This window comes from Oncorhynchus masou, chromosome 29 (assembly GCF_036934945.1).
Source record: "Oncorhynchus masou masou isolate Uvic2021 chromosome 29, UVic_Omas_1.1, whole genome shotgun sequence".
Taxonomy (NCBI): domain Eukaryota; kingdom Metazoa; phylum Chordata; class Actinopteri; order Salmoniformes; family Salmonidae; genus Oncorhynchus; species Oncorhynchus masou.
This window is the reverse complement of record NC_088240.1, coordinates 41535647-41657542: the sequence shown is the minus strand read 5'-3', so window position 1 is coordinate 41657542 and position 121896 is coordinate 41535647. Positions and strand designations below refer to the sequence as shown.

The 121896-nt window shown below is 41.7% G+C and overlaps 6 protein-coding genes across 9 annotated transcripts; 4 read left to right on the top strand and 2 right to left on the bottom strand.

Annotated features, from left to right (window-relative positions):
• Positions 1 to 305: 305 nt before the first annotated feature.
• On the top strand, positions 306 to 2349 carry LOC135519715 (C-X-C chemokine receptor type 4-like). The gene is made up of 2 exons (XM_064944945.1): positions 306 to 390; positions 745 to 2349. The coding sequence occupies exons 1-2, from the start codon at positions 367 to 369 to the stop codon at positions 1807 to 1809; spliced, it is 1089 nt and encodes a 362-aa protein (XP_064801017.1). The 5' UTR covers positions 306 to 366; the 3' UTR covers positions 1810 to 2349.
• A 7350-nt stretch (positions 2350 to 9699) lies between these two features.
• On the top strand, positions 9700 to 41558 carry LOC135519716 (aspartate--tRNA ligase, cytoplasmic-like). The gene is given in 19 exon segments (XM_064944946.1): positions 9700 to 9853; positions 18314 to 18416; positions 24821 to 24850; positions 25037 to 25069; positions 25071 to 25095; positions 26424 to 26516; positions 27642 to 27744; positions 32944 to 33046; positions 33323 to 33403; positions 34400 to 34459; positions 37162 to 37273; positions 37915 to 38049; positions 38762 to 38909; positions 39560 to 39706; positions 39984 to 40026; positions 40147 to 40227; positions 40356 to 40467; positions 40657 to 40728; positions 40948 to 41558. Coding segments are annotated over 19 exon segments (1596 nt in total). The 5' UTR covers positions 9700 to 9830; the 3' UTR covers positions 41040 to 41558.
• Positions 41559 to 42108: 550 nt separating this feature from the next.
• Positions 42109 to 48933, bottom strand: tmbim1a (transmembrane BAX inhibitor motif containing 1a). Of its 2 annotated transcripts, none has more exons than XM_064944943.1 (12): positions 48802 to 48933; positions 47586 to 47817; positions 47387 to 47457; positions 47220 to 47284; positions 47040 to 47093; positions 46858 to 46908; positions 46718 to 46757; positions 45073 to 45110; positions 44869 to 44956; positions 43315 to 43410; positions 43121 to 43174; positions 42109 to 43005 (listed from the first exon to the last, which is right to left on the bottom strand). In XM_064944943.1, the coding sequence occupies exons 2-12, from the start codon at positions 47794 to 47796 to the stop codon at positions 42856 to 42858; spliced, it is 918 nt and encodes a 305-aa protein (XP_064801015.1). In that variant the 5' UTR covers positions 47797 to 47817; positions 48802 to 48933; the 3' UTR covers positions 42109 to 42855. The 2 variants fall into 2 exon arrangements, with proteins under 2 accessions (XP_064801015.1, XP_064801016.1); XM_064944944.1 differs by having other exon boundaries at positions 47586 to 47771.
• A 2354-nt stretch (positions 48934 to 51287) lies between these two features.
• On the top strand, positions 51288 to 63196 carry pnkd (PNKD metallo-beta-lactamase domain containing). Its single transcript, XM_064944942.1, has 9 exons — positions 51288 to 51466; positions 51653 to 51768; positions 51882 to 51994; positions 52688 to 52746; positions 53019 to 53111; positions 56502 to 56665; positions 56864 to 56950; positions 57096 to 57211; positions 62181 to 63196. Exons 1-9 carry the CDS (start codon positions 51288 to 51290, stop codon positions 62352 to 62354), a joined length of 1101 nt encoding a protein of 366 aa, XP_064801014.1. The 3' UTR covers positions 62355 to 63196.
• Positions 63197 to 80802: 17606 nt separating this feature from the next.
• Positions 80803 to 88848, top strand: LOC135519708 (mannose-1-phosphate guanyltransferase alpha-A). 3 transcript variants are annotated; one of them, XM_064944938.1, is made up of 13 exons: positions 80803 to 80930; positions 81432 to 81529; positions 81609 to 81712; positions 82049 to 82241; positions 82390 to 82449; positions 85470 to 85600; positions 85784 to 85798; positions 86682 to 86816; positions 86902 to 86999; positions 87076 to 87122; positions 87207 to 87299; positions 87476 to 87644; positions 88014 to 88848. In XM_064944938.1, exons 1-13 carry the CDS (start codon positions 80891 to 80893, stop codon positions 88112 to 88114), a joined length of 1284 nt encoding a protein of 427 aa, XP_064801010.1. In that variant the 5' UTR covers positions 80803 to 80890; the 3' UTR covers positions 88115 to 88848. The 3 variants fall into 3 exon arrangements, with proteins under 3 accessions (XP_064801010.1, XP_064801011.1, XP_064801012.1); XM_064944939.1 differs by lacking the exon at positions 85784 to 85798 and having other exon boundaries at positions 80804 to 80930; XM_064944940.1 differs by lacking the exon at positions 81432 to 81529 and having other exon boundaries at positions 80842 to 80930.
• A 578-nt stretch (positions 88849 to 89426) lies between these two features.
• On the bottom strand, positions 89427 to 96342 carry si:ch1073-416j23.1 (rac GTPase-activating protein 1). Its single transcript, XM_064947123.1, has 16 exons — positions 96255 to 96342; positions 95507 to 95709; positions 95106 to 95242; positions 94944 to 95016; positions 94755 to 94808; positions 94579 to 94677; positions 93289 to 93433; positions 93033 to 93199; positions 92759 to 92914; positions 92557 to 92652; positions 92259 to 92457; positions 90799 to 90904; positions 90404 to 90536; positions 90062 to 90188; positions 89786 to 89888; positions 89427 to 89644 (listed from the first exon to the last, which is right to left on the bottom strand). Exons 1-16 carry the CDS (start codon positions 96340 to 96342, stop codon positions 89590 to 89592), a joined length of 1941 nt encoding a protein of 646 aa, XP_064803195.1. The 3' UTR covers positions 89427 to 89589.
• Between the last annotated feature and the right edge of the window lie 25554 nt (positions 96343 to 121896).

Below are 121896 nucleotides of genomic sequence, written 5' to 3'. Positions count from 1 at the left end.
CCACCAAGATGTACATGTTAAAAATCGCCACTGAAGTACACGGAGATTCCAATACCAATTAACGGCTCATTCAACACTCCATGTGTACAATCTGTCCAATGTTTAAATATTGCAAAAGGGCTACTGCGTCGATTTCTCATAGCCTAGTCTATAGGTGTATTTCAATCCTCAGGTTACTAATCTATGCATTCAAGTGACGTCGGCCACTTCTGTGAGAACCCTAAAAACGACATTGTGTCACACGCGGCCAAGGCTCCTCCTTTGGGAGGAGCGCAAGGAGGGTAAGCTATTTAGGTGCATTTCAAGCCTCAGGTTACTAAAGTTATTCAGACCCGCGGAGATAACCTGCATCACTGCGTTGCCACGATGTCTACTTTTTACGAGGTCGAAGTGAGTTTACCATTTCAGTCATTATTTAAAATTATAGTAATTGTATCTATAGCTTTAATATAGACATAGGTCCTATAACACATTGTTCTATATAACAAACGAGGCTATGTTTCTCAAATTACTATTCTGTATACTTTCGCTGCAATTTTGGTATGCATTTTATTTTCTCGAAGTAATTTATCAATGTTTCTCAAATAACACAAATATAACCTTATAATAGGCCTAAACTATTCCGTCATAACTAACTTATACAAATAGGCAATTATTATTATTAACAAATAGGCAATTATTATTTTTAATAGACTTATTGTAAACGATTATAATCTTATAATTATTCTAATTCTTTTTTTGCAGCACATATTTTTTGACAACACCAGCTATGAAGAATCAGGGGATTTTGACTTGGAGTTGGGTTTAGAGGAGCCGTGCAACAGAGTCGGAGGTGACGATTTTCAAAGGATCTTCTTACCGACAGTTTATGGAATAATCTTTCTGCTTGGAATCGTCGGAAATGGACTGGTAGTGACAGTGATGGGCTACCAGAAAAAGGTCAAAACGATGACTGATAAATACAGGCTCCATCTTTCTGTGGCTGACCTCCTACTCGTCTTCACGCTACCTTTCTGGGCAGTGGATGCGGCCAGCAGTTGGTACTTTGGTGGCTTCCTCTGTACCACTGTGCATGTGATCTACACCATCAACCTGTATAGCAGTGTTCTGATTCTGGCTTTCATCAGCGTGGACAGGTACCTGGCAGTGGTGCATGCCACCAACAGCCAAACCACCAGGAAGAGGAAGCTGCTTGCAGAGAGATGGATCTATGTGGCAGTATGGCTACCTGCTGCTGTTCTCACTGTGCCTGACATAGTGTTTGCCACATCTCTGGATGGAGGCTCCAGAACCATCTGCCAGCGCATCTACCCACAGAAGACTAGCTTCTACTGGATGGCTGGGTTCCGTTTCCAGCACATTCTGGTGGGCTTTGTCCTGCCTGGTTTGGTCATCCTCACCTGCTACTGCATCATCATTGCCAAGCTGTCCCAGGGAGCCAAGGGTCAAGTGTTGAAGAAGAAGGCTCTCAAGACCACCGTAATCCTCATCCTGTGCTTCTTCAGCTGCTGGCTGCCGTACTGTGTGGGGATCTTTCTGGACACCCTAATGTTGCTCAATGTGATCTCCCATAGCTGTGCCCTGGAGCAGAGTCTGCAGACCTGGCTCTTAATCACAGAGGCTCTGGCATACTTTCATTGCTGTCTCAACCCCATCCTTTATGCTTTCCTGGGCGTTAAGTTCAAGAAATCTGCCCGGGATGCACTGACTGTCAGCAGTAGGTCAAGTCATAAAGTACTGACTAAAAAAAGAGGAGCCATTTCATCTGTATCCACCGAATCCGAGTCTTCAAGTGTCTTGTGCAGTTAAAAGTCACCATCCTTTGACTTTTAAATCTCAGGTTGAAACTAAGCTTTCTTTTTCAGGGACAAACTACATTTTGTACAGTTTTGACACCAAAACAAAAAAGACGCTCTTTCTATTTGTAGTTGCCACTTACATATTTTTCTTTTGTTCTTGTCAAGAAAATAATTTTATGTACAAAGGAGATTTAATCTACAGGCAGAGCCTGATGTCCATTGACTGGTCAACTGTATATATCAATCCTGCTACAGACGCAATTCCTTGCGGACTATCATAGAAGATACATTGTTCTAATACGGGACACGTCATACTTCATCATGTCTGTTTAGGGATACTATTTGTTCGTTTAAAATATTTGTAGATAGTTGTTTGCCTTTTTTCCATTCGCACTTAACTTGTGTGATTAGAAGTTATATTATTTATTGCTGTCACTCACACTGAATGTTTTGTAACATTATTTCACTATTTTGTTATAAGTGTTTGTATCATTTCAATGTCAATGCTATTTTGTTCAAGTGTTCTAAAATAAAATGTGGATAAATTACATGTAACGGCCATGGTGTTCATTGCTTTCTCAACCTTTTCTCTCTACATGAGTGACTAATGTCCCCCCGGGGGCCTTATCTGACTGAAGAGGAGGACTGACCAGAGAGTCTTGTAATTGCAAGAACATCTGTGCACTTTTATATCTTAAGCAGCCGCGGCACTACAAAAGCTCTTGAGGTCGAGTCAGAAGGATGAGCACCCATATGGCTGGTTCTGGAGTAAGAAAATAATGTATGTTTAGTTTAGGTAGACAAACTGCACCCCTCCCCCAATAATGTAGTGGCTTTGTAATGATCCAGTGTGTTTCAACTTAATTACAACATTTTAAACCAATCTATCTGCACGAGTACACAAATAGAGATGCTAACTGAACGATGTCTTCGTTCCAATCCAACATTGGTGCTGATAATACAATAGGGAACACATGATTTCCATTTCATGGACTTAAAAAAGAAGAAGATGTACAGCAGGGGTGATCAACTGTTATTTAAAAAGGCCCGGTCACACATTCCCTAGGTGGCAAAAGGTCCAGATGAATATTGTCATTCATCGGCGTAGTAACAAACACCCACCTTACAATGCATTTATCCCGAAACTGTTAACCCCCTCTTGTAGGCGGAGATAGCATTTTGTAGTTTTAAAGCTAATTTCCTGCAATTCTACACATTTGTCTTGGGGCAGAGAAAATGTGCCATTTTATAAGATAATTTACTGCAATTTCACACATTTTGCAAATTCTTATGTGTGTTCATATGATACCTGAGTGACTCCACAAAAATCAATGGGTGCCCCCATGGGGTCAAGGCCCCAGGGCATGTCATCTGGTCTGATAACTACAAGATTTAGATAGCTGGCTAGACTAATTTACCTAGCTAGCTAACATGGGCTAGTTTATCAACAGGACATTTCTGACAGGTTATAAATATCTCTCTAAGGTCTGTCAGTGAATGAGATGACAAATGGAAAACTACTCATGCACTACCAAATGTTGACATTGCACCTCTACTATTACAAATCAAATACTGTATAACATTTCATTTTTTTTGAGACCCGGGGCTGTATTGACACTGTTCTGGATCCAGATCCAGTCCGTGGTCCACTTGTTGAGTATGGCTCATGTACAGTATGTAGGCCTATGGATAGTGAAACAGAACAAATAAGCAGACAGACTCATTAATTGATAGTAAGCCATTGGTAAATGTGAACAGTGAATGTATCCATTTGAAATGATGAAAGGCTGATGATCAAGTTGGAGACTGGAGGAAGCCAACAACAATGGATGCCGTAGTAAATTAAGATGTTGAATGGGCTTCACTGCATTGTTGTGGTTACAGTCATTGCACCAGAGTCCAACTAGGAGGCATTACCATGACTTTACCTTTAAAAAAGGTGTAAATCACCCCCATAAGTTTATGGTTATTTTTTAGTCTAGGTTCTCACAGTCGACTCACAATAAAACAGGATGAAATAAGAAGTGCTTTTCCTGCTGGACTTGTATTGGAATGGTCCACCTATTAGCATAAGAGCTAATTGTCCCACTCAGCTGAGGGAGAACTGGGCCATTCACACTCCATTGAGTTCAGCTGGGCTCACTACTTCTGCTTCTTAACTGCCACTTAGAAACCTCTATATGAGATTATATAGAACTGATCAAAGACTAATGTTTATACTCCATCTGAAAGTCAATGTCTTTGATATTGCATCAGAGATGTATTATATTGAAATGATGCGGAAATGATTTGTTTAGTATGACCGAAGCACAATTCAGTTGAATGCAATCATCATAATCATCATTATCCTCTAATTTAGACTGAATCATTTAAATCCGTCTTGATTATCACACAAACCAATGGTTTCAAACTCAAAACTCATGTGTTTTCAGGAAGAAAATGGTCAACACATTGAGTCAAAAATGTTCTGTGGTGATTCACTGGTTTGGATAGTATGTTTTTTTCATTTCGAGAGGTTAAAGGCTAAAGCTGTTGACATGCACAGGAAATTGTTTCTAACCTGGGTTCATTAGCAATGTGCATTCAACTGTTTGGAGGTTCTGATTGAGGGAGATATATAAAGATTACTTCTACTACAAGATTTGACTCAGTTAACTGAGCTAAGATTACATTTATGGGAGATGAAAGTATAGGGTAATAGAGAACTCATTCATATTAACCTGATGGAAGTGTTATTAGTTGGAGGCTAAAGTAAAATAAACAGACAAGGTTCCTCTGGGACAGTAACCTATTATTAACGGTTACATTGTTTTGGTTGGGAAGTGACCAGCAGGAAGACTGTTTCCTGCATCAGGAGCTTCTGTGGCCAACAGCCTGTGAAAATACTTAGGCCCCCCCGACTCTATTCAACCCTCCCAATGGACCACTAGATGCATTTAAGAGAAGGGTGCCAAAGCCATTTCGTCGCAAAGGCCATTCATGTAAATAAAATGTCAGCGGGGCAACACACTGGGGATTTAGTTTGACCGATACAAGGCAACAAATGGAATAGTCCCAAAAGTGCAAACGCCTCCAAAAATCGAACGCACTTCAAAAGCTTACACGGTTTTGAAAACATTTTGACATTACCTGTAAATTCAGGTATTTTCTGTGTATTATTATTTCCTCAACTTCCTGTTTGGAAGTTGAACCACCTAAAAGTAGTTATAAAGTAGTTAGGCCCTCAATGAAGGCCTTGATATTATATAGCTTTATACAGTTGAAGTCAGAAGTTTACATACACCTTAGACAAATACATTTCAACTCAGTTTTTCACAATTCCTGACATTTCTTCATAGTAAAAATTCCCTGTCTTAAATCTGTTAGGATCACCACTTTATTTTAAGAATGTGAAATGTCAGATCAATAGCAGAGACAATGATTTATTTAAGCTTTTATTTCTTTCATCACATTCCCAGTGGGTCAGAAGCTTACATACACTCAATTAGTATTTGGTAGCATTGCCTTTAAATTTTGTAACTTTTCCGGTAGCCTTCCACAAGCTTCCCATAATAATTTGGGTGAATTTTGGCCCATTCCTCCTGACAGAGCTGGTGTGACTGGGTCAGATTTGTAGGCCTCCTTGCTCACACACGCTTTTTCAGTTTTGCCCACACATTTTCTATAGAATTGAGGTCAGGGCTTTGTGATGGCCACTCCAAATACCTTGACTTTGTTGTCCTTAAGCAATTTTGCCACAACTTTGGAAGTATGCTTGAGGTCATTGTCCATTTGGAAGACCCATTTGCGACCAAGCTTTAACTTCCTGACTGATGTCTTCAGATGTTGCTTCAATATATCCACATAATTTCCCACCTCATGATGCCATCTATGTTGTGAAGTGCACCAGTCCCTCCTGCAGCAAAGCACCCCCACAACATGATGCTGATTTTCCAACAGACTTGAAGGAGTTCCCTCATATGTTGAGCACGTGTTGGCTGCTTTTCCTTCACTCTGCGGCCCAACTCATCCCAAACTATCTCAATTGGGTTGATGTCAGGTGATTGAGGAGGCCAGGTCATTTGATGCAGCACTCCATCACTCTCCTTCTTGGTCAAATAGCCCTTACACAGCCTTGAGGTGTGTTGGGCCATTGTCCTGTTGAAAAACAAATGACTGTCCCACTAAGCGCAAACCAAATGAGATGGTGTATCGCTGCAGAATGCTGTGGTAACCATGCTGGTTAAGTGTGCCTTGAATCATAAAAAAACATAGATAGTGTAAACAGCAAAACACCCCCACACCATCACATCTCCTCCTCCATGCTTCACGGTGGGAACCACACATGTGGAGATCATCCGTTCACCTACTCTGTGTCTCACAAAGACACAGCGGTTAGAACCAAAAATCTCACATTTGGACTCATCAGATCAAAGGACAGATTTCCACCGGTCTAATGCTCATTTCTGGTGTTTCTTGGGCCAAGCAAGTCTCTTCTTATTTGTGTCCTTTAGTAGTGGTTTCTTTGCAGCAATTCGACCATGAAGGCCTGATTCACGCTGTCTCTGTTACTTGAACTCTGTGAAGCATTTATTTGGGCTGCAATTTCTGAGGCTGGTAACTCTAATTAACTTATCCCCTGCAGCAGAGGTAACTCTGGGTCTTCCTTTCCTGTGGCGGACCTCATGAGAGCCAGTTTCATCATAGCGCTTGATGGTTTTTGCAACTGCACTTTAAGAAACTTTAAATGTTCTTGCCATTTTCAAGATTGACTGACCTTCATGTCTTAAAGTAATGATGGACTGTCATTTCTCTTTGCTTACTTGAGCTGTTCTTGCCATAATATGGACTTGGTCTTTTACCAAATAGGGCTATCTTCTGTATACCACCCCATACCTTGTCACAACACAACTGATTGGCTAAAATGCATGAAGAAGGAAATCAATTCCACACATTTACTATTAACAAGGCACCCCTGTTAATTGAAAAGCATTGCAGGTGATTACCTCATGAAGCTGGTTGAGAGAATGCCAATAGTCGTCATCAAGGCAAATGGGGGCTACTTTGAATAATCTACTTTTTTAAACACCTTATGGGGTACTACATGATTCCATATGTGTTATTTCATAGTTTGGATGTCTTCACTATTATTCTGCAATGTAGAAAATAATAATAAAGAAAAACCCTTGAATGAGTAGGTGTGTCCAAACTTTTGACTGGTACTGCATATATTTTTTTACCTTTATTTAACCACACAAGTTAGTTTAGAGCAAATTCTTATTTACAATGACAGCCTAGGAACAGTGGGTTAACTGCCTTATTCAGGGGCAGAACGACAGATTTTTACCTTGTCAGCTCTAGGATTCGATCTAGCAACCTTTTGGTTACTGGCCCAACCACTAGGCTACCTGCTGCCCCAAATATATTATATATACAGTATATAATTATAAACTGGGTGGTTTGATCCGTAAATGCTGATTGGCTGACAGCCGTGGTATATCAGACCGTATATCACGGGTATGGCAAAACATTTATTTTACTGCTCTAATTACGTTGGTAACAAGTTTATAATAGCAATAAGGCAACTCAGAGGTTTGTAGTATATGGCCAATATACCATGGCTAAGGGCTGTATCCAGGCATTCCAGTTTGCGTCGTGCCTAAGAACAGCCCCTAGCCATGGTATGTTGGCCATATACCACACTCCCGCATGTCTTATTATTGCTAAGAGTGTAAGCAAAACGTCCATATCTTGCATGATCTTACACACACAGAGACGCTTACAAAGCTCTCCCTCGCCCTCCATTTGGCAAATCTGACCATAATTCTATTCTCCTGATTCCTGCTTACAAGCTAAACTAAAGCAGGAAGTACCAGTGACTCGCTCAATGCGGAAGTGGTCAGACGCAGATGCTAAGCTACAGGACTATTTTGCTAGCACAGAATGGAATATGCTCCGGGATTCATCCGATGGTATTGAGGAGTATACCACATCAATCACCGGTTTCATCAATAAGTGCATTGATGACATCATCCACACAGTGACTGTACATATATATGCCAACCAGAAGCCATGAATTACAGGCAACATCTGCACTGAGCTAAAGGCTAGAGCTGCCGCTTTCAAGGAGCTGGACACACGTATAAGAAATCACGCTATGCCCTCCGACGAACCATCAAACAGGCAGAGTGTCAATACAGGACTAAGATTTAATCCTACTACACCGGCTTTGACGCTCTTTGGATGTGGCAGGGCTTACAATCTATTACGGATTACAAAGGGAAGCCCAGCTGCGAGCTGCCCAGTGACACAAGCCTACAAGATGAGCTTCGAGGCAAGCAACACTGAAACATGCATGAGAGCACCAGCAGTGTCAGACGACTGTGTGATCCCACTCTCCATAGTCGATTTAAGTGAGAACTTTAAACAGTTCAACATTCATAAAGCCGCAGGACCAGACGGATTACCGGGCGTATACTCAGAGCATGCGCTGACCAACTGGCAAGTGTCTACATTGACATTTTCAACTTCTCCCTGACTGAGTCTGTAATACCTACATGTTTCAAGCAGACCACCATAGTCTCTGTGTCCAAGAACGCCATGGCCTAAATGCCTAAATGACTACCGACCCGTAGCACACCTCATCTGTAGCCATGAAGTGCTTTAAAAGGCTGGTCATGGGTCACATCAACACCATCATCCCATTAACACTAGACCCACTCCAATTTGCATACCGATGACGCAATATCTATTGCACTCCACACTGTTCTTTCCCACCTGGATAAAAGGAACACCTACGTGAGAACACTTCCCTCTGCAACTGGATCCTGGACTTCCTGACGGGCCACCCGCAGGTGGTATGGGTAGTCAACAACACGTCTACCACACTGATCCTCAACACAGGAGCCCCTCCTATAATCCCTGTTCACCCACAACCGCATGATCAAGCACGGCCCCAACACCATTATTAAGTTTGCCGACGACATAATGTTGGTAGGCCTGCTACCGACAACAATGAGACAGCCTATAGGGAGGTCAGAGACTGGCAGTGTGGTGCCAGGAAAAACAACCTCTCCCTCAATGTAAACAAGACAAAGGAGCTGTTCGTGGACTACAGGAAAAGGAGGAACGAGCACGCCCTCATTCACATTGACCGGGCTGTAGTGGAGCGGGTCTAGAGCTTCAAGTTACTTGGTGTCCACATTACCAACATTCCTCAAAAAGTTCTACAGCTGCACCATTGAGAGCATCCTGACTGGTTGCATCACCGCCTGGTATTGCAACTGGTCGGCATCTGATTGCAAAGCGCTACAGAGGGTAGTGCGTATGGCCCAGTACATCACTGGGGCCAAGCTTCCTGCCATCCAGAACCTCTATAGCAGGCAGTGTCAGAGGAAGGCCCTAAAAATGGTCAAAGACTCCAGCCACCCAAGTTACAGACTGTTCTCTCTGCTACTGCATGGCAAGCGGTACCAGAGCACCAAGTCTCGGTCCAAAAGGCTCCTTAACAGCTTCTACCCCCAAGCCATAAGAACAGTTAATCAAATGGCTACCTGGACTATTTGCATTGACCCCCTTTTTTACGCTGCTGCTACTCAATATTTATTATCTATGCATAGTCACTTTACCCCTACCTACATGTACATAGTACCTCAATTACCTCGACTAACCCCTACCCCCACATTGACTCAGTACCTCCTGTATATAGCCTCCTTACTGTTATTTTATAGTGTTACTTTTTTTACTTGGATTTATTTACCCCCTGTATTTAGCCTCGATAATGTTATTTTTAGCTCATATTTTCTTACTCTGCATTGTTGGGTAAGGGCTTCTAAGTAAGCTCTTGATTTGAAATATGACAGGATGAGATTTCCACAGCTCTTGCGGAACTATTGTTCTTTGACCTAGTTTCAGCCCGGATTGAGAAACTATTTTTCTGTGCGTCAGGGCAATAGGCCCGTCTTCTACCACCTATGAATGCTCTCTGAACAGCTGACTCTGTCTCAGAAGTAACTGTCAAGAAACTACCATCTCAAAAGAATAATAACTGTCATGACTAAAGATGGAGTCCAAGGGTAAGATAAATGCTTTCTCGTGTCTCAGAATGTTTTAAACGCTAACGTTAGATACTGTAACGTTAGCTGGCTAGCTAAAGCCGGTTGTATTTTCAGATGATTGCATCAGCAATTTAATGTATCAGTTTTCCATCAAGATAGCAAACTAGTTTGCTAGTTAGCTAGTTTAAAACAGAAAATGTCACGAATAGCAGCTACAGCCGTGAAGTCCACGTTTCTTTCTGCTGGCTTCTACAGCTAAAGTTTGACAGCTAGCTAACTTGCTAGTATCGTAACAGTAGCAAGCTAAGCACCATTACATGCCAATGCTCCCTGACCGTGCCATCATGCTCAATAATACATGCCACTTAATTTAGCTCGCTAACAGCTGCTTTTCATGCGTGCTGAACCTTGTAGTTAGTTCGGTAGCTAGCTTGCTAGTTAAAACAAAGCCTTGATTTAGTGGTTGAACTTTCATTTCGCAATTTGCATGTCTCCGTACTCAAAATAAATGATAACTGCCGGTATATCGTATAAAACCTATTTGTGAGAAAGGTAGCATGACATGTGCCATTCATTATTGAGTGTGGTTGAAAAGGCTCTGCAAAAGGGAACGTGTCCATAACCGGTCCATCCATACACATTCCCCCAGTTGTTTGACCAGTGACAGTTTTCTGCTCGGGTCAGAGTGCACAACCATGTCATAAAGTGCAGTGTTTTCCTTAAAACAGCTAGGCAAGTGTAGGGGAAGCATTACAATTGATTTTGGGACAGAAATAAACTGACAAGTCGAGATCACTGTTTGACAGCCAGTGTTGGACATTGTATAGCATACATTAACGTTTGTCCACTTGCCGAGGCAAGTTAAACAAATTGTCAGTTGAGAAGATTATAGATTTAAGTTGCCCGACAGGACAAGTAAAAAAAAAAAAAAATCTGATCAAAGTTACCTCTGGATGCGGTGTGTTGTGCACTGGCCCCCCAATCTCTGCAGAGCGCATCACAGTAGAATTATTTTAGGCCTGCGTTGACAGGCACGAGTGGTCTTTCAATCATGTCGTCGCAAGATGCGTTTTTGAGATCCGAGCCACGGTAGCCGCTTGCGCATATTTGTTGCTATTCATTGCTAGTGAGTTATTTCCCCAGTTATAGCTGTAAAAGGTCATGGTGTTTGCGTCACCTGCATGCATGCCAGTGCGAGTGAGCTTTTGCCAGAGGCGAGAGAGACGTTGTAGCAGCAGATAGTCTATTGTATATCATTATTTTAACTAGATAGCCAATTCAAAACACATTGTGTAGTTTGGCTGGTTAACTATTTACGTATTAGCATATATTAATGTCATGTCCAATGTCCTAAATAACTTTCCCACCCGGCACTCGTGTACAACCGCAAATATGGGTGCACAGTTTGAAACCAATGCTGAGTACTCCGGTTAAAAAACGTCTCTAAATTGGGTGTTGAAATAATTCTGACACCGTTGGAAAGCTGGGATTCTCCTCTATTCAATACTGGCCATATAATTCTAAAAACGATTTAAATTATTAAAATAGCCTAATTGACAAGTAACAGAGAGAAACGTGTCTTAGTTAGCTACCTTGCTTTGAAGTCGCCCACCTTAGCCATTTGATCCCTGGTAATTGAATGAGGGAATTATTTTATAAAGACAAAAAAAAAAACAGCTGCTCAGCAGTCCCTTGATAAGCTGACTGTGTTTGAGCAGGGTTGGATCAAAAGCCTACACGCCCAGTAGCTCTCCAGATAGAGGGTTGACCACATGTTTTATACAGTAGCCTATCAGTGCAGTATTTTACTTTGGGAGAGGGGGGTTAGTGCCTTTCTCAAGGCAACAAAGGCAGGAGATATAATACATGGGATCAGAGACCAGCAGCCTTCCATTGTCAATACTAGTGATAATAATGCTTTTTATCTTTTGAAGTGGTTCCTTGCATGATGCAACACAATTTTCAAGCACTGTTTTGGCCCATGGTGTTCCAGATGTTTCTTCACTGCATCTCAGTGCTAGAGGCGTCACGACAGACCCTGGTTCGATTCCACGCTGTATCATAAACAGCCGTGATTGTGAGTCCCATAGGGCGGCGCATAATTGTCCCAGTGTCGTCCGGATTAGGTTTTGGCCAGGGTAGGCAGTCATTGTAAATACGAATTTGACTTGCCTAGGTAAAAAAAAAAAATATATATATATAGAAATTCCATTAATATATCTGCAAGGTTTTTGTAACTGAACATGGCCCAGGTGTCCCAAAAAGTGTAGATAAAAATGTTAAAATAGGCCTATATATGAGGAAAATCCGAAATGAGTAGGGTGCATAATCAGTCATCAAATTTCTTCCTTTGTTTTCTGTAAAATAACCCATAGTCTCTGCATGATGGCACATGTTGAAGTAGTCACACTGACTCTGAGTCTTTCATTTGGAGGAATATGGGCTTATTCTCACTGAATCGAGTTGTCGGGAAGAAAATTTTATTTACATAATATACACTTAGAAGGTTTGGTTGACCTTCTTGCGAAGCAACTCAAAAGTACCGTAAATGTCACAATAGCCAGCCACTAGCCAGGAGGCTACGCATGGGAATAGGGTTGCACATTATGGGGAATATTCAGAGGTGGAAACCTTCCGTGGGAATATATGGGAATTACCGGAAATATATGCAAATTAATATGAATACCATTTAAATGTAGATGTTTTTTGCATTGGATATAAACATTTTACCTTATCATAAGTAGAGGTATTTGCTAGTTGTCAAGCTCAAAAAGCCTCACATTTGCCTTGTATTGGTCAGCCTGTTGCGTGCTTTGGTGTGTGTGTGTTCCCAAACAAGGACCAGTTGCACTCTGAGGCGGCTGATGTTGGGGTGATTTGGAGGATGATGAAGGCAACAGGGGAAAGATCCTCAGATCCACAAAGTCCCTTCCACCAGGTGGCTAATGAGATATGTTGGCATATCTGCCATATTGCATCTCCATCCCGAAGCCCGTGCTTGGAAGTGTACTTCGCCGGACTGCCAAGAACCTTGCCCTCATCCAGGCCAAGATGGCGAGGCACAGTAGTGATGACACCATAGGCCTTGTTGATCTCTGCACCAGACAGGATGCTCTTGCGAGCATACTTGGAGTCCAACATGTATGCTGGGGCGGATATGGGCTTCAGGCAGAAGTCTTCACGCTTTTGGATGTATTTCAGAACTGCAGTTTCCTCTGCTTGGAGCAACAGTGAAGTGGTTAGGGCAGTATGGATTTCTTCTATTACATCTGCAAGCAGAGTCTGAACATCAGACAGTATAGCATTGTCTCCCTCAATCCATGCAATGGCTACTGCTATAGGTTTCAGGCTGCTTACCACTCCCTGCCAAAATACATCATCCAGGAGTATCCTTTTGATGGGTCTGTCCATATCGGCAGACTGTGATATGGCCATTTCTTGGAGAGACTCCTTCCCCTCCAGGAGACTGTCAAACATGATGACAACACCACCACCCCAACTGGTGTTGCTGGTCAGCTTCAATGTGGTGCTCTTATCCTTCTCACTTTGCTTAGTGAGGTAGATTTCTGCTAGATGACCCCAACTTAGTAAACATTAAAAAAATGGTTAGGTATGTGAAATACCTAACCATTTTTTCAAAAATTACTAGGCAAGTCGGTTAAGAACAAATTATTTTCAATGACTGCCTAGGAACAGTGGGTTAACTGCGTTGTTCAGGGGCAGAAAACAACCTCTTTTTTTTTACCTTGTCAGCTCGGGGATTCGATCTTACAACCTTTCGGTTACTAGTCCAACAATCTAAGCACATTTCCTTGGCTCTCTTGTAGAGTGTATCCATTGTTTTCAGTGCCATGATGTCCTTGAGAAGCAGATTCAATACACGAGCAGCACAGCCAATGGGTGTGATGTGAGGGTAGGACCCCTCCATTTTAGACCAAGCAGCCTTCATGTTCGCTGCATTGTCTGTCACCAGTGCAAATACCTTCTGTGGTCCAAGGTTATTGATGACTGCCTTCAGCTCATCTGCAATGTAGAGACCGGTGTGTGTCTGTTGTCCCTTGTGTCTGTGCTCTTGTAGAATACTGGTTGAGGGGTGGAGATGATGTAGTTAATTATTCTTTGCACACAAATATTTCACCACCCATCAGAGATCATTGCAATACAGTCTGCTTTCTCTATGATTTGCTTGACCTTCACTTGAACTCTGAACTCTGCATCCAGCAAATGAGTAGATAAAGCATGTCTGGTTGGAGGGGTGAATGCTGGATGAAGAACATTCAGAAATCTCTTTCAATACACATTGCCTGTGAGCATCAGAGGGGAACCAGTTGCATACACAGCTCGAGCAAGACATTAATCAGCATTTCTCTGACTATGTTCCTCCATTGAGTCAAAACAACTTCGGATTTCAGGAGGACCATGAGCTGTTGCTATCGATAAGGTGTCTGATTCATAATTTTCACCTCGAATAGAAGTAGAGGCACTTTTGTCAGAGGTTGCTTGTTGTGAGCCCTGAGGGAAGTTTATGCACTTGGCCAGATTATTTTACATCTTTGTTGCATTCGTCACATATGATTTGGCACAGTATTTGCAAATGTACACAGCTTTTCCTTCTACATTAGCTGCAGTGAATTGTCTCCACACCTCAGTGCCCTTTCCTGTAAAGATTAGAAGAAAAAGAGTAAAATTCCATGTACAGATAAATAGTTAAGCAGTTAAATTAAACAACTCCTTTGTAAGATAAATGTTTTAAAATGAAACGTATGGAAACAGGTAAATTAACACTCAGTTAGCAGGCTCAAGCAAGCTAAAACCCACATGGTAGCAAAAACTAATGAGCAGAAATTAACAAGTTGGAAATGTTTTAAATACACTTTGCTGTAGACTACTATTTACTAGTTAGCAAAACATGTCATATAAATTATATTCACCTTACAACTATCCCCAAGTTAATGGAATTGCAAGCCTCTGCATGCACAGTGCATTCTTCCATCACATGTATAGCTGATTCTCAAGATCTTGAGCCCACACTAATACACTGTCTGAGCCAAGGACTATGTGCTTTCTGATAACAATACAACAATACATTACAATATCGTTATCAGAAAGTATGTAGTCCTTGGCTCAGACAGTGTAGTAGTGTGGGCTGAAGATCTTGAGAATCAGCTGTACATGTGATGGAGTAATGCACTGTGCATGCAGAGGCTTGCAATTCCATTGACTTGGGGATAGTTTAATCAAAATATGCTACAAGACCTAGCATTGCCTTATGTGTATCCAACAAAAAAGGTTCACTGTTATAAGCTAACTTATTCAGACCCTTCGTCTTTTTCCACATTTTGTTAAGTTACAGCCTTATTTTAAAATGGATGGGGAAAAATCCTCATCAATCTACACACAATACCGCATAATGACAGTGAAAACAGGTTTTGAGAATGTTTGAAAACTATGAAACTTGAAAAATTGAGCTCAAGTGCATCCTGTTTCCATTGATCATCCTAGAGATGTTTCTATAACTTGATTGGAGTCCATCTGTTGTAAATTCAATTGATTGGACATTATTTGGATAGGCACACACCTGTCTATAAGGTCCCACAGTTGGCAGTGCATGTCAGAGCAAAAACTAAGCCATGAGGTCAAAGGAGAGCTCGGAGACAGGATTGTTTGGAGGCACAAATCTGGGGAAGGGTACAACAACATTTCTGCAGCATTGAAGGTCCCCGAGAACACAGTGGCCTCCATCACTATAAAATGGAAGAAGTTTGGAACCACCAAGACGTTTCCTAGAGCTCACTGTTTGGCCAAACTGAGCAATCAGGGGAGAAGGGCCTTGGTCAGGTAGGTGACCAAGAACCTGAAGTTCACTCTGACAGAGCTCTGGAGTTTCCCTGTGAAGAAGGGAGAACCTTCCAGAAGGACAACCATCTCTGCAGCACTCCAGCAATCAGGTCTTTATGGTAGAGTGGCCAGACTGAAGCCACTCCTCAGTAAAAGGCACATGACAGCCCGCTTAGAGTTTGCAAAAATGCACCTAAACAACTCTGACCATGAGAAACACGATTCTCTGGTCTAATGAAGCCAAGATTTAACTATTTAGCCTGAATGCCAAGCATCACGTCTGGAGGAAACCTGGCACCATTCCTATGGTGAAGCATGGTGGTGACCATCGTGCTGTGGGGATGTTTTTCAGCAGCAGGGACTGGGAGACTAGTTGGGATCGAGGCAAAGTACAGAGAGGTCCTTGATGAAAACCTGCTGCAGAGCGCTCAGGACTTCAGCCTTGGGTGAAGGTTCACCTTCCATCAGGACAATAACCCTAAGCACGCAGCCAAGACAATGCAGGAGTGGCTTCGGGACAAGTCTCTGAATGTCCTTCAGTGGCACAGCCAGAGCCTGGACTTGAACCCGATCGAACATCTCTTGAGAGACCTGAAAATAGCTGTGCAGCATCGCTCCCCATCCAACCTGACGGAGCTTGGGAGCAACTATTTCTAAAAATCTGTTTTTGCTTTTTCATTATGAGGTATTGTGTGTAGATGAGGGGGGGAAAACAATTGAATACATTTTAGAAAAAGGCTGTAACATAACAAAATGTGGAAAAAGTCAACGGGTCTGAATACTTTTCGAATGCACTGTACATGGAAACCCATTCTCGCCACCCAAAAAGAAAATGAATATAGGTCGTACAGGTTGTTTCTTAATTTGCATCATTGTGTGGTGATTTCCATCTATCCACGTTGCAGGGATCAGCACAGCAGGGCCGCCGGCAAACGTGTGGCAAGCTGCCATTTGCCCCGGCAATTTTGATTTGGTTTAATAAAAAAATATTGCCAGAAAACCATTGAAAAGAAGGACAAATTGCTGTTGTTTTTTTAAGACTGATTCGCCTCATGATTTGTTTGATAGGATTTTAATGTTTTCATCCTCCCTAGGGCCAGGAGTTTTTCCATATGTTTTAATTTTTCTCTCCATATTACCTAATTATAAAAATATTGAGTCCCATCATAGTTTATATAAAACAATTTTTGGGTTGTTGCATCTGCTGAATTATTACTATGTTATACCTGGAGTTTTACCTGGTTATGTTAGACTACCAGATCAGGGGAAACTCTGGTCCTCAGGAAAACAATGCCCCCCCCCCCTCCCCCTCCCAGCACTCTGGTACCTGTGGTGCCAACTCTGAAATCACAAATGACTTGCTTATGTCAACATTTTAAGATCGTATCAATATGTTTTTAAAGAAATGGTGGCAGAAATGGTTTTCTAGAGTTTTCCGTGGCTCAGTGCAGCTGGCAGGCGGCAGCTATTGTGCCAATTTCATAATGTATCAGACTGTTAGTGTAATTTCAGGTAAAACCTCAATTAAACAAGTCTCAAATATAAGGAAAATGGCTATACATTTCAGCATTTCAGTTTCAAAAACATGGCCAAATGCGACATCTGTTCTAGCACTTGGAATGTGATCAAGTTTACACAAACAGTATTGTCTCTCCAGCATCAATTTCTTTCGAGAACCTCTCAAATGTCCCTTTTTCTATCATCATTATGAAAAACTGCCTATGTTATCAGTGATGCTAGATGCCATTAAATCAGTTGCAGCCTGGTCAGGGGTCCTACCACCATTTCTTCCTCTCCTCATTGTGTGTTAATGCCACTGGATATGTATATAGGTGTGAATGTGCTTATTTGCCCTCACTCATCCTGACTCTGTTGACATACTCGTATGGTTCCCAGGTGTTGCTTTAATAGTAGTACAGGAGATAAGGATGGTATTTTGAAAATGTTTAAGATTCAACATCAAGATTTTTGAGTTTCGGTGAAGGATTGCCTTTGCTTAATGCCTATTATGATTTCCTTTGTGACAGGAAACAAGTGAAGGGAAAACATTGTAAAAACACTGGCAGGTCCTTCTTTTGAAGTCATTGCTTAACGCCATCTGTTGCTGTTGTAATTGTTGTTTATATTGCTATTTATGTCACAGTTCTCCTTTTGATCAGTGTTATTTCCTGTAGACGCTTACTGTCAGGGAGTACAATGACACAACCCGGCACAATCACAGGTTGTGGATGAGAAAAATACCTCCTGCTGTGGATGTGCAACATGCGCAGAAATATTATTGAGGTGGTGCAAAGTTCTTATTTTTCATGGAATCTTTGATCTCAGTCTGGAGACAAATCGCCTATGCCTACCACTCCTTGGTGCTTCCTGTAGTCATAACAAAGTCTAGACACCCTTGTAGTCCGTATGAATCATATTGACCTTGAATTTTAAGTGATTAATTTTTCCCCAGTAGCTATGTTTATTGTTAGCCTGGACAGAAACATGGCTCATCAACCTGTGCCATTAGCCACATTCAGAGATGGTGGTGATGGCTGGAATACATTTTCCCAGCTGTCAAAAACTTCCTACAGGAAGCCCCCAAAAATGTAGGTAGCTTGTTGACTTATGTTTTGCATTGGTCTGGACTTCCTGTTGCAGGGTCGTGGAGGAGGCGGACCAGGCCCCGTCGAAGAAAGGCCTGAAGAAACAGCAGAAGGAAGCGGAGAAAGCTGCTAAGAAGGCTGAGAAGCAGGCCAAACTGGTCAGTGGGTTTTGTATGCCTCTCTGCCCCTCAGTGACTTGACACAATCGGGCGAAGGGGGGGGTCCATTGTTTTGCAATTCCTGTCGTTGGTTTGTGTTTTTCCCACTCAAACAAAGAGCCATTTTCTTAAGTCGGGTATCAGTGTTGCATCGTAAGCAAGTGAGGGAAAGTTAAACTGTTTTTATGCTGTTTGTTTTACCCCTTTTTCTACCCAAGTTAGTGGTATCCAATTGGTAGTTACAATCTTGTCCCATCGCTGCAACTCCCGTACGGATTTGGGAGAGACGAAGGTCGAGAGCCGTGCGTCCTCCGAAACACGATCCAGCCAAGCCGCACTGCTTCCTTGACACAATGCCCGCTTACCCCGGAAGCCAGCCACACCAATGTGTCGGAGGAAACACCGTACCTCTGGCGACCGTGTCAGCGTGCATGCGCCCGGCCCGCCACAGGAGTCGCTAGAGCACGATGGGACAAGGATATCCCTGCCCTAACCCAGTTGACAGGGTCATTTTCTCATTAGGGACAATCTCAGTTCAGATGCTTTTATGAAGTAGCAGTGTTTCTCCTAAATTCATTTAGCAGTTGTGCCCCGCCGCTGCTAAATCTTTGCCGCCGGTTTGGACACACCGACTCATTCAAGGGTTTTCTTTGTTACTATTTTCTGCATTGTAGAATAAAAGTGAAGACATCAACCAATGAGAACACATGGAGTCATCTAGTAACCAAAAAAGTGTTAAACATAGCAAAATATATTTTAGATCCTTCAAAGTAGCCACCCTTTGCCTTGATGAGTTTTACACACTCTTGGCATTCTCTCAAACAGCTTCACCTGGAATGCTTTTCCAACAGTCTTGAAGGAATTTCCACATACAGTGGGGCAAAAAAGTATTTAGTCAGCCACCAATTGTGCAAGTTCTCCCACTTAAAAAGATGAGAGGCCTGTAATTTTCATCATAGGTATGCTTCAACCTGACAGACAAAATGAGGGAAGAAAATTCAGAAAATCAAATAGTAGGATTTTTAATGAATTTATTTGCAAATTATGGTGGAAAATAAGTATTTGGTCACCTACAAACAAGCAAGATTTCTGGCTCTCACAGACCTGTAACTTCTTCTTTAAGAGGCTCTTCTGTCCTCCACTCGTTACCTGTATTAATGACACCTGTTTGAACTTGTTATCAGTATAAAAGACACCTGTCCACAACCTAAAACAGTCACACTCCAAACTCCACTATGGCCAAGAACAAAGAGCTGTCAAAGGACACCAGAAACAAAATTGTAGACCTGCACCAGGCTGGGAAGACTGAATCTGCAATAGGTAAGCAGCTTGGTTTGAAGAAATCAATTGTGGGAGCAATTATTAAGAAATGGAAGACATACAAGACCACTGATAATCTCCCTCGATCTGGGGCTCCATGTAAGATCTCACCCCGTGGGGTCAAAATGATCACAAGAACGGTGAGAAAAAATACCAGAACCAAACGGGGGGACCTAGTGAATGACCTGCAGAGAGCTGGGACCAAAGTAACAAAGCCTACCATCAGTAACACACTACGCCGCCAGGGACTCAAATCCTGCAGTGCCAGACGTGTCCCCCTTAAGCCAGTACATGTCCAGGCCCGTCTGAAGTTTGCTAGAGAGTATTTGGATGATACAGAAGAAGATTGGGAGAATGTCATATGGTCAGATGAAACCAAAATAGAACTATTTGGTAAAAACTCAACTCGTGTTTGGAGGACAAAGAATGCTGAGTTGCATCCAAAGAACACCATACCTACTGTGAAGCATTGGGGTGGAAACATCATGCTTTGGGGCTGTTTTTCTGCAAAGGGACCAGGACGACTGATCCGTGTAAAGGAAAGAATGAATGGGGCCATGTATCGTGAGATTTTGAGTGAAAACCTCCTTCCATCAGCAAGGGCATTGAAGATGAAACGTGGCTGGGTCTTTCAGCATGACAATGATCCCAAACACACCGCCCGGGCAACGAAGGAGTGGCTTCGTAAGAAGCATTTCAAGGTCCTGGAGTGGCCTAGCCAGTCTCCAGATCTCAACCCCATAGAAAATCTTTGGAGGGAGTTGAAAGTCCGTGTTGCCCAGCAACAGCCCCAACACATCACTGCTCTAGAGGAGATCTGCATGGAGGAATGGGCCAAAATACCAGCAACAGTGTGTGAAAACCTTGTGAAGACTTACAGAAAATGTTTGACCTCTGTCATTGCCAACAAAGGGTATATAACAAAGTATTGAGAAACTTTTTGTTATTGACCAAATACTTATTTTCCACCATAATTTGCAAATGAATTCATTAAAAATCCTACAATGTGATTTTCTGGATTTTTCTCATTTTGTCTGTCATAGTTGAAGTGTACCTATGATGAAAATTACAGGCCTCTCTCATCTTTTTAAGTGGGAGAACTTGCACAATTGGTGGCTGACTAAATACTTTCTTGCCCCACTGTATGCCGAGCACTTGTTGGCTGCATTTCCTTCACTCTGCAACTCATTCCAAACCATCTCAATTGGGTTGAGATGATTGTGGGGGCCAAGTCATCTGATGCAGCACTCCATTACTCTCCTTCTTGGTCAAATAGCTATTATACAACCTGGAGGTGTGTTGTGTCATTGTCCTGTTGAAAAACAAATGATAGTCCCACGAAGAGCAAACCAGATGGGATGGCGTATTTCTGCAGAATGCTGTTGTTGCCATGACGGTTAAGTGTTTCATGAATTCTAAATAAATCACTGACCGTATCACCATAACACCCCCACACCATCCCACCTCCTCAATGCTTAAAAGTGCAAACCACACATTGCTGAGATCATCTGTTCACCGACTCTGCTTCTCACAAAGATCGGGCGGTTGGAACCAAAAATCTCAAATTTGGACTCATCAGACCAGTGGAAATCTTTCCTTTGGTCTAATGCCCATTGCTTGTGTTTTTTGGCCTGAGCAAGTCTCTTCTTATTATTGGTGTCCTTTTAGTAGTGGTGTCTTCGCAGCAAGTCGACCATGAAGGCCTGATTCACCCAGTCTCCTCTGAACAGTTGATGTTGAGATGTCTTACTTGAACTCTGTGAAGCATTTACTTGGACTGCAATCTGAGGTGCAGTGAACTCTAATGAATTCATCCTCTGCAGATGAGATCTCTGCGTCTTCCTTTCCTGTGGCAGTCCTCATGAGAGCCAGTTTCATCATAGTGCTTGATGGTTTTTGCAACTGCACTTTAAGAAACTTTCAAAGTTCTTGCCATTTTCCGGATTGACTGACCTTCATGTCTTTACGTAATGATGGACGGTCGTTTCTCTTCACTTTTTGAGCTGTTCTTGCCATGATATGGACTTGGTCTTTTACCAAATAGGGCTATCTTCTGTATACCACCGCTACCTTGTCACAACACAACTGACTGGCTCAAATGCATTCAGAAGGAAATAAATTCCACAAATTAACTTGTTAATTGCAATGCATTCCATTCCTTATGAAGATGGTCGAGCGAAGGCCAAGAGTGTGCAAAGCTGTCAAGGCAAATGGTGGCTACTTTGAAGAATCTAAAATTATATTTAGATTTTGTTGTTGTTGGTAGCTACATGATTCCATGTGTTATTTCATAGTTTTCATTTCTTCACTATTATTCTACAATGTAGAAAATAGTACAAATAAAGATAACCCCTGGAATAAGTTGGTGTCCAAACTTTTGACTGGTTGTGTGTGTGTGTGCCAAATGAGAACTTTATTTGCCACATGCGCTGAATACAAGTGTAGTCAAATGCTTTACATACAATCCCTTTACCAACAGTGCAGTCAATGTAAATTGTCCGGTGTGTGTGTGTATGCATGTATGTATGTGTGTATATATCTATACATCTCAGGGAAAAAAAGACACGTTCTCTCACTGTCAACTGCGTTTATTTTCAGCAAACTTAATTTGTATAAACATAACAAGATTCAACAACTGAGACATAAACTGAACAAGTTCCACAGACATGTGACTAACAGAAATGGAATAATGCGTCCCTGAACAAAGGGGGGGTCAAAATCAAAAGTAACAGTCAGCAACTGATGTGGCCACCAGCTGCATTAAGTTTAGCAGTGCATCGCCTCCTCATGGACTGCACCAGATTTACCAGTTCTTGCTGTGAGATGTTACCCCACTGTTCCACCAAGGCACCTGCAAGTTCCCGGACATTTCTGGGGGGAATGGCCCTAGCCCTCACCCTCCAATCCAACAGGTCCCAGACGTGCTCAATGGGATTGAGAAGTGGGTTCTTCGCTGGCCATGGCAGAACACTGGCATTCCTGTCTTGCTGGAAATCACGCACAGAACGAGCAGTATGGCTGGTGCCATTGTCATGCTGGAGGGTCATTTCAGGATAAGCCTGCAGGAAGGGTACCACATGAGGGAGGAGGATGTCTTCCCTGTAACGCACAGCGTTGAGATTGCCTGCAATGACAACAAGCTCAGTCCGATGATGCTGTGACACACCGTCCCAGACCATGAGGAACCCTCCACCTCCAAATCGATTTCGCTCCAGAGTACAGGCCTCAGTGTAACACTCATTTCTTCTACGATAAACGCAGATCCGACCATCACCCCTGGTGAGACAAAACCGCAACTCGTCAGTGAAGAACACTTTTTGCCAGTCCTGTCTGGTCCAGCGACGGTGGGTTTGTGCCCGTTGTTGCCAGTGATGTCTGGCGAGGACCTGCCTTACAACAGGCCTACAAGTCCTCAGTCCAGCCTCTCTCAGCCTATTGCGGACAGTCTGAGCACTGATGGAGGGATTGTACGTTTTCGTGCCATCTGATGGACATCTGGAATCTATTTGTGATTTCCCTGACTCTCCATCAGGCCTGTGAACCGCCTGCCTCCCCCTGGCTTTGGTAGTTAACTCAGCCTGTGTAACCGATGTGAAACGGCTAGCTAGTTAGCGGTGGTGCGCGCTAATAGCATTTCAATCGGTGACGTCACTCGCTTTGAGACCTTGAAGTAGTGGTTCCCCTTGCCCTGCAAGGGCCGCGGCTTTTGTGGCGTGATGGGTAACGATGCTTCGTGAGTGACTGTGGTTGATGGGTGCAGAGGGTCCCTGGTTCGAGCCCAGGTTGTGGCGAGGAGAGGTACAGAAGCTATACTGTTACACCTGCACCCTTTTCAATTTTTCCCTTCGGATGGCCCCAGCTATCAATCTGTAAGTCCTTGCTTTGAGTTTGAGTTGTGTTAGCGGTGTTCTAGCTGGTCTCCAGTAATAGGGCTCTTGCATTCCGACTATAATCGTGAGGCTTGGCTGGCTAGGCTAATTGCTAGTTGGCAAAATAGATTATGTTAGTAGGCTGGCTAGCTTGCTGGCTAAGACAACTAGATATAGCTAATATTCTTTGATAACTGGTTAGATGATTTAATGTATTTGATTTTCTTGAATGTGTCTATCATTTGATAGCACTACATGAGTCAGCAAGTTGCTAACGTAATGTAAGCAGCCTGGTAGTGCTAACATTAGCAGGCTAGTAGGGCTGACGTTAGCAGGCTAGTTGGCTAGCAACCTTGCAAGTTGATTTGTAACAACAAATTTAATAAGGTATTTGCTTGTAAGTTCTCTGAAAATAAAATTGAATCGACTAGTCGTGAGTGCAAATGATTTGGTTTAATTTGAAGTTATACATTTTGAAATTATTTCTGTTGGAGGCTGGCTTACCGGGTCCATATTACACCACCTTCCCCGGAACTGCATTTTTTTGGCATTTCTTCTGAATTTGGATCGTTTTTATGTATTAACTAAAATGTTTTTTGTTTTTTTAAATGTAAAAGTGAGGTGTAACTTTGCATTGCGACTTTTGATGCGTATACGAATGGAAATCCGTATGTTATGTGATTACGTTTATGCTACCTACCCTTTTAAGATCATAGTAACAAGTTACAACTTATATTAGTTGCAAACAGGGTGAGCAGTTGCGCAGATAAGACCCGTGAGCTCACAGCCACAACTTGCTCCTCATCTCCCTACAGTGCAGTGGCACGCATCAGTTATTTCAGATGGTGTCAGCCGCCGCTGCTGAAAAATATCTTAGGGGAAACACTTAAAGTAACCTATATTTCAGATGGAATATGTTCTCCCTTGAATCTTAGAAACTGTGAAAGCATCCATCCACTTACATGGCCATTCCACTCATTCTCCCTCTATTCCACCAGCCAACACCGTAGACATATCAACTTGCATGGGAAATGAAATGGTAGCCTAACCGTTAATGCTAACTTTCATAGTATGGAGATTTTGCATGAAGGTCGCCAAGACGTTGTTGCACAGATAATCAGTCCACTTGCTGTTCCTAATAAAGGCAGTTTACCATTATTTAAATGCAATGTAAGGGTCTATGTTCCACTGTATTGATTTGCCTTTTCTTTTCAGTCTGCTGACCAACAAAGCACAGATGACTATGTAAGTATCCTTGAGGATCAATTCTTCCATGTTTCAATTAGTTTCAGATATGAAGTATTTATTTACACCTTTTTCTATATGGCGCAATATCAAATTAAAATCAAAACGTATGCACCTCTAGTGATGTTTCCTATAAAGCTACTGTATTTAAATGCTTAGCAGATGAACTCTTCTCTTATTCATCAGGATTTTGCCAAGGATCGGTACGGTGTACCCTCCGATGGTACAGTCCCAGCAGAAACTGGGTCAGTAGTACAGTCAACAACTAACTCCTCTCTTCTTTGTTCCAACATATTATTTACAGAGGATATCCCCATTTTCGACAGCCCCTACTGTTAGGTAATATAGATAACGTGATTATATCGGAGTGACTCAGTGACATGGCGCCAGTAGTGGCAGTAGTAAAGACGGCGTAGATATCAAAGATGATTGTGGCGTGCCATAACTCCCAGATAAATGTGACGGATGGGTTGTCTGCCTGCTCTTTCAGCTCCAATGGCATACAACAAAGTTGCCTTCCCACCTGCATGCTTGTTCACAGGGATGAGGAAAGATGGCGCGAGACAGCCTGCCTTACATGTGGGTGGAATCAAGTTCAACCAAATGGGTGGCTCACTGCCACCGGGGTGCATGTAACGTTAAGCATGCATCAGTGACACAGGGCAAAGTGGAGTTCATTTGTCATAAGACAGAGAATGGGGCGACTTCTACGCAGGGCCGCAGAGTGTTTCTTATTTGTGACTTTCTACTCTCCTTGTAATATGAGTGTCTTTCCATGAATAGGGTGCCTTTTGCGTCCCTTTGATATTTTAAGGAGAAATTGCACACAGATATTGCATTTTAAAAGCCTGTTATATTAAATTAGGTGCCCTTTTTAATATAGACCACATGGATAATTTAATCGATCCATTTTTTTTCTATGAATAACGGCTTGCTAACGTAATCCCTTAATCCCAAAATGTCTTCAAGTTTCACCATTGTAAAGCCCTTGTTATTTTGTTGCTTTGACACTCATTTTAAAGATGATTATTTTATTTACTGTGATTCGTTTACATCTGTCCCTCATTTTAAAGTCACCCTGTTACGTGAACTGAACTCTCGTTTTAATATGGTGAAACTATTCCTTTTTCAAATGTTAAACATTTGAACATCTAATAGTCAAATTATAGTGTAAAACCAGGTGCGCTGGGTCTACTCTTTTTTTTTTTTCCTTCAGTTTTGTGGTGGAAAACTACATTCAATTGCTGCTCCTTGTAGCACACACGTTTCCATTCCCCCTGTCAAGAGGGGATTTATGGCTGTTACTTTATTTGGCACTTAGGCCTACTATAGTAATTTTTTTATTTAACCACTTGAGATGGAAAAACTTGTTTTTTGTGAAGTTGAATATGTGCTTTTTATGACTGACTTTAAAAAACAACAACTAAGTTACACTTCTCAAAGGGCACCGAATTGGTGGAACAACCCATGAGCTTCTTTGTGTGAATGTGTGTGTGGGCAGAAGGGGGAAGGAGGTATATATATGGTCTTTGAAGTTTTCTTGAAAGGCACACTTTTCTTCCCTGTGAGCCAGACAGAGGGTTGGTGCGTGTCCATGAGCTGACACCTGAGAAGGCAGGCCAGCTGATCTGGGTGCGTGCCCGGATTCACACCAGCAGAGCTAAAGGTGAGATTCTCCATCTTTGTCCAGCTCCCAATCACTCATATTTTCCCTTTAGTCCTCAGGACACAGCCAGCCTTCTAATCTAAATGGCTCCGTAACTGAACCTTGGGGTTTACCAAAAAGATTACCAACTGGCCTTGGGCCAAATAATCTCTATTCAGAGAAGAGCTTTGTTTTTTTCAGTCAACTCTCCTCAGGTTGGCAAATATGGAAGGTCAAAAAGCTAAAAGAATTGTGCACAATCTTGGAAAATCACAGTATGGCACCAGACTTGAGGTTTTTACCTTATTTGCTGGTGATGTGGGACATAGGGGATGGGGGTTGTGGAGTGCAATGTTTTTGCTATTATAGATTCATTACACAAGCACATGCAAGTCTCTTTTTGAAAAGTTTGAAAACTCCAACCAAAGCTCAGTTATTTAAATGGAACCTCAAATGTGGGTTAACTTGTTATTTTCCAAACTTGTCAGAGCTTGAGGCTATAATACAATGAACTCATTGAGCCTTGACTAACTGTCGGATTCCATCCAAAATTATTCGAAACATCCAGCACGTACACAACTGTGCTAACAATATGCTAATAAATAAACCATCGTGTTATGATGATATCGTTACGGCTTCCTTCCAGGACAACTTCCGTGTCAAAATCCATTTTCCTCAACCTTCATTCAGCTCCACAGTGAAGGATGTCCTTAAGAGCAGAATAACATCCTGATTTACACTGGGATGAAGTGACTGCTTTTGGGGATTACAGCCCCCCCCCCCCCCCCCCAGCCAATGAACAGAGGACACCACATCAAAGCACTTGGGTGGTGTCTGATGGTAGACAAACCTGGTTTACACAGTCTCAAGGTGTTTGGTTGGGAATAAGCTCTCAGCCTCCTTCCATACACCTTTCTTCAAAGGGTTGTCTGTTCACGGTTCTGACAGTTACCTGGAAATGCTGTGAAAAGCATTTTAATGGGTGAGAAGTGGAATCTTAAACAGGTATGACGTGTTGGCCTGAGAGAGTGACATGGCATTGTATAGAACCACCGTGGCACCTGTTTTGACAAGTGAGTTAGGAGTTGCTAGCCAAAAATGAGAGGGCCCCTGCTGATGCCTATTGTATTGTTGTCATCGTTTTAGGGAAGCAGTGCTTCTTGGTCCTGCGTCAGCAGCAGTTTAACGTGCAGGCCCTGGTCGCCGTGGGGGAGCGTGCCAGCAAGCAGATGGTCAAGTTTGCCGCCAAGTGAGTACAAGACTGAATATCCTGTAGGCCCCCGACAAACAATGGTGGGAAAAGCTGGCTCCTAATGGGCCCAATCCATTTTCACACATTCTGAAGGAATCAATCATTTTTCACCTCATGACAAAAGTGGCCACTTTCAGATGGGATACAGCAGTGTTTAATGGAGCCATTTCTGCCCAGATAAGAGTAAATACAGTAGATCAGATGGGAAGAGCCCGAGCATCATTAATCACTCTTGGGTCCTCCAATTTGGAGTTTTTGGGGGAGCAGAAACACAGAATTACATGTAGAATCCCTATTAATATAATAGGATATCTATGGGTCTGAAAGTTTGTTTACCATTTTTAAAAGTATTAACTTTTAATGTGGCATTAACGTAACCAGTCACGCTGTTTTCATCTGATTGCCATACAATCACTGCAAACTAATAAAACACCCAAAAGTTTATTGAATATTGCCTATCACTTGAAACCTGAATTAAAGCATCCACTGTCGGCGCATTTCAGCCACTCATCTCTGCCTTTGAAAAATGTCACTGTTATCGTCGAACCACACCGCATTCTGAGAGTATTCCACATGATTTCAAGTCCCTTCGCACATGTTTCATGCGGGTGACTTGCGGTAATGATAACTGTAGGCTCTAAATCTATTTTTCTTGACATCTTTATTTTAATTATTGTGACATATTCAACCGGTACAGTGTAGCCCTACTATTTTATTATTTACCTTTCTGGCTTACATGCTGACCAAACCTGACACGATCAGAAAAGATCAGGACAAGCAGGTTGAAATTTCAAAACAAACTTTGAACCAATTATATTAATTGGGGGACAGGTCGAAAAGCATTAAACATGTATGGCAATTTAGCTAGCTAGCTTGCTGTTGCTAGTTATTTTGTCCTGGGATATAAACATTTGGTTGTTATTATGCCTGAAATACACAAGGTCCTCTACTCAGACAATTAATCCACAGATAAAATGGTAAGCCATATTCCTTTCTCGTCATCTCTCCTCCTTCCTCAGGCTTCTTTTTTACTTCTTTGGACTTTATATGGCGGTTGGAAACCAACTTTACGATGCATTACTACAGTCGTGGCCAAAGGTTTTGACACACATATTAATTTTCAAAGTCTGCTGCAAATTGATGGCAATTTGCATATACTCCAGAATATTATGAAGAGTGATCAGATGAATTGCAATTAATAGCAAAATCCCTCTTTGCCATGCAAATTAACTGAATCCCCCAAAAAACATTTCCACCACATTTCAGCCCTGCCACAAAAGGACCAGCTGACATATCAGTGATTCTCTCGTTAACACAGGTACGAGTGTTGACAAGGACAAGGCTGGAGATCACTCTGTCATGCTGATTGAGTTCGAATAACAGACTGGAAGCTTCAAAAGGAGGGTGGTGCTCGGAATCATTGTTCTTCCTCTGTCAACCATTGTTACCTGCAAGGAAACACGTGCCGTCATCATTGCTTTGCACAAAAAGGGCTTCACAGGCAAGGATATTGCTGCCAGTAAGATTACCTATATCAACCATTTATCGGATCATCAAGAACTTCAAGGAGAGTGGTTCAATTGTTGTGAAGAAGGCTTCAGGGCGGCCAAGAAAGTCCAGCAAGTGCCAGGACCGTCTCCTAAAGTTGATTCAGCTGTGGGACCGGGGCACCACCAGTACAGAGCTTACTCAGGAATGACAGCAGGCAAGACTTTTGGAGGATGGCCTGGTGGCAAGAAGGGCAGCAAAGAAGCCACTTCTCTCCATGAAAAACATCAGGGACAGACTGATATTCTGCAAACGGTACAGGGATTGGACTGCTGAGGACTGGGGTAAAGTCATTTTCTCTGAATTACCTTTCTGATTGTTTGGGGCATCCGGAAAAAAGCTTGTCCAGTGAAGACCGGGTGAGCGCTACCAGTCGTGTGTCATGCCAACAGTAAAGCATCCTGAGACCATTCATGTGTGGGGTTGCTTCTCAGCCAAGGGAGTGGGCTCACTCACAATTTGGCCTAAGAACACATCCACGAATAAAGAATGGTACCAACACATCCTCCGAGAGTAACTTCTCCCAACCATCCAGGAACAGTTTGGTGACGAACAATGCCTTTTCCAGCATGATGGAGCACCTTGCCATAAGGCAAAAGTGATAACTAAGTGGCTCGGGGAACAAAACATCGATATTTTGGGTCCATGGCCAGGAAACTCCCCCGACCTTAATCCCACTGAGAACTTGTGGACAAACAAAAGCCCACAAATTATGACAAACTCCAATCATTGATTATGCAAGAATGGCCTGCCATCAGTCAGGATGTGGCCCAGAAGTTAATTGACAGCATGCCAGGGCGGATTGCAGAGATCTTGAACAAGAAGGGTCAACACTGCAAATATTGACTCTTTGCATCAACTTCATGTAGTTGTCTTTTAAACTTGTGAAATGCTTGTAATTATACTTCAGTATTCCATAGTAACATCTGACAAAAATATCTAAAGACACTGAAGCAGCAAACTTTGTGGAAATTAATATTTGTGTCATTCTCAACTTGTGGCCAAGACTGTACAACTGACTGGAGTGTGGACACCAGTTCATCTTTCAATCACCCACATGGGTATATGCTTTTAAAAACCAATGAGGAGATGGGAGAGGCCGGACTTGCAGCTCGTTGAGCGTCACAAATAGGTTCTATTTCTATTTTTGCGCCTGGCCACGCATAATGATTGAATAACACACATGCATAAATTTATTTTGCAACGCTCTGCGCACGTGACACAAGCGGTGGGGTCAGTGTTGCTTTCACCGATGGGTCAGACTCAACTTAGTCTTCTACTGGAGGCCTTTATGAAAAGCATAACAGCATGAGTATACTGCACTTTTCCAGCCAGATTTGTCAAACATGTTCTAATCTCTAAGTTGACATGATTACACTTAATGAATGCCTCTTAAAACCCTTCAATGAAAAACGCTGAATGAAGTATAAATGGAAGGACTCTATAGGCCCAACGCCATTTCTTGTATGATCAGTAGGTCAGTCCAATATGCTTGGAAGGTGGTAACGTCACAAACGTCAAAAAGTTAACATTACTGGAGACGTTTTGGAGACTAATTAACGGTAAATTAGTGAATTGTTCCGCCCCACAGTTAAAATTGATTACAGTTAGTTAGCAATTGCTCCTACACTTTATTGCTAGCTACAGTAGTGCTTCCGTGTCAATAACATGTCTCTAAAAATGACAGTGTCTCCAGTAGTAAAGGCCACATGTTATCTAGGCCAAGGTCACATGGTCAAAACAGTCACCTCATTGACAGGACCCTCTGACCTTGTAAGTTGTGTCAGTGGTTTAACTGCTCACTGTTTCCTCTCAATCCCCGTGTCTGTGATACAATCAAGAGGTTGCTTCAGAGCAGGTGTGCGCTGTAGCAAAACGTTTTGCAACTGTTTTTGTTTTCAATCATTTGTTATTAGACAAATTCAGGTAGGCCCCTCGTAGTTTCTGCCTGTTTAGTTCCTATTACATTTTTTTCTTTCTAGTTTAAGGACAATAATGGTCCCTGTTTGTGCTCTACATCGCTACCACTCATTCACCCGTACCTTCAAACACCCTTCCTCACACTTTGGCTAGATCGAGACTATCAGATCATGTATTTTTTTTTAAATCCTGTGGCTCGATTGCTCCAAAATAATTTTTGTTTTTACTTTGCTTGTGTAAATAGTTGTTTTGATTCAGCACTTTATTGTATTGCAGTTATTGCACACAACCACCAAATCCATGATGAAACGTCTGTCATGAACCAGCTTACATCAAAACACACTCAAGACAAATGTATATTCGGGATGTGTCCCAAATGTCACCCTATTCCCTATAAAGTGCACTGCTTTTGACTCGAGCCCATAGGGAATAGGGTGCCATTTGAGATACAGATCGGGTTGAGGCCTGCAGCTTCTGCAGAGATCTAAACATCCTGCTCCCCAATCTTTTCAATCCACACAATGCATATTGTACTTTTCCCAACTATTAAAAAAATAATAATAATCACAACTATTGGCCTTAAACAGTTAATGAACTCTAGCTGTTGGACATGTTCTATGTTGATTGAATTCTGGGGAAGCTGAGTAAGCTTCTGGGTCACATGGGTCTTTTCGTAATCATCAAGAGGTTAAGCCAGGCCACTGGTGACCTATAGGGAAGAGCGTGTAATGCTTGTGTCACGTATAGTATTTCCACTTCCTCATGCCGAGTTAAATTAGGGTTAGGGTATCCTCTGCACCAAAGTATCTTGGTTAACTTTCTCTTACTAGAACATAATATTACACAATCGATTTCACATATCTTTATATAAGACACAGCCTAGTCAGTTGCCTTGTCTGAGCCAGAACAGACCATAGGATCTCCTGTGGTGTACATCAAGATGACTCACATGTACACCCCATGGACATGACAGTAGTCTAGGTAATCAAGACTTACTTGTATGACTTACTCATATTAGTTGATGGGCAGTGTTCATTGTCCCTGGGCAGGCTGGCCAGGTGTTAGAGGGAGGAGCTTATTAATGTGGGCTTTTTATTTGTCTAGCTGATTCCCCCCCCCACACACACACAGTGTGAAACGTCTGACAGAGGCAGCTGCAGTGGACTGACTGGGTTTACCATTCACAACGCTCCTGTCTCTCATTACTGCTTTTTAATGAGAAGAGGTGAAGGATCACACTGGGCTTGCTCCATCTGGCCCCGTGCTATGTGACAGTTGGTATTGACAGTTCTTCATATTTCTATGAGGCTCTCCTGGGGGTTCCTGGGGACAGTGGGATAGGATAGCAGTGGCCTGCTCTGGTAGTCACTCAGCATGTCTGTCAGAGGGTTGTTTAACCTCGGTCTTATTGTTGTGTGACCACTGGTGTTCTACTGTAGTTCATAGCTGTGATGTTTGGTGTTTGCACGTTGTCGCAATCGGATGATTAAATGAAAAGATAATAAGAATGTCTGACACCATGGAAACCGTGGATCAAAACAACATTATCCTGTGACATTTTGCCTCAGGAGGAGTAGCATCAGGTGAATTTATGTAGCCATCATTTTTGTATTTTGTTTCTTTATATCGTGTATACCAACTGCTCTGACTCCCACTCATTTGACTTCAATTGATCTGTGTAGACTGATAAGGGCTGTGCCTCTTTACCCCCCGTCCCCCCGTCTGCAGCATCAACAAGGAGAGCATTGTGGATGTGGAGGCGGTGGTGAAGAAGGTGGAGCAGACGATCGAGAGCTGCTCTCAGCAGGATGTGGAGTTGCACATTGAGAGGGTAGGTCTGTCTTCTGCTCTGTCTGACCACACCACAGACCGACAGACATGCACACGGAGGGAGGACAGCCGTGAATCAGAGAAGCTACTGGTTCAAAGATATCAGTCTACGACTTCTTTTGACTGCTTTCTCTTTTTGGAATTGTGGTACTTTCCATTCCGCCTAGCAGTTGAACCTGGAAAGTACTGTGAGTTTAGAGCAACTTTCTAACTGTGAATCTAGTTGAACAAATGTCTCCCTTCTAAAGAAAAATCTCACCTTCTTTTCCTGTGTCAGATTTTTGTCGTCAGCCAGGCCGAGCCTCGTCTGCCCCTGCAACTGGAGGATTGCGTGAGGCCGGAAGGAGAGGGGGATGAGGTGAGGATGAGGGCCAGGGCTCTTGGGCCTCGTGCAGGCAGCTCTTCTTAGCTGATAAAAGGTCAAACTAATTTCATCCAGAGAACTTCCTCCGTCCTGATGCTTGGTGAAAAATATGTACACACCCTCAAGGCCTTCCGCTGTTGTTTTTGAATAGTATTGGTTCTATACTGGCATTTATTTGATTGAACCTTTATTTAATTAGGCAAGTCAGTTAAGAACAAATTCTTATTTATAATGACGGCCGACCCCGTTCAAACCCTTACCAGGATGACGCTGGGCCAATTGTGCGCTACTCTATGGGACTCCCAATCACGTGCGGTTGTGATACAGCGTGGAATCGAATCAAGGTCTGTAGTGACGCCTCTAGCACTGAGAGTCAGTGCTATAGACCGCTGCGCCACTAGGGAGCCATGTTGTCAGTCCGTATCTGTATTAAGGGTCTACTCTCCAGTGTAATTCAGAGACAGCTGAAGTGTGTCAGTGTTTATGCAGTAAGCCAACCCCAACGGCAGTTGTGTCTTAAGGTTTTGTCTTTGGGGAAGTCTCTCTGTCTGTCAGTTACAGGAACTACCGTTGGGGAGGAGGCTCTGGACTGGACTCGGTCTGTGTCTCCGTCTTCATGTTCTGATTCAATATGAGCTGGATGTGTGGAGCTTGTTCACAGCTTGTTTTAACGCCACGGAAGCTCCAGTAAAGCCTGACAACCTGTGATGTAACATTTTAGGAGCTTCGGTGCTCTTTTACTGCTTTATTGGATTGTAAATTGGTTGTATTAGTGTATTTAAAAAAAACAACAGGTTAATAAGGTTTAAAAATAGGGGAGGGAATAAACAAACATTAGAACACATAGATCATGTCGCACATTATATTTCAATGTCCTACTGTGTTTTCACACATGTCCAATAGTTTGTTCCCATATACTTCAGATGTGTTTAATACTTTTAAATGTTTTGTAATGTGGTCAAATGATGTTGGCGTTATGTGTTTACTCAGGATGGAAGAGCGACGGTCAACCAGGACACCAGGCTGGACAACCGAGTCATTGATCTCAGGGTAAGTTCTACTACACTATCACACTTCAACCAGTGTTACATTCTTTCCAAAGACATATAATTAATTATTCTAGATTCAAATTGGGTTTGAAGACGCTACATTTGTATCAACAAAATATTGTGATGATGAGATGTAAAATGACCGCATCGTGGTATGTATCCCTTTTTGCAGGCCCGTGAGTTAGCCTGCTGGTAGAATGGAGTATAGAACTGTGCATGGGTTCAAAGGTTTTAGGAGAGGGGTGCTAAACCAGACTCTGCTAGAGGCCTCATTGTTCTGTTCTGAGGCGTACCCACACTAGTGATGTGGCAGCAGGAAAACAAGCCCTACCGCTCGCCTCACCCTGGCTTTGTCACAACACCTGTTTCTACAAAATGTCTCCTTGAGCTTGAGGACTTGGGCCTGTTATCACAACCACACTTAAATGAAGGGTAAACCCATAAACAGGGTTTCACACAGACCGACCCCTATCCCTAGTCAACAATAAAGGGCAACCATAATGAAAAGGCACCTACCAAACAAGAACAGTTTCAGTGAAAATAAAAGGTTTATTTGACAAATAACTTCCCTTTTTTCCACAGTGTACAGGCCAGCCATTTTGTTGAAAATAAGTGGTTGATGCTCTCTAGGGAAATACGGTACTATCCGTTGTGGTGGCGTGTGACCAAAACCACAAGCCATGGGCTGTTAGGCACGATTGTTTTGAGAGCTTGCATGTCAACGAGAGTGACGCACTGAGTTATTTCACTCACTCTCTTTTATACCTCCCGCCCTGGTGTGAGGACATAGAAAGATAACGGACCCCTCCTCCCAACTCACAATAGAGTGTTTATTTTGCACAGGAATTATGTAACTTATTTGTATAAGTCCTTATCTAACCAGGCTTTCATGTCAGTTTGGTTTGCTCACTAGGTATCTGCTTAGCAGTTTTATCTCGTGTTATCCAGAAGTGGCAGTTATTCATCAGAGCAGGAGTTATTTTCCAACCACAGTCAACTATAGGCTACATATCAATTTACCATTTCAACCGGGGCCAGACTGGACCAGAGTCATTGTCTGCAGAGAGTCCGAAAACTCCCGTTCAGGCATTTGGGAATGTTTAGAAGATAGAAATGTGAGCCTTCAGCTTTCAGTGTTCAATCAGGACGCTCAGAGCTTTTTGTATTAAACTCTTTGTGTAGATGACTAAAACCAGAGATGAAACCAGATAGAACTGTTTGAATAAATCCTCAGTAATAACACCAGTCATATTAGGAAATTAGTAATCTGATCAACTGAGAACTAAGTGAGAAGAACACTCCTATTGGCTCTTAGTAGCCTTACAGTCAAAGGGTTTGGGGATTTTGGCTGTTCCTCTGCTCGTTCCCAGACATAATGTGTAATACCCAGCTTTTTGACGTGCCTCATCACGAGTCATTTTGATGACTGGGTTATTTTCTACGCCACTAAGTTGACCTCTGTATACAACTAGAATTAATTGCCAATGTTAGGTTTTGAAAATATGACAAAGAGCTCTATCTCATGTTTATTTTCTAAATGCTTAGATTAATGTGAATTGCACCCTGTCTCCACTCCCTCTTATGAAATGAAAGGTGTCGAGACTGTACAAGGCAAGCTGTGACGCAAGCAGTGTTGTCTGTTCACTCTTTTTTTTTTGGCATTGTGTAATAATGTTCTCTGTGTGGGTCATTATCTACTCCACACGTTTTTTTCAGAGGAACCTTTTCTATATGCTGTACGTCAGTCTTCATATCATAGAAACTGCAACGACTGCATCCCACTTTGAAACTTCAAAGTTTAAAACCAGTGTTCCATTGATTTGCAACCTTTTGAAAAATGAAAGGTGTGTGTGTGGAACCTTCTAGTTTTGTGCCAACATCAAATTGCTCAGTTTTTATTTATGTACATTACCGTTTAAACATTTGGGGTCACTTAGAAATGTCCTTGTTTTTGAAAGAGAAGCTATTTTTTTTGTCCATTTTTAAAAGAACATCAAATTGATCAGAAATAGTGTAGTGTGGGTTCCGTGTTAGTGTTTGCGCTTAGTCCCACTATCATTTGTTTTAAAACAGGACAATGACCCAAAACACAACTCCAGGCTGTTTAAGGGCTATTTGACCAAGAAGGAGAGGAATGGAGTGCTGCATCAGATAACTTGGCCTCCACAATCACGCGAACCTCAACCCAATTGAGATGGTTTGGGATGAGTTGGACCGCAGAGTGAAGGAAAAGCAGCCAAGTGCTCAGCATATGTGGGCTTTACTTGAAAAAGCATTCCAGGTGTAGCTGGTTGAGATAATGCCAAGAGTGTGCAAAGCTGTCATCAATGCAAATGGTGGCTACTTTAAAGAATCTCAAATATATTTTGATTTAACACCCTTTTGGTTACATTCCATCTGTTATTTCATAGTTTTGATGTCTTCACTTTTATTTTACAATGTAAAAAAAAATAAGAAAAACCCTTGAATGAGTAGGTGTGACCAAACAACATTTGACTGGTACTGTATATTTATATCTCCTGCGATTGCATAGAATGCTTCCAGTCCTTCATACTGTACATGTATTATGTTATGTGTCTTGTGTAGCAATCCGTCACCACACATGAAGTTCCCTCTCAGGAAATACAAGTTGACTTTAATTGACTGTACTTTTGTTTTTGTGTGTGTGTGTGTGTGTGTTTCTGCTTGTTTCTCCTCTGGTAGACAACGACCAGCCAGGCCATCTTCCGCCTGCAATCCGGAGTGTGCCAGCTCTTTAGAGACACCCTGACCAACAAGGGCTTTGTGGAGATCCAGACCCCCAAAATCATATCAGGTACCAGCACTGAGCTCATAAAGCAGTGCAGGCTCAACTCTTGACTATCTGGTCATTTGTCCTCTTTGATGAGCTGACTCTCAATTGCACTTCACAAGCGTGAGCACTGTGTGACCATGTGTCACGTTTTGTAGCCATAGAAATGTGTAACACAACAGTGTTGTTTACTACAGTACTTGCTACCACAACCCCAAATGTGCTAGTTTTTTTTTTTTTTTTTTACTGAGCTGTGGTGAAACAAGTGTTGCTTTCACTTCCTCATCTTCGGTAGGAGCCAATGGCATTCAACCCAGCCTGGCATTGACACATTTAAAATTGCCGCCTTTTTGGTGAGAGCAGCTGCGGATCAACAATGTGCGCTAATCTAAAAACCGCATTCACCTCTGCCAACACCCATCACACGTACCCTGTACAAAATGTTCTATGTGACCACCCTTCTGTTAAGGAAAACACATCAGACAATCTACTATATGACAGGAACGTCTAACAAGTGCGTAAATAAGCTAATGGCGCTGTTAGGAAATGGTGTCATCACATAGACGACTTGAAAAAAGGCCGTTCACTACAGACAGATGATATTTGTGCCATGTGTTGCTTCTCTCCTGGGACAGTTGACTAAAAGGTATCTTTCTCCTCTCTAGCTGCCAGTGAGGGCGGGGCGAACGTCTTCACTGTGTCCTACTTCAAAACCAGCGCCTACCTGGCCCAATCTCCCCAGCTCTACAAGCAGATGTGTATCTGTGCTGACTTTGACAAGGTGTTCTGTGTGGGACCAGGTAAGGCAGCACCTTGTGAAGAACCAATGGTCTAGCGGGAATGCTACTAGTCAGGCACGTGTACGCTACTCACCACCGGAGACCGGGGTTCAATCCCTGTGTCCACCCTTACTTATGTGTTCCCTCTGGTCTGTCTCCCCCTTTGTTTCCAACTGTCTGGATAAAGTAAAACAAATAATAATAATAATATTAATCTATATATAATACCACATCTCTTAGCTGTTCACCTATCTCCCCTGTATCCAATAATGGGAATTAATTTGGACTATTGGGTTGAATACATCAGTCACTCTAGTTATGTAGTCAACAACCAAACAGTGGCTTCCACAATATTAAACCTGGGCAGATAACTGCAAACATAACGCATTTCTACACATAGACGGTGTTGTGATAGGGCTCACTTTGAGCAATAGGAAACATAATGTATCTGAGTGACTTGTGCTTGGTCGCACAATGTCTCTTTGTGAGGTAGGTCAACACGGCTAGCACCTGGCCGGATCCACATGTAACCAGAGGAGTATCGACCCCCCCCCCCCCCCCTTGCAGTCTCACATGTCTATTCTGTGTCGCAAATGGTGCACTATTTCCTGGTCAAATGTAGTGCACTATAAAGGGAATGGGGTGCCTCTAGTTTATCTTTGGGGTGATGGATCTAATCGTCACACTGAAATACGACGTCGCTGATACTAACTGAAGATGTTCCCCGTTCCAGTGTTCAGAGCAGAAGATTCCAACACCCACCGTCATCTGACAGAGTTTGTGGGCCTGGATATTGAGTTAGCGTTCAACTACCACTACCACGAAGTGATCGAGTCCATCACCGACACCATGGTTCAGATCTTTAAAGGACTCCGAGACAAGTAAGCTGGGATTCACTTTGAACCCATGTTTGTGAATAAAGTTAGTTATTCTGGTTTAAACTTTCGAGGGCCTATTTCAGGGCTGTAACTGAGCAAGTGGATGAGCCCCATATTGAGTAAATGCGTGCCTCCACCGCCATCTCCTGGTATGAAAGGGCATTGCATCTGTGATGAGGGAGCAGATGGTATTTGGGTAATCTCTCGTGGACATACTACTTAAACATAAATTGTGCCGTAGATCTGTCATGATACAACGGGATGCGTGAGATAGCGAGCAGCTTTCATTCTGGCGCTTTGGGCAATTCTCGATTTCGCAGGTGTTAGCATCTTTTGAATTTCGGAAGGGGAGGGGACATTTGGCTCATAGACTTGCCAGTAATTTACAAAGAGAGAGGGTGGAGTGCTTCGTTCCAGTTCCGATCCAGTCTCTTAACACGTATGGACCCAGAACTTAATCCAGTATCCGACCAATTATGCAAGACTTTAGTTCTTGGTTAACCAAGATTAGTATTTGAGTGACACAGTTGTGTGTGCCTGTGTGTTTTAAGGGAAGGTTTTCCTTTTAACAATAGAGGCACTTATCAACTTCTACTGTCCTCCAAGAGTTGCTGAATTACCTTTTTTGTATGTGGTGTGTGTGTGTCGGCCAGGTTCCAGACAGAGATCCAGACGGTGGGGAAGCAGTACCCCAGCGAGCCATTCAAGTTCCTGGAGCCCACTCTTAGGCTGGAGTACTCGGAAGGCGTGGCCATGCTCCGGGAAGCCGGGGTGGAGATGGGAGATGAGGAGGACCTCAGGTCAGTAGCAGGTCAACATAAGACATTAAAATGGGTCGGCAAGTAGCACAGCGGCTAAGAGCATTGGGCCAGTAACCGAACGGTTGCTGGTTCGAATCCCAGAGCCGACCAGGTGAAAAATCTGACAATGTGCCTGCCCTTAAACAAGGCACTTAACCGTAATTGCTCCTGTAAGTCGCTCTGGATAAGAGCGTCTGCTTCATGACTAAAATGTAAAGAGCAAATAAAGACAGTTTTTCTACTGAAAATAACAATTTTTTCAAAACGTTTTTCATAGCACTCCCAATGAGAAGTTGCTTGGTCGTCTGGTGAAAGAAAAAGTATGTTACATTCAGTTTCTTTGGGATGTCAACAGATTTTATGTTACTCTAGATGGTACGTGCTGAGCATTTTAGGCTTCCAAAGTAGACTAACGCACCTCTTTATCGCCTTTCTGTTAGTATGACACTGACTTCTACGTGCTGGACAAGTACCCCCTGGCAGTGAGGCCCTTCTACACCATGCCTGACCCCAACGACAAAGTATGCAAGTCACTAAACACAGACATACACACACCACACTTCAACAGGTCGATGATGACACCATTGTGACAGGACATTGGCAGTGTTATACCAGAGGTGTAACTGACTTGACTGATGTTTCCTCCCAGAAATACTCCAACTCCTATGACATGTTCATGAGAGGAGAGGAGATCCTCTCTGGAGCCCAGAGGATCCACGATGCCCAGCTGCTCACTGAGAGGGCCATGCACCACAACATTGGTAATGAAACAACTCTCGCCTTGTTATTCAGGGCAGCCATATTGATCAATCAGTAACTCAAGCTTCTTTTCTTCTCTTCAGCGATTGCTAGAGAATCTGCATATTATTACTATGTTACGAATACACTGGTGCTAATATGTAAAGTGGTGATGCTAGTATCAAATATTACAATGATTTGTGTTGCTGCAGACCTGGAGAAGATCAAGTCCTATATTGACTCCTTCCGATACGGAGCTCCCCCACATGGAGGTGGTGGCATTGGTAAGAAATAAAATACTGACTCTAAACCTTGGCCCATACCCTCTCCATAAGAAATCCATTGTACATCTATTCTAAATATACTCAGCATGAAAGATGTTGTCAAGGTACTCCAAATATACCCATTGTAAGTTTACTCCGCATGAAAGATATGGTCAAGGTACTCTAAATCTATTCATTGGAGGTGCACTGTAATGCTGATATGTGAGTTGTTTCCCTCAGGACTTGAGAGAGTCTGCATGCTCTACCTGGGTCTTCACAATGTCCGCCAGACCTCCATGTTCCCCCGTGATCCCAAACGCCTGACCCCCTGAGCGGCCATCGATCGCCATTGGAAAGATGGAGGACATGGGGAAACTACAATTTAATCTCCAACACACCAGACAGAGGAGACATGAGTGGCACAATACTGAAGTGCCACTGTGATTAACAAGAGAATAATAGATAACCAAGCCAGGCTACTACAGTTACCAGTATTCAGAAATATAAGGGATAAATAATTTGAAGACATAGAAGTGGAATATGATTTAGAGATGTAATAACTTAGGCTTAGCTCGGTGCTTGTCTGTTTCTGCTGTCTTGCCATGTTTGGCTTGACAATGATAATGGAGTAGGCAAACGTACAAACAGTTTCCAGGCTTCCCTAGGCTTACCAATGGGGATAATAAACCTGTGTTTTATGTCTAACACTTTATCAACTTTGATACCAGTCTTTGTCAGAGTACAGAGATATGAATAATAAATAGTCTTGGTCTGGTGACATAATTTTTAATTATTGCAGCTGTTTTTAAAGTAATTGGAGGGGAAAGTAAATAAAAGTACTTCCAAAAGCTTGTTTCGCTTTCCATCTTTGCTCTCTTTTTTTCAAAAAGACAATCCTTAGTTTCGGGGGCATACAATCTGTATTGGGTTACTGGAGCCCCTCGGATATATGATATCTCGATCGCTCAAGGAGGAGCCACTAACCAAGCCATTGAAAACAATGGAGTGGAAACAACCCCTATCATATTCTACACGTTCTTTGCTATGTGCTAAGGAGCTTGCCTTGTTCATCACTATAAGCCCCGTCACTTGAGAAACATTCACGTAGAAGTCTTTTGATTACCTTTCAGGAGGAATGCGGTCATGTTTGTTACATTTTGAAATTGGTGGACATGAAGTGCTTTTTGTAAGGAAAAGAACCATAGTGAACTGGCACCTGAAAGGAATAGTGTATGAAATCAACTCATAATTGGAAAAGTTCACACTAATAATCTGTATGAGAGAACATGCCTTTTTCATGACTTCCCATCTCTATGCCATCCAGATTCAGTTGGGTTGAAAAAGTCCCCATGCAATAATTGCTTTCTCACAGAAAAACTGCATGACAAACAGAACCTTCTGAGATATTGTCTTTAATTATTGGTTCTGATAATCAGAATGTATATCAAGAAAAGTAAACTTTTCTACAGTTATCACATATACAATTGAGGAAAATGGAAGCGATGTTATAATAAACTGGGTGGTTCGAGTGCTGATTGGCTGACAGACGTATGCTATGGGTGTGACAACACATTTTTACTGCTCTAATTACATCGGTAACAAGTTTATAATAGAAATAAGGCACCTTGGTGGTTTATATATGGCCAACATACCACGGCTAAGGGCTCTGTCCAGGCACTCTGCGTTGCATCACGCTAAGAACAGCCCTTCGCCGTGGTATATTGGCCATATACCACACCCCCTCTGGCCTTGTTGCTGAACTGTATCACCACCAATGGATGCATACAGAGACAGTTTGAGCCATTTTGACAATGAATTCATTAGGTTTCACATTTTTACGGTTTAAGGAAAAAGGCAACACGAGGACAAGAAATGTATTTTAAACATATATAGGTCAAATCAAATGCGATTCAGACAATCATGTATGCATATTGCATTAATAACTTACCAACATCCATTCTGGGAATAAGTAAATATACAACGATCTTAATTGAAAGTTTGCAGCACTCTCATAGGGTTATGTTAATGGAATTACAAGAAGAAACAAACTATAATTTACAGTCCTGTATGAGCAGCAACAGTTTGAGGTGAAAAAATACAATATAAGTAGGATCCATCCACACTAGGTCATATGTCATCCTCCTGCCTTTAATCTGTGGAAGCCCCAACTAGTTGCAGGAGGAAAATGAAGATCTGGACAATGTCAACATAAAGTGAAAGTGCTCCAAAAACATACTCCTCTGGGCTGATGGAAAGCTTGCGGTTTCCGATGAGAAGCTGGGTGTTGTATGCTAAAAACTACAAAATAAAAATGGTTAATTTCATTCACACAGGTTGATTCAAGAGAAATGAATAAAGTCACCATTCTATTCCCTTTGATATACTGAGGCTTTTCAAGAAAACAAAAACTCACCAGGGTGTAAATGACAGCTCCAATTGCAGCATAGAGCATATGAAGCCATGGGACCTGTGAGTGGAAGAAAACACAGGACATTTTGTATGTATAGGCCTTCATTTCTCAGATTTGTGCAAATAGAAACAAAGTGCAGTAAAATGTGAAAAAATGCATTAAAGAAGTTCAACTTTTGACCAAACTGAGGCACTTACATATTTAAAGGATAGTACGATGGCTGTAATGATCCCAGTAACCAAGACTACGATGGCAAGAATACTGAAAAGTCCCCCACAAGATGTAAAATCCACCTGTCATAAGCATAGACATACAATTGAAGACGGATGTTTACATACACCTTAGCCAAATACATTTAAACTCAGTTTCACAATTCCTGACATTCAATCCACCACTTAATTTTAAGAATGTGAAATGTCAGAATAATAGTAAAGTGATTTATTTCAGCTTTTATTTCTTTCATCACATTCCCAGTGGATCAGAAGTTTGCATACTCTCAATTAGTATTTGGTAGCATTTCCTTTAAATTGTTTAACTTGTGTTAAACGTTTCGGGTAGTCTTCTACAGCTTCTCACAATAAGTTGGGTAAGTTTTGGCCCATTCCTGCTGACAGAGCTGGTGTAACTGAATCAGGTATGTAGGCCTCCTTGCTCATACACAATTTTTAATTTCTGCCCACACGTTTTCTATAGGATTGAGGTCAGGGTTTTGTGATGGCCACTCCAATACCTTGACTTTGTTGTCCTTAAGCCATTTTGCCACAACTTCGGTAGTATGCTTGGGGTCATTGTCCATTTGGAAGACCCATTTGCAAGCAAGCTTCAACTTCCTGATGTCCTGAGATGTTGCTTCAATATATCCACATGATTTTCAATGATGTCAATTAGCCAATCAGAAGCTTCTAAAGCCATGACATCATTTTCTGGAATCCAAGTTGCTTAAAGGCACAGTCAACTTCGTGTTTGTAAAATTCTGACCCACTGGAATTGTGATACAGTGAATTATAAGTTAATTAATCTGTCTGTAAACAATCATTGGAAAAATTACTTGTGTCATGCACAAAGAAGATGTCCTAACCGACTTGCCAAAACTAGTTTGTTAACAAGAAATTTGTGGAGTGGTTGAAAAAACAATTTTTAATGACTCCAACTTAAGTGTATGTAATCTTCTGACTTCAACTGTACATGTTCTTCACAACATTGGTCAAACGACAATCATTAAGGTACTCAATAGTTGGAATGTTTCATAGAATATCACATGAATGGGGATTTTTTAAATTGTATTTAATCTTTATTTAACTTGGCAAGTCAGTTAAAAACAAATTCTTATTTACAATGATGGCCTACCAGGGAACAGTGGGTTAACTGCCAGATTTTTACCTTGTCAGCTTGGGGATTGTCAGCTTGGGGATTTTTACCTTGTCAGCTTGGGGCCAGTAACCTTTCGGTTACTGGCCCAATGCTCTAACCACTAGGCTACTTGCCGCCCCAATAACTTCATATGAAAGGTCTACAAAAATGAACAACCATGGAATGTGCACAATAAACCCAGGGAATCAATGTATGCTATTTATTTAGACAATCGATTACATAAGGAGGAATTGCACAAGATCTTACCCAAAATGTCATGAATATTTAAAAGACAGTCGCCCATTGTAATCCTAGACAAGAGTCATTTGATACTGACAACAAAGACACTCTCACAAGCTACAGGCTGTGGGTTCTAAAGAGGCAGTTTTTTATACACGTACCTTAGTTTGAAAGCAGAAGATGGTGACAATTATGCACACTATTGCTGTTATTCCAATGGTCAGAAACACTGCTTTTGTGTCATAGTAACTGCAAGAAATACAAAGTAGATTGAGTCACAAAACAAATATTACTACTTCACCTTACATTAGTATTTGTAGTAGTATTATGTAAAAGAAAAGAAAAAAAAAAATTCTATAGCAAACCTTGATATTGTTCCAGTCATGTAGGACATGGCCAGTGTCTAGAATATGACATATAAAACAATACAATCATAACATATTTATACTGTAGATGTAAAGTCAGCAAAAAAAAGAAATGTCCTCTCACTGTCAACTGCATTTATTTTCAGCAAACTGAATATGTGCAAATATCTGTATGAACAAAAGATTCAACAGCTGAGACAAACGGAACAAGTTCCAAGGCATGTGACTAACAGAAATTGAATAATGTGTCCCTGAACAAAAGGGGAGGGGGGGGGGTCAAAATCAAAAGTAACAGTCAGTATCTGGTGTGGCCACCAGCTACATTAAGTACTGCAGTGCATCTCCTCCTCATGGACTGCACCAGATATGCCAGTTCTTGCTGTGAGATGTTACCCCACTCTTCCACCAAGGCACCGGCAAGTTCCCGGACATTTCTGGGAATGGCCCTAGCTCTCACCCTCCGATCCAACAGGTCCCAAAAGTGCTCAATGGGATTGAGATCTGGGCTCTTCGCTGGCCATGGCAGAAGGCTGACATTCCTGTCTTGCAGGAAATCAGCCATACTGCTTGTTCTGTGCGTGGTGGCATTGTCATGCTGGAGGGCCATGTCAGGATGAGCCTGCAGGAAGGGTACCACATGAGGGAGGAGGATGTCTTCCTTGTAACACACAGCGTTGAGATTGCCTGCAATGACAACAAGCTCAGTCCGATGATGCTGTGACACACCGCCCCAGACCATGACGGACCCTCCACCTCCAAATCGATCCCGCTCCAGAGAACAGTTCTCGGTGTGACGCTCATTCCTTCGATGATAAAAACGAATCCAACCATCAACCCCGGTGAGACAAAACCGTGACTCGTCAGTGAAGTGCACTTTTTGCCAGTCCTGTCTGGTCCAGCAATGGTGGGTTTGTGCCCATAGGCGACGTTGTTGCCGGTGATGTCTGGTGAGGACCTGCCTTACAACGGGCCTACAAGCCCTCAGTCCAGCCTCTCTCATCCTTTTGTGGACAATCTGAGCACAGATGGAGGGATTGTGCATTCCCGGTGTAACTCGGGCAGTTGTTGTTGCCATGCTGTACCTGTCCTGCAGGTGTGATGTTCGGATGTTCCGATCCTGTGTAGGTGTTGCTGTGGTCTGCCATGGCGAGGACGATCAGCTGTCCGTCCTGTCTCCCTGTAGCAAAGTCTTAGGCGTCTCACAGTACGGACATTGCAATTTATTGCCCTGGCCACATCTGCAGTCCTCATGCCTCCTTGCAGCATGCCTAAGGCACGTTCACGCAGATGAGCAGCGACCCTGGGCATCTTTCTTTTGATGTTTTTCAGAGTCAGTAGAAAGGCCTCTTTAGGGGTCCTAGGTTTTCATAACTGTGACCTTAATTGCCTACCGTCTGTAAGCTGTTAGTGTCTTAGCGACCGTTCCACAGGTGCAAGTTCATTAGTTGCTTATGGTTCATTGAACAAGCATGGGAAACAGTGATTAAACCCTTTACAATGAAGATCTGTGAAGTTATTTGGATTTCTAAGAATTATCTGTGAAAGACGGGGTCCTGAAAAAGGGGCGTTTCTTTTTTTTGCTGAGTTTAGTTCCATTATGTGTTAAGACATGATATAGAGATGATTTTTTGCAAGCGTTACTTACAAAAATGGCCAGCAGCACAAAGTTCCAAGGAAAGCGTCTCCTAAACAAAGATGATTAATATCAAAAGATAAATGTCATTATCTGTTGTTTAACGGTGTACTGTTGTTTGCAGAGTATAAAGAGGACATGGATAATCTTACCTTGGCCCTTCGCAGCAGACAAGAATGCAATAAGTGACTAAATAAACAGCGCTGGAAGACAAAGATGCCATTAGTATGATAGGTCAAAAATATTGCTTGTGTTTTATTATAATATCTAATTCAGAAATAATGAATGAGTAATACATGTAGTACGGAACCTTAATGGAATATGAAGTACTTACAATGATGTCCAATACACGGCTGGGTTCCTAATGACAAACGCACGTACTTCCTCACTGTAATATAGATAAAATGCTAAAAACGTTAGCATTGCACAAACAGAAAACTAAAACAGAAAAGAGCTCACATTGATATTGCATGGTAAGACAGAGATAATACAATGTCACACTGTTGACACTTACACAAATGTAAACACAGCCACAATTGATACAGTGACGATGAGCTGAGCAGCCAATATTAAGTACACCTGTCCCAACACAAAAAAGGGTGAATTCTGTCATGATCACAGCCAGTAGAAGTGGACTGAGTGTTTAGGAAGTCGTTGTGTAAAAGGTATAAGATCCCATACTTTTCGGATGAATGCATGTCGAATAGAAATGCTTTCCCATGCTGTAGAATATGCAAATTCATCGTCTTCCACTGCATTAAAGAAAGACACAAAGTCAATAATTGCCAAGTAAAACTATTTTGACAAACTTCGGATATTAACAGTATATCTTTTTTTAATATGTAATATATTATACTGTACAGTAAAATAGCTTCAGAACCTGGGTTGGAGGTGGGCATTCCTAGAGGAATGGAATAAGGCATCCCAGAAGGAGGGTAGCCCAGAGGGTACCCTGCTTGTCCTGGGTATTGAGCTGAGGACTGAGCAGGGTATGGTCCATATGCTGGTGGGGGCTGTGGGTAGTTCCCATGCCGGGGCCTGGGGCCATGTAGTGCATCTTCATAGGCTGGAGGGAAATCCGACTTTGACATTATGACATGCGATATGGGCACCTTATAAGACAGAGGGGGTAAGAGGGAAACATTATGCCGCGTTCAAAACAACTGCGAACTATCTCCGAATTCAGTGCGTTCAAAACAACTGGGGTGAGGAAGAGCTCAGACTGGGAAAAATCGCTTTGAACGGTGATCCAACTCAGAAAGATTTGACCTTGTCCCCCCCTTTTTGCTAAATGCTATATGTCCGTCTCACTCAGAGAAATAGGTAGTAGCCTCGTGCTAGATTTTGCACAGCCCAATGTAACAAATAACAAAAACAATGTATAAAGAACTGTACAGATGATACATTTGTGACATGACATCAATATTAAAAAATAAAAATGTTGTCAATATTGTATACAGTAATATCTGTATGTAAAACATTTACATTTTAGTCATTTAGCAGATGCTCTCCCAGAGCGACTTACAGTAAGTGCATTCATCTTAAGATAGCTAGGTAAGACAAACATACATCACAGTCAAATGTACAGGATAAGAACATTTCATTCCAGCTAAACTATGGATAGGCCTCTATTGTGCAAAAAAACACAGGCTCATACACATCTAAAATCTATGAATGAAAAATCTGAGAACAGTAATATATTACATACACATGAAGGTACCCATAAGCAATCATTTCTGAAGAAAAAACGCAAATGTAAAAAAGAAATTGGGGGGTATTGCGTTTTGGAAATACACTATGACTTGCAGGGTATTTAAGGTTTAACATATACAGTCTCAGTAACTTCAGATAGGGACTCCTGCATGATTCAGATGACATGTTTGATGTTAATGATGACATCACATTTACCACAAATACCCCGCAGACCACACTGTCTAGCATGACAAGCCTTCTAGCATGAACTGTATAGAGGCGTATAACACCATAATACTCGTACAAAATAGCCATCCAGATTGTTATAACAAAGTCTGAATTAAATTTCATAACGTAGTTTCGACTAAAACTTAGCAGAAACATAAAGACGCATGTATACTCACAAAGTGGATTCTGATAATATATCGATCTGCGATGTTAAACACCTAACGGTTAAATGGTTTGATCATTTAGCTTGGTCAAGTCTGGGACACTGTTCCTGCGTCGCCTACATTTCACGGAGTTGTAATGAGATCCTTACCCAACATGCCCCCCCCCTCCCGGCTGATGCATACATTTGTAAGAAAAAAAATTGTGGTTATTTTTGTTTTGTTCCAAATGAACAATTATTACAATTTTAAGGTATGTCATTAAAACCATTATTTATTCACCTTTATTAAGACAATATTTTGAGACCATTTGCTGGAGAAATGATTTTAATACCTATCCGAATAACGCAGGATTACTAGATACATTCCAATAGGCACGACCAAATAGCAACATTTCCGCTGAAGTTACACTGTAACAATGTGTCAACAATGTTTCATAGTTCGATATTAGTTCACATGTCATACTTAGTAGGTGTCACTAGGCATCGCTGTTTGGAAACAAAGTGCGACACAGGCCCAATTCCTACTCTCATGTTTTAAAGGAAAACAACGTACACATTATGGCCAAAGTTCCACTGTGTTCTATTAACAGGTAGTCTTGTAAACATCACAATATGTATTGCATCTACATCGTTTCAGATACTTACTGCAGAAGTGGAAATAACAATTAGGTGATAGTGACCGAAAAGTGACTGGGCCCATAATCACCCAACACCACTCGTCTCGAAAACCAGACCCGAAGCATTTGAAAATTGTGGGAACGCGGATGTCTAGAGAGAGACCTTTGGATTTAGTTGTCACTTTCTTTACTTGTTTGTAGGCTCTTGACTTGTCGGGTGTAAACTGTATGTGTTATCAATATTCAATTAATATTACTGACTAGAAACTACATTCAGACTTGGCTATATGGTTCGCAATGACATGGACAACACATGAAAACGCCTTTTAGGACACGCCTGACGCCCAACCCGATATTTCAGAATGTATAGGTTAGGGTTATGTTTAAGGGTTTGGTTAAGGTCAGGGTCCGTTTTAGTTTTCGCTACTTGGTTTAAGCGCCAGCTGTATCCTAATGGTGCTTTCAAGGCAACTGGGAAAAACGGGGTCAAATCATGACGTCAGTGATTTTCAGTTCGGAGCTCGAGTAAGAGGCGCCAGTTCCGGACTTGAATTCAGAGTTTGATGACCGTTCAAAAGATTTTCCCAGTCGGAGCTCGTTTTTTCCCGATTTCCCGGTTGTCTTGAACGCACTGAATTTGTAAGTCAGAGATTTCTCAGTTCCGAGCTCCCCGTTGTTTTGAACGCGGCAATAGTCTCTCCCACAACACCCTGGAGGAGGAGGAGGAGAAAACGTAGGCTACACTTGTGTCGTGAACAACATTAGCGTGAGAAACAATGGTGGAATCGGCAGCTCGCCTTCAAAATAAAAGTCCCAAATTAAAACCACCTCAAACGGATACAAATAGTGAAAACATCCCACAATTTGACTAGATAGTGCTGAACACGTTTTGAATGGTGTTACATACATTCAACAAAATATATTTATTAGTTAATTTGACCCCAAAAAATGTTTCAAACTGTATTTAAATATTGTATCCCTATTCTTTTTTTCTTACATTTTTCTTAAAATGTTTGTTTGACATTCACTTGCATTGTTAGAAGCTAGTGACATAAGCATTATGCTGCACCGCTATAATACCTGCTAAACTGTGTACGTGACCAATAAACTTTTATTTGATTTTGATTTGTGGATATATTTGAATTCAGAATGGCATTGGGGGCATACTTATATGCACTGTACAGCCTATCCTATGGATTATGCACAGTGCTTGACTTGGACTGAAATACACTGAGTTTACAAAACACCAGCTCTTTCCATGACATAGATAGACTGACCAGGTGAATCCAGATGAAAGCTATGATCCTTTGTTGATGTCACTTGTCAAATCCACTTCAATCAGTGTAGATGAAGGAGCGGAGGCGGGTTAAAGAAGGATTTTTAAGCCTTGAGACAATTGAGCCATGGATTGTGTGCCATTCAGAGAGAGAATGGGCAAGACAAAATATTTAAGTGCCCTTGAACTGGGTATGGTAACAGGTAGCAGTAGGACATTTGAAGTGCTGGTACTCAGCTCACCATCAAGCATTGATTGTGCAACTGTGAAATGAGGTATCAGCCTACTCAGTGACACCCACAGAACACAACTATGTAGAGTTTACACAATTATTAGCATCTACACAGCTACATAGTTGTGCTCTGTGGGTGTCACTGATACCCCCATTTCATAGGTGCATAATCCATATGTTAGGCTGTACAATGCAATATGAATGTCCAAAACACACAATAGACTGACTGTTGCATGTTTTCAACAGTTTTAGTTTCAATGGGATATTTTTATTTTGAAGGAGAGTCGACGATTCCACTAGTGTTACTCACGCTAATGTTGGTCACAACACACTGGTGTAAACACTTCCGCGAAATGTGACGAAAATTGGGTCATATGTTGCACCGCCCACGCAATATGGCGCCTCCTGACTGGTCGGTAACCCTCATTGCAACTGCATCATTTTGCAGCGTGTTATGTTTATGTCTTCGTTTTAGGCGCACAGGACGTAGCATTTGGAAAAGCTTTTTTGGTCAAATAATGGCACGCACTGAGAAACCCCTGTTTCGGATCGCGTAAGTTGGTTGAAGCTTCAGTATTTTCCGAATCAAAATGTATTTTTCCCCATTGTCGTTTCTCACTTCTTGCAAAATGAAGCGATGCTTCTGTTAGCTAGCGAACTAGTTACATCTGTCATTATTTTGCCTGCAAATAATGTAACTATGAAAATAACTGAAATAACACAGGCTGTTACATTTTAGGTATACATTGTACACAAGAACCAAACTTGGTTACATGTACTACAAGAGGCAGATGAGGAAGGCACGCGAGCAGTTTCCCACTGGACATTCCAGAGCACAGCCCATGGAATTAAATGGTAACGTCAGCTGTGGTTCCAACAGGCTACTCATGTTTAGTCAGTTAATAATGTGAGCTAGCATAAAGATCAGTGCATCACTTACACGTCTCCTGTCACTCATCTATCTACAGGTATTAAAATCATGCCCATTTCAGTGCTGTCTGATAACTACAGCTACCTTGTCATTGACATGGCCTCGAGCGTTGCAGTGGTGGTAGACCCTGCAGACCCACAGACAGTTCAGGTGGGTGACGGGTCATGGTTATGCCTTCTTTGTAGGTCTACTTTCTGACCATTTTAATACTCTCTCTTGAAATAGTTGGGGCACTATGAAGACTATGTCATGTAAACGTAACAAAGCATCTGGTGAGCTTGGCATTTCATCGGCCTATGCTACAGTGGACATAAAGTATATAAGTCAGCATTCACAAGATAATTTGGGACATTGAGTGATTGCAACACAGAACAATACAGTATTAAATGTAAATATGGAAGAGCCTCTGAAAGGGCTGACTGTCATAATGCCTCATCTCATCTGTGGCACTTCCTCTTTGCCTCAATAAGACCCTCTTTGAGTGGATGTAGCTGACTCTGGTGCCAGTCTGGCCTCTGTCCCATACACATACAATGATTGCTCAGTCTGGAGTAGGCCACACTGTGGTTTATGGTGTCCTCGATATAGCCACAGCATGTTTCATATAAAAGTGCATGTTTCATGTAACATTTTCGCCCCAATGACTTCAAACGTGTTCTATTATCTCTAGTTAATATATATATATAATACAAACAGCACTTTTCAGTTCCAGTCTGTTTCTCGCCTCCATCTAGTGTAGCCTATATCTAGTGCTTTAAAGTGGCGGGTTTTTAGCCACGGTCGTGATATGAATGTTTATACTCTGTCGACGATAATTGATGCCACTGTCTGTAACCGTTTTAGGCAGTCCTCGAGGAAGAAGGGGTGATGCTAGAAGCGATCCTCTGCACACACAAACACTGGTGAGAACCGAGAGCGTCATTACTTTGAATGCCAAAATTACTTGTAGATGGAGGATTAGATGAACTGGGTTGTAGGTGTCATACATATCAATGGACCTGTTCAATATTTTGTCGTTGATGCGACATCCAAATGTTATAGGTTGCATTGCAGTGTGATATTAAGTTGACATGTTCTGTGTTGTTCATCGACACACTTTTTATAATGTGATATTAAGTAGCTGCTTTAAAAAAAATATATATATATAATAGACATATTTTGTTTTTATCCCTAGGGACCACAGTGGGGGTAACAAAGGACTTAAAAAGCTGTACAGCTCATGTCGTGTTTATGGAAATGCAACTGATAACATTCCTGGCCTCACACAGTAAGTCTAGGCTACAGCTGCGTAGTAAGTCACGGTCCCATCTTTGACAGCTTTTCCGTTGTGTTTGGAATTTCAGCCTTCATCTTTCGTCATTACGTTCTCGTGGAAATTGTAGTTATGGCAAACATTATAGGGGAAATTGCATTTTATTTGCCCAATTCTGTGATTCAAAGTCATAGAGGAGATTGGTATGAATCATTGAAGATATTGATCCAGAGGGCAAACATGCATTTCACTTGCTAAACAGAATGTCACCAGTAGTTCCCATGGTACTGTCCGTTGATTTGTCTACTATGGATTTGTGAAGAATTATCTCCACAGTCTCAGATTACATAAAATCAGAAAAGGTCAAATGATTCACTGTGACATCACAGCTTCTCACTATTATTGGCTTGTATTTAGCATGTTAATCAATAATTAATATATTCATATAACGTCAGTGCTAGACTTGGGATGGAAGAAGTACTGGAGGTGTCTTTTTCCTTTTTCAGATCTCTGGTTAGTCTCTTAACAGTTCTTACACATTTTCCACGACTTCTCCATGAATTTGAACCAAATTTTCACGGTGATTATTATAGCCTACATGAAAAAGTAAACATTATTGACACTGGAAAGCTACTGTGTCTGATCCCATGTAGACCTACCACTTCCTGCTGTTGTGCCCTTGATCAAGGCACTTATTCCCCCCATATAGAATTGCACTGTTAGTCGCAAGTGGTCAACCCTCCATCTGGAGAGCTCCTGGGTGTGCAGGCCTGTCTTTTTCAACATTACAACCAAATACTTTTGTCTTTAAAAAATGATTCCCTCATTCAATAAATCAGGGATCAAATGGATAAGGTAGGCTACTGCGAAGCAAGGTATCTAACTAGACATGCTTATATAAACTCAGCAAAAAAAGAAACACCCCTTTTTCAGGACCCTGTCCTTCAAAGATAATTCGTAAAGATCCACATAACTTCACAGATCTTCATTGTAAAGGGTTTAAACACTGTTTCCCATGCTTGTTCAATGAACCATAAACAATTAATGAACATGCACCTGTGGAACGGTCGTTAAGACACTAACAGCTTACAGACTGTAGCCAATTAAAGTCACAGTTATGAAAACTTAGGACCCCTAAAGAGGCCTTTCTACTGACTCTGAAAAACATCAAAAGAAAGATGCCCAGGGTCCCTGCTCATCTGCGTGAACGTGCCTTAGGCATGCTGCAAAGAGGCATGAAGACTGCAGATGTGGCCAGGGCAATAAGTTGAGGACTGCAGGGCAAGCCAGCGCAATAAATTGCAATGTCTGTACTGTGAGACGCCTAAGACAGAGCTACAGGGAGACTGGACGGACAGCTGATCGACCTCGCAGTGGCAGACCACGTGTAATGACACCTACACAGGATCGGTACATCCGAACATCACACCTGCAGGACAGGTACAGCATGGCAACAACAACTGCCCGAGTTACACCAGGAACGCACAATCCCTCCTTTAGTGCTCAGACTGTCCGCAATAGACTGAGAGAGGCTGAACTGAGGGCTTGTAGGCCTGTTGTAAGGCAGGTCCTCACCAGATCATAGAAGGAATGAGTGTAACACTGAGGCCTGTACTCTGGAGCGGGATCGAGGTGGAGGGTCCGTCATGGTCTGGGACGGTGTGTAACAGCATCATCGGACTGTGCTTGTCATTGCAGGCAATCTCAACGCTGTGCGTTAAAGGGAAGACACCTTCCTCTCTCATGTGGTACCCTTCCTGCAGGCTCATCCTGACATGACCCTCCAGCATGACAATGGCACCAGCCATGCTGCTCGTTCTGTGCATGATTTTCTGCAAGACAGGAATGTCGGTGTTCTGCCATGGCCAGTGAAGAGCCCAGATCTCAATCCCATTGAGCACGTCTGGGACCTGTTGGATTGGAGGGTGAGGGCTAGGGCCATTCCCCTCCAGAAATGTCCGGGAATTTGCAGGTGCCTTGGTGGAATAGTGGGGTAACATCGCACAGCAAGAACTGGCAAATCTGGTGCAATCCATGAGGAGGAGATGCACTGCAGTACTTAATACAGCTGGTGGCCACACCAGATACTGACTGTTACTTTTGATTTTGACCCCCCCCCCCTTTTGTTCAGGGACACATTATTCAATTTCTGTTAGTCACATGTCTGTGGAACTTGTTCAGTTTATGTCTCAGTTGTTGAACCTTATGTTCATACAAATATTTACACATTACGTTTGCTGAAAATAGAAGCAGTTGACAGTGAGAGGACGTTTCTTTTTTTGCATAGTTTTATAAGGCTAAAATATTCCTGTTTTGGGGAAGATCTATGCACAGCAAGTTATTTGTCAAAATAAATATTTTTAACATTGCAATTACATGGCTACTGTTTAATAGAGGGGAATTCCAGCTTTCCAACTGCGCAGATTTACTTAAGCTACACCGTGCCGGTGGAAAGGCAACAACAACGTGAATGCTTAGTTAGCTATAGTTAATGTGTAGCAGTTATCTCGCTCGTTGTGTTTGTGAATTGGTGATCCATTTACTCTGTCATTATTTTACACCTGCTGCTGAAGTGTCACGCTCTCCCTCCTCGGGCAACGGCCCGCTCACACTGGCACTCGCAGCACCACAGACGCGCACTGAAAGGTCAATCCGATAATGGCTGATATGTCATTTTCTTAATTGATTGATCATATTTAAGTGTGCTTTCCTGAATTACATTAACAACAATTAGGAAACTCATTTCCATGACTTTTCATGACCTTACAAACACTCATTTGACAATTTGAAACCGCGCGTCATGCCATACAGGCTGGCACATGTTCAATCTGTCTCAATCTTGGAACAGCCTAATGTCACGCTCAGATTCACAGACTAGCGGCAAATAAGCTTCTTCAACAAAGCGGAATCGGGAAATGAATGCCCAACCTCTATTGCTATTCAATGAAGATCCCGCCTTCATTCCGCCTTGGTCAAACTTTTTTGCCTCTGCGTGTGAATCTGGGCCAGCGATAGGCTACTTTGTTTTTCTAGAGCAGTCAGTACGCAACCCCCCCCCCCCCCAGCTCCAAGTCCAAGTCAAGAACGGTATATAATACACTGGGGGTGCAGCACTGTGGTAGACTAGCGTCCTGTCCAGGGGATGTACTTGTGCATCCAGCTGACTCACACTACAGAAACAGAAGACGTGCTCCTGCTCCTGTAAGCCGTTCCAATTCACACAAACCAAGGCTTGTGCAAGACGACTTATTTGTACTTTGAAGCATCTCACTGTTATCTGAGTGGTGTGAAGAGGTAAGCAGTGGTGTGTGACTCTTAATATGCACATCAACTGTCCGGGTGGTCACATGAATTTATCTGATGACCGCATGCATGAAGCCTATTTTCTTTTGCTTGGTTTTCCAGCCCACTGACAGACAAAGACTCCATAGACGTGGGCCGTATGCACTTCAAGGCACTGTTCACACCTGGACACACAGTGGGTCATATGATCTACCTCCTGGATGGTCGTACCATAGGAGCCCCCTCCAGCCTGTTCTCAGGTGACCTGGTGTTCCTCTCTGGATGCGGTAAGTCCAGCTCCAAAATCAGATCTGTAGTTATTTTTTGATGCACTTAGTGAGCAATGGGCACGTATTGAAAAGCAGGTTCACAGTTGTTCGGCTTCTGTAGCTGTAATGCACTATGTTTGCTTTGAGTGTCATCCACTGCGTCGTGTGCGCGTATATAACTCGGTAATTGCGGCAGATCATCTATTTTGTCTGCAGGGAGGATGTTTGAAGGCAGTGCCTTAACTATGCTGTCTTCACTAGACACGGTCGGCTCCTTGAGTGATGAAACCCTCTTATGGCCTGGTAGGGAAATGACCTCCTCCTTGTCTGTTTGCATTAAGTGCAACTGTATGCATTAGAATGACAAACAAAATATTTCAGCACCAGTCCCTTCTGTAAGACTTGTATTGATGTCTGTGTTCCGTGTGCACGGACTTGTATTTCCCAGGCCATGAGTATGCAGAGGACAACCTGATGTTTGCTGCTGAGGTGGAGCCCCACAACGCTGCCAGGGAAAACAAGTACCAGTGGGTCCTACAACAGAGAGGTCAAAAGCTGTGTACGGTACGGAGAATAATCAATCCTCGTTGTTATTCCTTACTGGCATCAAATCCCAAAGGTAGTCACTATCCCGGGCTGTGTGGAAGAGAGGCTTGTCAAGGGGGCCCACGGGACCGTCTTTGTCGGAATGCCTTTGCACTCTCTCCTCTCACTGAATGCTCCCGTCTTCGGCGGTACATCAGTCAGTGCATCTACTGTATCTATGCCGAACGTGTTAAAAACAGCGTGAATCAATTCTCATAACCTCATGTCTATAAAACTTTTATATGTAGGAGACTAGAAATAGCCTTTACCATCAGTGATCCCATCCTCCGAGTGTCTTTGATGTTAGTGGATGCAGATTCCACAACGGTGGAATGCATGCCAGACTAGAGCTGTGGGTGGGATTTTAATTTGGTCAGGAGGATAGTACCCAGTCTTTGCTGTGGATTTGACTAATCTGAGCTGCTGGGATCAGGGTGTGGGTCTGATGCCTCTGCCCTCAGGAGATGCTTTACTAACAAGCAGGGTGTCTGTCTGTTATGAAAATATGGCAGCGAACATTTGACTGGCAGCATTTTACTCGACCGGACGTTTTGAGAAATGTACCGGATCTGTATGCATTGGGGGGCGTAACCTAATTAGTGCGTCCACTAACGGTGCTCAGAATGCTAGAAATCGCATTTAGATTATGGTAGTTAAAACAGAACATGCAAGTTGAGAATGCAATGGCGTGTGTCCTGACCGCGCACTTTGAAGATGTTAGAGCAACGGTCCACGTCCTCCGCCAACAAGACGAGTAAAGAACCGCCAAATCGCTAGTCTATGGATGGACGGTGCGTGAGTTTCAAGTTTGGGGAAGCGCATAAAAATTCACCTTCTATAATAAAGCATTCGATGCATCGTTGTATTTGTCGATTTATGCGATGAGTAGATTGGATAGTCATCATTTAGGCTAATCATATAACTCGATCACTGTTCGCAAAAAAACAAAAAGCTGTTCAATGCATGGCTGAGCGTGTATAGCGGAGAGGTACGGTTCTTTCTTTGCGCGGGAAAAACACCTTTTAATGCACTTCTACAGCACTTTATATGACAGGAGACATTAGCAGAATCTTTTTTTTAATACGACAAATTCCAGGTTAGCCTACTCTGCTGACACCGACAAGCAGATCAATCAAAACGACGTTGTCCATAAAATAGGCCTATGAGAAGGGGAGACACATATAATATGACATCTGTCTAAACTGGAGGAGGAAATCATTGTTCCAAAAAAACGTTTTAAGTGGCACTTAGCCAACAGTGATAAAGAGTGAATATGTGCAGTGCGCACTCACCTGGTGATATGGCCGATGCTCTTCGCTAGTGCCAATAAGGTAGGCTATAGGCCTATTGTTGTTCGGGTCAATTAAATTGAGACTTTTGATAACTAAAAGACAGATTGGTCTTTTCATTGTCTTCTCTTTACAGCAATAGCCATTTTCTTTACGGACAATTGAATTTTGTCGTATTGCGATATGCCTGGCTGGGCCTCATTACTCAACAATCATGTATTTGGTATTTGCTGGGCGCGCTGCATAAATTGCGCTCTGCCTTTCCTCCCAACTGTTAAATAAAGGTTAAATAAATAAAAAACTGTAGGCAATACGATTTTAAAACAATCCACAACTTTTTTTTTGTAAGGGTGAGCTAATGATCCTCTGTTGCCAGGTCATACTTTAGTAGCCTATTTTGAATGACTTTATTTATTTCTGTATAGACAGGAGTAGGCTAATTAGGCTATATCATTCTGGCAATTTAATTCAATGTACGTAGGCTCATAGGTGGCGTGTTCATATGGCCATGTCAATTCACTATCCCCCATAGTAGAAAAGTTGACCTGTTCTTTTGGTCAGCTTTTCGAGAAAGAAATAGCCCAAACAACAGACTCTGGGACAGTTGTGGGGATAGATCCCAAATTCACAAAACCAGTAGGTTTAAGCTACATAAAAAAACATTAAGAAGCCAATCAAATTGGTCACATGCAGATGTTAATGCAAGTGTAGCGAAATGCTTGTTCTTCTAGTTCCGACCATGCAGTAATATCTAACAAGTCATCTAACAATTTCACAACCACTACCTTATACACCCAAGTGTAAAGGAATGAATAAGAATATGTACATATAAATATATGGATGAGCGATGGCTGAGCAGCATAGGCGTGATGCAGTAGATGGTATAGAGTACAGTATATACATATGAGATGAGTAATGTAGGGTATGTAAACATTATATAAAGTGGTATTGTTTTAAAGTAACTAGTGATACATTTATTGCATCCAATTTTTAATTATTAAAGTGGCTAGAGATTTGAGTCAGTATGTTGGCAACAGCCACTCAATGTTAGTGATGGCTGTTTAACAGTCTGATGGCCTTGAGATAGATGCTGTTTTTCAGTCTCGGTCCCAGCTTTGATGCACCTGTACTGATCTCACCTGCTGGGTGATGGATGGGGTGAACAGGCAGTGGCTCGGGTGGTTGGTGTCCTTGGTGATCTTTTTGGCCTTCCTGTGACATCGGGTGGTGTAGGTGTCTTGGAGGGCAGGTAGTTTACATTTACATTACATTTAAGTCATTTAGCAGACGCTCTTATCCAGAGCGACTTACAAACAAAGTTTGCTCCCGGTGATGCGTTGTGCAGACCTCACTACCCTCTGGAGAGCCTTGTGGTTGTGGGCGGAGCAGTTGCCGTACCAGGCGGTGATACAGGCTGACAGGATGCTCTCGATTGTGCATCTGTAAAAGTTTGAGGGTTTTTGGTGACAAGCCAAATTTCTTCAGCCTCCTGAGGTTGAAGAGGTGTGTGGGTGGACCATTTCAGTTTGTCCGTGATGTGTACGCCGATGAACTTAAAACTTTCCACCTTCTCCACTACTGTCCCGTCGATGTGGATAGGGGGGTGCTCCCTCTGCTGTTTCCTGAAGCCCACTACCATCTCCTTTGTTTTGTTGACGTTGAGTGTGAGGTTGTTTTCCTGACACCACACTCCGAGGACCTTCACCTCCTCCCTGTCGGACGTCTCGTCGTTGTTGGTAATCAAGCCTACCACTGTAGTGTCATCTGCAAACTTGATGATTGAGTTGGAGGCGTGCATGAACAGGGACTACAGGAGAGGGCGGAGAACGCACCCTCGTGGGGCCCCAGTGTTGAGGATCAGCGGGGTGGAGATGTTGTTATCTACCCTCACCACCTGGGGGCGGCCCGTCAAAGTCCAGGACCCAGTTGCACAGAGCGGGGTAGGTGTTCCTCTGGTCCAGACCCAGGGTCTCGAGCTTGATGACGAGTTTGGAGGGTACTATGGTGTTAAATGCTGAGCTGTAGTCGATGAACAGCATTCTCACATAGGTATTCCTCTTGTCCAGATGGGTTAGGGCAGTGTGGTTGAGATTGCATCGTCTGTGGACCTATTTGGGCGGTAAGCAAATTGGAGTGGGTCTAGGGTGTCAGGTAGGGTGGAGGTGATATGGTCCTTGACTCGTCTCTCAAAGCACTTCATGATGACGGAAGTGAGTGCTATGGGGCGATAGTCGTTTAGCTCATTTACCTTCGCTTTCTTGGGAACAGGAACAATGGGATAGGGAGAGATTGAATATGTCCGTAAACACACCAGCCAGCTGGTCTGCGCATGCTCTGAGGACGCGGCTAGGGATGCTGTTTGGGCGGGCAGCCTTGCGAGGGTTAACACGTTTCAATGTTTTACTCATGTTGGCTGTGGTGAAGGAGAGGCCGCAGGTTTTGGTACCGGGTTTAGTTTGTCTGGGAGCAAGACAATGAATCTGGTGTAAGATCAGAATGTTTAGCCTAAAATGTTGCTCAACTATTATTTATTAACATTATTAGCGCAGCAATTCGCACAAAGCAGTAGGCTATGGGCAAATGTGCATTTGGTTACCGGACAATGAAAGAAAGGTGAGAACACAAGAGAAGTAGGCTACTAGTTTCAATAGTTTATGGAAGTCTTTATAGAATAATTGCCTCCACGGATATGGTTGGATTTTTGCCAAGGCTACTCAGAAGCAAGGTCAAACTTGCCTCATTGATGAAGTAAAATATTCAGGTTTCAAACAATTAAGTAGCTATATGTTTTCAAAATGCATACTGCCTCCAGCTCATTGCAAAGTGTTGGTGACTCTCTTTAATTACCAGTTGAGAAATAAAACTAGTAGCTCTTTTTAATTGTGGCCCAACAACTATTTTTAACACACAATTGCATTTAGAATGGTTGCGCAATGATTGGGCATATAAAATCACTGTTTGACAGATTTTCCGTTCAAAGGCTCTGTGTCTGTATGCTGTGCTCGTGTGATAGATGAGATGCATAACGAATATACACAAGTAGCAATTTAATTCCACAAAAATATGCACATTTACGGCACGATGGCGCAAATGTATTTCCATCAAATGGTATTTCCATCAATGAACAGGCTAAAAAGCGTTATTTCACAATGGGATTAATTTGGCAGCTTTTTTGTTTTTGTTGCCCTGTTCCAATTTTTCCAATTGGCTTTTCTATTTTTTTTGACGGCCAAAAGCCAGCTAACAAGTCACCCCCCTGGTAGAAACCTATTGTGACTACCAGCTAGTGTAAAGGACGTCACGCTGCTTGCTTAGCTATTACCGCTTCCTCCTGATTCGGCTCACACTGAGGCTCAAACCCAGGACCTCTGCCTTGCCAGCACACGTGGCCACCCTCCTGAAGCGTCTTACCAATCGGGCCAGGCGTAAAGCTAGCTATCCGCTACCGCAAGTGGTGACCCTTCAGGCTGAGGGGTACGTTTTCCACATTTTACATACAGCACATGCAGATCATTTCTATCAAACCATTAACTGAAGAAACCTTTCCGACCTCTACTTGGAAAAGCTAAGGCAAAAACTACCTATAGTATGTTGAGTTGAGAGAGTTACAATTACTCCTTTGTTCTTCGTACATTGTTTCCATAATCATGTGGTTTCAGAGTCCCTCCACCATTGGAGAGGAAAAGGAGTACAACCCATTCCTGCGCATCCACTCCTCTGAGCTGCACCAGGCTTTGGGCCTCCAGCAGGACCCGGATGAGGACTGGACACTGTTCCGGGCTCGGGTCTTGGAGGAGCTGAGAAGGCGCAAGGATATTTACAAGGGCAGATAGCGATGAGAATACATTTGAACAAAATGCCTTGAGGTGAATTAAGACAATTGGGAACTCTATATTGATGTAATGTGAGGTTCAAAATAAATACAGGCAGATGTCTTTTTTTTTTTCTTATTCTTTTTTTAAGAATGATGTGTTCCGTTCCATTCCATGTTGGTTGTTCTGACCTTCCAGCTCTAATATTGCAGGTGACAAATATGAAACCCATTGCTTGAAATATGCACGCAGAAAAGTTTAGTTCAGGACACTAGTTGTAGTATCTCACTGTAAAATTGATCATGTGTGTGTGTGTGATTCTAAAAGTTGACTTGGTCAACAAATGTATTACTGTAATGCATCAGTCTTTTCAAACAATTGTACCATTTCTGGTACTCAAACTAGACACGGTGTCTAAAAGACTTGTTTGCACATTCATGTTATTTGTTGTCAGATTTCATTAATATTGAACAATAAAGATCAAGGGATAGGTACTGTTAGTTAGCTGCTATTATAGTTTGTTTTATTTTATTTTGACACGTGGTGTAATAGGAGTAAACAGATTGATATTGGAAAACCTGCATTATATTTTTTACGGTTAAATGACAAACTTCCGGCAGGTACATGGGTGTTAACTCAGTTTTACTGGACCATATTGATACCACTTCAGTCAATGGGCACATGTTTCTATCTTGTATTTTGGCTGAATTGATACTGTATCTCCACATTGTATGCGGTGATAAAATTATTAAGAATTGTTGCCATTTTATGATTTTTTTTTCTCAAATGGCTGTAGATTAAGTTATTATTGTTATGTGCAGAAATGAATTAAAGAAACCCTCTAGTTTATAGGTGACTGCTGACTTCTGAAAAGTTTCATTCGATTTTTTTATAACCACTTTTCTTGAACGTGTTACTTAACAAGTTAGATATCCTTTATACTGCACTGAAGGAGACGATTACAAGTCATCAATAAGTTTGATATTTGGTAGAGGATTGAGAGCACTGGTTATTTGATGAAAATGAATTGGATTTTATTGCAATAAAGATTTTCAAATCAAATCCAAGTTTATTTGTCACATGCTCCGAATACAACTGGTTTTAGACCTTAAAGTGAAATGCTTACTTACAGGCTTTAACCAATAGTGCAAAAAAGGTGTGAACAATAGGTAAGTAAAGAAATAGGCTATATACTGTATAGTGAGGCTATAAAAGTAGCGAGGCTACATACAGACACTGGTTAGTCATGCTGACATGTAGATATGGTTAAAGTGACTATGCATATATGATGAACAGAGAGTAACAGTAGAGCAAGAGGGGGTGGGGGTGGCGGGACACAATGCAGAATGCCCGGTTAGCCAATGTGCGGGGGCACTGGTTGGTCGGGCTAATTGAGGTAGTATGTACATGAACGTATAGTTAGTGACTGCATATATAATGAACAGAGTAGCAGCAGTGTAAAAGAGGGGGTACACAATGCAAATAGTCCAGGTAGCCATTTGATTACCTCTTCAGGAGTCTTATGGCTTGGGGGTAAAAATTGTTGAGAATATTTTTTTGTCCTAGACTTGGCACTCCGGTACCGCTTGCCATGCGGTAGTAGAGAGAACAGTCTATGACTGGGGTGGCTGGGGTCTTTAACAATTTTTATGGCCTTCCTCTGACACCGCCTGGTGTAGAGGTCCTGGATGGCAGGCATCTTAGCCCCAGTGATGTACTGGGCCGTACGCACTACCCTCTGTAGTGCCTTGTGGTCAGAGGCCGAGCAATTGCCGTACCAGGCAGTGATGCAACCAGTCAGGATGCTCTCGATGTTGCAGCTGTAGAACCTTTTGAGGATCTCAGGACCCATGCCAAATCTTTTTAGTTTCCTGAGGGGGAATAGGCTTTGTTGTGCCCTCTTCACGACTGTCTTGGTGTGTTTGGACCATTCTAGTTTGTTGTTGATGTGGACACCAAGGAACTTAAAGCTCTCAACCTGCTCCACTACAGTCCCATCGATGAGAATGGGGGCATGCTCGGTCCTCCTTTTCCTGTAGTCCACAATCATCTCCTTAGTCTCGATTACATCGATGGAAAGGTTGTTATTCTGGAACCACCCCGGACAGGTCTTTGACCTGTGTGTGTATTTGCAAACCTTAATGCAAAAACACACAAAGACTTCCAGGCCCTTTCAATTTGATAGTTTACGGCCTCAATCTCACCCACTCTCCCCAAGATTATAGTCCCAGGAAACATTTCAAAGAGAGACAATGACACCCCCATTTTCCCAGAAAAAAAAAACACAAAACACTACGTCAGCATTCATTATACTACACCGATTCAGAAACTCAAAAGTGAACTATAAACAAAACCTAATAATAATGATAATTCCACTGTACCTCAAATCATTAATCATACATTTTAATCTACACAAATGTATATGTATGCTTAATTGAACATACAATTATCCTGGTGTCTTTACTATCTAAATGTAATTATTTTTTCCTCTGTCGCAAATGTAGTACATTTCTCAGCGTTAAGGAATCAGTGATATTTAATCCCAGGCATTTAATAAAAATGTAGACGTGTTCTCCCATGTCTCCTTTAACATACATACTTTAGATAACTCCCATCTGTCCCGGAAGAAAGAATCCTACTCAAACACACACAGATAATACAATGTTTAATTAAATAAAATCAACACCTAAAATAAACAATAAACAGTAAACAAATAAACAAACCCATAACTCCTTTAATCAGCAATCTAATCATTTCAACCTGTTGATATGTTTAGTAAAAACTATCCTGATTTTGAACAAATCTAAAATCTTTCAAAAGTTGGTGCTGTCTCATCAGCGTAAAAATCAACTAACTTTTTTCCACTCATATCTACAAGGTTTGCTTTCCCCAAAGGTCAGCTCGCACATTAATGTTTCTTCCTTCTGTCTGTACTGGGTATGAAGTTCCAATGTATGCAGATGATACAGTGATAAAAGCATTCAAATAACAAACGACAAGCTACACAAGAACTCACTACTGTAATGGTTCAGATGACAAAATTGCTGAGAGACTCATGTCTGCATCTCAATTAAAAAAACAAACACAGTCTGCATGTTCCTCACAAAGAAAACAACTGATGCCCCTGAGACAGATGTCTATGTATCAGGGGAAAAGCTCCAGGTGGTATCTGATTTTATGTACCACGGCATCATACTTGATTCCATCCTCTCTTTTAAAAAGAAAATTTAAAAATAACTCAAATAACCAAATTCAACCAAGCTAATTTTCCAAAACATATGAAATTGTTTTGACTACAGAGGTAACCAAACTATAATTCAAATCTATGATACTCCCTCACTTAACATACTACCTGAACTAGTTTGGCCCAAGCTTGCTTTACAACATTAATACCCATTCAGTCTGTCTGCAAACAGGCTCTCAAAGTACTTGATAGGAAACCCAATAGCTATAGAAAGCATAAGCTCCTGAGTTGGAAAAAATCTTATGCAATACACTGACGCCTATCTTGTATTCAAGATTCTAAATGTCCAGGCTCCCCCTCTACTCAGTACTTTTGTTAAGCAGAAAACCCAAACCTTATGGCAGCAGATCCACAAGATCCGCCATGAGAGATGACTGTATAGTTCCCTTAAAGAAAAGCACCTTTAGTCAATCTGCTTTCAGTGTGAGAGCTTCCCATGTCTGGAATACCCTGCCATGAGACACACACAACTGTGATTAATGTGCACTGTCCCTGTAAAAATAAAAATTACTCAAACTGCAATCAACTTTAATGACCTGACATTGTTCCACGTAATGGAAACAGATTACAATGTTGTAATACATTTCATCCTGCTCAAATTCACTGGTGTTACCTAAACAATCAAACCAAGAATCAATAACCATCAGAATACATTATCACAATGTTTCCTTATTCACACCTGAATCACTTTCAGCTTAACATATCCTATTTTATTTTCTTTCCAGTGGGCAAAAATATAACCCCTCTCCTCTCGATGTTCTGCCCTACCTCTATCGTAAGATTAAAACCAAACTCGGGCCTCCCGGGTGGCGCAGTGGTTAAGGGCAGAACGTTTAGAGAAGAGGAGTTATATTTCTGCCCACTGTAAAAATAAAAAAAAATAGCTGTGCCACCAGAGACTCTGGGTTCGAGCCCAGGCTCTGTCGTAACCGACCGGGAGGTCCGTGGGGCGACGCACAATTGGCCTAGCGTCGTCCGAGTTAGGGAGGGTTTGGCCGGTAGGGATATCCTTGTCTCATCGCGCACCAGCGACTCCTGTGGCGGGCCGGGCCGGGCACGGTGTTTCCTCCGACACATTGGTGCGGCCGGCTTCCATGTTGGATGCGCTGTGTTAAGAAGCAGTGCGGCTTGGTTGGGTTGTGTTTCGGAGGACGCATGGCTTTCGACCTTCGTCTCTCCCGAGCTCGAAGGGGAGTTGTAGCGATGAGAGAAGATAGTAGCTACTAACAATTGGATACCACGAAAAAGGGGGTAAAGAAAGAAAAAAGATTAAAACCAAACTTTACAACTTTCTCTTCTCTTTCCTCCCAAGACTTTAAAAATAACACGCACAGCGCCAAATTTCTAACATATGTCAGTCAATCCATAAGAATGAAAAACATTTCGGTGGGCACCACTCTATCGCCATTATCTCTCCGCTATTATTTAGAATTTCTTTAATTTAGGTTACTGTCTCCTCTATGATACAGTAATTTAAATAAGACTCCATCCTCAATACGTTATTCCAGCAGATCATTTAGGCAACAGACACCGTCTTGCATCAAAATTCGTTTCGCTATTATTTTGAAACAATCTATTAAAAAGTTCAATTCATCCCTTCTTTCAATTTGAACCAAACAAGCTATTAAAAATTTCAGTTTATATCTTATACAAACACTAGCGACCGTATCTTTCCAGGAAAGACATACCAATAGTTGAATTACAATCAAAAAACTTCGATTTTAGTCAGTGCATTGGCTGGGAACCGAACTCAGGTCCCCAGCTTGGAAGGCAGCTATGCTCATTACTATACCACCAACGCTAATTGAATGAGTAAGACTCCCCGCAAAAAAACAAACTTTACAATTGTCTGTAGTCGTAAAATAGCCCTAATTTAAAGGTCCAAGCCTTACTCCGGCGATGATTCTCACATGACAAAAGAATAGATTAGCAGTTGAAGAGTCAAATCGACATTCATAGACTAGGAAACAGATCTTGCGCCTTTTAGTAAAAGTAGATTATGTTTTCTCATGCAACGTATTTCAATTACTTTACGACATCACATTAATCACGCAATGATAATTTGTTTGATGGATACCTTAGGCTTTGTACGACATTATACATTTACATTTACATTTAAGTCATTTAGCAGACGCTCTTATCCAGAGCGACTTACAAATTGGTGAATTCACCTTCTGACATCCAGTGGAACAGCCACTTTACAATAGTGCATCTAAATCATTTAAGGAGGGGGGTGAGAAGGATTACTTATCCTATCCTAGGTATTCCTTGAAGAGGTGGGGTTTCAGGTGTCTCCGGAAGGTGGTGATTGACTCCGCTGTCCTGGCGTCGTGAGGGAGTTTGTTCCACCATTGGGGGGCCAGAGCAGCGAACAGTTTTGACTGGGCTGAGCGGGAACTGTACTTCCTCAGTGGTAGGGAGGCGAGCAGGCCAGAGGTGGATGAACGCAGTGCCCTTGTTTGGGTGTAGGGCCTGATCAGAGCCTGGAGGTACTGCGGTGCCGTTCCCCTCACAGCTCCGTAGGCAAGCACCATGGTCTTGTAGCGGATGCGAGCTTCTACTGGAAGCCAGTGGAGAGAGCGGAGGAGCGGGGTGACGTGAGAGAACTTGGGAAGGTTGAACACCAGACGGGCTGCGGCGTTCTGGATGAGTTGTAGGGGTTTAATGGCACAGGCAGGGAGCCCAGCCAACAGCGAGTTGCAGTAATCCAGACGGGAGATGACAAGTGCCTGGATTAGGACCTGCGCCGCTTCCTGTGTGAGGCAGGGTCGTACTCTGCGGATGTTGTAGAGCATGAACCTACAGGAACGGGCCACCGCCATGATGTTGGTTGAGAACGACAGGGTGTTGTCCAGGATCACGCCAAGGTTCTTAGCGCTCTGGGAGGAGGACACAATGGAGTTGTCAACCGTGATGGCGAGATCATGGAACGGGCAGTCCTTCCCCGGGAGGAAGAGCAGCTCCGTCTTGCCGAGGTTCAGCTTGAGGTGGTGATCCGTCATCCACACTGATATGTCTGCCAGACATGCAGAGATGCGATTCGCCACCTGGTCATCAGAGGGGGAAAGGAGAAGATTAATTGTGTGTCGTCTGCATAGCAATGATAGGAGAGACCATGTGAGGTTATGACAGAGCCAAGTGACTTGGTGTATAGCGAGAATAGGAGAGCCCTGGGGGACACCAGTGGTGAGAGCGCGTGGTGAGGAGACAGATTCTCGCCACGCCACCTGGTAGGAGCGACCTGTCAGGTAGGACGCAATCCAAGCGTGGGCCGCGCCGGAGATGCCCAACTCGGAGAGGGTGGAGAGGAGGATCTGATGGTTCACAGTATCGAAGGCAGCCGATAGGTCTAGAAGGATGAGAGCAGAGGAGAGAGAGTTAGCTTTAGCAGTGCGGAGCGCCTCCGTGATACAGAGAAGAGCAGTCTCAGTTGAATGACTAGTCTTGAAACCTGACTGATTTGGATCAAGAAGGTCATTCTGAGAGAGATAGCGGGAGAGCTGGCCAAGGACGGCACGTTCAAGAGTTTTGGAGAGAAAAGAAAGAAGGGATACTGGTCTGTAGTTGTTGACATCGGAGGGATCGAGTGTAGGTTTTTTCAGAAGGGGTGCAACTCTCGCTCTCTTGAAGACGGAAGGGACGTAGCCAGCGGTCAGGGATGAGTTGATGAGCGAGGTGAGGTAAGGGAGAAGGTCTCCGGAAATGGTCTGGAGAAGAGAGGAGGGGATAGGGTCAAGCGGGCAGGTTGTTGGGCGGCCGGCCGTCACAAGAAGCGAGATTTCATCTGGAGAGAGAGGGGAGAAAGAGGTCAGAGCACAGGGTAGGGCAGTGTGAGCAGAACCAGCGGTGTCGTTTGACTTAGCAAACGAGGATCGGATGTCGTCGATCTTCTTTTCAAAATGGGTGACGAAGTCATCTGCAGAGAGGGAGGAGGGGGGAGGGGGAGGAGGATTCAGGAGGGAGGAGAAGGTGGCAAAGAGCTTCCTAGGGTTAGAGGCAGATGCTTGGAATTTAGAGTGGTAGAAAGTGGCTTTAGCAGCAGAGACAGAGGAGGAAAATGTAGAGAGGAGGGAGTGAAAGGATGCCAGGTCCGCAGGGAGGCGAGTTTTCCTCCATTTCCGCTCGGCTGCCCGGAGCTCTGTTCTGTGAGCTCGCAATGAGTCGTCGAGCCACGGAGCGGGAGGGGAGGACCGAGCCGGCCTGGAGGATAGGGGACATAGAGAGTCAAAGGATGCAGAAAGGGAAGAGAGGAGGGTTGAGGAGGCAGAATCAGGAGATAGGTTGGAGAAGGTATGAGCAGAGGGAAGAGATGATAGGATGGAAGAGGAGAGAGTAGCGGGGGAGAGAGAGCGAAGGTTGGGACGGCGCGATACCATCCGAGTAGGGGCAGTGTGGGAAGTGTTGGATGAGAGCGAGAGGGAAAAGGATACAAGGTAGTGGTCGGAGACTTGGAGGGGAGTTGCAATGAGGTTAGTGGAAGAACAGCATCTAGTAAAGATGAGGTCGAGCGTATTGCCTGCCTTGTGAGTAGGGGGGGAAGGTGAGAGGGTGAGGTCAAAAGAGGAGAGGAGTGGAAAGAAGGAGGCAGAGAGGAATGAGTCAAAGGTAGACGTGGGGAGGTTAAAGTCGCCCAGGACTGTGAGAGGTGAGCCGTCCTCAGGAAAGGAGCTTATTATAAATTACGTCGAGAATCCTTCTTAATTCACTCTAACTTTATGGAAAACGGTTTATTCAATAAATCCCGCAACTCCTCTCATACCGGGAAGATTAATAAAACATTTTCAGACCTTAAGGGCAGTTTTATTTCAAATGTTGTACCCAGACGGAGATAATCCAATAAGCATTTATAGTTACATCGTTAGGGTAAGATAACCAAAAGTGGACACACTCTAATCAGTTTCTAGAGCTCAATTTCCCAGATTTTGTAGACTAGTTTAATAGTGCTTAAAACTTCATCTTTATCAAATTATCCATCAAAGATACCAACTCAAAACCTACGTACGTCTACGAATGGGTGGTTTAAATTGTATCTAATTATATTCTCAGCATTACTTTATCAAATCTCTAGTAATCGATTATACACACATACAATTGATCATGTTTTCCTATATTCACAGAATCCATATAAAGCGTAAGAAATTCTTAGGTACTCACACAGAACTTTAAGGATCACGCACACAGGATTGGTCCGATGTTCACACAGAACATCAGAATATAATTAAAAGGTTACCCACACAGAGTCAACCTACCCCGCTCACACAGAGCGCTCCTACAAAGATTACCTAGTGATCCCATAACAAAATACTCACACAGAGTAACCCAGGGCATACCTGGTTAGCACATTTAAAATAATTGGAATTCACCACCTCTGAGGGTCACTTAGACCGTCACACAGACACTTTCAGAATGAGGTCCTTCTTCCAATAGGGCTTCACCAAGTACCGTGTTTCACACAGAACACATAGTCACCCTGGCCCCTGACCCCCACAGACCGCACCAATCCCCACTGTGATCAATTCAGTGTCAGAACGGCTCTAGGTCACCCGCAACTGACCAATAGCAGAGTATTTTTGAGTCTGCAAACTCTCAGATTACTCTCCTCTGACTCGGCCCTGTTTACGCCTCCAAGGTGTCCTCCTCACAAAATCATACACACTCAGAGGCTACGTAACAGAGGCTTTTCTAAAAACTCAACTTCAAGTGTGTGTGGTTCGCTCACCTCTTTCTTAAAAAAAACAAGTTCGAGATGTGGTATCCACTCGGCTCGCTGCCTCTCAGATCAAAGGTGGGTCCATCTGCTTCGTTCCCGAAGTGTGGTTTCCCTGAGATCCCAAGTTTAAGGGATCCCTCGTGCACGATTTACCTAGGTCGCCAGGAGCAGTCGCCGAGTGAAGATTCACATCCCATCTGTGTCACCAAATGTTGTGGCAATTTCCTGTATTACCAAATGAGGAGAGTTACAAACCACACACCAATCAGAGTTATACTTAAACTTCACCTTTAATAATAATTAAGATTTTGCAATAGCATTTGACTCTCAACAATTTACAATTCACTAGCCTCAACATAAAGGCAACTGAGATCTTTTATAGCAAAGATACACCCCTCTCAACTTACATGACGAACCACAGATCTTAGGAAACTTCACAAAGGGCCTTTTACTTGAGAAAGGAGTATCCCATAGCCAGATAGCATTAGCTATAAATTATCGTTCAGTTTGGTCTCTAAGACGAGGTTCTAATCTCGTTCCTGGTACTTCATAGTACCAAAAAAGTTACCTCACTATCTGGAATGCTCTTTAGGCTTTATTGGCAAAAGACATCGTAAATCTCCTCTGTCAGTGCTATCTCATAGAGGCCCATACTCAGTGGAACACTGAACACACAATAGTCGACAGATTCGACAATAGTGGACAGAATAAAACAACCATTCTAATGCAATACAAAGATTATAATATAATTTTACAAGCACTATAACATAATCTCGCAATTTTCCACGACACCTGCAAATGCGATGATAGATTCATGCAATGCTTTTACTTATAAAGGAGATCTTTCCACCCCTACTCTTGTCCATGGTGGTGGGCAAACCCACAACCTTCTGGCCTGCAGCCCTGTGCGCTATCGAAGTTCCTGCTTTGCCATGCAATGTTTACAGTACAGTGTCTAAAACTGCATATCTAAGGCTCTGGTCTGTCCAATAAGTGAAGGTAAATGGTAGACAGGTTCTCTGCTATCCACTTTATGTTTTAATTATTATTATGGGTATAGGGGAGGGTCACTTGTTTTGTTTTTCAAGTGTTCAGGGAGGGTTAAGGTCAAATATATTTAGCAGAAGTGACTTTTTCGTAGCAAGCAGGGTTCCAAGGTCTAGCTAAAATGTCTAGTCCAGTGACCTCTGAAAACCCACCCACAAGGCCTGAAAACTAGCCCAAAGAATGTTTTGTGCAGCAAGACAGGAGTTGCCACATTAACCAATAAAGCCTTTTCTATAACATCATCGAGAGAATTAAGAAGGAATAGCGGCGTCATTTTTAACGACGTAGGCTACGATGCAATATTAAGTTTTCCATCAAAATAACAATTCTTGCGAGTTTAAGAATATGTTGCAAGAAAAAATATAAATCACCCTTATTAAACTCTCCAGATCATTTTCATCAATGGATGTCAATTTCACTTGTTTTGACTGCTATGATTAAGCAATAAGGCCCGAGGAGGTGTGGTGTATGTCCAATATACCACGGCTAAGGGCTGTTCTTAGGGGATAGCCCTTCGCCGTGGTATATTGGACATATACCACAAAGAACACGCCTTAGCTGTGGTATATTGGACATATACTACAAACCCCTCAGGTGCCTTATCGCTATTATAAACTGGTTATCAATGTAATTAGAACAGTAAAAGGTATGTTTTTGTCATTCCTGTGGTACACGTCTGATATACCATGGCTTTCAACCAATCAGCATTCAGGGTTCACACTGCCAAGTTTATAATTGTTTAAAAAAGCCTGTTTTGCACATTTTCATAACTAGATAAATCCAACAGGAGAATTTGAGTGATAAAGTTGGACAGAGGATCGCTAAATCTCTGTGCAAGGAACACTTGGAAGAATATAAAAAAATGAATGGGAATTTGTTGGTTAATTGTGCCGTTATTATGTGCCATTTACAGTTCTGGAAAAATCTGCTTGACTCCAGCCATGCTGAAGCACCCCCAGATCATCACCGGTCCTCCACCTAATTTTACAGTGGGTGCGAGACCTGGAGAGGCCTACAAGCCTACACTGTGAAATTTGGTGGAGGATCGGTGATGATCTGGGGGTGCTTCAGCAAGGCTGGAATCGGGGAGATTTGTCTTTGCGAAGGACACATGAATCAAGCCACGTACAAGGTTGTCCTGGAAGAAAACTTGCTTCCTTCTGCTCTGACAATGTTCCTCAACTTTGAGGATTGTTTTTTTTCAGCAGGACAATGCTTCAAGCCACACAGCCAGGTCAATCAAGGTGTGGATGGAGGACCACCAGATCAATATCATGTCATGGCCAGCCCAATCTCCAGACCTGAACCCCAATGAAAACCTCTGGAAAGTGATCAAGAGGAAGATGGATGGTCACAAGCCATCAAACAAAGCCGAGCTGCTTGAATTTATGCACCAGGAGTGGCATAAAGTCACCCAATATCCATGTGAAAGACTGGCGGGGAGCATGCCAAGAAGAATGAAAGCTGTGACTGAAAATCAGGGTTATTCCACCAAATATTGATTTCTGTACTCTTCCAAAGTAAAAACATTAGTATTGTGTTGTTTAAAAATGAATATTAACTTATTTTCTTTGTATTATTCGATGTCTGACAACACCGCATCTTTTTTGTTATTTTGACCAGTTGTCATTTTCTGCAAATAAATGCTCTAAGTGAGATAATTTTTATTTGGAATTTGGGAGAGATGTTGGCAGTAGTTTATAGAAACAGAAATTGTAATTTTACCCATACACATACCTATAAATAGTAAAACCAGAGAAACTGATAAATCACAGTGGTCTCTTAAGTTTTTCCAGAGCTATAAATATACAGTACCAGTCAAAGGTTTGGACACACCTACTCATTCAAGGTTTAAGGTTTACACATCAAACTATGAAATAACACATTTGGTAACCAGGAAAGTGTTAAACAAATCAAAAATATATGATGACAGCTTTGCACACTCTTGGCATTCTCTCAACCAGCTTCATGAGGTAGTCACCTGGAATGCATTTCAATTAACAGGTGTGCCTTGTTAAAAGTTCATTTGTGGAATTTCTTTCCTTCTTAATGTGTTTGAGCCAATCAGTTGTGTTGTGAGAAGGTAGGGGTGGTATACAGAAGATAGCCCTATTTGGTAAAAGACCAAGTCTGTATTATGTAAAGAACAGCTCAAATAAGCAAAGATAAAGGACAGTCCATTACTTTAAGGTGGGGAAAATTTTGAGAACTTTGAAACTTTCTTCAAGTGCAGTCGCAAAAATCATCAAGCACTATGATGAAACTGGCTCTCATGAGGACTGCCACAGGAAAGGAAGACCCAGAGTTACCTCTGCTGTAGAGGATAAGTTCATTATAGTTACCAGCCTCAGAAATTGCAGCCCAAATAAATGCTTCACAGAGTTCATTGTAACAGACACATCTCAACATCAACTGTTCAGAGGAGACTTTGCAGCAATTCATGGTCACACTTCTGCAGAGAAACCACTACTAAAGAACACCAATAATAAAGAAGAGACTTAGCCATAATGGCCATAATGGCTACCACGGCATTCTGCAACGATACGCAGTTGTTTTTCAACAGGACAATGACCCAACACACATCCAGGCTGTGTAAGGGCTCTTCAACCAAGAAGGATAATGATGGAGTGCTGCATCAGATGACCTGGCCTCCACAATCACCCGACCTCAACCCAATTGAGATGGTTTGGGATGAGTTGGACCGCAGAGTGAAGGAAAAGGAGCTCAGCATATGTGGGAACTCCTTCAAGAATGGTGGAAAAGTGTCTCTCATGAAGCTGGTTGAGAGAATGCCAAGAGTGTGCAAAGCTGTCATCAAGGCTGGCTACTTTGAAGAACCTAAAATATATTTGTTTAACACTTTTTTGGTTACTACATGATTCCATATGTGTTATTTCATAGTTTTGATGACTTTACTGTTATTCTACAATGTAGAAAATAGTAAAAAAATTAAGAAAAACCTTTGAATGAGCAGGTGTGTCCAAACTTTTGGACACACCTACTCTTGTTTATTTTTTTATATTTTTTTATAGAAATGCCATGGCTGCTGCGGTGCAATTTAGAAGTATCCCAAAAACCCATCACCTGTGACCAATACATTTTCACTAGCACATTGTTTTGGATCACTGTTACTCTAACTTCCGCGACGCATATAAGGCCCTGCCCCGCCCCCCTTTCGGAAAAGCTGACCACGACTCCATTTTGCTGATACCTGACTACAGACAAAAATTAAAACAAGAAGCTCCCACGCTGAGGTCTGTCCAACGCTGGTCCGACCAAGCTGACTCCACACTCCAAGACTGCTTCCATCACGTGGACTGGGACATGTTTCGTATTGCGTCAGATAACAACATTGACGAATACGCTGATTCGGTGTGCGAGTTCATTAGAACGTGCGTTGAAGATGTCGTTCCCATAGCAACGATTAAAACATTCCCTAACCAGAAACCGTGGATTGATGGCAGCATTCGCATGAAACTGAAAGCGCGAACCACTGCTTTTAATCAGGGCAAGGTGTCTGGTAACATGACTGAATACAAACAGTGCAGCTATTCCCTCCGTAAGGCTATCAAACAAGCTAAGCGTCAGTACAGAGACAAAGTAGAATCTCAATTCAACGGCTCAGACACAAGAGGCATGTGGCAGGGTCTACAGTCAATCACGGACTACAGGAAGAAATCCAGCCCAGTCACGGACCAGGATGTCTTGCTCCCAGGCAGACTAAATAACTTTTTTGCCCGCTTTGAGGACAATACAGTGCCACTGACACGGCCTGCAACAGAAACATGTGGTCTCTCCTTCACTGCAGCCGAGGTGAGTAAAACATTTAAACGTGTTAACCCTCGCAAGGCTGCAGGCCCAGACGGCATCCCCAGCCGCACCCTCAGAGCATGCGCAGACCAGCTGGCTGGTGTGTTTACGGACATATTCAATCAATCCCTATACCAGTCTGCTGTTCCCACATGCTTCAAGAGGGCCACCATTGTTCCTGTTCCCAAGAAAGCTAAGGTAACTGAGCTAAACGACTACTGCCCCGTAGCACTCACTTCCGTCATCATGAAGTGCTTTGAGAGACTAGTCAAGGACCATATCACCTCCATACTACCTGACACCCTAGACCCACTCCAATTTGCTTACCGCCCAAATAGGTCCACAGACGATGCAATCTCAACCACACTGCACACTGCCCTAACCCATCTGGACAAGAGGAATACCTATGTGAGAATGCTGTTCATCAACTACAGCTCGGCATTCAACACCATAGTACCCTCCAAGCTCGTCATCAAGCTCGAGACCCAGGGTCTCGACCCCGCCCTGTGCAACTGGGTACTGGACTTCCTGACGGGCCGCCCCCAGGTGGTGAGGGTAGGTAACAACATCTCCTCCCCGCTGATCCTCAACACTGGGGCCCCACAAGGGTGCGTTCTGAGCCCTCTCCTGTACTCCCTGTTCACCCACGACTGCGTGGCCACGCACGCCTCCAACTCAATCATCAAGTTTGTGGACGACACAACAGTGGTAGGCTTGATTACCAACAACGACGAGATGGCCTACAGGGAGGAGGTGAGGGCCCTCGGAGTGTGGTGTCAGGAAAATAACCTCACACTCAACGTCAACAAAACTAAGGAGATGATTGTGGACTTCAGGAAACAGCAGAGGGAACACCCCCTATCCACATCGATGGAACAGTAGTGGAGAGAGTAGCAAGTTTTAAGTTCCTCGGCATACACATCACAGACAAACTGAATTGGTCCACTCACACAGACAGCATCGTGAAGAAGGCGCAGCAGCGCCTCTTCAACCTCAGGAGGCTGAAGAAATTCGGCTTGTCACCAAAAGCACTCACAAACTTCTACAGATGCACAATCGAGAGCATCCTGGCGGGCTGTATCACCGCCTGGTACGGCAACTGCTCCGCCCTCAACCGTAAGGCTCTCCAGAGGGTAGTGAGGTCTGCACAACGCATCACCGGGGCAAACTACCTGCCCTCCAGGACACCTACACCACCCGATGTTACAGGAAGGCCATAAAGATCATCAAGGACATCAACCACCCGAGCCACTGCCTGTTCACCCCGCTATCATCCAGAAGGCGAGGTCAGTACAGGTGCATCATAGCTGGGACCGAGAGACTGAAAAACAGCTTCTATCTCAAGGCCATCAGACTGTTAAACAGCCACCACTAACATTGAGTGGCTGCTGCCAACACACTGACACTGACTCAACTCCAGCCACGTTAATAATGGGAATTGATGGGAAATGATGTAAATATATCACTAGCCACTTTAAACAATGCTACCTTATATAATGTTACTTACCCTGCATTATTCATCTCATATGCATACATATATACTGTACTCTATATCATCGACTGCATCCTTATGTAATACATGTATCACTAGCCACTTTAACTATGCCACTTTGTTTACATACTCATCTCATATGTATATACTGTACTCGATACCATCTACTGTATCTTGCCTATGCTGCTCTGTACCATCACTCATTCATATATCCTTATGTACATATTCTTTATCCCCTTACACTGTGTATAAGACAGTAGTTTAGGAATTGTTAGTTAGATTACTTGTTGGTTATTACTGCATTGTCGGAACTAGAAGCACAAGCATTTCGCTACACTCGCATTAACATCTGCTAACCATGTGTATGTGACAAATAAAATTTGATTGATTGATTGTTTTCAAAGTAGAACAATTTGTCAGGAAAACCGTGGACATGGTTGTCTTACGCAGCAAGCTAGAATAAATAATGTAGCAGTTTAGAATAATTAGGCTAAGGTTAGTAAAAGGGTTAGGGTTACCTAAAATGTTCTGTTAACCTGCTACGAAAAGTCACTTCCAGGCCTGAGGACCAGAACAGAACTGTACTCTATCTAGTCACAACCCATTCTCTCTATGCAAATGGTAACAGCTCCATCAAATTGAAATATGGCACCTCACCTAGATTTGAGTTGAAGAGAGGAATTAGGCAAGGTTGTCCTATCTCTCCGTACCTGTTTTTATTAATCACCCAACTTCTTGCAAATTCTTTAAATAATAGTCCTGTACAAGGTATTTCCATAGCTGGTAAAGAAATTATTATATGCCAGCTGGCTGACGATACTACACTTTTTCTGAAAGACGCTAACCAAATTCCCATATCGATCAATGTGATACAATCCTTTTCCAAAGCGTCTGGTCTATATCTAAACATTAAGAAATGTGAACTCATGGCTGTCAAAGATTGTGTGACACCTTCATATTATGGTATTCCAGTAAAATAAGAACTTACATATTTAGGCATAACCATTACAAAGGATCAGAAGTCTAGAGGCTTACTAAATTGTAACCCTCTTATTAAAAAAACCCCAGAAGAAACTAAATCAATGGCTACAGAGGGACTTATCTTTAAAAGGTAGAGTCCTAATAACCAAGGCTGAAGGTATCTCTAGACTAACATATGGTGCTCTGTCTTTATATCTTGACCGTAAAATAAGCAAGGAGATAGACCAGATGCTTTTAAACTTTCTTTGGAGAAACCGTACCCATTACATTAGGAAAACTGTTGTAATGAACACTTATGAGAATGGTGGACTGAATTTTCTGGACTTTACTACTTTAAATAATACTTTTAAGATCAATTGGATAAAACAATTCCTAAGAAGACCCACTTTTATCTGGAATTTTATTCCTCATCATGTCTTCTCTACTTTTGGTGGCCTTAAATTCATGTTGTTTTGCAATTATAATATTGACAAAGTTCCAGTGAAACTTTCTGCTTTTCATCGGCAGGTTTTCTTGTCATGGCCCTTAATTTATAAACACAATTTTTCTCCACACATATATTATATATGGAATAATTGGGATATATTGCATAAAAATACCTCTCTGTTTTTAAAATATTGGTTCCGAAATAATATCCTTTTGGTGAGCCAACTGGTAAATGCAGAGGGTCTTTTACTCAGTTATAAAGAATTCTTATCACTTTACAAGGTCCCTGTAACACTTAAATATTTTGCAATTGTTTTAGATGCCATTCCCTCAGGTGTTGCTTTAATATTCAGGAACATGTCAAGACCTGACCCTCAGAGCCTACCTTCTATTGACCCTGTTGACTCATCAGTAGGAAAGATTTGTTTCTCTTTTGGTCCATTCAACAACAGAGCGATACAATCCTTGTTTCAGCAGGATGTTGTATCTATACCTTATGTCATGCCTTATTGGAATGGATTTATTGATAATATCTGTTGGAAAAAAGTTTGGATGTTGCCACACATATACCTACTTGTTAACAAAATTAAGGAAGTTTCCTTTAAAATTATTCATAAATATTATCCTGCCAACCACTATATGAAGAAGTTTAAGGAAAACATCAACTCAAATTGCTCCTTTTGTAATGACCACCCAGAAACAGTGTTGCATCTTTTTTGGCATTGTATGCATGTAAGAAAACTGTGGCAAGACATCAGTAGGTTTATAATTGAACACATTTATGAAGATGTTACACTATTGTGGAGAGATGTACTGTTTGGATTCTTTACATAGAATAGAAATAAGCGGAATCATTTTTATGTAATTAATTTCATTATTCTTTTGGCCAAATTTCATATACACAAATGTAAATTTACAAACAGAAAACCACATTTTCGTACCCTACAAAAAGAAATTGAACCTTATGTTAAGACGGGTAAATGCTCTACTAACAAAAAAGCTGTTAGAATTGTAAGTATATGCATGTCCCTTAAGGTCCTTGTGTAATTGCAATGTGATATTGTACCCCCTAGCTCGATTGTCTATTGTTTGTAATCTATGTATGCTTGTGTTCCCTCATGTGCTTTATGTATTGATTTGTTATTATAAAAATAAAAATATATATAAAAAAAAAATAGTCACAACCCATTCATTCTGATTCATTCACGCCACTGTGGCAAATATTTTCATAACTAATGCAAGATAGAGCAGCACCGTCATTTTGAATAGTAGCAAATGACTCACAGTGGGCAGAACAAGCAAGGAGGCGGGCAGAGCCAAACAGAAGTTAGGGAGAACCAATGGGCTCGTTCTAGCAATTATTTGCATATTTCCGTTAGGGAATAAATACCTGCTCTTTGAAGTGCTGGTGTGCAATAACTCAATTCGTACATGTACTCCTGAACAACACAAATTTTGGAAACTTTAACAAAGGGTAAAGTCTACAAAAACGCATTCCTCTCTGTTTGTTGCAGGTATGGAGATCAAAAGCTTCATGGTTAGAAGATTAACAGAATGTCGGCCAAAATCCATCCCTCTCCACCTTCTCTCACTGCCGGCCACTGGGCTTCCTCTCATCACCATATTTGGTAGGAAGTAGAAACGACTACCGGATACTTCACATTTATACATCCGTTGAAATCTCTTGCTTATTGTTCTATGACTGAGGTTTTAAGATTATCTTTCTGACCCGCAAAATAACTCACATTCCCATAATCCTCAGTTTTACGCGGTGACGTATTGAGCATAACAAACAACTCAGGAAGAGCTTATTTGATCCAGGTTCGACAGCCACCTACACATTCAAAATGCTGAAGGCTGTGATTCTCATTGGAGGCCCGCAGAAAGGTAAGTGTTAAATAAATCACTATTTTACAAATGCCTACATGTTCATTCTCCATTACTGATATATAGCCATGTATCTTGCTAACGTTAGCTAGCTAGCCTTGCCCTAAAGGGCTAGCTAGCTAGTTGATAGCTAGCTAACGTTAGTTGTAATGAATGACGTGGAGTGATCATGGAAACCCTCCGGTGCAGTTTGCATATCTAAACATTTTAGCAATAAGCATTTGGTCGAAAAAGCAAGCAAACAAACGATTGCATGGGCTTACAGTTTTACCATCAAGATAGTTGATAGCCTGGCATAAACTTTCTGTGCAAGCTACCAGTACTTGCATTGGCATTAATTGAACGAGTTGGGTGCGTTCAACTCCATTAGAATATAATAGGTTAGAGTGCTTTTTACTACATCAGAATTTAGAATGGAATAATTAGTTTTTTACTTTTCCTAAGGTAACGTCTGAAAATGTTATGTGATCAACTGAGCAGGTGACTTTCATTGTCATACAGGGACACGGTTTCGACCGTTGTCATTTGAGGTCCCAAAACCCTTGTTTCCAGTTGCTGGTGTGCCCATGCTACAGCATCACATTGAAGCATGTGCCAAGGTCGGTTAGCACTGATAAAAATGATCAATTTCTACATCTTCATTGGTAGAAAGAAACATGGTTTTAATTTTCCCCATAGGTGCCAAATATGAAGGAGATTTTGCTGGTTGGCTTTTACCAGCCAAATGAAGAACTTACCAGATTCATTTGTAGTGCACAGCAGGAATTCAAAATCTTAATCAGGTAAACAAGAGGATCTTACAGAAATGTCATAAAACAAACATAGAACAAATCAAATGTATTTGTCACATACACATGGTTAGCAGATGTTAATGCGAGTGTAGCGAAATGCTTGTGCTTCTAGTTCCGACAATGCAGTAATAACCAACGAATAATCTAACGTAACAATTCTAAAACGACTACCTTATACACACAAGTGTAAAGGGATAAAGAATATGTACATAAAGATATATGAATGAGTGATGGTACAGAACAGCATAGGCAAGATGCAGTAGATGGTATCGAGTACAGTATATACATATGAGATGGATCATTGATAAACTTGTTGAACCTCTGTAGGTATTTGCAGGAGTATGCTGCTTTGGGCACTGGGGGCGGAATCTACCACTTCAGAGATCAGATTCTATCTGGTGGCCCAGAGGCATTCTTCATCATGAATGCTGACGTGTGCTCTGAGTTTCCTCTACCAGAGATGCTCAACTTCCAGAAAGAACACGGAGAACCAAGCAGTTTCGTCATCATGGGGACAACTGTGAGGAGACATCCACGATTTCTATGGCTATGACCGAGACCAATACAGGGAAAAGTTGACAATTCATTGTTGGGAGTATGTTTGATGGGGACATTGGGGTATAATTCCTTTGACTTTCATTATTTATTTATTTTTCTTTGTTTTGCAGGCAAACAGAAAGCAGTCTATGAATTATGGCTGTATTGTGGAAAACCAGCAAACAAATGAGGTGATGATGCAGCACATTTTTAGTCATGGGCAATTCCACAGTAACAGAATTTGCACTGATACTCAATCTTTCACTTTATGTATGCCAAACAAAAACCATTGATTTCAAAGTTTAACAAACCATACAAATCTATGCACAAGGACTACTTATAACAATTTACACTGAACATTTTGCAGATGCAAAGTTAGGTAACGGATTTTCTATAAAATCTCCATGTCTTCAAAACTGTAATATCTGCTCCAAATTTAGATTCAATTACGTTTGCATAAAGAATGGGGTGTCAGCTATGACATGACACATTGACTTTGAAAAAAATCTATTTTGTTATTGAACTACAGTAAGTGAAGTGGATTCACACCCGGTAACGGAATTTCATCATGGATCCTTGATCTTTACTACACAGAAATGCATAATTAAGGATATGAACGTCATTCTCTTCATGGTGATGTATCCTAAATAGGTACACAGGTTTAAATATGCAATATCCCCTTAGCGTATTTGGGTATTATTCAACACACTGGTTATTATTTTAATGAGCTCTGCCTCCAAACTGGCCAAACCTGAACCAATTATAGACATTTATGTTTCACAAGTTTGGACATCACAGTAGAGCTCAGTACAGTTCAGTAAAATATACACTGATGTACAAAATGTTAGGAACATTCAACTGACCGCGTGAAAGCTATGATCCCTTATTGATGTCATTTGTTAAATACACTTCAATAAGTGTAAATGAAGGGGAGAAGACATGTTGAAGAAGGATTTTTAAGCCTTGAGACAATTGATTGTGTATGTGTTTCATTCAGAGGTTAAATGGGGGTGAAGACAAAAGATTAAGTGCCTTTGAATGGGGTATGGTAGTAGGTGCCAGGCGCGTCGCTTTGTGTCAAGAACTGCAACACTGCTAGGTTTTTCACGCTCAACAGTTTCCTGTGTGTATCAATAATGGTCCATCACCCAAAGACATCCAGCCAACTTGACACAACTGTGGGAAGCATTAGAGTTAACATGAGCCAGCATCCCTGTTGAACGCTTTCGACACCTTGTAGAGTCCATGCCCTGATGACTTGAGGCTGTTCTGAGGGCAAACGGGGGTGCAACTCAATATTAGGAGGGTGTTCTGAATGTTTTGTACACTGTAGTTCAGTAGAGTACTTTAAAATACAGTACATTAGTGTACTCAACTCTAGTGTGCTCTACTGTGTATTGTACTGAACTCCACTATAGTTTTCTTTACTGTACTGGGTTGTCCCAACTTGTGAGCCCAACTGGTCTGTGACTACTATGATTTCCCACTGTAGCCAATTCATTTGCAGAAATTCTGTTACTGATTATTTTTATTTACACACACACACACTATTTACATTCAAAAGTTGTCACGTAGAAATGTCCTTGTTTTTGAAAAACAATAGTCCATTAAAATAAGATGAAATTGATCAGAAATACAGTGTAGACATTGTTAATGTTGTAAATGACTATTGTAGTTGGAAACGGCTGATGTTTTAAAAATGTTTTTGAATGGAATGTCTACATAGGCTTGCAGAGGCCCATTATCAGCAATCATCACTCCTGTGTTCCAATGGCACGTTGTGTTAGCTAATCCAGGTTTATCATTTTAAAAGGCTAATTGATCATTAGAAAACCCTTTTGCAATTATGTTAGCACAGCTGAAAACTGTTCTGATTAAAGAAGCAATAAAACTGGCCACCTTTACACTAGTTGAGCATCAGCATTTGTGGGTTTGATTACAGGCTCAATGGCCAGAAACAAAATAACTTTCTCCTGAAACTGGTCAGTCTATTCTTGTTCTGAGAAAATGAAGGCTATTCCATGCAAGAAAATGCCAAGAAACTGAAGATCTCGTACTACTCCCTTCACAGAACAGCACAAACTGGCTCTAACCAGAATAGAAAGAGAGGGAGGACCCTGTGCACAATTGAGCAAGAGGACAAGTACATTAGTGTCTAGTTTGAGAAACAGACGCCTCACAAGTCCTCAATTGGCAGCTTCATTAAATAGTACCCGCAAAACACCAGTCTCAACATCAACAGTGAAGAGGCGACTCCGGGATGCTGGACTTCTAGGCAGAGTTGCAAAGAAAAAGCCATATCTCAGACTGGCCAATAAAAATAAATGATTGGCAAAAGAACACAGACAGAGGAACTCTGCCTAGAAGTCCAGCATCCCGGAGTCGCCTCTTCACTGTTGATGTTGAGACTAGTGTTTTGTGGGTACTATTTAATGAAGCTGCCAGTTGAGGACTTGAGGCACCTGTTTCTTAAACTAGACACTAATGTACTTGTCCTCTTGCTCTCTCCAGAAATTTCATTAACCGATTTGGTAATGGAATTGAGTTAATCACGTAATAGTTCATAAACAAAATTTATATCATTACAAACTAACTAATTGATAGGTCTACCTTCTGTGAACTTTCATTATTAGGGAGAGAAATGTGAAAATATCTTAATGATATGGGTTTTTGGTAATGGAATTTTAAGGCAATGTTTTTTTAAACCTACAGAAGGCAGAACAAATTCTCAAACTAAATATGTGTTGATATTAGTTGGCTGGGGTCTTTACTTCATGATTGTGTTTTGATGTAAATACCTTAACACTTTTTATCCTAGATGTATTCTATGACCTCTTATCCATCTGTTTGACCTAAAATCAAAGCCTTTGCTTATTTGTAATTTCTAGGATGGAAAATGGTTGAAAAATGTCTCTATTTTTTTCTAAAGTAAACTTACCTTTCATTTGACATGCTCCTATTAACTTTACATTGACATTTTAGTCATTTAGGAGACATGCTTATCCAGAACAATTAGGGTAAAGTGCCTTTCTCAAGGGCACATGGACAGATTTTTCATCTAGTTGGCTCAGGGATTTCAACCAGCAACCCTTTGGTTACTGGCCCAACGCTCCTAACTGCTAGATTACTTGCCATCCACTTCATGTTGGTGCTTTTCTATGAACATTGGACAGTTCTTGATTCAGAAAGTAATCTCCTGCTCTTATTTCAGGTTTTACATTATGTGGAGAAGCCTAGCACTTTTGTTAGTGACATCATCAACTGTGGAATATACCTGTTTACCCCGGAGATCTTCCAACACATTGGGGCAGTCTTCCAGAAGAACCAGCAGGACATGCTGTTGTAAGTGGGAGGAATCCCTCAGGGACCCTATCTTGGGAGCATAGAGATCCTATAAAGATCCTAGGATTTCTGTGCGTGGGAGTGGTGCATGTGCATTTTTATCAATTCCTATCCTTGGTTGTCCTTCATGTCTTTTTTTTTCCCTTTCCCCTTTCCTGCCATCATTCCGTTTCCCATCACCAGATATCCATATGAGGGGTAAGTCGGTACAGCTAGGCTGCACAGTGTGGTTGTAGAGCCGGGCATTAGTAAAATACGTCACACAAAAAGATGTTTCTTCATGGAGTCAATACCAGCATGTGGGGTGATGACAGATCATTCTTAAAGCTGCAATGTAGCACTTTTTGGGCGACCTGACAATTCACAGAATTGTGAGATATGGATCTTTCATTCTCATTGAAAGCAAGTCTAAGAAGCGGTAGATGTTCTATGTGCATTATTTCTATGCCGCCTGTGCTTAAGTGTTTTGTACACCAGCTTCAAACAGCTGAAAATACAATATTTTTGGTTATTGAAAAGATATTTCACAGCGGTTTAGATTGTACAATGATTATCTATACATTGCTTGTTTTGTCAAACTTTCCACACTGCACATCCTCATCACTTTTCAATAAGTTGGCATACAGATCTATACAATTGGTTATTAATCACACTGGACACATTCAAATCTCATCACATTTTCAATATACGTTGTTCCGCATACAGATCTAACTAACAATTGTCTTATACACAGTTATAAAGAATAATCACAATTACAATAATTTCAATAACATTTGGACACATTCAAAGGGCTTGTGATATTTGTATATTAAGATTCGAGTATGTGTACCATTACTCAAGTCAACCATGTTGCCTCTGATTCTTCTTCTGTCAAATAAATGTTCCTGTCACAATCCATTTTAATTCTGAGCTTGTCAACTTAACACTCCATGTATCCTTAAGCACTTGTGAATCCTCTCACTTTTGTTTACAGCCCTTAACTGTCTTGTTGCCTTTCAAAATTCAATCAGAAATAGTTGTGATCTACCTTTGGTAAACACTTTTACTACAGAATAGTCTCATACATTGATCTCTTCCTCAGAGATGAGCAGACCAACGGCTGGCATCGGGCTGAGGCCATTCGGTTAGAACAGGACATTTTCACAGCCCTGGCTGGGCAGGGCAAACTCTACGTCTACAAAACACCTGCCTTCTGGAGCCAGATCAAATCTGCAGGGTGAGTAAGTAGTCTCCATCTGTGAAACCTGAAGACGTCGGCATAGTGTACTGTCATGAATCGGCTTTGTCTCTTTTGTTAACAGGTCTGCAATATACGCCAGTCGGTTGTACCTTAACCAGTACCATAAAACACATCCTGAAAGACTGGCTACAACTGAGGATGGAGGGCCTAGAATAAGTGGTAAACTAATCCAGTACTCTTAGCTTTGCAGTTTCTAGTTTGTTCACACCAGTGATTTGGTTTTGTTGTGTCCCAGGAAATGTTTACATTCACCCAACAGCCAATATTGACCCGACTGCGGTGGTAAGTGCTTCTTCTCCTCAGTATTACTACTTACACATACAGCACAAGACACAAAAGCATACTCCTAATAATGTTTTTCTATAGTTGGGTCCCAACGTCTCAATAGGCACAGGAGTGACCATCGGGGCTGGGGTGCGTGTGAGAGAGTCCATCATCCTCCACGGGGCTACCCTACAGGCAAGCAGTTGCCAGTGGCAAATGTCATTGTTTAAATTTGCCAGTTCCCCAGGCGAAAAATGTTGAAATGGCTCTTCCCTTGATAGCTCCTATTTTTATATTTATGATCATGTCCGTGTTTTAAAGTAGGATTGATAATCGAGTGACCCAGTTCCATTGTCATATGGTTCTTTTAGGATCACAGTTGTGTGTTGAACTGTATAGTGGGGTGGGACAGCACTATTGGCAAGTGGGCCAGAGTTGAAGGAACTCCCAGTGACCCAAATCCAAATGACCCCTATGCAAAAATAGACAGTGAAACACTCTTCAGAGATGGAAAACTCACACCATCAATCACCATTCTTGGTAAGTTTTGTATACTTTCACATTTAACACTGAGTTGAGCTGGCTTGGTTACGCATACACCATAGTCCTTTCCAGCACGGTTTCAGAAACTACAATATCAGAGCTAGCACAGTCTGACGTTAGTGTGAAAAAGATATTGGATACATGTTTAGATCATGTGAAATAATTGTATACAAAAGTTGAACTACATACATCACCTGCCCAGACCCATTTGCCCCCCCCCCCCACTCAATCCATTCTACCACATGGCCTCAAACTGCACCATTCTGTTTCTTGCCATCGTCCACGCTTTTTCAATATTTAGTGTGTGAACGACAGGATTGGCTGATTTCCAGTTGAATGTTTTAATGCTCTTTTTTCCCCCCCCAGGTTGTAATGTGACTATCCCATCGGAGGTGATCATACTCAACTCAATTGTTCTGCCACACAAAGACCTCAACAGGAGTTTCAAAAACCAAATTATACTGTAGTTGATTTGCTACGTTCTGTTCATTTAGTGTCAAACTAATTAATGATTGTCGCTTGAAGAACAATGTCACTGCCTCTGGGTTATTGTATGGAAAGATTGTGTAGGTTTTAGCCTTTATAAATTAAAGGATGTAATGAGATGGTTTGGAGGATGATAGTGGGTCGGTTAGGTTACCTTGACATGAATGTCATCCCGTAACTTAAAGCGGCCGCCCGCCCGCCTGTGTTTTGGTAAAAAGCTGAGGAATGAGCCTGGAGAAATGTAAACCACTCAATTACAGAGCTATGGATGCAACCATGTTGAGGCTAGACAGTGTTAAGCTTGTTTTACGCCAATGTTTAATTTTGGATTCTGATGGGGTACGACAGTTGAGCTAAGCACGAGGTATAAGTTAGTCTTCAAGAATCAAAAGGGTGTGTGCACACAATTAAGTCAAATGGATGTAGCAACTAAGGATTCTAGTCTTACATTTCTGCACTATCCTTATGATTAACTCTGGATTCACTACCATGTAAGGGAAATTAAAACAATGGTTATTTTGGCATAGGGTTTGGTAGCAGTACTTACCATTCATTGGTGCTAGCCTAGTTACTGAAATGTCATCTTGGAAAAAAGTGAAAGTCTGCAGCTGATTTAGTAAGATTGCAAAATGAAAGGAATTGGTTTGCCGTTTAATTTTGAGGTAATTTGGGGGCCTTTTTTACATGTGCTTTGATTAAAAAAAAGGACCATTAATTGCAAGCGTTTACATTCTTTGAAAGAAATGACTGCCTCATGTTTTTGGTTAAAGGGGCAAGCAGTAGTTCGAAATAAGTGGCAACCTTGCCTGTTTTGGTAAATAGCTGAGGGATGGGGCTGTTGAACTGTACCACTTCAAATTCATAGACAGTGCTAGGGATGCAAGGACTGACCAACCATGAGATAAAGTTTAACCTTGAGGCTAGTGTTTGTCCAAAAATTAATGTACCAATTGCAATCAAGAAATGTTTGCTTTCAATTTGAACATGGCAGGGAACTTCGATTCGGGGCTGTAGGAGAGATTTACTTTAATGAGTAGCCATTGATTCTGTACATATGACAATCAAATGGGAGATTGTTACCCAGTATAAAATTGTTGCTGCATGCCTAATTTGCTTCAAATCAAGCACTCCTTGTTTAAAACACCCCCCCCCCCAAAAAAAAACACCTTTTGTAACTAAATTGCAATGGTCTGTGCGCCAAGTATAGGAGAAAAGGTGTTGATTCCCACATTCATGCAGAAATGTTTCATTTCACAGATCTCTCCATTTAGAAACAGTATAACAGTTTCATAATGTAGTTTATTTAAAGTTTCTCATGCATTAGTGGTTCCTAAAATGTACACCATTCTAACTCTTATACTCAATGTTATGATACAAAACATTTTTAACACTGAAAAGATAGCCAAATGTGAAGTGCTTTAGTTACTCATGAATATACCAACAGTCTATGCCACTATCAGTTGGGGGATGTGAAGAACTTATTTTTGCCCGGGTCAGTCTTTGCCCTGTTACTGGAAAAACAACAACGAAAAACACCATAAGTGACAAGATTGTCACAAGAAACAATGAAGAGCTAGCACATTGTCATACTATCCACAATAGTTAAATGAAAACATTTTTGTAATTTGCTTAAGAAAATCAAGTGGTCTTACGTATTGTTGAAGGCATTCTTCATTCTGCCCTTAAGAGAACCACTTGTAGGAGTCTTGGGGTATTTACTCAGCTCAGGGGAAGTCAGCGGTTTAAACAGACGATCTGAAGAGGTGGTACATGCATGTTAGAGGCACCATGATGATTTAGCATTTGTCATAGTCCAGCATCATGTACACAAGTAACACCAGTGACATTTGGCTGAGGGCTGTTGAGTCAGCATTTATGGGGGAAGATGTAATAGCACAGCAGCTTAGTGTTGCTGGCAAGATGTTTACCTCTGTCTGTACTGTGGCTCTCTCTATTGATGTTGGCGTCAACAACTGATGCTATAACTTGGTCCCTCGCCACCATGATGAGGCGTTTCCAGTACTCAGCAGGGAACGACAGCATTTTGCCTATGACCTTAGAGATTAAATCAACAAACCAGTTTCACAAATAGAGGCATCACGTAGAATTCAAATTGTATTACCATCTCTATGGGTGACATGGACAGTGCAAGTGTTTCAGCACCGAATCACTGGAAATACTGTGGCACTTTTTTTAACCTTCAGGAACACTGCTAAATACTGGAATAGTGATATCAATTGCATTACATTCATGCACAAGACAGTGCCCACCATTGGCTGAATATTTGTGTCCCTCATAATGGTCATTGGGGAGGGCTCTGCCATTCCATGTCCAACAATGGTTGGTCCAAACACTCTGGACAAATTGTTCTTGTCCATCTGACAGAGGGGGCTCTGCATGACTCTACAGTGAGAGGGAAGGCAGTGTGCAGTTTTTATTAAGACAAACCTCTTATTGAATATAGACTTCCTGTTTACTCATGCAATAAACTTGCAGCCGAGTGGTCCAATTTTGCTTAACTACAATTATCGTGACGACTTATGGAACTCGACATTTATGGAACTGCAAGAAAAATGGGTTAACGTCACAAATCAGTGCCTGATCATGGAGAGAAACCCAATAAAATCACTAAAGCCAGAGGTATCCCATCACCCGTAGGTGTTACCTCTGCAGATGAAGCATGAGGAAAGCCAGTGTCTCTCTGTTGGGCTTAGGCAGATCCCCTATGGCTCGGTACATTATTGCTGCGCTGTCGTCATCATCTGGAATCTCTGTAATTGATACACATCCCATCAGCGAGGCCCTTGGGACACCGTAAGATAAAGGTAACAATGCAGAGAGATACAGTACACCTCAAATCTAGAACCCCTCTGCAGATTAATCTTTCAGCTGATTCGCTCACTTCATTATGACCGAGAAGGCCTCGAGAGTGTGGAAATTAGAGTTCTCTGTAGCATTAGCATATATCTATTATTGGCTGCCAAGGAAATTAGACAAAAGCAACCCTGAGCTCCCTCAGATGTCAACGCAATTGACAAAATAGAGGTGCTCTGTCCTAAAGTCAAATCGGCTTTTCTAAGAGGCAGCGAGAGACTGATTTAGATTGGATAATTCCCGGCACGGTGCAAATTACCACTTACCCTTCACTCAAGATCATATACAAGATTGAAGTGAATATGCTGAAAGTAGACAAACTGGGCTGGGATAAATATTGAGCGTTGATTGTTTTACAGTCATCAGGGAGTTGGTTATTTCGTTGTGATTCCTGACCATCTGCCCTAAATGGATGAACTTAAGTAAACACATTCCATCTCTCCAGCACTTTATACCTAAAGCTTTCCAAGGAGATATTGAGATCATTAAAAGGCCATCCATGAGTTACTGCCAAATGCATTCTATCAAGCATTCCATTTATGTAGATTACATAGCGCAGATACTCTAGCGTGGCTTAAAACCAGAGGCCAAATCGCAAAGTCTGAGTGAACACTTATGGACCCAGAACTTAAAAACAGGATCTGAGTGTTGAAGAGAACTTCTCTTTTCAAGTTACGGGGAAGTCTATGGGCCAAAATGTCACTTCTGAAATTTGAAAGATGCCAACATCTGCAAAAATCATAATTTTTACAATGCACCGGAACTAATGCATCCCGTTGTGTCACGACAGCTCTATGGTACCATTTATGTAGTCTGAAAACTATTGAGGACAGACTACTATTGTATTGATTCTGCACAATGGTTATAACCTAGTGCTCTTTGGTGTTAATAATCCAATACAATTGTAATCACAGCTGCTCAACAGGCAATTAAGACCACCGAGAGGATGACTATTGTATACCCTCCACTTGAGAAACTATGGCTGCATTTAGACATGCAACCCAATTCTGATCTTTTTTCCACTAACTGGTCTTTTGACCAATCATGTCAGCTCTTCACATCAACTCTTTCAGAGCTCATCCCGATTGGTCAAAATGTGTGAGGGGGAAAAAAAAATCTGAATTTGTCTGTCTGTCGACGCAGCCCAAGTGTCCCTTCCATTTGGTGGTGTGACATCTTTGTGACAGTGGAGTCCCAAATGGCATCCTATATAGTGCACTGCTGTACTACTGTTGACCAGGGAACACATACCACAGGCCTCCATGAAGGTTCTATGCAGCCTGAAGGTGATGAGAGGCTCCTTCAGTTTCCTCAGGAAGTCCTTGAGAAGTCCACAGACAACGTGGATCTCATCCACTCTACTGAGCATGAGCGGCCTTTTCCCATTAATGTATCTCTCCCTCAGCGCCTTCACCATACGCTCACCCCCAGGAACACGGTAGATGCCTTTCTGAAACAGAGGGAGGAGGAAGTCAAACTTATACATGTTGATAACTAGGCAAATATAAAAGGTCTGAATGGAAAGTATTCCAGATTGAGAATAACATACCTCCTCCAATCCTCTTTTCTCAATTTCATTCACGCACTGAACAATAATCTGAGGGATCCTAGGCTGGGTAGGTGGGGCAAAGCTCTCTAACGTGTCCTGCAAGTAAGTGAATGTGTATATTTAGAATGTGAATGCAACTTCTAAATATATCTCAACAGAACAAAGCAAGGTTGGAACTTTAAGGAATATTGAGTTGCGGTACCTCAGATCCATGAGCTCCACATGAGGCAGAGCAGCTTTCCAGGCACTTCGGTTTACATTCGGGATGAGCTACCACACGGCAGTCCCTGCACTTCACAGCCATCTTCCCAAACCGGATCCTCTTCCCACATGGAACACACGTTTCTGGACGAATCACCTGAAAAGGGCCCAGATGGCTAGAAGTTGCATTCTCATTCTAAATAGTACTAACAATTCCTATTCAAGAGTCCATCTGTTGTTTTTCATGGATTCCCGTCTCATGTTGCAGTTCTTACCGTTTTAGACAGGAAGTAGTGTCTCAAAGTTTTGCTCACAGTGGGAGTGAACACCTGGTTAAATCTAGGCTCTGTGGTGGACTCCATTTCTGTCATGGTGTCCGGCTCCACGGTAGTATCATGATCAACAGCGGTTTCATCATTGGGAGTCCACACGGACGTTTGCTCTGAAGAACAGAAATGTTGACAATTTATTTGAATGGGAATTGGGAAACGTCGCTTGAGCTACAGCGACCGTGGAGTACATCTCCCTTACCGCCAACAGATGAAATCTGGTGCTCCTTCCGGTAAGTCCTGGGTAGTTTCTCAGGTGTTTCCTGGGTGATGTCGATCACCATGTGAATTTGACCTCCGCTCTCTGGGGTTGTGACGGATGCGGTCACAATCGTAGTCTCAACTTCCTGAATGCGAAACACTTGCCATTGTCACAATTCGTATTTCATTAACTAATCTGATCATGTCATGCTAACGGAGTTGGTCAGTGCTGAATTGTCTTTGTTCACAGAGTGAAGTGGTCTCTAAAGCGCATGTGGGAGGAGAAGGAATGTGACCGAGGTAGACAAAGACTACATCCCAAATGTCACTATTTCTTATATACTGAAGTAGTACACCATAGAAAAGATGGTGACATTTCCACCTGTGCACTGAAAGGATGACACCGAGCAGAGGGCCCGGAGACTGACGAATGAGCCACCTAATAGCAAGTGACAACCCACTGGGCACAGACGTCAGTCCAACGCCTAGTTGACAGAGTTGTCAACTAGCGCGAATGCAACAAACAAAATGTCACCATGTCATTGGATTTAAGTTAAAAATATGAAATTCCCTTGAGGTGACCAATTCAAATCCAATCAGTTTTCCATGTGAATTCAGTCACAGATATCTGGTTGAAATGACATGGAAACAACGTTGATTCAAACAGTTCTTGCCGAGTGGGTAGGTCCAGGGACCCAATGGCTAGGAACACAGATGATTCCGCAGATTAAACGTCTAACCAGGAACGGCTAATGTCTTAACTGTATTCTAAACCATCATGGGTGCAAATTAACAATTCTCTGTTAATCCAGCAAGGTTCTTTCAATCCCACAAAATGTTCAATGATTTATTTTCAAAAAGACACAAGCTCTAATGACCTGCTGATAAAATGAATGTATACGTTTGAAAAAAAGAAGAAGAAAAGTTTCATATTTTTGTGCTTAGGGCTTAAGATAGACTGGCTGAACCAAGTCACTGTCTCCCCGGTGAAAAGGCCTTAGTTCCACTCCAGCTGATTCAAATAACTTTCAGAAAACTAGACTGCCATTGCATTGTGAAGCCAAATACGTTTAGCAGATGATTGTGTAAAACCAGAGGGCGTCCACTTTTAAAGAAAGGAATAAGCATCAATTTGCAACATGAACAATTCAGAGTCCATTTTGTGTAGTTGAAACCCCAGTGAATTTCTCTTATTATGAAAGTTAACAAATCCATGGACCTCCACGTTGCAGCCTTAGGTTGATGAAAAGAATGTTTGGTCAAAAATCACTCGTATTTAGCCTTTGCTTACCTTTTCCATTGGTCTTCTTTCAAGGAGATCGTCTGAACGGCCACCTACTCTTCCCCTCTTCCCTGCGTGCGCACCGACAGTCGGTCCCATGGAGGAGCGCTGGTAATGCCCAAAAGTGCAGAACATAGGTCAAAGCATTATCGTACAGCTTCAACCTCAAAGAGGTCCACACTTACCCTTTTCTCCCTTGCTCTCGACTTAAGTGGTTTCACAGCTGTCACATCCAGGTCCTGTTCATATTGAAAACAAAATATTCACGGCAAAAGGTGACACATGGACAAGCCACATCCAGCTTTGACATTTAATTATGTGGATGTTCAGTCATAAATACCACAAAAAAAAGTAAAAAAAAAAAAGACACCTACCATGTCATCATCAGTTCTATCGTAACTAATATCAGAGTGAGACAGGAATGAAGACTCATCGATGACAGATAATCTAATGAGAGCAGAAGAAACAAGATAAAAACACAAAAAAACAACGGAAATGTGAAGTCATCTAAAAAGTAACGGCTGTACGTGCGCTACCGTTTGCTCTTGTGCTGGGTGACGTTGGCTCCCCTGTGGTTGAAGTTGGCCAGCAGAGATCTCTGCTCGTCATTCAGACACGCATTGGACTTGCTGTCGTGGACCAGTATGTCACACATCAGTTGCATCTGCCGCTGCTGCGTAGTAATACAATATGACAGTTAAAAAGGGAGGACATATCCGGCCTTCATTACATACGTTACAAATCAAGCCATGCGTTCATTTATGAATGTTGAAGTGCATCACTGATAAGTTCACAAGTGTTACGCAAAATATAACGGTGCTGCTAAATTTTCCATGAATAGGACACCGACCATGACATTGTGAACGTCAAGGACTTCGAACAATATAAATCACGAGTTCCAATAGGGACAGTGCAACAAGGTTAAAAGGAGCCATACCAGGTATTGAAAGTCTGCCTCAACCTTGTAGCGCTTCTTGATCTCCACATCGACCTGGTTGCGACAGTGTTTTAGTTTGACCTCCAGGGCAGCCTGGGCGATGTCGGACTTCAACAGAAGCGCCTTGTGCCTCTTCAGCTCCAGCTCTGCATGTAACCATTTCTTCCTTGTGGCATCATAGTTATTTACTACCTCAATAAACTCTGGCAGAAAGAGAAGATGAAAGCGTAGAGGCTTAGGTCAGATACCAATTTGAACGCCATGGGCAGCAATAATAGCCTGTTCCGTGTGTATATAAAACGCCAGAACAAAAAGGATACACCATAACAATAAATGAGTACATGCAAAGTTTGGCCATGACATCTCACTACAAAAAGCACACATGAACATGTCTTTTAGTGGAATACACCTTGAAAAGGTTCAAGTCACATGTCTGAGACTATACTGTAGTGTACCATTCAACATTGTCCGTTCACATTTTAGGAGCCGTAACACTTCCTGAATGGGAAAAAAGCTAAATAACATGTACACACAATAAAATGGATTTGACTGGACATTCACTTATATAAGTCCCAGGTAAGCCCATGGAATGTAAACATCTGAAAAGGAATATGGTATTGCAGAATGGACTTCTAATTCTGTGAAACAGACACTCTGGCCAAAACCAAAATGTATATAGGAGTAGAGCCAGAAAGAAAACTTGCATTCTGCAACAAGTTCACAACGGCTATTCAGATTGCATTCTTACCAAGTTCAGTGTTGTTCATTGCATTTTCCTCCACAGCAATCCGTTGAAGGCACAGAGAGAGAAGCTCCCTGATAAAGGCTTCGCCCATTTTACTGGTGGATAGAATAGTTTGCAATTAAATACACTGAGACTAAATTCAGAGACGCATAGCGCAATGGCCTAAAAATCGAAAATTATCAATAGGCCTACACTACAGCTCCTCCTTACCTTTCAGGTAGGACGCAGGGTGTCAAATGAACATGCTTTCCGGGAGCCAAATAAAAGCCCATACCTATCACTGGGATAATCCAAACTGCACCGAAACAGGTAGGCTATTTCACGGATTTAAATTAATAAATCAATCAATAATCAATAATCAATACGTATCACTAGTTTCAAAATCAATATAATAATATATTATATATATAATAATAATAATATAATATCACATTAACATTTGAGGACTAAAATAGGAATACACACCTAAACATAGAACATTCTAATTACAAAGCGCGCGCACCTGCTGCTGGATATGTGGACGTGACCACCCAGCGCGATCCCGTTGTCTGTCCAACAAACAGCTGTGGTGTTTAGAAGACCGGGCCTACAGGTCGGCAATATGATGTAACTTCTTAACAATGATATTTGCTGTTAACATTTTAGCCTACACGCTAGTAACATCACAAACATTTACAAAAACTGTCGGCGCTGAACCAGTAGGTCTATCTGGGCATAGGAGGCGACGATGAATAACGAGTCTCCTGTCTAGCCCAGTTAGCTACCATTCATTTCCCCATTAGACTGTTGTGATGTCAAGGGCATAACTTTGTTTTGGATATTGGGGGGGTATGGGTCAATGTATTCCAGTGTCAAAAACCCCTACAGGGTGTTTTGGGGGCATGCCCCGTGAGATTTGTTGTTTTAAATAGCTGTTTCTGAAGAATTTGAAGGCAAAATACATCCAAAAATGTCCTGATAATTTGGTCAATATACCCCAATCACCATTTTTTTTATTACCATCCCAAAGTGCAATTTTTACCATCCCAAAATAAAATACTTAATTTATTTTTGTTTGATATGCCAACCTGGGTCTACTGTAGGACCTACAGTAGGTCATTCACAGTGATTTTAAAGGCTAATAAGAGTATTACTGAAATAGATAAACGGGGCTGTCAACTAAGCCAGAAATTCACCTCTAAAAAGGCCAACATTGGAATAATATTCAAGTCTATTTCGCATAAATGTACAGGTAACTGACAAAATAAAGGGAACACTTGTGTAAATGAGGTATACAACGTATATTGAAAGCAGGTACTTCCACACATGTGTGGTTACTGAGTTAATTAAGCAATTAACATCCCATAATGCTTAGGGTTTTGTACATGTAGGATATAAAAATGCCAGGTTGCCCATTATTTTGTCTACCATGGCAAAAGAAGAGAGCTCAGGGGTCTCAAAGGAGCATAGGGGGTTTAAAGGGTGTGCATGCGTGCATCTCAGTCACCAGCTCTCAACCCAATTGAACACTTATGGGAGATTCTGGAGCAGGGCTTGAGACAACCATCATCAACAAAACACCAAATTATGGAATTTCTCCAATAGAGTTCCGGACACAAATTGAAGCTGTTCTGGTGGCTCAACGCCCTATAATGACACTATGTTGGTGTTCCCTTTATTTTGTCAGTTAGGCCTACCTGTACATAAATAATTAGCCTACATTTCAAAGTGTAGCCTAGGATATATGTACACATTGATGCTGATATGAGGGAGGCACCAGAAAATGTAGCCAAACCTTTAATTACATACATTTAGGCTAAACGCCAGTCATGTTTGACAAATATAATGTAGGATTACATTAACATCTAAAAAGCTTGATTTTGTTGACATACTCGAACAGTTCGTTCAGATCAAATGGTCACAAGAGTGGAGAGAAAGGCCAGCACACATCACCCACCTTGCAATCTGAGCAGAAGCCGTCAGCATTTTGAAACTATTTAATCATAAACTTAATTGTTTAAATCCTGGAGGTGTTATGCCATTTTATGAGGCATGTCTTAACTTGTTTTAAAGTAGCCTATGCAAAATCAGACCTCGTTGAGGGAATTATTTTATAAACACTTCTTTTTGCCATTGAAACCAACATTTCTCTCATGTTCTGTTGGATTTCAAATGAACTTTTTTTCATTGTCCAGCAGCCAAAGACACAATCCTAGTTATATTATCAACCCATGCTTGTTTAATTTTTTTATTTATTTTACCCTTATTTTACCAGGTAAGTTGACTGAGAACACATTCTCATTTACAGCAACAACCTTGGGAATAGTTACAGGGGAGAGATAAATAAGCCAATAGGAAGCTGGGGATGATTAGGTGGCTATGATGTTATGAGGGCCAGATTGGGAATTTAGCCAGGACACCTTTTACAATAAGTGCCATAGGATCTTTAGTGACCACAAAGAGTCACCGGTTTAATGTCTAATCCGAAAGACGGTACCTTACACAGGGCAATGTCCCCAGTCACTGCCCTGGGATATATATTTTTTGACCAGAGGAAAGAGTGCCACCTACCGGCCCTCCAACAACACTTCCAGCAGCTTTTGATCTCCCATCCAGGGACAGACCAGGACCAACCCTGCTTCACTTCAAAGACAAGCCATCAGTGGAAGGCAAGCCAGCAGTGGGATGCAGGGTGGTATGTTGCATCTTTGGATCTCCCCTCTTTCTAAATTTTAAACTGATATTTTCCTCTCTGTCACATGAAACTGCCTAAATGTGCAGTGCGCTTTTTAGAACAGTGTGTTACCGCTAATTGCATTTTGGAACATTTGTACGAAGCCTATGGGCCTACTGCCATGTGCACGTTGCTGCGTAACTAAAAGCATATTTGTCTGTGGGGGGAGACAATCATAAAATGAGGAACTGAGTCACTGCGGTGCGATGCAACATAATGCCAGTAGCTTCCTGGCACTTTACAGTGGGGATTTTTTCTCTCACCAATCAATCAAACTAATCATGGTAGGATGTTAAAGGGGGTTCAAATTTACCTGTTTCTAATATGGCGGGGGGGGGGTCATGACCCCCATCCCCCCTGCAAGTTCCGTGCCTTAATGATGTGCAGTTTGCGAACGATGTGTTCTTTTTGAACAACTCTTTTTACTTACTTGAGAGTCATGATCTGTTTTTCAGAGTGACTCATTAATTTTAGTCATTCATTTGACTTGCAGTAATGATTTATACAGGAGGATTAATACATGCTCCTCCGGCTCAGCAGCTCCACCTGTCTATCATGTGCACGCAGAAAATTTGATCATGCATGCAGGCAGCATAGAGAAGAAAAGGGCATGTTTAGTACTGATAAATGATTGCATGGTGCAATAATGAATGCAATTAATTGATTATTGAATGTTATCGATGGACACAGCTTTGTAGAACCAAAACATACACAGCCTGCTTCTGCTTAGCACTCAAACTGGAGAACTAATCATTTGGGGGGGGCTAATGCAGTTCGCAAACGATATTGTGCTCATCTCCCTTGCGGCTGCCAAGCAATTGCATTCCTCTAAGAGTCTTTCACAATCTAGTCCAGTTGCGGTCGCAAGTAGACCTCGTTTCAAAGGTATTCATAAATAATAATATTTTCAGGTCTCTCCAGAGTTGCTTGATCGGGTTAAAGTCCGGGCTCTGGTTGGGCCGCTCAAGGACATTCAGAGACTTGTTCTGAAGCCACTCCAACATTGTCTTGGCTGTGCTTAGGCTCATTGTCCAGTTGGAAGGTGAATGTTCGACCCCATCTGAGGCCCTGAGTGCTCTGGAGCAGGTTTTCATCAAAGATCTCTTTGTGCTTTGCTCCGTTCATCTTTCCCTCTATCATGACTAGTCTCCCAGTCCCTGCCGCTGAAAAACATCCTCACAAAATGATGCTACCACCACTATGTTTCACTGTCGGGATGGTGCCAGGTTTACTCCAGATGTGACACTTGGCATTCAGGCCAAAGAGTTCAATATTGGTTTCATCAGACCAGAGAATCTTGTTTCTCATGGTCTGAGAGTCCTTTACGTGCCTTTTACTGAGGAGTGTCTTCCGCCAGGCCAATCTACCATAAAAGCCTGATTGGTGGAGTGCTGCAGAGATGGTTGTCCTTCTGGAAGGTTCTCCCATCTCCACAGTGGAACTCTGGAGCTCTGTCAGAGTGACCATCGGGTTCTTGGGCACCTCCCTGACCAAGGCCCTTCTCCCCCGATTGCTCAGTTTGGCTGGGCAGCCAGCCCTAGGAAGAGTCTTGGTGGTTCCAAACTTCTTCCATTTAAGAAATGATGGAGGCCACTGTGTTCTTGGGGACCTTCAATGTTGCAGAAACTTTTTGGTAAACTTCCCCAGATCTGTGCCTCAACACAATCCTGTCTCGGAGCTCTACGGACAATTCCTTTGACCTCATGGCTTGGTTTTTGCTCTGACATACACTGTCAACTGTGGGGCCTTATATAGACAGGTGTGTGCCTTTCCAAATCATGTCCAATCAATTGAATTTACCACAGGTGGACTCCAATCAGGTTGTAGAAAAATCTCAAGGAAGATAAATGGAAACAGGATGCACCTGAGCTCAAATTCGAGTCTCATAGCAAAGGGTCTGAATACTTATGTAAACAAGGTATTTCTGTTTTTTATTTTTAATACATTTGTAAACATTTCTAAAAAACTGATTTTGATTTGTCATTATGGGATATTGTGTATAGATTGAAGTGGCTAAACAAAACTTGTATACATTTTAGAATAAGGATGTAACATAACAAAATGAGGAAAAAGTCGAGGGGTCTGAATACTTTCTGAAAATTACACTAGTTCCTCAATGTACACTGAACATAAATATAAAACACAACATGCAAGAATTTCAAAGATTTTACTGAGTTACAGTTCATATAAGGAAATCAGTCAATTGATACACATTCATTAGACCCTAATCTATGGATTTCACATTACTGGGAATACAGATATGCATCTGTTGGTCACAAATACCTTAAAAAAGGTAAGGGCATGAATCAGAAGAGCAGTCAGTATCTGGTGTGACCAACATTTACCTCATGGAGCGAGACACATGTCCTCCACATAGAGTTGATCAGGCTGTTAGCTGTGGCCTGTGGAATGTTGTCCCACTCCGCTTCAATGGCTGTGCAAAGTTTCTGTATATTCGCAGGAACTGGAACACGCTGTTGTACACTTAAATCCAGAGCATCCCAAACTTGCTCAATGGGTGACATGTCTTTTGAGTATGTAGGCCATGGAAGAACTGGGACATTTTCAGCTTCCAGGAATTGTGTACAGATCCTTGCAACATGGGGCTGTGCATTATCATGCTGAAACGTGAAGTAATGGCGGCGGATGAATGGCACAACAATGAGCCTCAGGATCTCGTCACGGTATCTCTGTGCATTCAAATTGCCATCTATAAAATGCAATTGTGTTCGTTGTCCGTAGCTTATGCCTGCCCATACAATAACTCCACCGCCATCATGGGGCACTCTGTTCACAACATTAACATCAGCAAACCTCTCGCCCACACAACACCATACACGGTGTCTGCCATCTCCCGGTACAGTTGAAACCGGGATTCATCTGTGAAGTGCACACTTCTCCAGCATTCCAGTGGTCATCGAAGGAGAGCCGTTGCCCACTGAAGTCAGTTATGATACCAAACTGCATTCAGGTCAAGACCCTGGTGTGGACGACAAGGATGCAGATGAGTTTCCCTGAGACAGTTTCTGACAGTTTGTGCAGAAGTTATTTGGTTGTGCAAACCCACAGATTCTTCAACTGTCCGGGTGGCTGGTCTCAGACAATCCTGCAGGTGAATAAGATGAATGTGTAAGTCCTGGGCTGGCATGGTTACACGTGGTCTGCGGTTGTGAGGCCATTGCGGTTGTGAGGCCAAATTCTCTAGAACGATGTTGGAGGCGGTTTATGGTAGAAAAATGAACATTCTATTCTCTGGCAACAGCTCTGGTGGAAATTCCTGCAGTCAGCATGCCAATTGGACACTCCCTCAAAACTTGAGACATCTGTGGCATTGTGTTGTGTGACAAAACTGCACATTTAGTGGGGCCTTTTATTGTTTCCTTTGACAAGATAATCCGACCACCTGATAGGTGTGGCATATTAAGAAGCTGATTAAACAGCATGATCATTACACAGGTGCTCATGAAACAAGGGACCAACACATGTTGCATTTAATTTATATTTTTGTTCAGTGTATTTATAAAATCTTTACAGCTCTCTCCCTTTCGATAATCAAAGAGCCTCTGCGTTTATAAGCCTATCTCTGCATTCTGTGCTAAGTTCTTTAACTGCCATTTGCTTACGGTGTAGGCTATCATACAATGTGTCCATTTGGCAGAGGGAGGCGCTCTTGCATTAGATACATTTTCAGTTTTAGAGTTGTATCATTTTCATTTATATTTAGGGAATTTAGATTACCAACATGACAATGATTTTGAGATACAAATACATTATTATAATTTAAATTAACTGTTCAATGAAAATGTGCACATGAAATTCATAACTAGCATGCAGATCAGTAGAAAGATAGTAAGATTAGTTGTAAATTGTCACTCCACATGAAAAAGGTATACGATCCCTGGTTCTAGCCTATTACCGACAACTTCAGGAGTGTGCCGGCAAAGGGGGAATCTGTGCAGCGGGAGAAGGATGAGTCATTTGTGTCTAAATTATTTCATCAAACATTGTGCTTAAAGCATCAGACAAGCTCAGTGAATATAGTAGACATACATAAAATGTGTTGCAAAATGAATAGGAAATATAGTCAAGACGTTGACAAGGTCATAAATAATGATTTTTAATTGAAATAATAATTGTGTCCTTCAAACTTTGCTTATGTCAAAGAATCCTCCATTTGCAGCAATTACAACCTTGCAGACCTTTGGCATTCTAGTTGTCAATTTGTTGAGGTAATCTGAAGAGATTTCAGCCTATGCTTCCTGAAACACCTCCCACAAATTGGATTGGCTTGATGGGCACTTCTTATGTACCATACGGTCAAGCTTATCCCATAACAGCTCAATGGGGTTGAGATCCGGTGACTGTGCCTGCCACTCCATTATAGACAGGATACCAGCTGACTGCTTCTTCACTAAATAGTTCTCATTGTGTTTTGGGTCATTGTCCTGCTGTAGGAGGGAATTGGCTCCAATTAAGAGCCGTCCACAGGGTATGGCATGGCAGTGCAAAATGGAGTGAAAGCCTTCCATCTTCAAGATCCCTTTTACCCTGTACAAATCTCCCACTTTACCACCACTAAAGCACCCCCAGACCATCACATTGCCTCCACCATGCTTGACAGATGGCGTCAAGCACTCCTCCGGCATCTTTTGATTTTTATGTGTTTCATGAATGTTCTTCTTTGTCATTTGAACACCTCAAACTTGGATTTGTCTGTCAATAACACCTTTGTCCAATCTTCCTCTGTCCAGTGTCTGTGTTCTTTTGCCCATCTTAAACTTTTATTTTTATTGGCCAGTCTGATATATGGCTTTTTCTTTGCATAGAAGGCCAACATCCCGGAGGCACCTCTTCACTGTTGACTGGTGTTTTGTGAGTACTATTTAATGAATCTTCCAGTTGAGGACTTGTGAGGCATCTGTTTCTCAAAGTTGACACTCTAATGTACATGTCCTCTTGCTCAGTTGTGCACAGGGGCCTCCCACTCCTCTTTTTATTCTGGTTAGAGACAGTTTGCGCTGATCTGTAAAGGGAGTAGTACACAGCGTTGTACAAGAGCTTCAGTTTGTTGGAAATTTCTTGCATGGAATAGCCTTCATTTCTCAGAACAAGAATAGTCTGACGAGTCTCAGAAGAAAGTTATTTGTTTCTAGCCATTTTGAGCCTGTAATCGAACCCACAAATGCTGATGCTCCAGATACTCAACGAGTCTAAGGGCGAACAGTTTCCAGCTGTGCTAACATAATTGCAAAAGTGTTTTCTAATGATCAATAGCCCTTTAAAATGATCAATTTGGATTAATTAACACCATGTTTTTTGTACACAGGAGTGATGGTTGCTGATAATGGGCCTCTGTGCACCTATGTAGATATTCCATTAAAATCCAGCTGTTTCCACCTACAATAGCCATTTATAACATTAACAATGTCTACACTGTATTTCTGATCAATTTGATGATATTTTAATGGACAATTTGTTTTTGCTTTTCTTTGAAAACAAGGACATTTCTATGTGACCCCAAACTTTTGAACGGTAGTGTATATATATTTATATACAGTACCAGTCAAAAATTCGGACACACCTGCACATTCAGATTTCCACTGGTCTAATGTCCATTGTTCGTGTTTCTTAGACAAAGGAAGTCTCTTCTTCTTATTGGTGTCCTTTAGTAGTGGTTTCTTTGCAGCAATTCGACCATGAAGGCCTGATTCATGCAGTCTCCTCTGAACAGTTGATGTTGAGATGTGTCTGTTACTTAAACTTTGAGGTGCAAATAATTGCCGATTTCTGAGGTTGGTAACTTTAATGAACTTATCCTCTGCAGCAGAGGTAACTGTGTTTTCCTTTCCTGTGGCAGTCCTAATGAGAGTCAGTTTCATCATTGCACATGCTGGTTTTTGCGACTCCACTTCATGTTTTAAAGTAATGATGGACTGTAATTTCTCTTTGCCTATTTGACCTGTTCTTGCCATAATATGGACTTGGTCTTTTACCAAATAGGGCTATCTTCTGTATACCACCCCTACCTTGTCACAACACAACTGATTGCTCAAATGCATTAAGAAGTAAAGAAATTCCACATATCAACTTTTAACAAGGCACACCTGTTAATTGAAATGCATTCCAGTTGACTACGTCATGAAACTGGTTGAGAGAATGCCAAGAGTGTGCAAAGCTGTCATCAAGGCAAATGGTGGCTACTTTGAAGAATCTCAAAGATAAAATATATTTCGATTTGTTTCACACTTTTTTGGTTACTACATGATTCCATATGTGTTATTTCATAGTTTTCATTTCTTCACTATTATTCTACAATGTAGAAGATAGTAAAAATAAAGAAAAACCCTTGAAAGAGTAAGTGTGTCCAAACCTTTGACTGGTACTGTAGATGGTAAAAGATCACATTTCTGGACTGCAGCATTGTAAGATATTTTTCCATAAATTGTTTACAGACAGATTATTTCATTTATAACTCACTGTTTCACAATTCCAGTGGGTCAGAAGTTTACATACACTAAGTTGACTGTGCCTTTAAACAGCTTGGAAAATTCCAGAAAATGACGGCATGGCTTTAGAAGCTTCTGATAGGCTAATAGACATAATTTCAGTCAATTGTAGGTGTACCTGTGGATCTATTTCATGGATCCTTCAAACTCAGTGCCTCTTTGCTTGACATCATGGGAAAATCAAAAGAAATCAGCCAAGACCTCAGAAAAAAATTGTAGACCTCCACAAGTCTGATTCATCCTTGGGAGAAATTTCCAAATGCCTGAAGGTACCACGTTCATATGTACAAACAATAGTACGCAAGTATAAACACCATGGGACCACGCAGCCGTCATACCGCTCAGGAAGGAGATGCGTTCTGTGTCCTAGAGATGAACATACTTTGGTGCGAAAAGTGCAAATCAATCACAGAACAACAGCAAAGGACCTTGTGAAGATGCTGGAGGAAACAGGTACAAAAGTATCTATATCCACAGTAAAACAAGTTCTATATCGACATAACCTGAAAGGCCAATCAGGAAGGAAGAAGCCACTGCTCCAAAACTGCCAATGAAAAGCCAGACTACGGTTTGCAACTGCACATGGAGACAAATATCATACTTTTTGGAGAAATGTCCTCTGGTCTGATGAAACAAAAATAGAACTGTTTGTCCATAATGACCATCGTTATGTTTGGACGAAAAAGGTGGAGGCTTGCAAGCCGAAGAACACCATCCCAACTGTGAAACATGGCAGTATCATGTTGTGGGGGTGCTTTGCTGCAGGAGAGACTAGTGCACTTCACAAAATAGATGGCATCATGAGGAAATAAAGCTGAAATAAGTCATTCTCTTTACTATTATTCTGACATTTCAAATTCTTAAAATAAAGTGTGATCCTAACTGACCTAATACAGAGAATTTTTACTAGGATTAAATGTCAGGGATAAAAACTGAGTTTAAATGTATTTGGCTATGGTGTATGTAAACATCCGACTTCAACTGTATATGCATGAAACATAGTGGGGAGAACAAGTACTTGATACACTGCCGATTTTGCAGGATTTTAATCCATGACCGCATAGTGTGTTACTAATGGTTTTCTTTGAGACTGTGGTCCCAGCTCTCTTCAGGTCATTGACCAGGTCCTGCTGTGTAGTTCTGGGCTGATCCCTCACCTTCCTCATGATCATTGATATCCCACGAGGTGAGATCTTGCATGGAGCCCCAGACCGAGGGTGATTGACCGTCATCTTGAACTTCTTCCATTTTCTAATAATTGTGCCAACAGTTGTTGCCTTCTCACCAAGCTGCTTGCCTATTGTCCTGTAGCCCATCCCAGCCTTGTGCAGATCTACAATTTAATCCCTGATGTCCTTACACAGCTCTCTGGTCTTGGCCATTATGGAGAGGTTGGAGTCTGTTTGTTTGTGTGTGTGGACAGGTGTCTTTTATACAGGTAACGAGTTCAAACAGGTGCAGTTAATACAGGTAATGAGTGGAGAACAGGAGGGCTTCTTAAAGAAAAACTAGCAGGTCTGTTAGAGGCCGGAATACTTACTGGTTGGTAGGTGATCAAATACTTATATGTCATGCAATAAAATGCAAATTAATTACTTAAAAATCATACAATGTGATTTTCTGGATTTTGGTTTTAGATTCCGTCTCTCACAGTTGAAGTGTAGCTATGATAAAAATTACAGACAGAAGTAGGGAAACCTGTAAAATCGGCAGTGTATCAAATACTTGTTCTCCCCACTGTACATTATGGAAAACATCCCTCACACTCAGTCAAAGTTAGTATTAGAATAATGGATTGGCAAGAATTTGGGGCCGTGAACTTTTAAAAGGTTAGTCGGAAAGTTCTACCCTGACTTTGAAAAATAGATTTAGAAATCTATGTTATTCAATTATTGCACCCACACTGCTTGTGCTCAAGGAGCGTCTGCGTTGCCAAGGGCTAAAATAGAAGTCCTTTCTATTTCTGACGCAGATCGCACTGCAAGTCCTGCCTCGCCCATCTCCTCATTGGTTTATAGAAGCAGGTACCCACGTTCCATCTCCTCATTGGTTATTCCCAGGTGGGTGATTGAAAGACAAACTGTGTTGCCGGTCGTCGTGGTAATGCTATAAAAGTTTAGATGCCAATCACCATATAAGTTCAAAGATGAAAAAGCCTGGAAGGAGGAGAGATGATTAGAAATGATTCGGATGACCGTTTTATGTGTGGATTAATTGTCAGAGTATCTTGTGCATTTCAGGTAAAATAACAACTGGGGTTGCAGGTAGCCTAGTGGTTAGAGCGTTTGACTATTAACCGAAAGGTTTCAAGATCAAATCCCCGAGCTGACAAGGCAGTTAACCCACTGTTCCTAGGCCATCATTGAAAATAAGAATTTGTTCTTAACTGACTTGCCTAGTTAAAAAAGAAAGTTTATATCCCAAGACAAATTAGCTCGCAACAGCAAGCTAGCTAAATAGGACAAATTAACTAACAAGCTAACTAGCAATAAATGTTTAATGCTTTTTGACCTGTCCCCAAATTAATGTAATTGGTTCAGAGTTTGTTTTGATATTTTAACCTGCGTGTTGTGATCACGTTTGGTGTATGGTGACAAAAGACATTTATGCACGATGGCGCACGCGCGCAGCCAGTGTGGGTTCCGTGTTAGCCTAATCATTTAAACCACCTAAATATATTCACATTCCCTGAACATTTAGTATTTGAAACTCAAACATTCCCCAAGTGCTTTTTTCTAAAATCCTAGAAGATCTTTATCATTCTCCCTACCTTATATTCCAATGCATTCAACAGTGTGCATGTCCACCATGGTATTGGGCAACTGCGGACTCATCTGGTATAGAAATCAAACTGGTCATCTTATCGCAGAGCACATTGTATACAGTTTCCCCAGCCTTTTTTAAACACTGTATTGCAATATGTGTAGGATATGCCGTGTTGGATAATATGCATTTGCAGCTGTAACGTTGATTTTTAAACCTCCATTTTTAGCATACATGACACACCACATGTCTTTCCATTTACAGTACATGCTTTTAATTGTGTTTCTATGCAAATTATATGATTGAATGTTTATTTAAGCCTGCTTCTAGTTAATTGAAATTAGACATGTAACCATGCCAACACATTAGTAAAAAATTTAATTCACAGACAGAGTGCTAGCTAATGAAACACTAGCTTCTTGATCAGGAAAATTGACATTTACAATAGCTAGGCTTGTCAAACTGTAACATTGGCTAGCGTTCAATAAAGTGGCTAAGTGGTCAACCGAGTTACCTCTTCATATGATCAAGACAATTTGCATTGCATGCTGTATATTTCAAGTGCACTCAAACAGATATTTATGTTACTTCAGTCATAACACACAGACAGCAGCCAGAGTTTTCATGTAAGGCTGTGTTTTAATGACTGTCTGTCTGTGTTTACATCTTAAATAGAAGCCGGCCGTTGGCTGCCTTCATCACGAGGCGTATGTACGGGCGTTCTGATTGGTTCCAAGTTTAGCACTTCGGCAAATTTGCCTGAGAAACAGTGTTGAAATATACTTTTATGAGAAAATGTGCAAGAATTGCCAATACATTTTATAGTACAAAAATCTGCTCCTCCCTAGACGGGAATAGTTTTTTGGTTTCGGCCCACCACCCAGAAGTCATGATTATGAGATAGTAGGTCACAGTGTATACTGTGTTTGTCTACAATTACATCGTTTACAAACAATGGAGTTAAACAAGCTGAATCAATCAATCTGATGTCAACCAGATCATCGACAACTCAGCTCAACAAATCTCTCCAATTCATTAATATGGAACAATATCACCCCAAACAATTTCTCTCGAACACACACACACACACACACACACACACACACACACACACACACACACACACACACACACACACACACACACACACACACACACACACACACACACACACACACACACACACACACACACACACACAATGTGTAATTGACTATAGGATATACACCTCATACCGTCATGACCTATTGACTTACAATCTCAAAATAACGACATGCTATCTCATAATTATGACTTACTATCTCATAATTATGATTTACTATCTCATAATTATGACTTAATATCTCATAATTAAAAGTTTTTTGGGGGTGGTTGGGAACAAGCTTCCATAGCAAACATTTATTGCATAGCCTAGTTGGGATCGAAAATTATCGAACCTTTCACCTCGCAAACACCTTGCTACTCTTCTGCAAAACAAATCAGGTGAGGTTGAATTGAAATATGCAAAATAATATGTCTAGGCTACATTGTTTTCGATTACTAGGCCTACATGAATAATGTAATGTGCATTATTGCAGTGCAAGAAAATATAGGGTTGGGTTATGTAGTTTGGCTGTGAAAACCTCTGTAGGCCTATGAGTAGGCCTAGTCTAAGGTTGATTTTATTGTGAGGCTTTAGTCCCTTCCATATCCATAGCACAAATTGAGGACGTGGCAGAAACCAAACTACTAGGAGTGCAGCTCGACAACTGCTTATCATGGTCAGCTCATATAACTAATCTATGTAAAAAAAAATATTAAAAACTGTATGCATGATCAGAAGGATAGCTAAATATTTACCGGGAAAGATTCTTAATCGGGAGTTAGGTGAATTCTCGTTCTGTGGTCAAGTGAAATTAGGAGGCTGGAGATTGCACAGAACAAAGCAGTAAGGATTGTTTTAAGATGGAGATATGGTTCTTCTCTTGTAGTCATGCTCTTGGTTGGTTATCAATCAACAAGATACATAAAAAAACATGCTTATTTTATTTCACTATGCACACCATTTAAAATTGTCAAATTCTACTCACAACAGTATTTAGTTGGTAAGAGACAGACGTTCTGTAAATACTAGGAATAGATTTCCCACCATCTATGTGCTACCCTGACAGAAAAGAGAAATAGCTAAAATAACATTTCGATTTAGAGCGGTAAAGAAATTGAATGATTTATCTGAGCAAACTAGAAACTTTTCAATATATAAAATTCAAACAATACTTTAAAACCATTTAACTATAATAACTTGGAAGGTTGTGTGGGTCTATGGTAGATGAAGGAATCAATCTATCTTTTCAGACCGACACATTGACTATCTGGTCAATATGTCAGTGTATTATGTCTGTTTGTAACAGTGAAAATGTGATCGGATTAGAAATTGCATTTGAATGTTTAATGACTCTTGGAATATTAGTCCAAATGAGGACTAAAAAAAGATCCCAATCAAATCAAATCAAATCAAGCACTGGCAGTTTCCAGAAAGCTGAGGGTGGATGTTCTCATAAGCATCGTGATGTTAATGAATGCTGCTGCAATGCATTCACACATTATTCTGAAGAAGGTACATCATTCATTTGATTGGAGAAAGTAATGATGTCACTTATTTACAGGAGATGGCCGTGTGGTTATTTTCATTATTTCCATAAAATCATAATATTTGCACATTCGGTACATTTAAGATGAAAGTGTATCAGAAACTTGGCATTCCGGGGGATGTCTTTTACTGCTTTGCTTGCAGCAGCTGTCAGACAGCCCCTGCATGATAATACGTGTTACATTGATGTGTTGTCAAACTGTAGTTATGTTCACTAACAAAATCTCAGCTGACTGAGTGCACGGGGTGCGTTCAAAATCAAACAGTTGTGAACGTTTTTATCAATAAGAAACGCGTTTCAGGTTTTACTGTAAATCATGGAGTCTGGATAACATATTCAGCAATGTGCCCATTGCATTTTTACTATACTGTTCGTAGGCCTACCTCATCTACAGAAGAAGAAGAAATATTTGCAAAAATATGTTGTATAAGCATGGTTAGACAGACAAACTGGTGAGGCTAATTGTTTAAGAGCCATTTGAAATAGTTGCAAATAGTATATATTTTTTTAACAAACCATAATGTACTATTTTGATAAATGTGTGCCCGGCTAGTCTGACGTTGACTCAGTTACTTATAGCCTTTTTATTGACTCCAGACAAACCAACCACCGGACAAACCAACCACTCTAATGATTGCATGGGATAGCCTTGGGTGATGACATAATGGCCATTGACGGTGCGTTTTACAGGCCAAAAAGGCCTTTTCTGCATTGTTGTTAATTTCCTACATTGGCGTATAGAAAACCAAATCAAACCCATCTGCTGTTTTAATCGCTGTAAGGTCTAGAAGGCCACAGCAGAGTTTATTGTTTGACTAATAATACAGATTTACTTGTGGTATTTTTATTTAATCAATGGCCTCAGATGGTGTTTGCATAGCTGGGATATTGTTTTTTTCCCCCAGTAGAGGGCACTGTGGATGTTCATTGCAGGATGTCCAGTAGCCAGTACCTCGTTTAAGTGTGTGGTTGTGTGGCCTCAGTGATTAGGACGATGTTTGAGCAAAGCTTTGTTGTGTTTGGTTGGCTTTACTCTACTCACAAGAAAAAAATAAGCTCCCTGCTGATATCAAAGGTGTTAGTCCTTTTTTTCCTCAATGTTGAAATTACTCTATTACACAAACAGTAGTTCTAGCTGGCTAGGAATCACTTGAATTGGAGACCCATATTTTGACGTGAAATGAGGCCCTTGAGTCTAACGCGAGATCACAAGCAACACTGCTTGGTTAGCTCCAAGTTTGAGACACAGGTGTGAAACTGTGATTTTACTCTTTGCCTTGAGCGTTTATTCATTCTGATGTAAGCACAGGCACTGTTGTTAAGCTCTTAATGAGTTTGAACACAATTAGCTTTCTACTCATACTGATTTCTGATTATTGACTGAAAGTCAATATCACTATTATTAGACAGATTGGAAAGTAATTGAAAGTTAAATTACAGTGGATCTATCTCTTCATGTGACACTGGTAGAGATTTTACCTTTGAATTTAAGCTTTCCGCTGTTAACACAATAATGTGTATGGTCTGTTAGTTGTAACACAAACATTCCAAAAAATTAAAATAAGGAAAGTACACTAGCTACAACTCATGTAATAAGCACTTCATATTATGGCTAACTATTTTCAGAAGTGCATGTGTAAATGTTTTTGAATACTAAACACAAGTCTGAGTGCAGAGCAAAACTGAATTTTCCATGTTTTTAAGAACATTTTTAGAAAGGGTGCAGTATTAGATCTACATTTTGACTCTTTGTGATGCAAATATGGTACACTACATCTAGGAGAAAGATAATGTGTAATCTTGCAGGTGAGCCATCACTCCCACACCCTTACCCTATTTTAGTTGCAGTATGTCTATTTGAACGAGAATAGACTAGAGGTATTTTAATGAATCCTTTGTATGAAGCAATTTCTATTAAACTTTCTCTTTCACCCACCTCTCTATCTTCGTTCCCTCTTTCTCACACACTTTTATTCTCTCTGTGCCCCCTCTCTTCACCCCAGGCATATAATTCCAGTGTGATTTTAGAAATTGAGTTTTGGTCTCTAAATTAAATGCTCTCCCAGTGCCATGTTGATAAAAATGTAATTCTGATAGGGAGTGTTGCGTTGAATGCAAAATCTGTTATTCTCTGGAGTATATTCCTATTTGCATTGTTTAGAAAACCCTAAAAATAATCAATTGGTGATAATAAGACATTTGATTCATGAAAGCCTTCATTTGTGGGGGAAATTGACATTGCAAATGATTTTCCTTGGATTAACACACATTACTGCTGTTAATGTTTGTAGAGAGAAAATTGTTTTTTTTGCGTCATCATAAGCATACCATTTAAAGCTTAGTTTTCTATTGTGGTATGAGTTCCACTATTGTTGATTGGTTTCTGCCAAATGTATAAATTGGACATCAGGGATGCTATGTCAATGTCAATGTACTATACAACAAACTATACACAGATGAAACTTAGTTGAAATGACCATCTAAAAATCAACCCAAATGTATTCAGAATTTCCACGTGTTTAGCTTCCATTTTTACTCTACTCGTCTTGGTACGGCCACTAGCTGGTTATTGCACCTGTACACAGCCCATCTGTAAATAGGCCACCCAACTACCTCATCCCCATATTGTTATTTCTTTTTTTGCTCCTTTGCACCCCAGTATCTCTACTTGCACATTCATCTTCTGCACATCTATCACTCCAGTGTTTAATTGCTAAATTGTAATTATTTTGCCACTACGGTCTATTTATTGCCTTACCTCCCAAATCTTACTACATTTGCACACACTGTGTATAGACTTTTATATTGTGTTATTGACTGTACATTTGTTAATCCCATGTGTAACTCTGTGTTGTTTGTGTCGCACTGCTTTGCTTTATCTTGGCCAGGTCGCAGTTGTAAATGAGAACTTGTTCTCAACTGGCCAACCTGGTTAAATCAAGGCGAAAAATATAATAAAATAAAAGATGTCACTTGCGCATTTTAAAGATGATTTTTGTAATGAGAGTCCATTTGGGCAGCTTCTGTTTCTCGCCTCAGTGATTCTACAGTCTTGACCTCCTCTGTCTCACTCAGTCCTCATAATTCATTTAAACTGGTTTCACATCTAGTCCAAAGCACAACGAGTCTAAATAAAAGGAAGAATATGTCCCTTAGAGAATCTAGTATGATGAAGCGTTAAGGCTAGACATGAACACAATCTCAACCATCTGTAAGGAAATTATACCTTTTATATATCAATTTGTGCTATATTGTTTGTCTTCTTAGCCAGTAGCTATCAGTGGCAATGCACTTACAATAGGCAGTTTTGTTAGCACAAAATAGAATTTTGTTCAAGTTCACGGTGAGCCAAGACGACTGACGCAAGTTGAGTAGTATTAGGTTGAGGTCTTATGTCTTCAGTAAGGTTGTTATGCAAGCATCATTGAGTCGAAGACAATTGGTTCTTGTCCATGGTCATGGGTAGGCTATTTACTGTAAATGTTTTTGTTTTTTTACCATCAGAAAAAGTATCACTGTTTGATACTGAAGCCTGCAGCTGACGGGCCTGCTTGTGTCAATCTGGAACGGTGGTCACCCCAGTCTACGTCAAATCTCTTCAACTGGAATGATTCCATCTACACCGAGAGCCGCCACTCTGCTACGGACAGAACATTCACTTAGTGGCGTACTTTGCTTAAACACTGCCGGGGCCTGCTGCTGAAACATTGATTTTTAGTGTGTAGCATTTTTGTCTGTGGTGCTGTTATGAAGGTCAAGGTGTGTACTAAACAAGGGATCCTCTGGGATCCATTATCAGCAATCGCTGATGCAGGGAATAGATTCAATGTTGAAAATAATACCTTTGAATAATTAATTTGTTTTAAATGGGCCACTAACAGACCGCACCCAGGGGAGGTCGGAGCAGGTAAGTTTACAAGTGCTGTTAAAAAAAAAAGCTGCGGGAGACGTTGGGACTGTCGATAAGAAGGCAAAGGAGAGCGATTTGAGCAGTTCTTTAGTGTAGAAAGCATTCAAGACATTGGAATCCGATGAAAACGAGAGTGGGGTTATGAGTATGCTCAGCTTACAAGCATGTCAGTCAGCTGCAGTGGTCAGAGAGTCGAGTGGACATTCGGAATTGACAATCTGGCGGCCCATGTCTCAGGAGGAAATAAATACTATTTCAAATACTTATCTGTGGTTGATTGAGCTTGCCTGGCTTAATAGAACCAATAGAATAATCGCCTGAGTTATGACACTCCAGGCAGACCTGGGGAGTCTAAGTATTTTAAAGATTTCAAGTAGTATTTAAATCTGGGTCTTTTTTTTTAGCTAGTTGTCAGAATAAGACCCCAAATACTTTGTGGCATACTGATTGCTTCAAACAGTTGTTGAGGTGTGTTTCTGTCTCAGTTAAGCCAATGAAAGGTGACTATTCACTGGACTGTGGCAAAGCAATGCATAAATGAATTGATGGGTTTTGTATAGATGCAAATTATTGGAATGTTTGTCAACAGAGGAGGTTTTTTGTCATGTTTTAATGTATTCTAAGGAAGCTTGAAAGATAACCTACAATGGGGGCGAAATGTCAACTTTGAACACGCAAATCTTGTTCCGTCTCGTACGCAGCCCTTTTAAAATGGTTTTCTCCATTGGCTATTTCCAGTGAGTAGGAGATGTTCAGTACAAATGTCACTATTTGACCTTTTGGTTGCCATTCCATTTAACTAAAGGACGCTAGCATAGGCTTCCCATAAGCCTTCCCGAGTTGTTTGGTATTAGTGAAATTAAGTGTCCCAATTAGATTTTTTGTCATGTTTTATGCGACTTCAAACTACACTATATGCCCTGATATGTTAGTTGAATCAGCAAGCATGTTGAACTACTGACAAGCTTTTAATAGAACACTTGGCAGCCGAGCACTTCATTTGTTGATTTTGTGGAAATGTCACAGTTTCCCAAATCTTCTATTTGAACATCACATCCCGCTGCAACTGCTCACTTAGTAAGACTGTCAAATTACTTTTAAGGTTGAGAGGCATCCCTCAGCTCCCATCGGACATGTTCGTTTCCTTTATTACAAGTTATTTTCTTCATTCATGATGTTTCTCCCGAGAGCAACCATCATTTTTCTTGCAAAAACACACACACACACACACACAATTAGTGTGAAAACAGGGCCCATATGAATTCAGAGTGAAACGGGAGGGAGAGAGGGGTACAAGAGGAAACAGTGAATTCAAGAATGGACTGAAAGTAAACCAGACTTAATGAAGGAATCTCTGTTCTACAATCGCAGGAAGCCCGTTTATTCTTTATTCATGTTGCGTTGATTCAAATGCGTCTTTGTTTGGTTGTCGAATGAATGAAGACACAAGTGGAATTGTGTCATATTGACTTCTTAGGATAGTCTCCCAGCTGGGCGGCTGCTTGTAGGCCCAGCAGTTGTTTGTTGTTTGCATTATATGTATTATGTAGTGTTTTCTGTTTGCCCTGAATCAGATAAGAAGTATACACATGCATCTGAATACTGTATCTTACACAAGACTGGTATTCATGCACATTTCCTATGAGAGAGGTGATGATGCCACAAATATACTGTTCTGTTATGTCAACGTATTATACTCCCATGTAAATTGTGTTGTGGTCTCTATTTAGTGATAACGGGTCACTTGAAGTTCAATGCTCATGCTTATGATTAGAGCCTAGTCTGGACATGGCACTACATTAACTCTAGGATGTAGTTGTTTATTTTAGTTTTAGGCATCTTTCCAAATACAATGAGCTCCTGGAAATGTTTGTTCTCTCCTGGTTGAGCCCTTAAGACCACTTGCATTAGACTGCATAAATTAGACTGCTATCAGCCCAAGAGGTTGGTTATTTTTTTCCTGATATTTCATAAATAATGGCACAATTCCAGGTGGCTGAAAGCCCTCAAAGTCATTTTGTTCAGAGTTGGAGCTCCAAGGACTGTGTTTATTGGTGCCTTGGCTGATAAGGTAAGAAGGGACAATTCATTACATGCCAGAGGCCAATGTTGCTAGGATTCGCTTCATTGTTCAAAATGTCTCTCAAATACTTTTTTTGAATGACCAAATATAGGCCTATTACCCCCCCCCCCCCCCCATATATTGTTTCCATGCTAACCTGTGTTTACTGTTTACACACTAATCCTCAAAGTAATGAGCCTTTATCTTCATATATGGTCAAAGTAGTAAGTTATCACCCCTTTTTCAGTGTGCACATTCTTGATTGGTGGAAGGACAATTATTTGCATAGTAGTACTGATGCAACCTTTTACAATAGTTTCTGAGAGGGTTGAGTTTAATCATCATGTTGAACACTAAATAAGCCCTTAGGAAGCGTTAAACTTCTAGACTTATTACACAGCCTATTATTTACATTTGTCTGCAATCAGTTAAACGCAGAAGAGAATTTCAGTGTGAGAAAAAAACTCAGCTCATAATTTTGTTACCCTAGCCAGACATGGAAATATTAATTAGTTGGGATTCATCATTTTTGGAAGCTAATTACACAAAGTACATGGTTTTTAGGCATATCTGGGAGGATAAGGAGTAGGAAATCATGATATTTCTGCTCAGCATGCTTGGGGTAATTTTGATTATTATGAGGGAACTTTAGCAAATTGAGTCGGATTAAAAAATAATTATCAGTCTCTAATGAACATGCAGTTTGGCCTGTGATTTAATTGTGAGCCCAATTCTAAACAAACAGGAGAAAGGGATTACAGCAAACAATCACAATGTATTCTATATATTTCTGTGTCAAATGTCACAGCACAATTTAGTCAGGGAATGTCACACGAATCACTGCAGGTCTTATAGAATGGCATCAGGTAAACCTGTCCATGTCTCTTCTGCTTGGGGCAGATATGATATGTTTTAATTCAATGTCCTTGTCCCTGTTGGACCGCGTGTAATATCATTTCCATTTATTCACATTATTCTTTATTTCATGGGCCACACTTCCTCTCTGGAAAGTCAAATGATATCTGGCCAGAGGTGTCTTCTTCCGTTTCTTTTCACATTATGTGCGTTTTATTTTTGTTCCAATCGTCTGTGATGCGGAATGATACATTTGGAACTCACTTGAGTGAATACGTTCCAGAGTCCATTACTGTGATGGTAAAAAGTCCTCAAAGAATGAAAGTGGTGAGCAGGTCCAGCAATTAGAATGTCTTTAACTCGCTATGGGACAGCAGGATGAAAATCGACAGTTTTGCACTGTCATTCCTCATAGGCCTGCTAATGAACTGCTCACTTGTACATACATCACGTGTCCTGCTGGCTGCTGGTTCAGACTAATGCAGTTTGTTCTAACAAATGGGAGACAGCGTCAAGTTGGCCGCTTCCCCCGCCCCCAAGTATTTGTTAATTTAAACTGCACAGTTTAGCCAAATCTAATAATGGAGAGGTACTGAGATGAGTATGGGGAACAATCACAACTCTCTTAGAAAGTATTTGTGTTTAGTAACTTGCCTAAACAGAACAATGGTCAGTGTCTAACAGAGTCTAGATATTCTGGATGTATAAAGTTCTCTGTGCCCAAGTTTACAGCAATTTACGGCAATATAAAGATGGACTATGATGTCTGCAACAGATACTCAGACATCAATCTTCTTCCCACAGATAATATGATCCAGCGCAGTATAGGGGCTATCCAAGCTTGAGCACAACTTCTATTAAATTGTTGCCTCTCCTGGACATTTCCATGACCCTGTACCCACAGCAGCCATAGAAATACTACGTTGAGAGGTAGAGCTGGGACTTGGAGCCGCAGGAGAGAGAAATGAAAGGCATTGGAGTTAATTGGAAGCTAGCTAGGCCAATGCCAGATCAATTTTATTTGAGCAGGTTTAAGAGCCTAGGTTCTACAGGCGGCATGTTGCTGTCCTCTCACAGACTCATGCATTACAAAAGGGGATATGACAGAGGTTATGGGGGAGATGATATATTGAACAGTTTATTTTTTTTATAGGAATCTATGATTTAACATTCTACAGGACATGTTTTTCCCGGGAGCTTGGACGTTTTTCTCCAAACACTGTACCACAAATCTTTTGACCCAGCTTTAAGTATGTTTGGTTAATTGCAATAGTTTCCGCCCCTTTAACTACTAAATGATTTAACATATGAACTTTATGTAAACCATGCAAATTGTAGTGACCTTCAGAGCGAAGAATTGATGAGGTTCCAAGCGTCATCCTGTTTTCGGAGAGTTTCTTAGATGTATTATTGGATGAAGTTGGAGCATCGCCGAGGGAGATGATTGTAATCCTTTGTCAGGCAATACAGTACAATATCTAGCCTGAGAGTATTACCTGGGTACTGGAAGGCTGGCTAAGAGGGTGTTAATCTTGTAGAGATGGCAGGCAGAGAGGACATGCTGTGTCTTGGCTGCACTCTGATCAGTGTCGGCAGGACATCATGCTCCCTATAGTGAGATGTCTCACTGGGTTGGGGGTTGTTTGGGAGGAAGCCAGAGCCCACTTCTCTGTTTAACAGCAAATCATTGTCTGGCCATGAGTGGAAGGATGGCAAACACTCGAAAATATCTATGTTGATATAACCATAATGTTGAACAATCTATCTACAAGGACTTTTGTAGTCAATATTTAGCTTGAGTATTTTTCATTGAAGATATTTTACTGAGTAATGCTCAAATGGAACATGAACCACAAAAACTGTAGGCCTAAAACATATTTTCTCAAGGTTGCTCAACAGTGCTTTCAAACAAATGCTATGTTTTTGGATGCTTTCACGCAAATCTGTTCTAATGTTGCTAAAGCATGTCCCATTTTGCTGATCAATAAGCCCTTACCATGCCTGCTATCTGAACCAGAGGGAACAAAGACCATTAGAACAGCTTCCTGCACTCATTCAACGAAAAGAGAAAGCTTTTTATATGGACATTTTTACTTCTATTCTACTTTGTTTTTCATTTATGATCTAGATATTTGATTGCATTTTTCCTGTTGTGAGGAGCTTCGTTGATGATAAAAGGTTTGTTGATGGAAAGGGTAATGTGGTTGACTTTCCTACTTGTGGTTTCTTTCCCTGTGTGTAATCCTCCGATGGTAATTTTGAAACAGTGGAGTGGCTGTGTCTCTCTGATGCAAGAGATACACACTTAGTGGCCCGTTTATTAGGTACACCCATCTAGTACTGGGTCGGACGCACCTTTTCCTCCATAACAGCCTGAATTCTTTGGGGACGGAAACATTGCTCAAAGGGACCTAACAGGTGCCAAGAAAACATTCCCCACACCATTGCACCACCGCCACCAGCCTGTACCGTTGACACTAGGCAGGACGGGCCATGGACTCATGTTGCTTATGCCAAATCCTGACTCTGCCATCAGCATGACGCAACAGGAACTGGGATTCGGGGGGTGTACTGAATAAACTGGCTGCTGTGTATAAAAGGTCATTAAATCCACTTCAGTCTTGTTAGTTGGCTATGAGGTTTCAAATGTTAACAACACATTTGGGTGGATGGTATGAAAGTTTCCCCAGAGTCCAACTCCTGTCCTATCCATACTCGCCCTGAGGAGCTGAATATGCCAGAAGATTTGCAGCTGTTTTCCAGCAGAACTTCTCTCCATTGTCTACTACATGCAGTCAGCTGCGGCTCCTCCAGCATCGAGCTCTGCCTTTCTGGCTCTCTCCGGGTCACTCTGCTTCTTCTTCTACCACCGCATCTGTGCTATCACCTACTACTTCGAGTTCCATCATATCACCAAACTTGATGAGAGGAGACCAACAGAGATACTTCCCTGCCGAAACCTTCTGCAATGTCAATACGGTTTGACTGTCTGCGCTGACTGCCTACGATGTGGAGCATGTTGGGGAGATGTGGGCTCCTTCCGCTGAACACAAAGCGAACCTGACCAGCCATGTGGATCAGTCGAATGCAAAGCAGACCGGTTCTCCATGACCGAAGAGGAGCGCCACCTTCGCGGGTTCGACTGGACCAACCTGTACGAACGTTGTGTCGCTTGCATGAAGCCCGCTGAGTCAGTGAGTCATTTTTGTTGTTGTTGTCGTCGTGCCTTTGATCTTAATCATTTTAGTGGAGGTTTTGCCCGAGGCCTGCAGGGTGTATAGAAGATGTCAATGAACCAAGAAATATGCACACAGGCCTCCGTCTATTCACGAATCAGAGATGTTCCAACTGACCAATCGACTGTGTTTTCATAGTCAAAGAACAATGTATGGCTACTTTGGAGTATTGAGAAGCAAGACTTCTATTACCTTTTTGACTAAGCTCTCTGTAAACTCTTGTTTTTTTTCTTCTTTGGCCCATAAAGGCACTAACTACACATCAAAGCTTGAAAAATATTCTGTTTGAAGTCCCCCTTTTTCTACTTCGGTATTTCCAAAGCAGTTCATATCATTTTTAGACCACCAGTCTTACACTCCTGAGTGCACATGAATCCTGAAATAAGGGGCTAAAGGAGGCTGTTGTTAAGACTGTTGCAGACGGAGTAGTCTGTCATGCTCATCTTCCCTACCTGATACGAGTAGTACTCAGAATAAGCCTTTTCCACATACCATACTGTGCTAATACACTTCATACGCCACCATATTAGCCCACAGTCAGTAAATAAAGTAATTCATTGCACTGCTACAGTGGGGCAAAAAAGTATTTAGTCAGCCACCAATTGTGCAAGTTCTCCCACTTAAAAAGATGAGAGAGGCCTGTAATTTTCATCATAGGTACACTTCAACTATGACAGACAAAATGACATTGTAGGATTTGTAATGAATTTATTTGCAAATTATGGTGGAAAATAAGTATCACGTAGACGCAAGTTCTGAGCTCCCTGTTTCTCGCTAGATATACTCATATTTGCGAAGGAACTTTTTGCCCTTACCTGGCATCTCAGTGTATTGGTAGGGTGGGTTCCTCTGCAATGATATTTACAATCTTTCTCTATGTGATTAGAGATGTAAGATCATCAAAGCAGATGAACTCTCCCCTTGGTGTAAATAACTTCCCCGCTTTCTCTTCACCTCCACGGCAACGACT

Excerpts from the sequence above, each read along its gene's own strand:
- LOC135519715 (XM_064944945.1), top strand. The coding sequence starts at position 367 with ATGTCTACTTTTTACGAGGTCGAA. Across the intron at positions 391-744 it reads CTACTTTTTACGAGGTCGAA|CACATATTTTTTGACAACAC; the intron begins GTGAGTTTACCA and ends CTTTTTTTGCAG.
- tmbim1a (XM_064944943.1), bottom strand. The coding sequence starts at position 47,796 with ATGTCAAAGTCGGATTTCCCTCCAGCCTATGAAGATGCACTACATGGC. Across the intron at positions 47,458-47,585 it reads AATGCCCACCTCCAACCCAG|TGGAAGACGATGAATTTGCA; the intron begins GTTCTGAAGCTA and ends TCTTTAATGCAG. Across the intron at positions 43,411-44,868 it reads TCTTCTGCTTTCAAACTAAG|GTGGATTTTACATCTTGTGG; the intron begins GTACGTGTATAA and ends TGCTTATGACAG.
- pnkd (XM_064944942.1), top strand. The coding sequence starts at position 51,288 with ATGTTGCACCGCCCACGCAATATGGCGCCTCCTGACTGGTCGGTAACC. Across the intron at positions 51,769-51,881 it reads ACAGCCCATGGAATTAAATG|GTATTAAAATCATGCCCATT; the intron begins GTAACGTCAGCT and ends ATCTATCTACAG. Across the intron at positions 56,666-56,863 it reads GGTGTTCCTCTCTGGATGCG|GGAGGATGTTTGAAGGCAGT; the intron begins GTAAGTCCAGCT and ends TTTTGTCTGCAG.
- LOC135519708 (XM_064944938.1), top strand. The coding sequence starts at position 80,891 with ATGCTGAAGGCTGTGATTCTCATTGGAGGCCCGCAGAAAG. Across the intron at positions 82,450-85,469 it reads AAAACCAGCAAACAAATGAG|GTTTTACATTATGTGGAGAA; the intron begins GTGATGATGCAG and ends CTCTTATTTCAG. Across the intron at positions 87,123-87,206 it reads ATATTGACCCGACTGCGGTG|TTGGGTCCCAACGTCTCAAT; the intron begins GTAAGTGCTTCT and ends GTTTTTCTATAG.
- si:ch1073-416j23.1 (XM_064947123.1), bottom strand. The coding sequence starts at position 96,342 with ATGGGCGAAGCCTTTATCAGGGAGCTTCTCTCTCTGTGCCTTCAACGG. Across the intron at positions 94,809-94,943 it reads ATAGAACTGATGATGACATG|GACCTGGATGTGACAGCTGT; the intron begins GTAGGTGTCTTT and ends CAATATGAACAG. Across the intron at positions 94,678-94,754 it reads CGAGAGCAAGGGAGAAAAGG|CGCTCCTCCATGGGACCGAC; the intron begins GTAAGTGTGGAC and ends GGGCATTACCAG.